This window comes from Pseudophryne corroboree, unplaced genomic scaffold (assembly GCF_028390025.1).
Source record: "Pseudophryne corroboree isolate aPseCor3 unplaced genomic scaffold, aPseCor3.hap2 scaffold_179, whole genome shotgun sequence".
In the NCBI taxonomy this organism is placed as follows: Eukaryota; Metazoa; Chordata; class Amphibia; order Anura; family Myobatrachidae; genus Pseudophryne; species Pseudophryne corroboree.
In genome coordinates, this window is record NW_026968428.1 from 460292 (window position 1) to 589729 (window position 129438).

At 48.7% G+C, this 129438-nt stretch overlaps 98 non-coding genes and 2 pseudogenes across 98 annotated transcripts; 72 read left to right on the forward strand and 28 right to left on the reverse strand.

The window, feature by feature from the left end:
• Window positions 1-13136: 13136 nt before the first annotated feature.
• LOC135002609 (U1 spliceosomal RNA) lies at window positions 13137-13299 on the forward strand. Its single transcript, XR_010203797.1, has one exon. It is a non-coding gene; the product is annotated as a U1 spliceosomal RNA (small nuclear RNA).
• Window positions 13300-13968: 669 nt separating this feature from the next.
• Window positions 13969-14132, forward strand: LOC135002418 (U1 spliceosomal RNA). Its single transcript, XR_010203614.1, has one exon. It is a non-coding gene; the product is annotated as a U1 spliceosomal RNA (small nuclear RNA).
• A 152-nt stretch (window positions 14133-14284) lies between these two features.
• LOC135002617 (U1 spliceosomal RNA) lies at window positions 14285-14445 on the forward strand. The gene has a single exon (XR_010203805.1). It is a non-coding gene; the product is annotated as a U1 spliceosomal RNA (small nuclear RNA).
• Window positions 14446-15117: 672 nt separating this feature from the next.
• On the forward strand, window positions 15118-15281 carry LOC135002419 (U1 spliceosomal RNA). The gene has a single exon (XR_010203615.1). It is a non-coding gene; the product is annotated as a U1 spliceosomal RNA (small nuclear RNA).
• A 152-nt stretch (window positions 15282-15433) lies between these two features.
• LOC135002618 (U1 spliceosomal RNA) lies at window positions 15434-15594 on the forward strand. Its single transcript, XR_010203806.1, has one exon. It is a non-coding gene; the product is annotated as a U1 spliceosomal RNA (small nuclear RNA).
• Window positions 15595-16266: 672 nt separating this feature from the next.
• On the forward strand, window positions 16267-16430 carry LOC135002487 (U1 spliceosomal RNA). Its single transcript, XR_010203679.1, has one exon. It is a non-coding gene; the product is annotated as a U1 spliceosomal RNA (small nuclear RNA).
• Window positions 16431-16582: 152 nt separating this feature from the next.
• LOC135002619 (U1 spliceosomal RNA) lies at window positions 16583-16743 on the forward strand. The gene has a single exon (XR_010203807.1). It is a non-coding gene; the product is annotated as a U1 spliceosomal RNA (small nuclear RNA).
• Window positions 16744-17415: 672 nt separating this feature from the next.
• Window positions 17416-17579, forward strand: LOC135002420 (U1 spliceosomal RNA). The gene has a single exon (XR_010203616.1). It is a non-coding gene; the product is annotated as a U1 spliceosomal RNA (small nuclear RNA).
• A 152-nt stretch (window positions 17580-17731) lies between these two features.
• LOC135002620 (U1 spliceosomal RNA) lies at window positions 17732-17892 on the forward strand. The gene has a single exon (XR_010203808.1). It is a non-coding gene; the product is annotated as a U1 spliceosomal RNA (small nuclear RNA).
• Window positions 17893-18564: 672 nt separating this feature from the next.
• LOC135002500 (U1 spliceosomal RNA) lies at window positions 18565-18728 on the forward strand. The gene has a single exon (XR_010203692.1). It is a non-coding gene; the product is annotated as a U1 spliceosomal RNA (small nuclear RNA).
• Window positions 18729-18880: 152 nt separating this feature from the next.
• On the forward strand, window positions 18881-19043 carry LOC135002814 (U1 spliceosomal RNA). The gene has a single exon (XR_010203980.1). It is a non-coding gene; the product is annotated as a U1 spliceosomal RNA (small nuclear RNA).
• A 670-nt stretch (window positions 19044-19713) lies between these two features.
• Window positions 19714-19877, forward strand: LOC135002475 (U1 spliceosomal RNA). The gene has a single exon (XR_010203667.1). It is a non-coding gene; the product is annotated as a U1 spliceosomal RNA (small nuclear RNA).
• Window positions 19878-20029: 152 nt separating this feature from the next.
• On the forward strand, window positions 20030-20190 carry LOC135002663 (U1 spliceosomal RNA). The gene has a single exon (XR_010203850.1). It is a non-coding gene; the product is annotated as a U1 spliceosomal RNA (small nuclear RNA).
• A 672-nt stretch (window positions 20191-20862) lies between these two features.
• Window positions 20863-21026, forward strand: LOC135002501 (U1 spliceosomal RNA). The gene has a single exon (XR_010203693.1). It is a non-coding gene; the product is annotated as a U1 spliceosomal RNA (small nuclear RNA).
• A 152-nt stretch (window positions 21027-21178) lies between these two features.
• Window positions 21179-21314, forward strand: LOC135002831 (U1 spliceosomal RNA; annotated as a pseudogene).
• A 698-nt stretch (window positions 21315-22012) lies between these two features.
• LOC135002421 (U1 spliceosomal RNA) lies at window positions 22013-22176 on the forward strand. Its single transcript, XR_010203617.1, has one exon. It is a non-coding gene; the product is annotated as a U1 spliceosomal RNA (small nuclear RNA).
• A 152-nt stretch (window positions 22177-22328) lies between these two features.
• LOC135002621 (U1 spliceosomal RNA) lies at window positions 22329-22489 on the forward strand. The gene has a single exon (XR_010203809.1). It is a non-coding gene; the product is annotated as a U1 spliceosomal RNA (small nuclear RNA).
• Window positions 22490-23161: 672 nt separating this feature from the next.
• LOC135002422 (U1 spliceosomal RNA) lies at window positions 23162-23325 on the forward strand. The gene has a single exon (XR_010203618.1). It is a non-coding gene; the product is annotated as a U1 spliceosomal RNA (small nuclear RNA).
• A 152-nt stretch (window positions 23326-23477) lies between these two features.
• LOC135002622 (U1 spliceosomal RNA) lies at window positions 23478-23638 on the forward strand. Its single transcript, XR_010203810.1, has one exon. It is a non-coding gene; the product is annotated as a U1 spliceosomal RNA (small nuclear RNA).
• A 672-nt stretch (window positions 23639-24310) lies between these two features.
• Window positions 24311-24474, forward strand: LOC135002489 (U1 spliceosomal RNA). The gene has a single exon (XR_010203681.1). It is a non-coding gene; the product is annotated as a U1 spliceosomal RNA (small nuclear RNA).
• A 152-nt stretch (window positions 24475-24626) lies between these two features.
• LOC135002623 (U1 spliceosomal RNA) lies at window positions 24627-24787 on the forward strand. The gene has a single exon (XR_010203811.1). It is a non-coding gene; the product is annotated as a U1 spliceosomal RNA (small nuclear RNA).
• Window positions 24788-25459: 672 nt separating this feature from the next.
• LOC135002423 (U1 spliceosomal RNA) lies at window positions 25460-25623 on the forward strand. The gene has a single exon (XR_010203619.1). It is a non-coding gene; the product is annotated as a U1 spliceosomal RNA (small nuclear RNA).
• Window positions 25624-25775: 152 nt separating this feature from the next.
• LOC135002625 (U1 spliceosomal RNA) lies at window positions 25776-25936 on the forward strand. The gene has a single exon (XR_010203813.1). It is a non-coding gene; the product is annotated as a U1 spliceosomal RNA (small nuclear RNA).
• A 672-nt stretch (window positions 25937-26608) lies between these two features.
• Window positions 26609-26772, forward strand: LOC135002461 (U1 spliceosomal RNA). Its single transcript, XR_010203653.1, has one exon. It is a non-coding gene; the product is annotated as a U1 spliceosomal RNA (small nuclear RNA).
• Window positions 26773-26924: 152 nt separating this feature from the next.
• LOC135002644 (U1 spliceosomal RNA) lies at window positions 26925-27087 on the forward strand. The gene has a single exon (XR_010203832.1). It is a non-coding gene; the product is annotated as a U1 spliceosomal RNA (small nuclear RNA).
• A 671-nt stretch (window positions 27088-27758) lies between these two features.
• LOC135002426 (U1 spliceosomal RNA) lies at window positions 27759-27922 on the forward strand. The gene has a single exon (XR_010203620.1). It is a non-coding gene; the product is annotated as a U1 spliceosomal RNA (small nuclear RNA).
• Window positions 27923-28074: 152 nt separating this feature from the next.
• LOC135002601 (U1 spliceosomal RNA) lies at window positions 28075-28235 on the forward strand. The gene has a single exon (XR_010203789.1). It is a non-coding gene; the product is annotated as a U1 spliceosomal RNA (small nuclear RNA).
• Window positions 28236-28908: 673 nt separating this feature from the next.
• Window positions 28909-29072, forward strand: LOC135002502 (U1 spliceosomal RNA). The gene has a single exon (XR_010203694.1). It is a non-coding gene; the product is annotated as a U1 spliceosomal RNA (small nuclear RNA).
• Window positions 29073-29224: 152 nt separating this feature from the next.
• Window positions 29225-29387, forward strand: LOC135002815 (U1 spliceosomal RNA). Its single transcript, XR_010203981.1, has one exon. It is a non-coding gene; the product is annotated as a U1 spliceosomal RNA (small nuclear RNA).
• Window positions 29388-30058: 671 nt separating this feature from the next.
• On the forward strand, window positions 30059-30222 carry LOC135002427 (U1 spliceosomal RNA). Its single transcript, XR_010203621.1, has one exon. It is a non-coding gene; the product is annotated as a U1 spliceosomal RNA (small nuclear RNA).
• Window positions 30223-30374: 152 nt separating this feature from the next.
• LOC135002626 (U1 spliceosomal RNA) lies at window positions 30375-30535 on the forward strand. The gene has a single exon (XR_010203814.1). It is a non-coding gene; the product is annotated as a U1 spliceosomal RNA (small nuclear RNA).
• Window positions 30536-31207: 672 nt separating this feature from the next.
• Window positions 31208-31371, forward strand: LOC135002536 (U1 spliceosomal RNA). The gene has a single exon (XR_010203726.1). It is a non-coding gene; the product is annotated as a U1 spliceosomal RNA (small nuclear RNA).
• Window positions 31372-31523: 152 nt separating this feature from the next.
• LOC135002627 (U1 spliceosomal RNA) lies at window positions 31524-31684 on the forward strand. The gene has a single exon (XR_010203815.1). It is a non-coding gene; the product is annotated as a U1 spliceosomal RNA (small nuclear RNA).
• Window positions 31685-32356: 672 nt separating this feature from the next.
• LOC135002428 (U1 spliceosomal RNA) lies at window positions 32357-32520 on the forward strand. Its single transcript, XR_010203622.1, has one exon. It is a non-coding gene; the product is annotated as a U1 spliceosomal RNA (small nuclear RNA).
• Window positions 32521-32672: 152 nt separating this feature from the next.
• On the forward strand, window positions 32673-32833 carry LOC135002628 (U1 spliceosomal RNA). Its single transcript, XR_010203816.1, has one exon. It is a non-coding gene; the product is annotated as a U1 spliceosomal RNA (small nuclear RNA).
• Window positions 32834-33505: 672 nt separating this feature from the next.
• LOC135002474 (U1 spliceosomal RNA) lies at window positions 33506-33669 on the forward strand. Its single transcript, XR_010203666.1, has one exon. It is a non-coding gene; the product is annotated as a U1 spliceosomal RNA (small nuclear RNA).
• A 152-nt stretch (window positions 33670-33821) lies between these two features.
• LOC135002798 (U1 spliceosomal RNA) lies at window positions 33822-33984 on the forward strand. Its single transcript, XR_010203969.1, has one exon. It is a non-coding gene; the product is annotated as a U1 spliceosomal RNA (small nuclear RNA).
• A 671-nt stretch (window positions 33985-34655) lies between these two features.
• LOC135002532 (U1 spliceosomal RNA) lies at window positions 34656-34819 on the forward strand. The gene has a single exon (XR_010203722.1). It is a non-coding gene; the product is annotated as a U1 spliceosomal RNA (small nuclear RNA).
• Window positions 34820-34971: 152 nt separating this feature from the next.
• On the forward strand, window positions 34972-35132 carry LOC135002694 (U1 spliceosomal RNA). The gene has a single exon (XR_010203876.1). It is a non-coding gene; the product is annotated as a U1 spliceosomal RNA (small nuclear RNA).
• Window positions 35133-35804: 672 nt separating this feature from the next.
• LOC135002503 (U1 spliceosomal RNA) lies at window positions 35805-35968 on the forward strand. Its single transcript, XR_010203695.1, has one exon. It is a non-coding gene; the product is annotated as a U1 spliceosomal RNA (small nuclear RNA).
• Window positions 35969-36120: 152 nt separating this feature from the next.
• LOC135002754 (U1 spliceosomal RNA) lies at window positions 36121-36283 on the forward strand. Its single transcript, XR_010203931.1, has one exon. It is a non-coding gene; the product is annotated as a U1 spliceosomal RNA (small nuclear RNA).
• A 671-nt stretch (window positions 36284-36954) lies between these two features.
• On the forward strand, window positions 36955-37118 carry LOC135002462 (U1 spliceosomal RNA). Its single transcript, XR_010203654.1, has one exon. It is a non-coding gene; the product is annotated as a U1 spliceosomal RNA (small nuclear RNA).
• A 152-nt stretch (window positions 37119-37270) lies between these two features.
• LOC135002645 (U1 spliceosomal RNA) lies at window positions 37271-37433 on the forward strand. Its single transcript, XR_010203833.1, has one exon. It is a non-coding gene; the product is annotated as a U1 spliceosomal RNA (small nuclear RNA).
• Window positions 37434-38104: 671 nt separating this feature from the next.
• LOC135002472 (U1 spliceosomal RNA) lies at window positions 38105-38268 on the forward strand. The gene has a single exon (XR_010203664.1). It is a non-coding gene; the product is annotated as a U1 spliceosomal RNA (small nuclear RNA).
• A 152-nt stretch (window positions 38269-38420) lies between these two features.
• LOC135002656 (U1 spliceosomal RNA) lies at window positions 38421-38583 on the forward strand. Its single transcript, XR_010203844.1, has one exon. It is a non-coding gene; the product is annotated as a U1 spliceosomal RNA (small nuclear RNA).
• A 671-nt stretch (window positions 38584-39254) lies between these two features.
• LOC135002463 (U1 spliceosomal RNA) lies at window positions 39255-39418 on the forward strand. The gene has a single exon (XR_010203655.1). It is a non-coding gene; the product is annotated as a U1 spliceosomal RNA (small nuclear RNA).
• Window positions 39419-39570: 152 nt separating this feature from the next.
• Window positions 39571-39733, forward strand: LOC135002646 (U1 spliceosomal RNA). Its single transcript, XR_010203834.1, has one exon. It is a non-coding gene; the product is annotated as a U1 spliceosomal RNA (small nuclear RNA).
• A 671-nt stretch (window positions 39734-40404) lies between these two features.
• Window positions 40405-40568, forward strand: LOC135002479 (U1 spliceosomal RNA). The gene has a single exon (XR_010203671.1). It is a non-coding gene; the product is annotated as a U1 spliceosomal RNA (small nuclear RNA).
• Window positions 40569-40720: 152 nt separating this feature from the next.
• Window positions 40721-40881, forward strand: LOC135002702 (U1 spliceosomal RNA). Its single transcript, XR_010203884.1, has one exon. It is a non-coding gene; the product is annotated as a U1 spliceosomal RNA (small nuclear RNA).
• Window positions 40882-41553: 672 nt separating this feature from the next.
• On the forward strand, window positions 41554-41717 carry LOC135002478 (U1 spliceosomal RNA). Its single transcript, XR_010203670.1, has one exon. It is a non-coding gene; the product is annotated as a U1 spliceosomal RNA (small nuclear RNA).
• A 152-nt stretch (window positions 41718-41869) lies between these two features.
• Window positions 41870-42032, forward strand: LOC135002794 (U1 spliceosomal RNA). The gene has a single exon (XR_010203967.1). It is a non-coding gene; the product is annotated as a U1 spliceosomal RNA (small nuclear RNA).
• A 671-nt stretch (window positions 42033-42703) lies between these two features.
• On the forward strand, window positions 42704-42867 carry LOC135002480 (U1 spliceosomal RNA). Its single transcript, XR_010203672.1, has one exon. It is a non-coding gene; the product is annotated as a U1 spliceosomal RNA (small nuclear RNA).
• A 152-nt stretch (window positions 42868-43019) lies between these two features.
• Window positions 43020-43180, forward strand: LOC135002662 (U1 spliceosomal RNA). The gene has a single exon (XR_010203849.1). It is a non-coding gene; the product is annotated as a U1 spliceosomal RNA (small nuclear RNA).
• Window positions 43181-43852: 672 nt separating this feature from the next.
• On the forward strand, window positions 43853-44016 carry LOC135002570 (U1 spliceosomal RNA). The gene has a single exon (XR_010203760.1). It is a non-coding gene; the product is annotated as a U1 spliceosomal RNA (small nuclear RNA).
• A 152-nt stretch (window positions 44017-44168) lies between these two features.
• LOC135002760 (U1 spliceosomal RNA) lies at window positions 44169-44331 on the forward strand. The gene has a single exon (XR_010203936.1). It is a non-coding gene; the product is annotated as a U1 spliceosomal RNA (small nuclear RNA).
• A 671-nt stretch (window positions 44332-45002) lies between these two features.
• LOC135002446 (U1 spliceosomal RNA) lies at window positions 45003-45166 on the forward strand. Its single transcript, XR_010203639.1, has one exon. It is a non-coding gene; the product is annotated as a U1 spliceosomal RNA (small nuclear RNA).
• A 152-nt stretch (window positions 45167-45318) lies between these two features.
• LOC135002817 (U1 spliceosomal RNA) lies at window positions 45319-45481 on the forward strand. The gene has a single exon (XR_010203983.1). It is a non-coding gene; the product is annotated as a U1 spliceosomal RNA (small nuclear RNA).
• A 674-nt stretch (window positions 45482-46155) lies between these two features.
• On the forward strand, window positions 46156-46319 carry LOC135002456 (U1 spliceosomal RNA). The gene has a single exon (XR_010203649.1). It is a non-coding gene; the product is annotated as a U1 spliceosomal RNA (small nuclear RNA).
• Window positions 46320-46471: 152 nt separating this feature from the next.
• LOC135002793 (U1 spliceosomal RNA) lies at window positions 46472-46634 on the forward strand. Its single transcript, XR_010203966.1, has one exon. It is a non-coding gene; the product is annotated as a U1 spliceosomal RNA (small nuclear RNA).
• A 671-nt stretch (window positions 46635-47305) lies between these two features.
• Window positions 47306-47469, forward strand: LOC135002787 (U1 spliceosomal RNA). The gene has a single exon (XR_010203962.1). It is a non-coding gene; the product is annotated as a U1 spliceosomal RNA (small nuclear RNA).
• Window positions 47470-48440: 971 nt separating this feature from the next.
• Window positions 48441-48604, forward strand: LOC135002696 (U1 spliceosomal RNA). Its single transcript, XR_010203878.1, has one exon. It is a non-coding gene; the product is annotated as a U1 spliceosomal RNA (small nuclear RNA).
• A 152-nt stretch (window positions 48605-48756) lies between these two features.
• LOC135002826 (U1 spliceosomal RNA) lies at window positions 48757-48908 on the forward strand (annotated as a pseudogene).
• Window positions 48909-49593: 685 nt separating this feature from the next.
• On the forward strand, window positions 49594-49757 carry LOC135002458 (U1 spliceosomal RNA). Its single transcript, XR_010203650.1, has one exon. It is a non-coding gene; the product is annotated as a U1 spliceosomal RNA (small nuclear RNA).
• A 152-nt stretch (window positions 49758-49909) lies between these two features.
• On the forward strand, window positions 49910-50072 carry LOC135002690 (U1 spliceosomal RNA). Its single transcript, XR_010203872.1, has one exon. It is a non-coding gene; the product is annotated as a U1 spliceosomal RNA (small nuclear RNA).
• A 669-nt stretch (window positions 50073-50741) lies between these two features.
• Window positions 50742-50905, forward strand: LOC135002563 (U1 spliceosomal RNA). The gene has a single exon (XR_010203753.1). It is a non-coding gene; the product is annotated as a U1 spliceosomal RNA (small nuclear RNA).
• A 152-nt stretch (window positions 50906-51057) lies between these two features.
• On the forward strand, window positions 51058-51220 carry LOC135002611 (U1 spliceosomal RNA). Its single transcript, XR_010203799.1, has one exon. It is a non-coding gene; the product is annotated as a U1 spliceosomal RNA (small nuclear RNA).
• Window positions 51221-51891: 671 nt separating this feature from the next.
• On the forward strand, window positions 51892-52055 carry LOC135002590 (U1 spliceosomal RNA). Its single transcript, XR_010203778.1, has one exon. It is a non-coding gene; the product is annotated as a U1 spliceosomal RNA (small nuclear RNA).
• Window positions 52056-52749: 694 nt separating this feature from the next.
• LOC135002597 (U1 spliceosomal RNA) lies at window positions 52750-52913 on the forward strand. The gene has a single exon (XR_010203785.1). It is a non-coding gene; the product is annotated as a U1 spliceosomal RNA (small nuclear RNA).
• Window positions 52914-53065: 152 nt separating this feature from the next.
• On the forward strand, window positions 53066-53228 carry LOC135002612 (U1 spliceosomal RNA). The gene has a single exon (XR_010203800.1). It is a non-coding gene; the product is annotated as a U1 spliceosomal RNA (small nuclear RNA).
• Window positions 53229-53899: 671 nt separating this feature from the next.
• LOC135002569 (U1 spliceosomal RNA) lies at window positions 53900-54063 on the forward strand. Its single transcript, XR_010203759.1, has one exon. It is a non-coding gene; the product is annotated as a U1 spliceosomal RNA (small nuclear RNA).
• Window positions 54064-54756: 693 nt separating this feature from the next.
• Window positions 54757-54920, forward strand: LOC135002484 (U1 spliceosomal RNA). Its single transcript, XR_010203676.1, has one exon. It is a non-coding gene; the product is annotated as a U1 spliceosomal RNA (small nuclear RNA).
• Window positions 54921-55072: 152 nt separating this feature from the next.
• Window positions 55073-55235, forward strand: LOC135002698 (U1 spliceosomal RNA). The gene has a single exon (XR_010203880.1). It is a non-coding gene; the product is annotated as a U1 spliceosomal RNA (small nuclear RNA).
• Window positions 55236-81852: 26617 nt separating this feature from the next.
• Window positions 81853-82015, reverse strand: LOC135002840 (U1 spliceosomal RNA). Its single transcript, XR_010203995.1, has one exon. It is a non-coding gene; the product is annotated as a U1 spliceosomal RNA (small nuclear RNA).
• Window positions 82016-82167: 152 nt separating this feature from the next.
• Window positions 82168-82331, reverse strand: LOC135002454 (U1 spliceosomal RNA). Its single transcript, XR_010203647.1, has one exon. It is a non-coding gene; the product is annotated as a U1 spliceosomal RNA (small nuclear RNA).
• A 2200-nt stretch (window positions 82332-84531) lies between these two features.
• Window positions 84532-84694, reverse strand: LOC135002733 (U1 spliceosomal RNA). The gene has a single exon (XR_010203911.1). It is a non-coding gene; the product is annotated as a U1 spliceosomal RNA (small nuclear RNA).
• Window positions 84695-84846: 152 nt separating this feature from the next.
• On the reverse strand, window positions 84847-85010 carry LOC135002443 (U1 spliceosomal RNA). The gene has a single exon (XR_010203636.1). It is a non-coding gene; the product is annotated as a U1 spliceosomal RNA (small nuclear RNA).
• A 670-nt stretch (window positions 85011-85680) lies between these two features.
• LOC135002784 (U1 spliceosomal RNA) lies at window positions 85681-85843 on the reverse strand. Its single transcript, XR_010203959.1, has one exon. It is a non-coding gene; the product is annotated as a U1 spliceosomal RNA (small nuclear RNA).
• Window positions 85844-85972: 129 nt separating this feature from the next.
• LOC135002801 (U1 spliceosomal RNA) lies at window positions 85973-86135 on the reverse strand. Its single transcript, XR_010203972.1, has one exon. It is a non-coding gene; the product is annotated as a U1 spliceosomal RNA (small nuclear RNA).
• A 152-nt stretch (window positions 86136-86287) lies between these two features.
• Window positions 86288-86451, reverse strand: LOC135002466 (U1 spliceosomal RNA). Its single transcript, XR_010203658.1, has one exon. It is a non-coding gene; the product is annotated as a U1 spliceosomal RNA (small nuclear RNA).
• A 604-nt stretch (window positions 86452-87055) lies between these two features.
• Window positions 87056-87218, reverse strand: LOC135002734 (U1 spliceosomal RNA). Its single transcript, XR_010203912.1, has one exon. It is a non-coding gene; the product is annotated as a U1 spliceosomal RNA (small nuclear RNA).
• Window positions 87219-87370: 152 nt separating this feature from the next.
• Window positions 87371-87534, reverse strand: LOC135002444 (U1 spliceosomal RNA). Its single transcript, XR_010203637.1, has one exon. It is a non-coding gene; the product is annotated as a U1 spliceosomal RNA (small nuclear RNA).
• A 670-nt stretch (window positions 87535-88204) lies between these two features.
• On the reverse strand, window positions 88205-88367 carry LOC135002785 (U1 spliceosomal RNA). Its single transcript, XR_010203960.1, has one exon. It is a non-coding gene; the product is annotated as a U1 spliceosomal RNA (small nuclear RNA).
• Window positions 88368-88496: 129 nt separating this feature from the next.
• LOC135002741 (U1 spliceosomal RNA) lies at window positions 88497-88659 on the reverse strand. Its single transcript, XR_010203920.1, has one exon. It is a non-coding gene; the product is annotated as a U1 spliceosomal RNA (small nuclear RNA).
• Window positions 88660-88811: 152 nt separating this feature from the next.
• LOC135002522 (U1 spliceosomal RNA) lies at window positions 88812-88975 on the reverse strand. The gene has a single exon (XR_010203713.1). It is a non-coding gene; the product is annotated as a U1 spliceosomal RNA (small nuclear RNA).
• Window positions 88976-89649: 674 nt separating this feature from the next.
• LOC135002712 (U1 spliceosomal RNA) lies at window positions 89650-89812 on the reverse strand. The gene has a single exon (XR_010203894.1). It is a non-coding gene; the product is annotated as a U1 spliceosomal RNA (small nuclear RNA).
• A 152-nt stretch (window positions 89813-89964) lies between these two features.
• LOC135002544 (U1 spliceosomal RNA) lies at window positions 89965-90126 on the reverse strand. Its single transcript, XR_010203734.1, has one exon. It is a non-coding gene; the product is annotated as a U1 spliceosomal RNA (small nuclear RNA).
• A 674-nt stretch (window positions 90127-90800) lies between these two features.
• Window positions 90801-90963, reverse strand: LOC135002711 (U1 spliceosomal RNA). Its single transcript, XR_010203893.1, has one exon. It is a non-coding gene; the product is annotated as a U1 spliceosomal RNA (small nuclear RNA).
• A 152-nt stretch (window positions 90964-91115) lies between these two features.
• On the reverse strand, window positions 91116-91277 carry LOC135002546 (U1 spliceosomal RNA). The gene has a single exon (XR_010203736.1). It is a non-coding gene; the product is annotated as a U1 spliceosomal RNA (small nuclear RNA).
• A 675-nt stretch (window positions 91278-91952) lies between these two features.
• LOC135002743 (U1 spliceosomal RNA) lies at window positions 91953-92115 on the reverse strand. The gene has a single exon (XR_010203922.1). It is a non-coding gene; the product is annotated as a U1 spliceosomal RNA (small nuclear RNA).
• Window positions 92116-92267: 152 nt separating this feature from the next.
• LOC135002476 (U1 spliceosomal RNA) lies at window positions 92268-92431 on the reverse strand. The gene has a single exon (XR_010203668.1). It is a non-coding gene; the product is annotated as a U1 spliceosomal RNA (small nuclear RNA).
• A 674-nt stretch (window positions 92432-93105) lies between these two features.
• LOC135002723 (U1 spliceosomal RNA) lies at window positions 93106-93268 on the reverse strand. The gene has a single exon (XR_010203903.1). It is a non-coding gene; the product is annotated as a U1 spliceosomal RNA (small nuclear RNA).
• Window positions 93269-93420: 152 nt separating this feature from the next.
• Window positions 93421-93582, reverse strand: LOC135002496 (U1 spliceosomal RNA). The gene has a single exon (XR_010203688.1). It is a non-coding gene; the product is annotated as a U1 spliceosomal RNA (small nuclear RNA).
• A 674-nt stretch (window positions 93583-94256) lies between these two features.
• On the reverse strand, window positions 94257-94419 carry LOC135002739 (U1 spliceosomal RNA). Its single transcript, XR_010203918.1, has one exon. It is a non-coding gene; the product is annotated as a U1 spliceosomal RNA (small nuclear RNA).
• A 152-nt stretch (window positions 94420-94571) lies between these two features.
• LOC135002534 (U1 spliceosomal RNA) lies at window positions 94572-94735 on the reverse strand. The gene has a single exon (XR_010203724.1). It is a non-coding gene; the product is annotated as a U1 spliceosomal RNA (small nuclear RNA).
• Window positions 94736-95407: 672 nt separating this feature from the next.
• Window positions 95408-95570, reverse strand: LOC135002724 (U1 spliceosomal RNA). The gene has a single exon (XR_010203904.1). It is a non-coding gene; the product is annotated as a U1 spliceosomal RNA (small nuclear RNA).
• Window positions 95571-95722: 152 nt separating this feature from the next.
• Window positions 95723-95884, reverse strand: LOC135002497 (U1 spliceosomal RNA). The gene has a single exon (XR_010203689.1). It is a non-coding gene; the product is annotated as a U1 spliceosomal RNA (small nuclear RNA).
• A 674-nt stretch (window positions 95885-96558) lies between these two features.
• LOC135002804 (U1 spliceosomal RNA) lies at window positions 96559-96720 on the reverse strand. The gene has a single exon (XR_010203975.1). It is a non-coding gene; the product is annotated as a U1 spliceosomal RNA (small nuclear RNA).
• Window positions 96721-96872: 152 nt separating this feature from the next.
• Window positions 96873-97036, reverse strand: LOC135002753 (U1 spliceosomal RNA). The gene has a single exon (XR_010203930.1). It is a non-coding gene; the product is annotated as a U1 spliceosomal RNA (small nuclear RNA).
• A 671-nt stretch (window positions 97037-97707) lies between these two features.
• On the reverse strand, window positions 97708-97870 carry LOC135002762 (U1 spliceosomal RNA). The gene has a single exon (XR_010203938.1). It is a non-coding gene; the product is annotated as a U1 spliceosomal RNA (small nuclear RNA).
• Window positions 97871-98022: 152 nt separating this feature from the next.
• Window positions 98023-98186, reverse strand: LOC135002488 (U1 spliceosomal RNA). Its single transcript, XR_010203680.1, has one exon. It is a non-coding gene; the product is annotated as a U1 spliceosomal RNA (small nuclear RNA).
• Between the last annotated feature and the right edge of the window lie 31252 nt (window positions 98187-129438).

The window sequence follows — 129438 nt, forward strand, 5'->3', positions numbered from 1 at the left end:
GTACAGTGCGGTAGTTCACGGCTGTGGCTACCTCTGTGTCGGCACTCGGCAGCCCGTCCATAATTGTATATACCACCTAACCGTGGTTTTTTTTTCTTTCTTTATACATACATACTAGTTACGAGTATACTATCTCTTTATCAACCAGTCTATATATTAGCAGCAGACACAGTACAGTGCGGTAGTTCACGGCTGTGGCTACCTCTGTGTCGGCACTCGGCAGCCCGTCCATAATTGTATACTAGTATCCAATCCATCCATCTCCATTGTTTACCTGAGGTGCCTTTTAGTTGTGCCTATTAAAATATGGAGAACAAAAATGTTGAGGTTCCAAAATTAGGGAAAGATCAAGATCCACTTCCACCTCGTGCTGAAGCTGCTGCCACTAGTCATGGCCGAGACGATGAAATGCCAGCAACGTCGTCTGCCAAGGCCGATGCCCAATGTCATAGTACAGAGCATGTCAAATCCAAAACACCAAATATCAGTAAAAAAAGGACTCCAAAACCTAAAATAAAATTGTCGGAGGAGAAGCGTAAACTTGCCAATATGCCATTTACCACACGAAGTGGCAAGGAACGGCTGAGGCCCTGGCCTATGTTCATGGCTAGTGGTTCAGCTTCACATGAGGATGGAAGCACTCAGCCTCTCGCTAGAAAAATGAAAAGACTAAAGCTGGCAAAAGCAGTAGCACCGCAAAGAACTGTGCGTTCTTCGAAATCCCAAATCCACAAGGAGAGTCCGACTCCAATTGTGTCGGTTGCGATGCCTGACCTTCCCAACACTGGACGTGAAGAGCATGCGCCTTCCACCATTTGCACCATTTGCAGGGGGCAAGTGATGGAAGGAGCACCCGCAGTCCAGTTCCTGATTGTCAGATTGAAGATGTCAGTGTTGAAGTACACCAGGATGAGGAGGATATGGGTGTTGCTGGCGCTGGGGAGGAAATTGACCAGGAGGATTCTGATGGTGAGGTGGTTTGTTTAAGTCAGGCACCCGGGGAGACACCTGTTGTCCGTGGTAGGAATATGGCCGTTGACATGCCTGGTGAAAATACCAAAAAAATCAGCTCTTCGGTGTGGAAGTATTTCACCAGAAATGCGGACAACAGGTGTCAAGCCGTGTGTTCCCTTTGTCAAGCTGTAATAAGTAGGGGTAAGGACGTTAACCACCTCGGAACATCCTCCCTTATACGTCACCTGCAGCGCATTCATAATAAGTCAGTGACAAGTTCAAAAACTTTGGGTGACAGCGGAAGCAGTCCACTGACCAGTAAATCCCTTCCTCTTGTAACCAAGCTCACGCAAACCACCCCACCAACTCCCTCAGTGTCAATTTCCTCCTTCCCCAGGAATGCCAATAGTCCTAGATGGGCCCGGTGTTTGTGTCGGCCACTAGGGTCGCTTATCTTACTCACACAGCTACCTCATTGCGCCTCTTTTTTTCTTTGCGTCATGTGCTGTTTGGGGAGGGTTTTTTGGAAGGGACATCCTGCGTGACACTGCAGTGACACTCCTAGATGGGCCCGGTGTTTGTGTCGGCCACTAGGGTCGCTAATCTTACTCACACAGCTACCTCATTGCGCCTCTTTTTTTCTTTGCGTCATGTGCTGTTTGGGGAGGGTTTTTTGGAAGGGACATCCTGCGTGACACTGCAGTGCCACTCCTAGATGGGCCCGGTGTTTGTGTCGGCCACTAGGGTCGCTTATCTTACTCACACAGCGACCTCGGTGCAAATTTTAGGACTAAAAATAATATTGTGAGGTGTGAGGTATTCAGAATAGACTGAAAATGAGTGGAAATTATGGTTTTTGAGGTTAATAATACTTTGGGATCAAAATGACCGCCAAATTCTATGATTTAAGCTGTTTTTTAGGTTTTTTGGAAAAAAACACCCGAATCCAAAACACACCCGAATCCGACAAAAACAATTCGGTGAGGTTTTGCCAAAACGCGGTCGAACCCAAAACACGGCCGCGGAACCGAACCCAAAACCAAAACACAAAACCCGAAAAATTTCCGGCGCTCATCTCTAGTCTGAGGAAGAAGGCTATATTAGAGAGGAGCGGGAGCAAATGAATGTGGTGTCTCCACCGACAGCTGATTGGATGGATATGTGGAATGTTTTAAATGCTAGTGTAAACTCATTGCACAAAAGATTAGACAAGGCAGAAGCTTTGGGACAGTCAGGGTCTCAACCCATGCCTGATCCTATGTTGCAGGGACTGTCAGGGTCTCATAAGCGCCCACTATCCCAGTTTGTTGACACAGATACCGACACGGATTCTGACTCCAGTGTCGATTACGATGATGCAAAGTTACAGCCAAAATTGGCAAAATCCATTAGATTTATGATTATGGCAATAAAAGATGTTTTGCACATCACAGAGTAACCCCCTGTCGCTGACAAGAGGGTACATATGTACAAGGGAAAGAAGCCTGAGGTAACCTTTCCCCCCTCACACGAGCTGAACGAGTTATGTGAAAAAGCTTGGAAATCTCCAGATAAAAGACTGCAGATTTCCAAAAGGATTCTTATGGCGTATCCTTTCCCATCAATGGATAGGTTACGATGGGAATCCTCCCCTAGGGTGGACAAAGCATTAACACGCTTATCCAAGAAGGTAGCCCTCCCGTCCCAGGATACGGCTACCCTCAAAGAGTGTGCTGACCGCAAACAGGAGATTACCCTGAAGTCCATTTATACACATTCAGGTACCTTACTCAGACCGGCAATTGCGTCGACCTGGGTGTGTAGTGCTGTAGCGGCATGGATAAATGCCTTATTTGAAGGGATGGATAGCCTAGACAAGGATACTATTTTATTGACCCTGGGGCATATAAGAGATGCTGTCCTATATATGTGTGTATGCAAACTACCGGTGGTGCTGCAGGGCCCACACCCTTTTACTTGTCTTGTAGAGCAGCTCTGAAGCTGTTACAGTGCCCAGCTGCTGCAAGAAATCAGCTTGAATGCTTCAGGGGCTTGGGCATGGCCAACATGAGCCCCACACCGAAGGAGGGTGGGGGTGTTTAATGCAAACTTGGGGTTATCCAAGCGCCGCAAAAGACCGCCATGCCCCGCATGCCCCTTTTCTCTTTTCATATACAGATGAGGGTTCCAGCCAACTTTGGCCCACTGCTTGGATGACATCACCGTATGCAAATCCGTCTGCTGCAGACCTTCCCCCAGGAATGCTTGCAATAGTTGTTGCATATGGTTTAATGTCTGAGGGTGCTTCAGTATTAGGCAGCCTTCCGCCCTCCCATGTTCATCTGAAAAGATGTGGTCTCCCTGCAGTTGTTGTCCCCAGACGAGAGTTCCCTTGTGCTTCCTCAGTTAAATCTCCTTAACTTGACGAGGGTGTGCCCGAGCAGCCGCCCTCCCCAGCCCTTTCCCAACACATACTTATCTTGCATATGAGATCTCTTGATCATGAAGATAGTTCTCACAGGTTGAGATTCATCCTGGCTCCGCTCCCCGCTGGAGAGCGCTGATGGGGACAGCAGTGGGGCTTCAGCAGCAGGGTGAGTATGTGTGGCCAGAGACCTCCCTTCCCATGTGCAGGCCTGCAGAGTGTGCCGCGCAGGATGGGGCATGTGACACTCTCCCTCCCTGGGGCTCTTCCAGATGTAGCTCCTCAGCAGTATTTTTCCCGGGCTGCGCGGCGCTCTCCCTGACTGGCATCCGCCCTGGAACACTGCCTTCCTCAACGCAACATCAGCAGGGGGCCCGGGCCTCATCACCATCCCAGGTCTTTCTCATGTATGTATCATGTATGTGTGTGTGATATATGTATGAATCATATATGTTTGTGATCTATCTATCTATCTATCTATCTATCTATCTATCTATCTATCTATCTATCTATCTATCTATCTATCTATCGTATGTGTGTATATATGTATCTATCATGTATGTATGTATGTATGTATCTATCTTGTATGTATGTGTTCTATCTATCTATCTATCTATCTATCTATCTATCTATCTATCTATCGTGTGTGTGATATATGTATGTATCTATCATGTATGTGTTATATGTATGTAATACACCTTCCTCTATACATATACATACATACATACATACATACATACACACACCTATATCTGTACGTACACTGACATACACACACCAACATCTATACATAAACACGCTGACCCCTAAACGTACACCAACGTACCCACATGTGAATCTATACATACATGTGCTGACACCTGGACATACACTGATGTACCCACACCTAACATCTATACATACACATGCTAACACCTGGACGTATACAGACGTACCCACATTTGCATCCATGCATATATAGATGTAGGTGTGTGTACGTCAGTGTACGTCCAGGTGTCAACGCGTGTATGTATAGATGCAGGTGTGGGTACGTCTGTGTATGTCCAGGTGTCAGAATGTGTATGTATAGATACAGGTGTGGGAACGTCAGTGTAGGTTCAGGTGTCAGCGCGTGTATGTATAGATGCAGGTGCTTGTATGTCCAGATGTCAGTGCATGTATGTATAGATGCAAGTGTGGGTACGTCGGTGTATGTCCATTTGTCAGCGCGTGTATATATAGATGCAGGTGCTTGTATGTTGGTGTATGTCCAGGTGTCAGCATGTGTATGTATAGATGCAGGTGTGGGAATGTTGGTGTATGTCCAGGTGTCAGGGCGTGTATGTATGGATATTAGGTGTGGGTACATCAGTGTATGTCCAGGTGTTAGCGCATGTATGTATAGATGCAGGATAATAATCGCACAGCGTGCCCCCCACCAACCACAAACCTCCCCCACCCCCCTGTATGACATAAACACCGCTAATTCCACTTACACACAACAATTTCAGTTTGCGACCAGGAGCCGGCAATGTATGTGCACCCAAATGAAGCCACTGTACATGCCCTGCAGGCTGCTATGTACTGCACAGGTGCAACAAATTTAAATGCCCTATCTTTAAAATGGGGCATATTTTACTAAATTAAAAAAACCTGTAACTTTCTGTAAAACCTTAACCCCAAAAGGCACTACACTAACATCGGGGTGTAGAGTTGGATGTTGATCCAAGGCACCAACAGGCTAAAGCTTTGACTGTTCCCAGGATGCCTTGCACCGCCTCCTCTATAACCCTGCCCAGTGGCGTAACTAGACCTTTGTGGACCCCATAGCAAAATTCTGAATGGGCCCACCAGCACTCAACAAGAATGAGTGGCGTTTGGGGTCAGAAAAGTAGAGGGGAAGGGGTCTGACAGAGTAGGGGGCAGGACATGAATGAATAGAAACTGAGGTGTCCATTATATAAAGAAATACAGTATGTGTGTCTGTGTGTATATCACACACACACATATAAGGGAAATTCAAATGCCCTCAATTATTGCGCCCATTACACTCTGGTTTAGGTGCACAAAGCACCTAAACCTGAATAAAGTAATGGGCGCGATCGTGAAAAGACACCGTTTGGTTGCCCAAATGGGTCTCTTTGCACACATTTCAGCTTGTTTCCCCTGGGGGTAGCGAGCTGAAATAAACATGTCGCACCCGTTGGCAGCAACATTAGAATAGCTGCTGACGGGCACGATTGAGGGAGGAAAGGGACATTTGAATCCAGCCCATAGATGCAATGTGAATATGTAATTTGTACCTTCCTATCTTAAAATGTATATAGTAGTGTATACACTAAAGGTCTTTCCGAACCCCCTAATCCTAACATTGTAATTTGCTTTAGGGCGCACCTCCAATTAGTCTAGTGTTTCGTATTTTCACATTAAATACTTTCTTGCATTGGTTGGTTAAAGATTAGATCGTATATTTTTCTAGATATAGCTGTGCATAGTCTACAAGGCTACATGCTTCTCCCCTAACTAGAGATGTGCAGCGGGCATTTTTCGTGTTTCATGTTTTGGTTTTGGTTTCGGATCCGCAGTTGTGTTTTGTATATGGACGCGTTTTGGCAAAACCACCCTTTCGGGTTTTGGATTCGGGTGATTTTTTTTTAAAACCTCAAACAGCTAAAATCATAGAATTTGGGGGTAATTTTGATCCTATAGTATTAAGCTCAATAACCATAATTTCTACTCCTTTGTTTCCAGTCTATTCTGAACACCTCACACCTCCCAATATTATTTTTAGTCCTAAAATTTGCACCAAGGTCCCTGGATGACTAAGCTAAGCGACCCAAGTGGGCAGCACAAACACCTGGCCCATCTAGGAGTGGCACTGCAGTGTCAGACAGGATGGCACTTAAAAAAATAGCCCCAAACAGCACATGATGCAAAGATAAATAAAAAAAGAGGCGCAAGATGAAATTGTAGTGTGTCTCTCCTGCTCAGTGTCAGTTCTCAGTAGTACTATCCTCATCAGTGCTCAGTATCACTGCTCATTGTCTTGTGCTGCATTGTGGTGCTCAGTATACTAGAGTACATTACTAACAGTCCAGTGCTGCATCTTGCTGCTCAGTGTCAGTTCTAGTATCCTCATCAGTGCTCAGTATCACTGCTCATTGTTTTGTGCTGCATTGTGGTGCTCAGTATACTACAGAACATTACTAACAGTCCAGTGCTGCATCTGGCTGCTCAGTGTCAGTTCTAGTAATCTCATCAGTGCTCCGTATCACTGCTCATTGTCTTGTGGTGCTCAGTATACTACAGTACATTACTAATACTCCAGTGTCTTGTGCCGCATATGGCTGCTGTAGGGTGCTGTGGTAGTGTCCTGTCACTGTGCATATGTCATCATTCCAGTCACAGTGATATCTGGTATCTATCTAGTGGTATCTAATTCCAGACATTACCACCGTCTAATTCCAGATATATTACTGGCATATAATTCCACACATTAAAATATGGAGAACAAAAAGGTGGAGGGTAAAATAGGGAAAGATCAAGATCCACTTCCACCTAGTGCTGAAGCTGCTGCCACTAGTCAAGGCAGAGACAATTCAATGCCATCAACATTATGTAATGATTATACGATACATTATATATCATATCATTGTATGGTTGTAAAATACAACTTAAAAACTTTAATGAATAAATACATAAAGTAGCTTTTATGTAACCTTTTTAAACCTATTAGCATAGACCGAATCTCATCGTGTGTATAGGCCTTTAGTTCAACAACAGCATGGGACCAGTTAGTGTGTTTTGACCACTGCACAGCACCTGGTGTTATATAGTAAGCACCACTATGGCATAGTATACAGCATTATGGGCCTGATATGAGTGTGACCAGCGGTGATGTGGAATGCAGTAGGAGGTGCTGTTTAGTAAGCACCACTTCTATATTCACCATGCAGTATATTGTGTGAATATAGAAGTGTTGGCTGTGTTATGTATTAGAGTAATTATTGCAGCTCCCAGCTAAAATTGCAACAATGTAATTTAGTGACAAACTGCAGAGATTAACCCTTTCTGTGGCTGCTGCACAACCTCTATTCATATCGCTGAATTCAATTAGGGAGATGTTCTCACCCCGCGAGCAAGCGCAGGTATATGCCACACTTATGGTAACATTGGATTTGCAGATATTTTCTTGCAGGGGTGTTTCTAAACAATTTGGCTTCAAATGCGTGCCCCCCGCCACCATTGGCATTAAAAATTGTGCCCCTCCCCCATATATATATATATAAAAAAAACTATACTTGCGTGAGCGCTCCGGACGGGATGGGGGGGCGTGACCTCGCAAAAATGGGTATGGTCTCCATAAAATGGGCGTAGCCTTGCAGGCAAAGCTTACCTTACACCCCAGTTCTTGACCCTGCACCAACAGACCTCAGCCACCACAGGGAAAAAAGTACAGTAATTTCCACCATGTTAAGCCCCACACATTAATGCCCTTTGGAACATATTATGTCACTGACCACAATATCTGTGATACACTATGCCCTACAGTAAAGCTTCTAATTACTTTTACAAAAACTGCTCAATGCCAAGAGTTTCACGTGCTGGGTGTTATGCTCATTGCCAGGGGTTTCACTCTCTGGGTGTCATGCTCATTGCCAGGGGGAACGCAGTAGGAGGTGTTATATAGTAAGCACCACTATGGCATAGTATATAGCATTATATATATTGTGAGCACTGGTGATGTTGAGTGCAGTAGAGCTGCTGCTGGGTAATTACAATTGACTACAACCACCAATATATTCTGCTGCACCATATATATGCAAAGCTAATTCTGCTGGGTAATTACAACTGACTACAACCACCAATATATTCTGCTGCACTATATCTATATTTGCAAAGCTAATTCTGCTGGGTAATTACAATTGACTACAACCACCAATATATTATGCTGCACTAATTCTATATATGCAAAGCTAATTCTGCTGAGTAATTACAATTGACTACAACCACCAATATATTCTGCTGCACTATATTTATATATGCAAAGCTAATTCTGCTGGGTAATGCAAATTGAAACATTATTGCATAGTATGTAATTTTGAAGTACTTTTTTAAAGTTTTAAATGATATAGACCCAGTTTAATCTTTGTGGAATGCCTGGTTGTTGTTTTTAAGGTAATTTATTGCCTGGCATTTGAGGGGGTGGGGTGTGGTTACAGATTTCAATTATTGGTTTCACTTGTAATAGTCTTCTACTTAAGTCCAATGGTGTAGGCTGTGCAAAGCCGTTTGGCTGTGCATTTATTGATCTAAGCGTGCATTTTTATCAAAGCGTGATAAAATTGACACATAACAGCAGCGTTCAATCAGCGTTAATTTATCTTCAGCTGATATTGATTGTGAATTGACGTTTCTTCTCTTCTTGTCACCTACAGGTAATTACAATTGACTACAACCACCAATATATTCTGCTGCACTATATCTATATATGCAAAGCTAATTCTGCTGGGTTATGCAAATTGAAACATTATTGCATAGTATGTGATTTTGAAGTACTTTTTTAAAGTTTTGAATGATATAGACCCAGTTTAATCTTTGTGGAATGCCTGGTTGTTGTTTTTAAGGTAATTTATTGCCTGGCATTTGAGGGGGTGGGGTGTGGTTACAGATTTCAATTATTGGTTTCACTTGTAATAGTCTTCTACTTAAGTCCAATGGTGTAGGCTGTGCAAAGCCGTTTGGCTGTGCATTTATTGATCTAAGCGTGCATTTTTATCAAAGCGTGATAAAATTGACACATAACAGCAGTGTTCAATCAGCATTAATTTATCTTCAGCTGATATCGATTGTGAATTGACGTTTCTTCTCTTCTTGTCACCTACAGGTAATTACAATTGACTACAACCACCAATATATTCTGCTGCACTATATCTATATATGCAAAGCTAATTCTGCTGGGTAATGCAAATTGAAACATTATTGCATAGTATGTGATTTTGAAGTACTTTTTTAAAGTTTTGAATGATATAGACCCAGTTTAATCTTTGTGGAATGCCTGGTTGTTGTTTTTAAGGTAATTTATTGCCTGGCATTTGAGGGGGTGGGGTGTGGTTACAGATTTCAATTATTGGTTTCACTTGTAATAGTCTTCTACTTAAGTCCAATGGTGTAGGCTGTGCAAAGCCGTTTGGCTGTGCATTTATTGATCTAAGCATGCATTTTTATCAAAGCGTGATAAAATTGACACATAACAGCAGTGTTCAATCAGCATTAATTTATCTTCAGCTGATATCGATTGTGAATTGACGTTTCTTCTCTTCTTGTCACCTACAGGTAATTACAATTGACTACAACCACCAATATATTCTGCTGCACTATATCTATATATGCAAAGCTAATTCTGCTGGGTAATGCAAATTGAAACATTATTGCATAGTATGTGATTTTGAAGTACTTTTTTGAAGTTTTGAATGATATAGACCCAGTTTAATCTTTGTGGAATGCCTGGTTGTTGTTTTTAAGGTAATTTATTGCCTGGCATTTGAGGGGGTGGGTGTGGTTACAGATTTCAATTATTGGTTTCACTTGTAATAGTCTTCTACTTAAGTCCAATGGTGTAGGCTGTGCAAAGCCATTTGGCTGTGCATTTATTGATCTAAGCGTGCATTTTTATCAAAGCGTGATAAAATTGACACATAACAGCAGTGTTCAATCAGCGTTCAATCGAAGTGAAAAAGAAGGAAAACAGAAGCACACCAATCTAACAAAACAAAGAAAACTGAAGAACTAATAACAAATGTGAGTCACTTACTCCTCAGATCACTCACCTCCTGATTGTTGCATCTGATTACATAGCACAGAACTACCTTACTTGGACATTTCATAAACCATCCATTTCACCTACAAATGCCTGTATCTGTATTATTGTAATTTTGTTTTTTAAGCACAGCTGCACCAATGCAATTTTACCTGCAAACACTTAAAACATCTAACATAATTACCATTGCTTCTTAAACCTCTCACAATCCTTTCATTTCTTACACTCCAAATACTTTTCTGCACCCACTTTATCTACGCTTTTGACTCATTTCATACTAAATCTACACCCCTTGAGCCTACACTGCTTTTCTCACCTGCATTTCTGCAATTCTTCTGCTCGGATTGCCTAACAGTCTCCTCTCCTACTTCCACTTTCCCTCAACCTATTTACCTACTTAACACTATGTCAAGGTTTTCTTATACTCCCCACATCACTCAGTGTCTACCTAATAATGTATCTTTAGCCTTCCCCCCTAGTCTCCTCCACCTCCTCCTCTCTCCCCTCCTCTGTCTCCCCTCCATCCCTCTGTTTCCTTCCCCCACCTTTCCTGTTACCCCACTTTCATTCACCTCTGCCCCATGGTCCTGCTACCCCACAACTCAGCCCTGCTCCCTCTCTCCCTTCCCTGTCACCTCCCCACACCCCCATCCACATCATACTGACCTCCCTCCCTGCCCACCTCCTGCAGTTTCCCCTCCTAGCTCAGGCACCCGTACCATCACTACTCTCTCATCATCCCTGCCCTCAAAGTTAATCCCACCTCATCGCTACAGCAACCCTGAAAATCTAATTCACATCTCTCCCACAAACTCATACCCCCTATCCTGTGCCCTCTGGAATGCCAGATCTGTTTATAACAAACTGGTCCCCACTCATGACCTTTTCATTTCCAACTCCCTACACCTACTAGCCATTACTGAAACTTGGATTACGCCCTCTGACACTACTTCTGCTGCTGCTCTCTCTGCTGGGGGCCTTACATTCCCACACACACCCCGACCTGGGGGTCGCCATGGGGGTGGTGTTGGGGTCCTTTTACCTTCTAGTTACTCCTACCAACTCATACCACCAGAACCATCCCTTATATTCTCTACATTTGAGGTCCACGCCATATGCCTCTTCCAACCAGTAGCTGTCATTTACCGCCCCCCTGGCACTGCTTCCAAATTAATCGACAACTTTGCTTCCTGGCTTCCTCACTTCCTCTCTTCTGACATTCCCACCATTATCCTAGGCGATTTCAACATCCCTATTGACATCCCCACACAATCCCCTGCCTCTAAACTCCTTAACCTCACCTCTTCACTTGGTCTCTCCCAGTGGACCTCCTCACCCTCCCATGTGAATGGGAGCTCACTGGATCTGGTCTTCACTCACCGCTGTGATATTTCTGATTTTTCCAACTCCCCATTTCCCCTCTCTGACCACCACCTGCTCTGCTTCAACCTATCTCTCTCGACTTCCCCATCTCTACCTCCTAAGGCTACCATCACTAAGCGTAACATTGAAGCTATTGACACCACATTCCTTTCCTCCCTGTTTGACTCACTTCTCTCTCCTATTCTCTCTCTCTCATGCCCTGAACAAGCCACTTCCACATACAATGCTTCCCTTACTTCTGCTCTTGACTCTGTTGCTCCACCAACCACTATTCACCCTCGCAAATTAACACCTCAACCCTGGCACACCAAATGCATCAGATATCTGCAAAAATGCTCACGTACTGCTGAGCGACACTGGAGGAAATCACGCTCTAAGGCAGACTTCCTCCATTTCAAACTTATGTTCTCATCCTTCAGTGCTGCCCTTTCTCTTGCTAAACAGTCATACTTCAAGAACCTCATCTCCTCCCAGTCTTCCAACCCCCGGCGCCTCTTTGCCACTCTCAACTCACTCCTCTGCCCACCTCCACCTCGTCTCCCTTCCTCACTCTCTGCTCTTGACTTTGCCACTTACTTCACATCCAAAATTGACTCCATACGTCAGGACATCACATCACACCAGACTATCAGTAACCAGCCTTCTCCCACCCCTTACCAACCCTCCCCATCCCTCGCACCAACTCTGTCATCTTTCTCCCATGCATCTGGAGAGGAAGTCATGGCCCTCATTCGTTCCTGTCCCCTCACCACCTCCCCACTTGACCCAATCCCCTCCCGCCTCCTTTGCCACCTCTCTTCTTCTGCTTTTTCCCATCTTTCCCACCTTCTCAATCTCTCCCTCTCATCAGGCACTGTCCCCTCTGCCTTCAAGCACGCTCTCATCTCTCCTATTCTTAAAAAACCTACCCTTGATCCAAACATTCTCTCCAACTACCGACCCATCTCTCTCCTCCCTTTTGCCTCCAAACTCCTTGAGCGTATTGTCTACAACCACCTTACTTCCTTTCTTTCCTCACACTCACTGCTTGACCCATTCCAGTCTGGCTTCCGTCCTCTCCACTCCACTGAAGCTGCCCTTACAAAAGTATGCAATGACCTCCATGCTGCTAAATCTAAGGGACACTACTCTCTACTTATTCTACTTGATCTCTCTGCTGCTTTTGACACTGTGGACCATCCTCTCCTACTGCAAATCCTTCACTCCATTGGTCTGCGTAACACAGCCCTCTCTTGGTTGTCGTCCTACCTTTCTGACCGTTCATTCTCTGTCTCCTCTCATGACTCTACCTCCCCCTCACTTCCACTAACTGTAGGGGTACCCCAAGGTTCTGTCCTTGGTCCTCTTCTCTTCTCTCTCTATACGTCCTCACTAGGTAAGCTCATTAGTTCTTTTGGTTTCCAATATCAACTCTATGCTGATGACACTCAAATCTATCTTTCCTCTCCAGACCTCTCCCCTACTCTCCTCTTTGTCTCAGATCTTCCTCTAGCCTTGTTCTTCTTTCGAGAGTTTCCTTGTGCTGCCTCAGTTGGATCTCCTTCACTTGACAGGGGGGTGCCCGAGCAGCGACCCTCCCCAGCTCTAGCCCAACTCCTACTTACCTGCCAGGTGAGATACTATGATCATGAAGGTGCTTCTCCCTGGGCAAGGCTCACCCATTGCACTCTGGGTGTGCTGCTCCTGCGATTTCCCCAAATGTGGGAAACTTGACTGCATAATTTGTGTTTCCCCTGGTCGGCTCTCGTATAATTCAGATCTCTTTGTCTCAGGTCTCTTTCCAGCCTAGTTTGCTGTGTGTTTCCACTTCTCTTTTCTTGAGCCGCTCCCTTCTATGCCCTTGCGCACTATCCTGACTTCTCCCGTATGCTTAATTTGTGCCTTCCAACGCACAATGCGAACTACAGGTAGTGCTGCAGGGCCCACACCCTTTTACTTCCCTTACAGAGCAGCTCTGGAGCTGTTACAGTGCCCAGCTGCTGCAAGAAATCAGCTTGAATGCTTCAGGGGCTGGGGCATAGCCAACATGAGCCCCACACCGAAGGAGGGTGGAGGTGTTTAATGCGAACTAGGGGTCATCCAAGCGCCGCAAAAGGCCGCCATGACCTGCATACCCCTTTTCTCTTTTCATATGCAGACGAGGGTTGAAGCCAACTTTGACCCACTGCTTGGATGACATCACCATATGCAAATCCATCTGCTGCAGGCCTTCCCCCAGGAATGCTTGCACTAGTTGTTGCATTTGGTTTGTTGTTTGGGGGTGCTTCTGTATTAGGCAGCCTTCTGCCCTCCCATGTTCATCTGAAAATGTGTTCTCCCTGCAGTTGTTGTCCCCAGATGAGAGTTCCCTTGTGCTGCCTCAGTTGAATCTCCTTTACTTGACAGAGATGTGCCTGAGCAGCGGCCCTCCCCAGCCCTATCCCAAATCATACTTATTTTGCATAGGAGATACCATGGTCATGAAGATTGTTCTCCCAGGGTGAGGTTCATTCATTGCATTCTGGGTATGCTGACCCCTATGATTTCCCCAAATGTGGGAAACTCGACTGCATTATTTGTGGTAGTGGGGGACTGTGTTTGTTCTTTCCTCTGGTCAGCTCTGGTAAAAGTCAGATTTATTTGTCTCAGATCTTCCTCTAGCCTTGTTCTTCTTTCGAGAGTTTCCTTGTGCTGCCTCAGTTGGATCTCCTTCATTTGACAGGGGGGTGCCCGAGCAGCGACCCTCCCCAGCTCTAGCCCAACTCCTACTTACCTGCCAGGTGAGATACTATGATCATGAAGGTGCTTCTCCCAGGGCAAGGCTCACCCATTGCACTCTGGGTGTGCTGCTCCTGCGATTTCCCCAAATGTGGGAAACTTGACTGCATAATTTGTGTTTCCCTGGTCGGCTCTCGTATAATTCAGATCTCTTTGTCTCAGGTCTCTCTCCAGCTTAGTTTGCTGTCTGTTTCCACTTCTCTTTTCTTGAGCCGCTCCCTTCTATGCCCTTGCGCACTATCCTGACTTCTCCCGTATGCTTAATTTGTGCCTTCCAACGCACAATGCGAACTACAGGTAGTGCTGCAGGGCCCACACCCTTTTACTTGCCTTACAGAGCAGCTCTGGAGCTGTTACAGTGCCCAGCTGCTGCAAGAAATCAGCTTTAATGCTTCAGGGGCTGGGGCATAGCCAACATGAGCCCCACACCGAAGGAGGGTGGAGGTGTTTAATGCGAACTAGGGGTCATCCAAGCGCCGCAAAAAGCCGCCATGCCCTGCATACCTCTTTTCTCTTTTCATATGCAGACGAGGGTTGAAGCCAACTTTGACCCACTGCTTGGATGACATCACCATATGCAAATCCATCTGCTGCAGGCCTTCCCCCAGGAATGCTTGCACTAGTTGTTGCATTTGGTTTGTTGTTTGGGGGTGCTTCAGTATTAGGCAGCCTTCTGCCCTCCCATGTTCATCTGAAAATATGTGTTCTCCCTGCAGTTGTTGTCCCCAGATGAGAGTTCCCTTGTGCTGCCTCAGTTGAATCTCCTTTACTTGACAGAGTTGTGCCTGAGCAGCGGCACTCCCCAGCCCTATCCCAAATCATACTTATTTTGCATAGGAGATACCATGGTCATGAAGATTGTTCTCCCAGGGTGAGGTTCATTCATTGCATTCTGGGTATGCTGACCCCTATGATTTCCCCAAATGTGGGAAACTCGACTGCATTATTTGTGGTAGTGGGGGACTGTGTTTGTTCTTTCCTCTGGTCAGCTCTGGTAAAAGTCAGATTTATTTGTCTCAGATCTTCCTCTAGCCTTGTTCTTCTTTCGAGAGTTTCCTTGTGCTGCCTCAGTTGGATCTCCTTCATTTGACAGGGGGGTGCCCGAGCAGTGACCCTCCCCAGCTCTAGCCCAACTCCTACTTACCTGCCAGGTGAGATACTATGATCATGAAGGTGCTTCTCCCAGGGCAAGGCTCACCCATTGCACTCTGGGTGTGCTGCTCCTGCGATTTCCCCAAATGTGGGAAACTTGACTGCATAATTTGTGTTTCCCTGGTCGGCTCTCGTATAATTCAGATCTCTTTGTCTCAGGTCTCTCTCCAGCTTAGTTTGCTGTCTGTTTCCACTTCTCTTTTCTTGAGCCGCTCCCTTCTATGCCCTTGCGCACTATCCTGACTTCTCCCGTATGCTTAATTTGTGCCTTCCAACGCACAATGCGAACTACAGGTAGTGCTGCAGGGCCCACACCCTTTTACTTGCCTTACAGAGCAGCTCTGGAGCTGTTACAGTGCCCAGCTGCTGCAAGAAATCAGCTTTAATGCTTCAGGGGCTGGGGCATAGCCAACATGAGCCCCACACCGAAGGAGGGTGGAGGTGTTTAATGTGAACTAGGGGTCATCCAAGCGCCGCAAAAGGCCGCCATGCCCTGCATACCCCTTTTCTCTTTTCATATGCAGATGAGGGTTCCAGCCAACTTTGACCCACTGCTTGGATGACTTCACCGTATGCAAATCCGTCTTCTGCAGACCTTCCCCCAGGAATGCTTGTACTAGTTGTTGCATTTGGTTTGTTGCTTGGGGGTGCTTCAGTATTAGGCAGCCTTCTGCCCTCCCATGTTCATCTGAAAATATGTGTCCTCCGTGCAGTTGTTGTCCCCAGATGAGAGTTCCCTTGTGCTGCCTCAGTTGAATCTCCTTTACTTGACAGAGTTGTGCCTGAGCAGCGGCACTCCCCAGCCCTATCCCAAATCATACTTATTTTGCATAGGAGATACCATGGTCATGAAGATTATTCTCCCAGGGTGAGGTTCATTCATTGCATTCTGGGTATGCTGACCCCTATGATTTCCCCAAATGTGGGAAACTCGACTGCATTATTTGTGGTAGTGGGGGACTGTGTTTGTTCTTTCCTCTGGTCAGCTCTGGTAAAAGTCAGATTTATTTGTCTCAGATCTTCCTCTAGCCTTGTTCTTCTTTCGAGAGTTTCCTTGTGCTGCCTCAGTTGGATCTCCTTCATTTGACAGGGGGGTGCCCGAGCAGCGACCCTCCCCAGCTCTAGCCCAACTCCTACTTACCTGCCAGGTGAGATACTATGATCATGAAGGTGCTTCTCCCAGGGCAAGGCTCACCCATTGCACTCTGGGTGTGCTGCTCCTGCGATTTCCCCAAATGTGGGAAACTTGACTGCATAATTTGTGTTTCCCTGGTCGGCTCTCGTATAATTCAGATCTCTTTGTCTCAGGTCTCTCTCCAGCTTAGTTTGCTGTCTGTTTCCACTTCTCTTTTCTTGAGCCACTCCCTTCTATGCCCTTGCGCACTATCCTGACTTCTCCCGTATGCTTAATTTGTGCCTTCCAACGCACAATGCGAACTACAGGTAGTGCTGCAGGGCCCACACCCTTTTACTTGCCTTACAGAGCAGCTCTGGAGCTGTTACAGTGCCCAGCTGCTGCAAGAAATCAGCTTGAATGCTTCAGGGGCTGGGGCATAGCCAATATGAGCCCCACACCGAAGGAGGGTGGAGGTGTTTAATGCGAACTAGGGGTCATCCAAGCGCCGCAAAAGGCCGCCATGCCCTGCATACCCCTTTTCTCTTTTCATATGCAGATGAGGGTTCCAGCCAACTTTGACCCACTGCTTGGATGACTTCACCGTATGCAAATCCGTCTTCTGCAGACCTTCCCCCAGGAATGCTTGTACTAGTTGTTGCATTTGGTTTGTTGTTTGGGGGTGCTTCAGTATTAGGCAGCCTTCTGCCCTCCCATGTTCATCTGAAAATATGTGTTCTCCCTGCAGTTGTTGTCCCCAGATGAGAGTTCCCTTGTGCTGCCTCAGTTGAATCTCCTTTACTTGACAGAGTTGTGCCTGAGCAGCGGCACTCCCCAGCCCTATCCCAAATCATACTTATTTTGCATAGGAGATACCATGGTCATGAAGATTGTTCTCCCAGGGTGAGGTTCATTCATTGCATTCTGGGTATGCTGACCCCTATGATTTCCCCAAATGTGGGAAACTCGACTGCATTATTTGTGGTAGTGGGGGACTGTGTTTGTTCTTTCCTCTGGTCAGCTCTGGTAAAAGTCAGATTTATTTGTCTCAGATCTTCCTCTAGCCTTGTTCTTCTTTCGAGAGTTTCCTTGTGCTGCCTCAGTTGGATCTCCTTCATTTGATAGGGGGGTGCCCGAGCAGCGACCCTCCCCAGCTCTAGCCCAACTCCTACTTACCTGCCAGGTGAGATACTATGATCATGAAGGTGCTTCTCCCAGGGCAAGGCTCACCCATTGCACTCTGGGTGTGCTGCTCCTGCGATTTCCCCAAATGTGGGAAACTTGACTGCATAATTTGTGTTTCCCTGGTCGGCTCTCGTATAATTCAGATCTCTTTGTCTCAGGTCTCTCTCCAGCTTAGTTTGCTGTCTGTTTCCACTTCTCTTTTCTTGAGCCGCTCCCTTCTATGCCCTTGCGTACTATCCTGACTTCTCCCGTATGCTTAATTTGTGCCTTCCAACGCACAATGCGAACTACAGGTAGTGCTGCAGGGCCCACACCCTTTTACTTGCCTTACAGAGCAGCTCTGGAGCTGTTACAGTGCCCAGCTGCTGCAAGAAATCAGCTTTAATGCTTCAGTGGCTGGGGCATAGCCAACATGAGCCCCACACCGAAGGAGGGTGGAGGTGTTTAATGCGAACTAGGGGTCATCCAAGCGCCGCAAAAGGCCGCCATGCCCTGCATACCCCTTTTCTCTTTTCATATGCAGATGAGGGTTCCAGACAACTTTGACCCACTGCTTGGATGACTTCACCGTATGCAAATCCGTCTTCTGCAGACCTTCCCCCAGGAATGCTTGTACTAGTTGTTGCATTTGGTTTGTTGTTTGGGGGTGCTTCAGTATTAGGCAGCCTTCTGCCCTCCCATGTTCATCTGAAAATATGTGTTCTCCCTGCAGTTGTTGTCCCCAGATGAGAGTTCCCTTGTGCTGCCTCAGTTGAATCTCCTTTACTTGACAGAGTTGTGCCTGAGCAGCGGCACTCCCCAGCCCTATCCCAAATCATACTTATTTTGCATAGGAGATACCATGGTCATGAAGTTTGTTCTCCCAGGGTGAGGTTCATTCATTGCATTCTGGGTATGCTGGCACCTGTGATTTCCCCAAATGTGGGAAACTCGACTGCATTATTTGTGGTAGTGGGGGACTGTGTTTGTGCTTTCCTCTGGTCAACTCTGGTAAAAGTCCGATTTCTTTGTCTCAGATCTTCCTCTAGCCTTGTTCTTCTTTCGAGAGTTCCCTTGTGCTGACTCAGTTGGGTCACCTTCACTTGACAGGGGGGTGCCCGAGCAGCGACCCTCCCCAGCTCTAGCCCAACTCCTACTAACCTGCAAGGTGATATACTATGATCAGGAAGGTGCTTCTCCCAGGGCAAGGCTCACCCATTGCACTCTGGGTGTGCTGATCCTGCGATTTCCCCAAATTTGGGAAACTTGACTGCATAATTTGTGTTTCCCCTGGTCAGCTCTCGTATAATTCAGATCTCTTTGTCTCAGGTCTCTCTCCAGCCTAGTTTGCTGTCTGTTTCCACTTCTCTTTTCTTGAGCCGCTCCCTTCTATGCCCTTGCGCACTATCCTGACTTCTCCCGTAAGCTTAATTTGTGCCTTCCAACGCACAATGCGAACTACAGGTAGTGCTGCAGGGCCCACACCCTTTTTCTTGCCTTACAGAGCAGCTCTGGAGCTGTTACAGTGCCCAGCTGCTGCAAGAAATCAGCTTGAATGCTTCAGGGGCTGGGGCATAGCCAACATGAGCCCCACACCGAAGGAGGGTGGAGGTGTTTAATGCGAACTAGGGGTCATCCAAGCGCCGCAAAAGGATGCCATGCCCTGCATACCCCTTTTCTCTTTTCATATGCAGACGAGGGTTGAAGCCAACTTTGACCCACTGCTTGGATTACATCACCATATGCAAATCCGTCTTCTGCAGACCTTCCCCCAGGAATGCTTGTACTAGTTGTTGCATTTGGTTTGTTGTTTGGGGGTGCTTCAGTATTAGGCAGCCTTCTGCCCTCCCATGTTCATCTGAAAATATGTGTTCTCCCTGCAGTTGTGTCCCCAGATGAGAGTTCCCTTGTGCTGCCTCAGTTGAATCTCCTATACTTGACAGAGTTATGCCTGAGCAGCGGCACTCCCCAGCCCTATCCCAAATCCTACTTATTTTGCATAGGAGATACCATGGTCATGAAGATTGTTCTCCCAGGGTGAGGTTCATTCATTGCATTCTGGGTATGCTGACCCCTATGATTTCCCCAAATGTGGGAAACTCGACTGCATTATTTGTGGTAGTGGGGGACTGTGTTTGTTCTTTCCTCTGGTCAGCTCTGGTAAAAGTCAGATTTATTTGTCTCAGATCTTCCTCTAGCCTTGTTCTTCTTTCGAGAGTTTCCTTGTGCTGCCTCAGTTGGATCTCCTTCATTTGACAGGGGGGTGCCCGAGCAGCGACCCTCCCCAGCTCTAGCCCAACTCCTACTTACCTGCCAGGTGAGATACTATGATCATGAAGGTGCTTCTCCCAGGGCAAGGCTCACCCATTGCACTCTGGGTGTGCTGCTCCTGCGATTTCCCCAAATATGGGAAACTTGACTGCATAATTTGTGTTTCCCTGGTCGGCTCTCGTATAATTCAGATCTCTTTGTCTCAGGTCTCTCTCCAGCTTAGTTTGCTGTCTGTTTCCACTTCTCTTTTCTTGAGCCGCTCCCTTCTATGCCCTTGTGCACTATCCTGACTTCTCCCGTATGCTTAATTTGTGCCTTCCAACGCACAATGTGAACTACAGGTAGTGCTGCAGGGCCCACACCCTTTTACTTGCCTTACAGAGCAGCTCTGGAGCTGTTACAGTGCCCAGCTGCTGCAAGAAATCAGCTTTAATGCTTCAGGGGCTGGGGCATAGCCAACATGAGCCCCACACCGAAGGAGGGTGGAGGTGTTTAATGCGAACTAGGGGTCATCCAAGCGCCGCAAAAGGCCGCCATGCCCTGCATACCCCTTTTCTCTTTTCATATGCAGATGAGGGTTCCAGCCAACTTTGACCCACTGCTTGGATGACTTCACCGTATGCAAATCCGTCTTCTGCAGACCTTCCCCCAGGAATGCTTGTACTAGTTGTTGCATTTGGTTTGTTGTTTGGGGGTGCTTCAGTATTAGGCAGCCTTCTGCCCTCCCATGTTCATCTGAAAATATGTGTTCTCCCTGCAGTTGTTGTCCCCAGATGAGAGTTCCCTTGTGCTGCCTCAGTTGAATCTCCTTTACTTGACAGAGTTGTGCCTGAGCAGCGGCACTCCCCAGCCCTATCCCAAATCATACTTATTTTGCATAGGAGATACCATGGTCATGAAGTTTGTTCTCCCAGGGTGAGGTTCATTCATTGCATTCTGGGTATGCTGGCACCTGTGATTTCCCCAAATGTGGGAAACTCGACTGCATTATTTGTGGTAGTGGGGGACTGTGTTTGTGCTTTCCTCTGGTCAGCTCTGGTAAAAGTCCGATTTCTTTGTCTCAGATCTTCCTCTAGCCTTGTTCTTCTTTCGAGAGTTCCCTTGTGCTGCCTCAGTTGGGTCACCTTCACTTGACAGGGGGGTGCCCGAGCAGCGACCCTCCCCAGCTCTAGCCCAACTCCTACTAACCTGCAAGGTGATATACTATGATCAGGAAGGTGCTTCTCCCAGGGCAAGGCTCACCCATTGCACTCTGGGTGTGCTGATCCTGCGATTTCCCCAAATTTGGGAAACTTGACTGCATAATTTGTGTTTCCCCTTGTCAGCTCTCGTATAATTCAGATCTCTTTGTCTCAGGTCTCTCTCCAGCCTAGTTTGCTGTCTGTTTCCACTTCTCTTTTCTTGAGCCGCTCCCTTCTATGCCCTTGCGCACTATCCTGACTTCTCCCGTAAGCTTAATTTGTGCCTTCCAACGCACAATGCGAACTACAGGTAGTGCTGCAGGGCCCACACCCTTTTACTTGCCTTACAGAGCAGCTCTGGAGCTGTTACAGTGCCCAGCTGCTGCAAGAAATCAGCTTGAATGCTTCAGGGGCTGGGGCATAGCCAACATGAGCCCCACACCGAAGGAGGGTGGAGGTGTTTAATGCGAACTAGGGGTCATCCAAGCGCCGCAAAAGGATGCCATGCCCTGCATACCCCTTTTCTCTTTTCATATGCAGACGAGGGTTGAAGCCAACTTTGACCCACTGCTTGGATTACATCACCATATGCAAATCCGTCTTCTGCAGACCTTCCCCCAGGAATGCTTGTACTAGTTGTTGCATTTGGTTTGTTGTTTGGGGGTGCTTCAGTATTAGGCAGCCTTCTGCCCTCCCATGTTCATCTGAAAATATGTGTTCTCCCTGCAGTTGTTGTCCCCAGATGAGAGTTCCCTTGTGCTGCCTCAGTTGAATCTCCTATACTTGACAGAGTTATGCCTGAGCAGCGGCACTCCCCAGCCCTATCCCAAATCATACTTATTTTGCATAGGAGATACCATGGTCATGAAGATTGTTCTCCCAGGGTGAGGTTCATTCATTGCATTCTGGGTATGCTGACCCCTATGATTTCCCCAAATGTGGGAAACTCGACTGCATTATTTGTGGTAGTGGGGGACTGTGTTTGTTCTTTCCTCTGGTCAGCTCTGGTAAAAGTCAGATTTATTTGTCTCAGATCTTCCTCTAGCCTTGTTCTTCTTTCGAGAGTTTCCTTGTGCTGCCTCAGTTGGATCTCCTTCATTTGACAGGGGGGTGCCCGAGCAGCGACCCTCCCCAGCTCTAGCCCAACTCCTACTTACCTGCCAGGTGAGATACTATGATCATGAAGGTGCTTCTCCCAGGGCAAGGCTCACCCATTGCACTCTGGGTGTGCTGCTCCTGCGATTTCCCCAAATGTGGGAAACTTGACTGCATAATTTGTGTTTCCCTGGTCGGCTCTCGTATAATTCAGATCTCTTTGTCTCAGGTCTCTCTCCAGCTTAGTTTGCTGTCTGTTTCCACTTCTCTTTTCTTGAGCCGCTCCCTTCTATGCCCTTGTGCACTATCCTGACTTCTCCCGTATGCTTAATTTGTGCCTTCCAACGCACAATGCGAACTACAGGTAGTGCTGCAGGGCCCACACCCTTTTACTTGCCTTACAGAGCAGCTCTGGAGCTGTTACAGTGCCCAGCTGCTGCAAGAAATCAGCTTTAATGCTTCAGGGGCTGGGGCATAGCCAACATGAGCCCCACACCGAAGGAGGGTGGAGGTGTTTAATGCGAACTAGGGGTCATCCAAGCGCCGCAAAAAGCCGCCATGCCCTGCATACCTCTTTTCTCTTTTCATATGCAGACGAGGGTTGAAGCCAACTTTGACCCACTGCTTGGATGACATCACCATATGCAAATCCATCTGCTGCAGGCCTTCCCCCAGGAATGCTTGCACTAGTTGTTGCATTTGGTTTGTTGTTTGGGGGTGCTTCAGTATTAGGCAGCCTTCTGCCCTCCCATGTTCATCTGAAAATATGTGTTCTCCCTGCAGTTGTTGTCCCCAGATGAGAGTTCCCTTGTGCTGCCTCAGTTGAATCTCCTTTACTTGACAGAGTTGTGCCTGAGCAGCGGCACTCCCCAGCCCTATCCCAAATCATACTTATTTTGCATAGGAGATACCATGGTCATGAAGATTGTTCTCCCAGGGTGAGGTTCATTCATTGCATTCTGGGTATGCTGACCCCTATGATTTCCCCAAATGTGGGAAACTCGACTGCATTATTTGTGGTAGTGGGGGACTGTGTTTGTTCTTTCCTCTGGTCAGCTCTGGTAAAAGTCAGATTTATTTGTCTCAGATCTTCCTCTAGCCTTGTTCTTCTTTCGAGAGTTTCCTTGTGCTGCCTCAGTTGGATCTCCTTCATTTGACAGGGGGGTGCCCGAGCAGTGACCCTCCCCAGCTCTAGCCCAACTCCTACTTACCTGCCAGGTGAGATACTATGATCATGAAGGTGCTTCTCCCAGGGCAAGGCTCACCCATTGCACTCTGGGTGTGCTGCTCCTGCGATTTCCCCAAATGTGGGAAACTTGACTGCATAATTTGTGTTTCCCTGGTCGGCTCTCGTATAATTCAGATCTCTTTGTCTCAGGTCTCTCTCCAGCTTAGTTTGCTGTCTGTTTCCACTTCTCTTTTCTTGAGCCGCTCCCTTCTATGCCCTTGCGCACTATCCTGACTTCTCCCGTATGCTTAATTTGTGCCTTCCAACGCACAATGCGAACTACAGGTAGTGCTGCAGGGCCCACACCCTTTTACTTGCCTTACAGAGCAGCTCTGGAGCTGTTACAGTGCCCAGCTGCTGCAAGAAATCAGCTTTAATGCTTCAGGGGCTGGGGCATAGCCAACATGAGCCCCACACCGAAGGAGGGTGGAGGTGTTTAATGTGAACTAGGGGTCATCCAAGCGCCGCAAAAGGCCGCCATGCCCTGCATACCCCTTTTCTCTTTTCATATGCAGATGAGGGTTCCAGCCAACTTTGACCCACTGCTTGGATGACTTCACCGTATGCAAATCCGTCTTCTGCAGACCTTCCCCCAGGAATGCTTGTACTAGTTGTTGCATTTGGTTTGTTGCTTGGGGGTGCTTCAGTATTAGGCAGCCTTCTGCCCTCCCATGTTCATCTGAAAATATGTGTCCTCCGTGCAGTTGTTGTCCCCAGATGAGAGTTCCCTTGTGCTGCCTCAGTTGAATCTCCTTTACTTGACAGAGTTGTGCCTGAGCAGCGGCACTCCCCAGCCCTATCCCAAATCATACTTATTTTGCATAGGAGATACCATGGTCATGAAGATTATTCTCCCAGGGTGAGGTTCATTCATTGCATTCTGGGTATGCTGACCCCTATGATTTCCCCAAATGTGGGAAACTCGACTGCATTATTTGTGGTAGTGGGGGACTGTGTTTGTTCTTTCCTCTGGTCAGCTCTGGTAAAAGTCAGATTTATTTGTCTCAGATCTTCCTCTAGCCTTGTTCTTCTTTCGAGAGTTTCCTTGTGCTGCCTCAGTTGGATCTCCTTCATTTGACAGGGGGGTGCCCGAGCAGCGACCCTCCCCAGCTCTAGCCCAACTCCTACTTACCTGCCAGGTGAGATACTATGATCATGAAGGTGCTTCTCCCAGGGCAAGGCTCACCCATTGCACTCTGGGTGTGCTGCTCCTGCGATTTCCCCAAATGTGGGAAACTTGACTGCATAATTTGTGTTTCCCTGGTCGGCTCTCGTATAATTCAGATCTCTTTGTCTCAGGTCTCTCTCCAGCTTAGTTTGCTGTCTGTTTCCACTTCTCTTTTCTTGAGCCACTCCCTTCTATGCCCTTGCGCACTATCCTGACTTCTCCCGTATGCTTAATTTGTGCCTTCCAACGCACAATGCGAACTACAGGTAGTGCTGCAGGGCCCACACCCTTTTACTTGCCTTACAGAGCAGCTCTGGAGCTGTTACAGTGCCCAGCTGCTGCAAGAAATCAGCTTGAATGCTTCAGGGGCTGGGGCATAGCCAACATGAGCCCCACACCGAAGGAGGGTGGAGGTGTTTAATGCGAACTAGGGGTTATCCAAGCGCCGCAAAAGGCCGCCATGCCCTGCATACCCCTTTTCTCTTTTCATATGCAGATGAGGGTTCCAGCCAACTTTGACCCACTGCTTGGATGACTTCACCGTATGCAAATCCGTCTTCTGCAGACCTTCCCCCAGGAATGCTTGTACTAGTTGTTGCATTTGGTTTGTTGTTTGGGGGTGCTTCAGTATTAGGCAGCCTTCTGCCCTCCCATGTTCATCTGAAAATATGTGTTCTCCCTGCAGTTGTTGTCCCCAGATGAGAGTTCCCTTGTGCTGCCTCAGTTGAATCTCCTTTACTTGACAGAGTTGTGCCTGAGCAGCGGCACTCCCCAGCCCTATCCCAAATCATACTTATTTTGCATAGGAGATACCATGGTCATGAAGATTGTTCTCCCAGGGTGAGGTTCATTCATTGCATTCTGGGTATGCTGACCCCTATGATTTCCCCAAATGTGGGAAACTCGACTGCATTATTTGTGGTAGTGGGGGACTGTGTTTGTTCTTTCCTCTGGTCAGCTCTGGTAAAAGTCAGATTTATTTGTCTCAGATCTTCCTCTAGCCTTGTTCTTCTTTCGAGAGTTTCCTTGTGCTGCCTCAGTTGGATCTCCTTCATTTGATAGGGGGGTGCCCGAGCAGCGACCATCCCCAGCTCTAGCCCAACTCCTACTTACCTGCCAGGTGAGATACTATGATCATGAAGGTGCTTCTCCCAGGGCAAGGCTCACCCATTGCACTCTGGGTGTGCTGCTCCTGCGATTTCCCCAAATGTGGGAAACTTGACTGCATAATTTGTGTTTCCCTGGTCGGCTCTCGTATAATTCAGATCTCTTTGTCTCAGGTCTCTCTCCAGCTTAGTTTGCTGTCTGTTTCCACTTCTCTTTTCTTGAGCCGCTCCCTTCTATGCCCTTGCGCACTATCCTGACTTCTCCCGTATGCTTAATTTGTGCCTTCCAACGCACAATGCGAACTACAGGTAGTGCTGCAGGGCCCACACCCTTTTACTTGCCTTACAGAGCAGCTCTGGAGCTGTTACAGTGCCCAGCTGCTGCAAGAAATCAGCTTGAATGCTTCAGGGGCTGGGGCATAGCCAACATGAGCCCCACACCGAAGGAGGGTGGAGGTGTTTAATGCGAACTAGGGGTCATCCAAGCGCCGCAAAAGGCCGCCATGCCCTGCATACCCCTTTTCTCTTTTCATATGCAGATGAGGGTTACAGCCAACTTTGACCCACTGCTTGGATGACTTCACCGTATGCAAATCCGTCTTCTGCAGACCTTCCCCCAGGAATGCTTGTACTAGTTGTTGCATTTGGTTTGTTGTTTGGGGGTGCTTCAGTATTAGGCAGCCTTCTGCCCTCCCATGTTCATCTGAAAATATGTGTTCTCCCTGCAGTTGTTGTCCCCAGATGAGAGTTCCATTGTGCTGCCTCAGTTGAATCTCCTTTACTTGACAGAGATGTGCCTGAGCAGCGGCCCTCCCCAGCCCTATCCCAAATCATACTTATTTTGCATAGGAGATACCATGGTCATGAAGATTGTTCTCCCAGGGTGAGGTTCATTCATTGCATTCTGGGTATGCTGACCCCTATGATTTCCCCAAATGTGGGAATCTCAACTGCATTATTTGTGGTAGTGGGGGACTGTGTTTGTTCTTTCCTCTGGTCAGCTCTGGTAAAAGTCAGATTTATTTGTCTCAGATCTTCCTCTAGTCTTGTTCTTCTTTTGAGAGTTTCCTTGTGCTGCCTCAGTTGGATCTCCTTCACTTGACAGGGGGGTGCCCGAGCAGCGACCCTCCCCAGCTCTACCCCAACTCCTACTTACCTGCCAGGTGAGATACTATGATCATGAAGGTGCTTCTCCCAGGGCAAGGCTCACCCATTGCACTCTGGGTGTGCTGCTCCTGCGATTTCCCCAAATGTGGGAAACTTGACTGCATAATTTGTGTTTCCCCTGGTCGGCTCTCGTATAATTCAGATCTCTTTGTCTCAGGTCTCTCTCCAGCTTAGTTTGCTGTCTGTTTCCACTTCTCTTTTCTTGAGCCGCTCCCTTCTATGCCCTTGCGCACTATCCTGACTTCTCCCGTATGCTTAATTTGTGCCTTCCAACGCACAATGCGAACTACAGGTAGTGCTGCAGGGCCCACACCCTTTTACTTGCCTTACAGAGCAGCTCTGGAGCTGTTACAGTGCCCAGCTGCTGCAAGAAATCAGCTTTAATGCTTCAGGGGCTGGGGCATAGCCAACATGAGCCCCACACCGAAGGAGGGTGGAGGTGTTTAATGCGAACTAGGGGTCATCCAAGCGCCGCAAAAGGCCGCCATGCCCTGCATACCCCTTTTCTCTTTTCATATGCAGATGAGGGTTCCAGCCAACTTTGACCCACTGCTTGGATGACTTCACCGTATGCAAATCCGTCTTCTGCAGACCTTCCCCCAGGAATGCTTGTACTAGTTGTTGCATTTGGTTTGTTGTTTGGGGGTGCTTCAGTATTAGGCAGCCTTCTGCCCTCCCATGTTCATCTGAAAATATGTGTTCTCCCTGCAGTTGTTGTCCCCAGATGAGAGTTCCCTTGTGCTGCCTCAGTTGAATCTCCTATACTTGACAGAGTTATGCCTGAGCAGCGGCACTCCCCAGCCCTATCCCAAATCATACTTATTTTGCATAGGAGATACCATGGTCATGAAGATTGTTCTCCCAGGGTGAGGTTCATTCATTGCATTCTGGGTATGCTGACCCCTATGATTTCCCCAAATGTGGGAAACTCGACTGCATTATTTGTGGTAGTGGGGGACTGTGTTTGTTCTTTCCTCTGGTCAGCTCTGGTAAAAGTCAGATTTATTTGTCTCAGATCTTCCTCTAGCCTTGTTCTTCTTTCGAGAGTTTCCTTGTGCTGCCTCAGTTGGATCTCCTTCATTTGACAGGGGGGTGCCCGAGCAGCGACCCTCCCCAGCTCTAGCCCAACTCCTACTTACCTGCCAGGTGAGATACTATGATCATGAAGGTGCTTCTCCCAGGGCAAGGCTCACCCATTGCACTCTGGGTGTGCTGCTCCTGCGATTTCCCCAAATGTGGGAAACTTGACTGCATAATTTGTGTTTCCCTGGTCTGCTCTCGTATAATTCAGATCTCTTTGTCTCAGGTCTCTCTCCAGCTTAGTTTGCTGTCTGTTTCCACTTCTCTTTTCTTGAGCCGCTCCCTTCTATGCCCTTGCGCACTATCCTGACTTCTCCCGTATGCTTAATTTGTGCCTTCCAACGCACAATGCGAACTACAGGTAGTGCTGCAGGGCCCACACCCTTTAACTTGCCTTACAGAGCAGCTCTGGAGCTGTTACAGTGCCCAGCTGCTGCAAGAAATCAGCTTTAATGCTTCAGTGGCTGGGGCATAGCCAACATGAGCCCCACACCGAAGGAGGGTGGAGGTGTTTTTATGCGAACTAGGGGTCATCCAAGCGCCGCAAAAGGCCGCCATGCCCTGCATACCCCTTTTCTCTTTTCATATGCAGATGAGGGTTCCAGCCAACTTTGACCCACTGCTTGGATGACTTCACCGTATGCAAATCCGTCTTCTGCAGACCTTCCCCCAGGAATGCTTGTACTAGTTGTTGCATTTGGTTTGTTGTTTGGGGGTGCTTCAGTATTAGGCAGCCTTCTGCCCTCCCATGTTCATCTGAAAATATGTGTTCTCCCTGCAGTTGTTGTCCCCAGATGAGAGTTCCCTTGTGCTGCCTCAGTTGAATCTCCTTTACTTGACAGAGTTGTGCCTGAGCAGCGGCACTCCCCAGCCCTATCCCAAATCATACTTATTTTGCATAGGAGATACCATGGTCATGAAGTTTGTTCTCCCAGGGTGAGGTTCATTCATTGCATTCTGGGTATGCTGGCACCTGTGATTTCCCCAAATGTGGGAAACTCGACTGCATTATTTGTGGTAGTGGGGGACTGTGTTTGTGCTTTCCTCTGGTCAGCTCTGGTAAAAGTCCGATTTCTTTGTCTCAGATCTTCCTCTAGCCTTGTTCTTCTTTCGAGAGTTCCCTTGTGCTGCCTCAGTTGGGTCACCTTCACTTGACAGGGGGGTGCCCGAGCAGCGACCCTCCCCAGCTCTAGCCCAACTCCTACTAACCTGCAAGGTGATATACTATGATCAGGAAGGTGCTTCTCCCAGGGCAAGGCTCACCCATTGCACTCTGGGTGTGCTGATCCTGCGATTTCCCCAAATTTGGGAAACTTGACTGCATAATTTGTGTTTCCCCTGGTCAGCTCTCGTATAATTCAGATCTCTTTGTCTCAGGTCTCTCTCCAGCCTAGTTTGCTGTCTGTTTCCACTTCTCTTTTCTTGAGCCGCTCCCTTCTATGCCCTTGCGCACTATCCTGACTTCTCCCGTAAGCTTAATTTGTGCCTTCCAACGCACAATGCGAACTACAGGTAGTGCTGCAGGGCCCACACCCTTTTACTTGCCTTACAGAGCAGCTCTGGAGCTGTTACAGTGCCCAGCTGCTGCAAGAAATCAGCTTGAATGCTTCAGGGGCTGGGGCATAGCCAACATGAGCCCCACACCGAAGGAGGGTGGAGGTGTTTAATGCGAACTAGGGGTCATCCAAGCGCCGCAAAAGGATGCCATGCCCTGCATACCCCTTTTCTCTTTTCATATGCAGACGAGGGTTGAAGCCAACTTTGACCCACTGCTTGGATTACATCACCATATGCAAATCCGTCTTCTGCAGACCTTCCCCCAGGAATGCATGTACTAGTTGTTGCATTTGGTTTGTTGTTTGGGGGTGCTTCAGTATTAGGCAGCCTTCTGCCCTCCCATGTTCATCTAAAAATATGTGTTCTCCCTGCAGTTGTTGTCCCCAGATGAGAGTTCCCTTGTGCTGCCTCAGTTGAATCTCCTATACTTGACAGAGTTATGCCTGAGCAGCGGCACTCCCCAGCCCTATCCCAAATCATACTTATTTTGCATAGGAGATACCATGGTCATGAAGATTGTTCTCCCAGGGTGAGGTTCATTCATTGCATTCTGGGTATGCTGACCCCTATGATTTCCCCAAATGTGGGAAACTCGACTGCATTATTTGTGGTAGTGGGGGACTGTGTTTGTTCTTTCCTCTGGACAGCTCTGGTAAAAGTCAGATTTATTTGTCTCAGATCTTCCTCTAGCCTTGTTCTTCTTTCGAGAGTTTCCTTGTGCTGCCTCAGTTGGATCTCCTTCATTTGACAGGGGGGTGCCCGAGCAGCGACCCTCCCCAGCCCTAGCCCAACTCCTACTTACCTGCCAGGTGAGATACTATGATCATGAAGGTGCTTCTCCCAGGGCAAGGCTCACCCATTGCACTCTGGGTGTGCTGCTCCTGCGATTTCCCCAAATGTGGGAAACTTGACTGCATAATTTGTGTTTCCCTGGTCGGCTCTCGTATAATTCAGATCTCTTTGTCTCAGGTCTCTCTCCAGCTTAGTTTGCTGTCTGTTTCCACTTCTCTTTTCTTGAGCCGCTCCCTTCTATGCCCTTGTGCACTATCCTGACTTCTCCCGTATGCTTAATTTGTGCCTTCCAACGCACAATGCGAACTACAGGTAGTGCTGCAGGGCCCACACCCTTTTACTTGCCTTACAGAGCAGCTCTGGAGCTGTTACAGTGCCCAGCTGCTGCAAGAAATCAGCTTTAATGCTTCAGGGGCTGGGGCATAGCCAACATGAGCCCCACACCGAAGGAGGGTGGAGGTGTTTAATGCGAACTAGGGGTCATCCAAGCGCCGCAAAAGGCCGCCATGCCCTGCATACCCCTTTTCTCTTTTCATATGCAGATGAGGGTTCCAGCCAACTTTGACCCACTGCTTGGATGACTTCACCGTATGCAAATCCGTCTTCTGCAGACCTTCCCCCAGGAATGCTTGTACTAGTTGTTGCATTTGGTTTGTTGTTTGGGGCTGCTTCAGTATTAGGCAGCCTTCTGCCCTCCCGTGTTCATCTGAAAATATGTGTTCTCCCTGCAGTTGTTGTCCCCAGATGAGAGTTACCTTGTGCTGCCTCAGTTGAATCTCCTATACTTGACAGAGTTATGCCTGAGCAGCGGCACTCCCCAGCCCTATCCCAAATCATACTTATTTTGCATAGGAGATACCATGGTCATGAAGATTGTTCTCCCAGGGTGAGGTTCATTCATTGCATTCTGGGTATGCTGACCCCTATGATTTCCCCAAATGTAGGAAACTCGACTGCATTATTTGTGGTAGTGGGGGACTGTGTTTGTTCTTTCCTCTGGTCAGCTATGGTAAAAGTCAGATTTATTTGTCTCAGATCTTCCTCTAGCCTTGTTCTTCTTTCGAGAGTTTCCTTGTGCTGCCTCAGTTGGATCTCCTTCATTTGACAGGGGGGTGCCCGAGCAGCGACCCTCCCCAGCTCTAGCCCAACTCCTACTTACCTGCCAGGTGAGATACTATGATCATGAAGGTGCTTCTCCCAGGGCAAGGCTCACCCATTGCACTCTGGGTGTGCTGCTCCTGCGATTTCCCCAAATGTGGGAAACTTGACTGCATAATTTGTGTTTCCCTGGTCGGCTCTCGTATAATTCAGATCTCTTTGTCTCAGGTCTCTCTCCAGCCTAGTTTGCTGTCTGTTTACACTTCTCTTTTCTTGAGCCGCTCCCTTCTATGCCCTTGCGCACTATCCTGACTTCTCCCGTATGCTTAATTTGTGCCTTCCAACGCACAATGCGAACTACAGGTAGTGCTGCAGGGCCCACACCCTTTTACTTGCCTTACAGAGCAGCTCTGGAGCTGTTACAGTGCCCAACTGCTGCAAGAAATCAGCTTGAATGCTTCAGGGGCTGGGGCATAGCCAACATGAGCCCCACACCGAAGGAGGGTGGAGGTGTTTAATGCGAACTAGGGGTCATCCAAGCGCCGCAAAATGCCGCCATGCCCTGCATACCCCTTTTCTCTTTTCATATGCAGACGAGGGTTGAAGCCAACTTTGACCCACTGCTTGGATGACATCACCATATGCAAATCCATCTGCTGCAGGCCTTCCCCCAGGAATGCTTGCACTAGTTGTTGCATTTGGTTTGTTGTTTGGGGGTGCTTCAGTATTAGGCAGCCTTCTGCCCTCCCATGTTCATCTGAAAATATGTGTTCTCCCTGCAGTTGTTGTCCACAGATGAGAGTTCCCTTGTGCTGCCTCAGTTGAATCTCCTATACTTGACAGAGTTATGCCTGAGCAGCGGCACTCCCCAGCCCTATCCCAAATCATACTTATTTTGCATAGGAGATACCATGGTCATGAAGATTGTTCTCCCAGGGTGAGGTTCATTCATTGCATTCTGGGTATGCTGACCCCTATGATTTCCCCAAATGTGGGAAACTCGACTGCATTATTTGTGGTAGTGGGGGACTGTGTTTGTTCTTTCCTCTGGACAGCTCTGGTAAAAGTCAGATTTATTTGTCTCAGATCTTTCTCTAGCCTTGTTCTTCTTTCGAGAGTTTCCTTGTGCTGCCTCAGTTGGATCTCCTTCATTTGACAGGGGGGTGCCCGAGCAGCGACCCTCCCCAGCCCTAGCCCAACTCCTACTTACCTGCCAGGTGAGATACTATGATCATGAAGGTGCTTCTCCCAGGGCAAGGCTCACCCATTGCACTCTGGGTGTGCTGCTCCTGCGATTTCCCCAAATGTGGGAAACTTGACTGCATAATTTGTGTTTCCCTGGTCGGCTCTCGTATAATTCAGATCTCTTTGTCTCAGGTCTCTCTCCAGCTTAGTTTGCTGTCTGTTTCCACTTCTCTTTTCTTGAGCCGCTCCCTTCTATGCCCTTGTGCACTATCCTGACTTCTCCCGTATGCTTAATTTGTGCCTTCCAACGCACAATGCGAACTACAGGTAGTGCTGCAGGGCCCACACCCTTTTACTTGCCTTACAGAGCAGCTCTGGAGCTGTTACAGTGCCCAGCTGCTGCAAGAAATCAGCTTTAATGCTTCAGGGGCTGGGGCATAGCCAACATGAGCCCCACACCGAAGGAGGGTGGAGGTGTTTAATGCGAACTAGGGGTCATCCAAGCGCCGCAAAAGGCCGCCATGCCCTGCATACCCCTTTTCTCTTTTCATATGCAGATGAGGGTTCCAGCCAACTTTGACCCACTGCTTGGATGACTTCACCGTATGCAAATCCGTCTTCTGCAGACCTTCCCCCAGGAATGCTTGTACTAGTTGTTGCATTTGGTTTGTTGTTTGGGGCTGCTTCAGTATTAGGCAGCCTTCTGCCCTCCCGTGTTCATCTGAAAATATGTGTTCTCCCTGCAGTTGTTGTCCCCAGATGAGAGTTACCTTGTGCTGCCTCAGTTGAATCTCCTATACTTGACAGAGTTATGCCTGAGCAGCGGCACTCCCCAGCCCTATCCCAAATCATACTTATTTTGCATAGGAGATACCATGGTCATGAAGATTGTTCTCCCAGGGTGAGGTTCATTCATTGCATTCTGGGTATGCTTGCACCTGTGATTTCCCCAAATGTGGGAAACTCGACTGCATTATTTGTGGTAGTGGGGGACTGTGTTTGTGCTTTCCTCTGGTCAGCTCTGGTAAAAGTCCGATTTCTTTGTCTCTGATCTTCCTCTAGCCTTGTTCTTCTTTCGAGAGTTCCCTTGTGCTGCCTCAGTTGGGTCACCTTCACTTGACAGGGGGGTGCCCGAGCAGCGACCCTCCCCAGCTCTAGCCCAACTCCTACTAACCTGCCAGGTGATATACTATGATCAGGAAGGTGCTTCTCCCAGAGCAAGGCTCACCCATTGCACTCTGGGTGTGCTGATCCTGCGATTTCCCCAAATTTGGGAAACTTGACTGCATAATTTGTGTTTCCCCTGGTCGGCTCTCGTATAATTCAGATCTCTTTGTCTCAGGTCTCTCTCCAGCCTAGTTTGCTGTCTGTTTCCACTTCTCTTTTCTTGAGCCGCTCCCTTCTATGCCCTTGCGCACTATCCTGACTTCTCCCGTATGCTTAATTTGTGCCTTCCAACGCACAATGCGAACTACAGGTAGTGCTGCAGGGCCCACACCCTTTTACTTGCCTTACAGAGCAGCTCTGGAGCTGTTACAGTGCCCAGCTGCTGCAAGAAATCAGCTTGAATGCTTCAGGGGCTGGGGCATAGCCAACATGAGCCCCACACCGAAGGAGGGTGGAGGTGTTTAATGCGAACTAGGGGTCATCCAAGCGCCGCAAAAGGCCGCCATGCCCTGCACGCCCCTTTTCTCTTTTCATATGCAGATGAGGGTCCCAGCCAACTTTGACCCACTGCTTGGATGACTTCACCGTATGCAAATCCGTCTTCTGCAGACCTTCCCCCAGGAATGCTTGTACTAGTTGTTGCATTTGGTTTGTTGTTTGGGGGTGCTTCAGTATTAGGCAGCCTTCTGCCCTCCCATGTTCATCTGAAAATATGTGTTCTCCCTGCAGTTGTTGTCCCCAGATGAGAGTTCCCTTGTGCTGCCTCAGTTGAATCTCCTATACTTGACAGAGTTATGCCTGAGCAGCGGCACTCCCCAGCCCTATCCCAAATCATACTTATTTTGCATAGGAGATACCATGGTCATGAAGTTTGTTCTCCCAGGGTGAGGTTCATTCATTGCATTCTGGGTATGCTGACACCTGTGATTTCCCCAAATGTGGGAAACTCGACTGCATTATTTGTGGTAGTGGGGGACTGTGTTTGTTCTTTCCTCTGGTCAGCTCTGGTAAAAGTCAGATTCATTTGTCTCATATCTTCCTCTAGCCTTGCTCTTCTTTCGAGAGTTTCCTTGTGCTGCCTCAGTTGGATCTCCTTCATTTGACAGGGGGGTGCCCGAGCAGCGACCCTCCCCAGCTCTAGCCCAACTCCTACTTACCTACCAGGTGAGATACTATGATCATGAAGGTGCTTCTCCCAGGGCAAGGCTCACCCATTGCACTCTGGGTGTGCTGCTCCTGCGATTTCCCCAAATGTGGGAAACTTGACTGCATAATTTGTGTTTCCCTGGTCGGCTCTCGTATAATTCAGATCTCTTTGTCTCAGGTCTCTCTCCAGCTTAGTTTGCTGTCTGTTTCCACTTCTCTTTTCTTGACCCGCTCCCTTCTATGCCCTTGTGCACTATCCTGACTTCTCCCGTATGCTTAATTTGTGCCTTCCAACGCTCAATGCGAACTACAGGTAGTGTTGCAGGGCCCACACCCTTTTACTTGCCTTACAGAGCAGCTCTGGAGCTGTTACAGTGCCCAGCTGCTGCAAGAAATCAGCTTTAATGCTTCAGGGACTGGGGCATAGCCAACATGAGCCCCACACCGAAGGAGGGTGGAGGTGTTTAATGCGAACTAGGGGTCATCCAAGCGCCGCAAAAGGCCGCCATGCCCTGCATACCCCTTTTCTCTTTTCATATGCAGATGAGGGTTCCAGCCAACTTTGACCCACTGCTTGGATGACTTCACCGTATGCAAATCCGTCTTCTGCAGACCTTCCCCCAGGAATGCTTGTACTAGTTGTTGCATTTGGTTTGTTGTTTGGGGGTGCTTCAGTATTAGGCAGCCTTCTGCCCTCCCATGTTCATCTGAAAATATGTGTTCTCCCTGCAGTTGTTGTCCCCAGATGAGAGTTCCCTTGTGCTGCCTCAGTTGAATCTCCTTTACTTGACAGAGTTGTGCCTGAGCAGCGGCACTCCCCAGCCCTATCCCAAATCATACTTATTTTGCATAGGAGATACCATGGTCATGAAGTTTGTTCTCCCAGGGTGAGGTTCATTCATTGCATTCTGGGTATGCTGGCACCTGTGATTTCCCCAAATGTGGGAAACTCGACTGCATTATTTGTGGTAGTGGGGGACTGTGTTTGTGCTTTCCTCTGGTCAGCTCTGGTAAAAGTCCGATTTCTTTGTCTCAGATCTTCCTCTAGCCTTGTTCTTCTTTCGAGAGTTCCCCTGTGCTGCCTCAGTTGGGTCACCTTCACTTGACAGGGGGGTGCCCGAGCAGCGACCCTCCCCAGCTCTAGCCCAACTCCTACTAACCTGCCAGGTGATATACTATGATCAGGAAGGTGCTTCTCCCAGGGCAAGGCTCACCCATTGCACTCTGGGTGTGCTGATCCTGCGATTTCCCCAAATTTGGGAAACTTGACTGCATAATTTGTGTTTCCCCTGGTCGGCTCTCGTATAATTCAGATCTCTTTGTCTCAGGTCTCTCTCCAGCCTAGTTTGCTGTCTGTTTCCACTTCTCTTTTCTTGAGCCGCTCCCTTCTATGCCCTTGCGCACTATCCTGACTTCTCCCGTATGCTTAATTTGTGCCTTCCAACGCACAATGCGAACTACAGGTAGTGCTGCAGGGCCCACACCCTTTTACTTGCCTTACAGAGCAGCTCTGGAGCTGTTACAGTGCCCAGCTGCTGCAAGAAATCAGCTTGAATGCTTCAGGGGCTGGGGCATAGCCAACATGAGCCCCACACCGAAGGAGGGTGGAGGTGTTTAATGCGAACTAGGAGTCATCCAAGCGCCGCAAAAGGACGCCATGCCCTACATACCCCTTTTCTCTTTTCATATGCAGACGAGGGTTGAAGCCAACTTTGACCAACTGCTTGGATTACATCACCATATGCAAATCCATCTGCTGCAGGCCTTCCCCCAGGAATGCTTGCACTAGTTGTTGCATTTGGTTTGTTGTTTGGGGGTGCTTCAGTATTAGGCAGCCTTCTGCCCTCCCATGTTCATCTGAAAATATGTGTTCTCCCTGCAGTTGTTGTCCCCAGATGAGAGTTCCCTTGTGCTGCCTCAGTTGAATCTCCTATACTTGACAGAGATGTGCCTGAGCAGCGGCCCTCCCCAGCCCTATCCCAAATCATACTTATTTTGCATAGGAGATACCATGGTCATGAAGATTGTTCTCCCAGGGTGAGGTTCATTCATTGCATTCTGGGTATGCTGACCCCTATGATTTCCCCAAATGTGGGAATCTCAACTGCATTATTTGTGGTAGTGGGGGACTGTGTTTGTTCTTTCCTCTGGTCAGCTCTGGTAAAATTCAGATTTATTTGTCTCAGATCTACCTCTAGCCTTGTTCTTCTTTTGAGAGTTTCCTTGTGCTGCCTCAGTTGGATCTCCTTCACTTGACAGGGGGGTGCCCGAGCAGCGACCCTCCCCAGCTCTAGCCCAACTCCTACTTACCTGCCAGGTGAGATACTATGATCATGAAGGTGCTTCTCCCAGGGCAAGGCTCACCCATTGCACTCTGGGTGTGCTGCTCCTGCGATTTCCCCAAATGTGGGAAACTTGACTGCATAATTTGTGTTTCCCCTGGTCGGCTCTCGTATAATTCAGATCTCTTTGTCTCAGGTCTCTCTCCAGCTTAGTTTGCTGTCTGTTTCCACTTCTCTTTTCTTGAGCCGCTCCCTTCTATGCCCTTGCGCACTATCCTGACTTCTACCGTATGCTTAATTTGTGCCTTCCAACGCACAATGCGAACTACAGGTAGTGCTGCAGGGCCCACACCCTTTTACTTGCCTTACAGAGCAGCTCTGGAGCTGTTACAGTGCCCAGCTGCTGCAAGAAATCAGCTTTAATGCTTCAGGGGCTGGGGCATAGCCAACATGAGCCCCACACCGAAGGAGGGTGGAGGTGTTTAATGCGAACTAGGGGTCATCCAAGCGCCGCAAAAGGCCACCATGCCCTGCATACCCCTTTTCTCTTTTCATATGCAGATGAGGGTTCCAGCCAACTTTGACCCACTGCTTGGATGACTTCACCGTATGCAAATCCGTCTTCTGCAGACCTTCCCCCAGGAATGCTTGTACTAGTTGTTGCATTTGGTTTGTTGTTTGGGGGTGCTTCAGTATTAGGCAGCCTTCTGCCCTCCCATGTTCATCTGAAAATATGTGTTCTCCCTGCAGTTGTTGTCCCCAGATGAGAGTTCCCTTGTGCTGCCTCAGTTGAATCTCCTATACTTGACAGAGTTATGCCTGAGCAGCGGCACTCCCCAGCCCTATCCCAAATCATACTTATTTTGCATAGGAGATACCATGGTCATGAAGATTGTTCTCCCAGGGTGAGGTTCATTCATTGCATTCTGGGTATGCTGACCCCTATGATTTCCCCACATGTGGGAAACTCGACTGCATTATTTGTGGTAGTGGGGGACTGTGTTTGTTCTTTCCTCTGGTCAGCTCTGGTAAAAGTCAGATTTATTTGTCTCAGATCTTCCTCTAGCCTTGTTCTTCTTTCGAGAGTTTCCTTGTGCTGCCTCAGTTGGATCTCCTTCATTTGACAGGGGGGTGCCCGAGCAGCGACCCTCCCCAGCTCTAGCCCAACTCCTACTTACCTGCCAGGTGAGATACTATGATCATGAAGGTGCTTCTCCCAGGGCAAGGCTCACCCATTGCACTCTGGGTGTGCTGATCCTGCGATTTCCCCAAATTTGGGAAACTTGACTGCATAATTTGTGTTTCCCCTGGTCGGCTCTCGTATAATTCAGATCTCTTTGTCTCAGGTCTCTCTCCAGCCTAGTTTGCTGTCTGTTTCCACTTCTCTTTTCTTGAGCCGCTCCCTTCTATGCCCTTGCGCACTATCCTGACTTCTCCCGTAAGCTTAATTTGTGCCTTCCAACGCACAATGCGAACTACAGGTAGTGCTGCAGGGCCCACACCCTTTTACTTGCCTTACAGAGCAGCTCTGGAGCTGTTACAGTGCCCAGCTGCTGCAAGAAATCAGCTTGAATGCTTCAGGGGCTGGGGCATAGCCAACATGAGCCCCACACCGAAGGAGGGTGGAGGTGTTTAATGCGAACTAGGGGTCATCCAAGCGCCGCAAAAGGACGCCATGCCCTGCATACCCCTTTTCTCTTTTCATATGCAGACGAGGGTTGAAGCCAACTTTGACCCACTGCTTGGATTACATCACCATATGCAAATCCATCTGCTGCAGGCCTTCCCCCAGGAATGCTTGCACTAGTTGTTGCATTTGGTTTGTTGTTTGGGGGTGCTTCAGTATTAGGCAGCCTTCTGCCCTCCCATGTTCATCTGAAAATATGTGTTCTCCCTGCAGTTGTTGTCCCCAGATGAGAGTTCCCTTGTGCTGCCTCAGTTGAATCTCCTTTACTTGACAGTGATGTGCCTGAGCAGCGGCCCTCCCCAGCCCTATCCCAAATCATACTTATTTTGCATAGGAGATACCATGGTCATGAAGATTGTTCTCCCAGGGTGAGGTTCATTCATTGCATTCTGGGTATGCTGACCCCTATGATTTCCCCAAATGTGGGAATCTCAACTGCATTATTTGTGGTAGTGGGGGACTGTGTTTGTTCTTTCCTCTGGTCAGCTCTGGTAAAAGTCAGATTTATTTGTCTCAGATCTTCCTCTAGCCTTGTTCTTCTTTTGAGAGTTTCCTTGTGCTGCCTCAGTTGGATCTCCTTCACTTGACAGGGGGGTGCCCGAGCAGCGACCCTCCCCAGCTCTAGCCCAACTCCTACTTACCTGCCAGGTGAGATACTATGATCATGAAGGTGCTTCTCCCAGGGCAAGGCTCACCCATTGCACTCTGGGTGTGCTGCTCCTGCGATTTCCCCAAATGTGGGAAACTTGACTGCATAATTTGTGTTTCCCCTGGTCGGCTCTCGTATAATTCAGATCTCTTTGTCTCAGGTCTCTCTCCAGCTTAGTTTGCTGTCTGTTTCCACTTCTCTTTTCTTGAGCCGCTCCCTTCTATGCCCTTGCGCACTATCCTGACTTCTCCCGTATGCTTAATTTGTGCCTTCCAACGCACAATGCGAACTACAGGTAGTGCTGCAGGGCCGACACCCTTTTACTTGCCTTACAGAGCAGCTCTGGAGCTGTTACAGTGCCCAGCTGCTGCAAGAAATCAGCTTTAATGCTTCAGGGGCTGGGGCATAGCCAACATGAGCCCCACACCGAAGGAGGGTGGAGGTGTTTAATGCGAACTAGGGGTCATCCAAGCGCCGCAAAAGGCCGCCATGCCCTGCATGCCCCTTTTCTCTTTTCATATGCAGATGAGGGTCCCAGCCAACTTTGACCCACTGCTTGGATGACTTCACCGTATGCAAATCCGTCTTCTGCAGACCTTCCCCCAGGAATGCTTGTACTAGTTGTTGCATTTGGTTTGTTGTTTGGGGGTGCTTCAGTATTAGGCAGCCTTCTGCCCTCCCATGTTCATCTGAAAATATGTGTTCTCCCTGCAGTTGTTGTCCCCAGATGAGAGTTCCCTTGTGCTGCCTCAGTTGAATCTCCTTTACTTGACAGAGATGTGCCTGAGCAGCGGCCCTCCCCAGCCCTATCCCAAATCATACTTATTTTGCATAGGAGATACCATGGTCATGAAGATTGTTCTCCCAGGGTGAGGTTCATTCATTGCATTCTGGGTATGCTGACCCCTATGATTTCCCCAAATGTGGGAAACTCGACTGCATTATTTGTGGTAGTGGGGAACTGTGTTTGTTCTTTCCTCTGGTCAGCTCTGGTAAAAGTCTGATTTCTTTGTCTCAGATCTTCCTCTAGCCTTGTTCTTCTTTCGAGAGTTTCCTTGTGCTGCCTCAGTTGGATCTCCTTCATTTGACAGGGGGGTGCCCGGGCAGCGACCCTCCCCAGCTCTAGCCCAGCTCCTACTTACCTGCCAAGTGAGATACTATGATCATGAAGGTGCTTCTCCCAGGGCAAGGCTCACCCATTGCACTCTGGGTGTGCTGCTCCTGCGATTTCCCCAAATGTGGGAAACTTGACTGCATAATTTGTGTTTCCCTGGTCGGCTCTCGTATAATTCAGATCTCTTTGTCTCAGGTCTCTCTCCAGCTTAGTTTGCTGTCTGTTTCCACTTCTCTTTTCTTGAGCCGCTCCCTTCTATGCCCTTGCGCACTATCCTGACTTCTCCCGTCTGCTTAATTTGTGCCTTCCAACGCACAATGCGAACTACAGGTAGTGCTGCAGGGCCCACACCCTTTTACTTGCCTTACAGAGCAGCTCTGGAGCTGTTACAGTGCCCAGCTGCTGCAAGAAATCAGTTTGAATGCTTCAGGGGCTGGGGCATAGCCAACATGAGCCCCACACCGAAGGAGGGTGGAGGTGTTTAATGCGAACTAGGGGTCATCCAAGCGCCGCAAAAGGCCGCCATGCCCTGCATACCCCTTTTCTCTTTTCATATGCAGATGAGGGTTCCAGCCAACTTTGACCCACTGCTTGGATGACATCACCGTATGCAAATCCGTCTTCTGCAGACCTTCCCCCAGGAATGCTTGTACTAGTTGTTGCATTTGGTCTGTTGTTTGGGGGTGCTTCAGTATTAGGCAGCCTTCTGCCCTCCCATGTTCATCTGAAAATATGTGTTCTCCCTGCAGTTGTTGTCCCTAGATGAGAGTTCCCTTGTGCTGCCTCAGTTGAATCTCCTTTACTTGACAGAGTTGTGCCTGAGCAGAGGCACTCCCCAGCCCTATCCCAAATCATACTTATTTTGCATAGGAGATACCATGGTCATGAAGTTTGTTCTCCCAGGGTGAGGTTCATTCATTGCATTCTGGGTATGCTGACACCTGTGATTTCCCCAAATGTGGGAAACTCGACTGCATTATTTGTGGTAGTGGGGGACTGTGTTTGTGCTTTCCTCTGGTCAGCTCTGGTAAAAGTCCGATTTCTTTGTCTCAGATCTGCCTCTAGCCTTGTTCTTCTTTCGAGAGTTCCCTTGTGCTGCCTCAGTTGGATCTCCTTCACTTGACAGGGGGGTGCCCGAGCAGCGACCCTCCCCAGCTCTAGCCCAACTCCTACTAACCTGCCAGGTGATATACTATGATCAGGAAGGTGCTTCTCCCAGGGCAAGGCTCACCCATTGCACTCTGGGTGTGCTGATCCTGCGATTTCCCCAAATTTGGGAAACTTGATTGCATAATTTGTGTTTCCCCTGGTCGGCTCTCGTATAATTCAGATCTCTTTGTCTCAGGTCTCTCTCCAGCCTAGTTTGCTGTCTGTTTCCACTTCTCTTTTCTTGAGCCGCTCCCTTCTATGCCCTTGCGCACTATCCTGACTTCTTCCGTCTGCTTACTTTGTGCCTTCCAACGCACAATGCGAACTACAGGTAGTGCTGCAGGGCCCACACCCTTTTACTTGCCTTAAAGAGCAGCTCTGGAGCTGTTACAGTGCCCAACTGCTGCAAGAAATCAGCTTGAATGCTTCAAGGGCTGGGGCATAGCCAACATGAGCCCCACACCGAAGGAGGGTGGAGGTGTTTAATGCGAACTAGGGGTCATCCAAGCGCCGCAAAAGGCCGCCATGCCCTGCACGCCCCTTTTCTCTTTTCATATGCACATGAGGGTTGAAGCCAACTTTGACCCACTGCTTGAATGACATCACCATATGCAAATCCATCTGCTGCAGGCCTTCCCCCAGGAATGCTTGCACTAGTTGTTGCATTTGGTTTGTTGTTTGGGGGTGCTTCAGTATTAGGCAGCCTTCTGCCCTCCCATGTTCATCTGAAAATATGTGTTCTCCCTGCAGTTGTTGTCCCCAGATGAGAGTTCCCTTGTGCTGCCTCAGTTGAATCTCCTTTACTTGACAGAGATGTGCCTGAGCAGCGGCCCTCCCCAGCCCTATCCCAAATCATACTTATTTTGCATAGGAGATACCATGGTCATGAAGATTGTTCTCCCAGGGTGAGGTTCATTCATTGCATTCTGGGTATGCTGACCCCTATGATTTCCCCAAATGTGGGAAACTCGACTGCATTATTTGTGGTAGTGGGGAACTGTGTTTGTTCTTTCCTCTGGTCAGCTCTGGTAAAAGTCCGATTTCTTTGTCTCAGATCTTCCTCTAGCCTTGTTCTTCTTTCGAGAGTTTCCTTGTGCTGCCTCAGTTGGATCTCCTTCATTTGACAGGGGGGTGCCCGGGCAGCGACCCTCCCCAGCTCTAGCCCAGCTCCTACTTACCTGCCAGGTGAGATACTATGATCATAAAGGTGCTTCTCCCAGGGCAAGGCTCACCCATTGCACTCTGGGTGTGCTGCTCCTGCGATTTCCCCAAATGTGGGAAACTTGACTGCATAATTTGTGTTTCCCTGGTCGGCTCTCGTATAATTCAGATCTCTTTGTCTCAGGTCTCTCTCCAGCTTAGTTTGCTGTCTGTTTCCACTTCTCTTTTCTTGAGCCGCTCCCTTCTATGCCCTTGCGCACTATCCTGACTTCTCCCGTCTGCTTAATTTGTGCCTTCCAACGCACAATGCGAACTACAGGTAGTGCTGCAGGGCCCACACCCTTTTACTTGCCTTACAGAGCAGCTCTGGAGCTGTTACAGTGCCCAGCTGCTGCAAGAAATCAGTTTGAATGCTTCAGGGGCTGGGGCATAGCCAACATGAGCCCCACACCGAAGGAGGGTGGAGGTGTTTAATGCGAACTAGGGGTCATCCAAGCGCCGCAAAAGGCCGCCATGCCCTGCATACCCCTTTTCTCTTTTCATATGCAGATGAGGGTTCCAGCCAACTTTGACCCACTGCTTGGATGACATCACCGTATGCAAATCCGTCTTCTGCAGACCTTCCCCCAGGAATGCTTGTACTAGTTGTTGCATTTGGTCTGTTGTTTGGGGGTGCTTCAGTATTAGGCAGCCTTCTGCCCTCCCATGTTCATCTGAAAATATGTGTTCTCCCTGCAGTTGTTGTCCCTAGATGAGAGTTCCCTTGTGCTGCCTCAGTTGAATCTCCTTTACTTGACAGAGTTGTGCCTGAGCAGAGGCACTCCCCAGCCCTATCCCAAATCATACTTATTTTGCATAGGAGATACCATGGTCATGAAGATTGTTCTCCCAGGGTGAGGTTCATTCATTGCATTCTGGGTATGCTGACCCCTGTGATTTCCCGAGATGTGGGTAACTCGACTGCATTATTTGTGGTAGTGGGGGACTGTGTTTGTGCTTTCTTCTGGTCAGCTCTGGTAAAAGTCTGATTTCTTTGTCTCAGATCTTCCTCTAGCCTTGTTCCTCTTTCGAGAGTTTCCTTGTGCTGCCTCAGTTGGATCTCCTTCACTTGACAGGGGGGTGCCCGAGCAGCGACCCTCCCCAGCTCTAGCCCAACTCCTACTTACCTGCCAGGTGAGATACTATGATCATGAAGGTGCTTCTCCCAGGGCAAGGCTCACCCATTGCACTCTGGGTGTGCTGCTCCTGCGATTTCCTCAAATGTGGGAAACTTGACTACATAATTTGTGTTTCCCCTGGTTGGCTCTCGTATAATTCAGATCTCTTTCTCTCAGGTCTCTCTCCAGCCTAGTTTGCTGTCTGTTTCCACTTCTCTTTTCTTGAGCCGCTCCCTTCTATGCCCTTGCGCACTATCCTGACTTCTCCCGTCTGCTTAATTTGTGCCTTCCAACGCACAATGCGAACTACAGGTAGTGCTGCAGGGCCCACACCCTTTTACTTGCCTTACAGAGCAGCTCTGGAGCTGTTACAGTGCCCAGCTGCTGCAAGAAATCAGTTTGAATGCTTCAGGGGCTGGGGCATAGCCAACATGAGCCCCACACTGAAGGAGGGTGGAGGTGTTTAATGCGAACTAGGGGTCATCAAAGCGCCGCAAAAGGCCGCCATGCCCTGCATGCCCCTTTTCTCTTTTCATATGCAGACGAGGGTTGAAGCCAACTTTGACCCACTGCTTGGATGACATCACCATATGCAAATCCATCTGCTGCAGGCCTTCCCCCAGGAATGCTTGCACTAGTTGTTGCATTTGGTTTGTTGTTTGGGGGTGCTTCAGTATTAGGCAGCCTTCTGCCCTCCCATGTTCATCTGAAAATATGTGTTCTCCCTGCAGTTGTTGTCCCCAGATGAGAGTTCCCTTGTGCTGCCTCAGTTGAATCTCCTTTACTTGACAGAGATGTGCCTGAGCAGCGGCCCTCCCCAGCCCTATCCCAAAACATACTTATTTTGCATAGGAGATACCATGGTCATGAAGATTGTTCTCCTAGGGTGAGGTTCATTCATTGCATTCTGGGAATGCTGACCTCTGTGATTTCCCCAAATGTGGGAAACTCGACTGCATTATTTGTGGTAGTGGGGGACTGTGTTTGTGCTTTCCTCTGGTCAGCTCTGGTAAAAGTTAGATTTCTTTGTCTCAGATCTTCCTCTAGCCTTGTTCTTCTTTCGAGAGTTCCCTTGTGCTGCCTCAGTTGGATCTCCTTCACTTGACAGGGGGGTGCCCGAGCAGCGACCCTCCCCAGCTCTAACCCAACTCCTACTTACCTGCCAGGTGAGATACTATGATCATGAAGGTGCTTCTCCCAGGGCAAGGCTCACCCATTGCACTCTAAGTGTGCTGCCCCTGCGATTTCTCCAAATGTGGGAAACTTGACTGCATAATTTATGTTTCCCCTGGTCGGCTCTCGTATAATTCAGATCTCTTTGTCTCAGTTCTCTCTCCAGCCTTGTTTGCTGTCTGTTTCCACTTCTTTTTTCTTGAGCCCCTCCCTTCTATACCCTTGTGCACTATCCTGACTTCTCCTCCCGTCTGCTTACTTTGTGCCTTCTAATGCACAATGCAAACTACAGGTAGTGCTGCAGGGCCCACACCCTTTTACTTGCCTTACAGAGCAGCTCTGGAGCTGTTACAGTGCCCAGCTGCTGCAAGAAATAAGTTTGAATGCTTCAGGGGCTGGGTCATGGCCAACATGAGCCCCACACCGAAGGAGGGTGGGGGTGTTTAATGCGAACTATGGGTCATCCAAGCGCCGCAAAAGGCCGCCATGCCCTGCATACCCCTTTTCTCTTTTCATATGCAGATGAGGGTTCCAGCCAACTTTGGCCCACTGCTTGGATGACATCACCGTATGCAAATCCGTCTTCTACAGACCTTCCCCCAGGAATGCTTTTATTAGTTGTTGCATTTGGTTTGTTGTTTGGGGGTGCTTCAGTATTAGGCAGCCTTCTGCCCTCCCATGTTCATCTGAAAATATGTGTTCTCCCTTCAGTTGTTGTCACCAGATGAGAGTTCCCTTGTGCTGCCTCAGTTGAATCTCCTTTACTTGACAGAGATGTGCCTGAGCAGCGGCCCTCCCCAGCCCTATCCCAAATCATACTTATTTTGCATAGGAGATACCATGGTCATGAAGATTGTTCTTCCAGGGTGAGGTTCATTCATTGCATTCTGGGTATGCTGACCCCTGTGATTTCCCCAAATGTGGGAAACTCGACTGCATTATTTGTGGTAGTGGGGGACTGTGTTTGTGCTTTCTTCTGGTCAGCTCTGGTAAAAGTCAGATTTATTTGTCTCAGATCTTCCTCTAGCCTTGTTCTTCTTTCGACATTTCCCTTGTGCTACCTCAGTTGGATCTCCTTCACTTGACAGGGGGGTGCCCGAGCAGCGACCCTCCCCAGCTCTAGCCCAACTCCTACTTACCTGCCAGGTGATATACTATGATCAGGAAGGTGCTTCTCCCAGGGCAAGGCTCACCAATTGCACTCTGGGTGTGCTGATCCTGCGATTTCCCCAAATGTGGGAAACTTGACTGCATAATTTGTGTTTCCCCTGGTCGGCTCTCGTATAATTCAGATCTCTTTGTCTCAGGTCTCTCTCCAGCCTAGTTTGCTGTCTGTTTCCACTTCTCTTTTCTTGAGCCGCTCCCTTCTATGCCCTTGCGCACTATCCTGACTTCTCCCGTCTGCTTAATTTGTGCCTTCCAACGCACAATGCGAACTACAGGTAGTGCTGCAGGGCCCACACCCTTTTACTTGCCTTACAGAGCAGCTCTGGAGCTGTTACAGTGCCCAGCTGCTGCAAGAAATCAGTTTGAATGCTTCAGGGGCTGGGGCATAGCCAACATGAGCCCCACACCGAAGGAGGGTGGAGGTGTTTAATGCGAACTAGGGGTCATCAAAGCGCCGCAAAAGGCCGCCATGCCCTGCACGCCCCTTTTCTCTTTTCATATGCAGACGAGGGTTGAAGCCAACTTTGACCCACTGCTTGGATGACATCACCATATGCAAATCCATCTGCTGCAGGCCTTCCCCCAGGAATGCTTACACTAGTTGTTGCATTTGGTTTGTTGTTTGGGGGTGCTTCAGTATTAGGCAGCCTTCTGACCTCCCATGTTCATCTGAAAATATGTGTTCTCCCTGGAGTTGTTGTCCCCAGATGAGAGTTCCCTTGTGCTGCCTCAGTTGAATCTCCTTTACTTGACAGAGATGTGCCTGAGCAGCGGCCCTCCCCAGCCCTATCCCAAATCATACTTATTTTGCATAGGAGATACCATGGTCATGAAGATTGTTCTCCCAGGGTGAGGTTCATTCATTGCATTCTGGGTATGCTGACTCCTGTGATTTCCCCAAATGTGGGAAACTCGACTGCATTATTTGTGGTAGTGGGGGACTGTGTTTGTGCTTTCCTCTGATCAGCACTGGTAAAAGTCAGATTTCTTTGTCTCAGATCTTCCTCTAGCCTTGTTCTTCTTTCGAGAGTTCCCTTGTGCTGCCTCAGTTGGATCTCCTTAACTTGACAGGGGGGTGCCCGAGCAACGACCCTCCCCAGCTCTAGCCCAACTCCTACTATACTATGATCAGGAAGGTGCTTCTCCCAGGGCAAGGCTCACCCATTGCACTCTGGGTGTGCTGATCCTGCAATTTCCACAAATGTGGGAAACTTGACTGCATAATTTGTGTTTCCCCTGGTCGGCTCTCGTATAATTCAGATCTCTTTGTCTCAGGTCTCTCTCCAGCCTAGTTTGCTGTCTGTTTCCACTTCTCTTTTCTTTAGCCGCTCCCTTCTATGCCCTTGCGCACTATCCTGACTTCTCCCGTCTGCTTACTTTGTGCCTTCCAACGCACAATGCGAACTACAGGTAGTGCTGCAGGGCCCACACCCTTTTACTTGCCTTACAGAGCAGCTCTGGAGCTGTTACAGTGCCCAACTGCTGCAAGAAATCAGCTTGAATGCTTCAGGGGCTGGGGCATAGCCAACATGAGCCCGACACCGAAGGAGGGTGGGGGTGTTTAATGCGAACTAGGGGTCATCCAAGCGCTGCAAAAGGCCGCCATGCCCTGCATACCGCTTTTCTCTTTTCATATGCAAATGAGGGTTCCAGCCAACTTTAGCCCACTGCTTGGATGACATCACCGTATGCAAATCCGTCTTCTGAAGACCTTCCCCCAGGAATGCTTGTACTAGTTGTTGCATTTGGTTTGTTGTTTGGGGGTGCTTCAGTATTAGGCAGCCTTCTTCCCTCCCATGTTCATCTGAAAATATGTGTTCTCCCTGCAGTTGTTGTCCCCAGATGAGAGTTCCCTTGTGCTGCCTCAGTTGAATCTCCTTTACTTGACAGAGATGTGCCTGAGCAGCGGCCCTCCCCAGCCCTATCCCAAATCATACTTATTTTGCATAGGAGATACCATGGTCATGAAGATTGTTCTCCCAGGGTGAGGTTCATTCATTGCATTCTGGGTATGCTGACCCCTGTGATTTCCCCAAATGTGGGAAACTCTACTGCATTATTTGTGGTAGTGGGGGACTGTGTTTGTGCTTTCCTCTGGTCAGCTCTGGTAAAAGTCAGATTTATTTGTCTCAGATCTTCCTCTAGCCTTGTTCTTCTTTCGAGAGTTCCCTTGTGCTTCCTCAGTTGGATCTCTTTCACTTGACAGGGGGGTGCCCGAGCAGCGACCCTCCCCAGCTCTAACCCAACTCCTACTTACCTGCCAGGTGAGATACTATGATCATGAAGGTGCTTCTCCCAGGGCAAGGCTCACCCATTGCACTCTAAGTGTGCTGCCCCTGCGATTTCTCCAAATGTGGGAAACTTGACTGCATAATTTATGTTTCCCCTGGTCGGCTCATGTATAATTCAGATCTCTTTGTCTCAGTTCTCTCTCCAGCCTTGTTTGCTGTCTGTTTCCACTTCTTTTTTCTTGAGCCCCTCCCTTCTATACCCTTGTGCACTATCCTGACTTCTCCTCCCGTCTGCTTACTTTGTGCCTTCTAATGCACAATGCAAACTACAGGTAGTGCTGCAGGGCCCACACCCTTTTACTTGCCTTACAGAGCAGCTCTGGAGCTGTTACAGTGCCCAGCTGCTGCAAGAAATAAGTTTGAATGCTTCAGGGGCTGGGTCATGGCTAACATGAGCCCCACACCGAAGGAGGGTGGGGGTGTTTAATGCGAACTATGGGTCATCCAAGCGCCGCAAAAGGCCGCCATGCCCTGCATACCCCTTTTCTCTTTTCAAATGCAGATGAGGGTTCCAGCCAACTTTGGCCCACTGCTTGGATGACATCACCGTATGCAAATCCGTCTTCTACAGACCTTCCCCCAGGAATGCTTGTATTAGTTGTTGCATTTGGTTTGTTGTTTGGGGGTGCTTCAGTATTAGGCAGCCTTCTGCCCTCCCATGTTCATCTGAAAATATGTGTTCTCCCTTCAGTTGTTGTCCCCAGATGAGAGTTCCCTTGTGCTGCCTCAGTTGAATCTCCTTTACTTGACAGAGATGTGCCTGAGCAGTGGCCCTCCCCAGCCCTATCCCAAATCATACTTATTTTGCATAGGAGATACCATGGTCATGAAGATTGTTCTTCCAGGGTGAGGTTCATTCATTGCATTCTGGGTATGCTGACCCCTGTGATTTCCCCAAATGTGGGAAACTCGACTGCATTATTTGTGGTAGTGGGGGACTGTGTTTGTGCTTTCTTCTGGTCAGCTCTGGTAAAAGTCAGATTTCTTTGTCTCAGATCTTCCTCTAGCCTTGTTATTCTTTCGACATTTCCCTTGTGCTACCTCAGTTGGATCTCCTTCACTTGACAGGGGGGTGCCCGAGCAGCGACCCTCCCCAGCTCTAGCCCAACTCCTACTTACCTGCCAGGTGATATACTATGATCAGGAAGGTGCTTCTCCCAGGGCAAGGCTCACCCATTGCACTCTGGGTGTGCTGATCCTGCGATTTCCCCAAATGTGGGAAACTTGACTGCATAATTTGTGTTTCCCCTGGTCGGCTCTCGTATAATTCAGATCTCTTTATCTCAGGTCTCTCTCCAGCCTAGTTTGCTGTCTGTTTCCACTTCTCTTTTCTTGAGCCGCTCCCTTCTATGCCCTTGCGCACTATCCTGACTTCTCCCGTCTGCTTACTTTGTGCCTTCCAACGCACAATGCGAACTACAGGTAGTGCTGCAGGGCCCACACCCTTTTACTTGCCTTACAGAGCAGCTCTGGAGCTGTTACAGTGCCCAACTGCTGCAAGAAATCAGCTTGAATGCTTCAGGGGCTGGGGCATAGCCAACATGAGCCCCACACCGAAGGAGGGTGGGGGTGTTTAATGCGAACTAGGGGTCATCCAAGCCGCAAAAGGCCGCCATGCCCTGCATACCCCTTTTCTCTTTTCAGATGCAGATGAGGGTTCCAGCCAATTTTGGCCCACTGCTTGGATGACATCACCGTATGCAAATCCGTCTTCTGCAGACCTTCCCCCAGGAATGCTTGTACTAGTTGTTGCATTTGGTTTGTTGTTTGGGGGTGCTTCAGTATTAGGCAGCCTTCTGCCCTCCCATGTTCATCTGAAAATATGTGTTCTCCCTGCAGTTGTTGTCCCCAGATGAGAGTTCCCTTGTGCTGCCTCAGTTGAATCTCCTTTACTTGACAGAGATGTGCCTGAGCAGCGGCCCTCCCCAGCCCTATCCCAAAACATACTTATTTTGCATAGGAGATACCATGGTCATGAAGATTGTTCTACTAGGGTGAGGTTCATTCATTGCATTCTGGGAATGCTGACCTCTGTGATTTCCCCAAATGTGGGAAACTCGACTGCATTATTTGTGGTAGTGGGGGACTGTGTTTGTGCTTTCCTCTGGTCAGCTCTGGTAAAAGTCAGATTTCTTTGTCTCAGATCTTCCTCTAGCATTGTTCTTCTTTCGAGAGTTCCCTTGTGCTGCCTCAGTTGGATCTCCTTCACTTGACAGGGGGGTGCCCGAGCAGCGACCCTCCCCAGCTGTAGCCCATCTCCTACTTACCTGCCAGGTGAGATACTATGATCAGGAAGGTGCTTCTCCCAGGGCAAGGCTCACCCATTGCACTCTGGGTGTGCTGCTCCTGTGATTTCCCCAAATGTGGGACACTTGACTGCATAATTTGTGTTTCCTCTGGTCTGCTCTCGTATAATTCAGATCTCTTTGTCTCAGGTCTCTCTCCAGCCTAGTTTGCTGTCTGTTTCCACTTCTCTTTTCTTGAGCCGCTCCCTTCTATGCCCTTGCGCACTATCCTGACTTCTCCCGTCTGCTTACTTTGTGCCTTCCAACGCACAATGCGAACTACAGGTAGTGCTGCAGGTCCCACACCCTTTTATTTGCCTTACAGAGCAGCTCTGAAGCTGTTACAGTGCCCAACTGCTGCAAGAAATCAGCTTGAATGCTTCAGGGGCTGGGGCATAGCCAACATGAGCCCCACACCGAAGGAGGGTGGGGGTGTTTAATGCGAACTAGGGGTCATCCAAGCGCCGCAAAAGGCCACCATGCCCTGCATACCACTTTTCTCTTTTCATATGCAGATGAGGGTTCCAGCCAATTTTGGCCCACTGCTTGGATGACATCACCGTATGCAAATCCGTCTTCTGCAGACCTTCCCCAAGGAATGCTTGTACTAGTTGTTGCATTTGGTTTGTTGTTTGTGGGTGCTTCAGTATTAGGCAGCCTTCTGCCCTCCCATGTTCATCTGAAAATATGTGTTCTCCCTGCAGTTGTTGTACCCAGATGAGAGTTCCCTTGTGCTGCCTCAGTTGAATCTCCTTTACTTGACAGAGATGTGCCTGAGCAGCGGCCCTCCCCAGCCCTATCCCAAAACATACTTATTTTGCATAGGAGATACCATGGTCATGAAGATTGTTCTCCCAGGTTGAGGTTCATTTATTGCATTCTGGGTATGCTGACCCCTATGATTTCCCCAAATGTGGGAAACTCGACTGCATTATTTGTGGTAGTGGGGGACTGTGTTTGTTCTTTCCTCTGGTCTGCTCTCGTATAATTCAGATCTCTTTGTCTCAGGTCTCTCTCCAGCCTAGTTTGCTGTCTGTTTCCACTTCTCTTTTCTTGAGCCGCTCCCTTCTATGCCCTTGCGCACTATCCTGACTTCTCCCGTCTGCTTAATTTGTGCCTTCCAACGCACAATGCGAACTACAGGTAGTGCTGCAGGGCCCACACCCTTTTACTTGCCTTACAGAGCAGCTCTGGAGCTGTTACAGTGCCCAGCTGCTGCAAGAAATCAGTTTGAATGCTTCAGGGGCTGGGGCATAGCCAACATGAGCCCCACACCGAAGGAGGGTGGAGGTGTTTAATGCGAACTAGGGGTCATCAAAGCGCCGCAAAAGGCCGCCATGCCCTGCACGCCCCTTTTCTCTTTTCATATGCAGACGAGGGTTGAAGCCAACTTTGACCCACTGCTTGGATGACATCACCATATGCAAATCCATCTGCTGCAGGCCTTCCCCCAGGAATGCTTGCACTAGTTGTTGCATTTGGTTTGTTGTTTGGGGGTGCTTCAGTATTAGGCAGCCTTCTGCCCTACCATGTTCATCTGAAAATATGTGTTCTCCCTGGAGTTGTTGTCCCCAGATGAGAGTTCCCTTGTGCTGCCTCAGTTGAATCTCCTTTACTTGACAGAGATGTGCCTGAGCAGCGGCCCTCCCCAGCCCTATCCCAAAACATACTTATTTTGCATAGGAGATACCATGGTCATGAAGATTGTTCTACTAGGGTGAGGTTCATTCATTGCATTCTGGGAATGCTGACCTCTGTGATTTCCCCAAATGTGGGAAACTCGACTGCATTATTTGTGGTAGTGGGTGACTGTGTTTGTGCTTTCCTCTGGTCAGCTCTGGTAAAAGTCAGATTTCTTTGTCTCAGATCTTCCTCTAGCATTGTTCTTCTTTCGAGAGTTCCCTTGTGCTGCCTCAGTTGGATCTCCTTCACTTGACAGGGGGGTGCCCGAGCAGCGACCCTCCCCAGCTGTAGCCCATCTCCTACTTACCTGCCAGGTGAGATACTATGATCAGGAAGGTGCTTCTCCCAGGGCAAGGCTCACCCATTGCACTCTGGGTGTGCTGCTCCTGTGATTTCCCCAAATGTGGGACACTTGACTGCATAATTTGTGTTTCCTCTGGTCTGCTCTCGTATAATTCAGATCTCTTTGTCTCAGGTCTCTCTCCAGCCTAGTTTGCTGTCTGTTTCCACTTCTCTTTTCTTGAGCCGCTCCCTTCTATGCCCTTGCGCACTATCCTGACTTCTCCCGTCTGCTTACTTTGTGCCTTCCAACGCACAATGCGAACTACAGGTAGTGCTGCAGGTCCCACACCCTTTTATTTGCCTTTCAGAGCAGCTCTGAAGCTGTTACAGTGCCCAACTGCTGCAAGAAATCAGCTTGAATGCTTCAGGGGCTGGGGCATAGCCAACATGAGCCCCACACCGAAGGAGGGTGGGGGTGTTTAATGCGAACTAGGGGTCATCCAAGCGCCGCAAAAGTCCACCATGCCCTGCATACCACTTTTCTCTTTTCATATGCAGATGAGGGTTCCAGCCAATTTTGGCCCACTGCTTGGATGACATCACCGTATGCAAATCCGTCTTCTGCAGACCTTCCCCAAGGAATGCTTGTACTAGTTGTTGCATTTGGTTTGTTGTTTGGGGGTGCTTCAGTATTAGGCAGCCTTCTGGCCTCCCATGTTCATCTGAAAATATGTGTTCTCCCTGCAGTTGTTGTACCCAGATGAGAGTTCCCTTGTGCTGCCTCAGTTGAATCTCCTTTACTTGACAGAGATGTGCCTGAGCAGCGGCCCTCCCCAGCCCTATCCCAAAACATACTTATTTTGCATAGGAGATACCATGGTCATGAAGATTGTTCTCCCAGGTTGAGGCTCATTTATTGCATTCTGGGTATGCTGACCCCTATGATTTCCCCAAATGTGGGAAACTCGACTGCATTATTTGTGGTAGTGGGGGACTGTGTTTGTTCTTTCCTCTGGTCTGCTCTCGTATAATTCAGATCTCTTTGTCTCAGGTCTCTCTCCAGCCTAGTTTGCTGTCTGTTTCCACTTCTCTTTTCTTGAGCCGCTCCCTTCTATGCCCTTGCGCACTATCCTGACTTCTCCCGTCTGCTTACTTTGTGCCTTCCAACGCACAATGCGAACTACAGGTAGTGCTGCAGGTCCCACACCCTTTTATTTGCCTTACAGAGCAGCTCTGAAGCTGTTACAGTGCCCAACTGCTGCAAGAAATCAGCTTGAATGCTTCAGGGGCTGGGGCATAGCCAACATGAGCCCCACACCGAAGGAGGGTGGGGGTGTTTAATGCGAACTAGGGGTCATCCAAGCGCCGCAAAAGGCCACCATGCCCTGCATACCCCTTTTCTCTTTTCATATGCAGATGAGGGTTCCAGCCAATTTTGGCCCACTGCTTGGATGACATCACCGTATGCAAATCCGTCTTCTGCAGACGTTCCCCAAGGAATGCTTGTACTAGTTGTTGCATTTGGTTTGTTGTTTGGGGGTGCTTCAGTATTAGGCAGCCTTCTGCCCTCCCATGTTCATCTGAAAATATGTGTTCCCCTGCAGTTGTTGTCCCCAGATGAGAGTTCCCTTGTGCTGCCTCAGTTGAATCTCCTTTACTTGACAGAGATGTGCCTGAGCAGCGGCCCTCCCCAGCCCTATCCCAAAACATACTTATTTTGCATAGGAGATACCATGGTCATGAAGATTGTTCTCCCAGGGTGAGGTTCATTTATTGCATTCTGGGTATGCTGACCCCTATGATTTCCCCAAATGTGGGAAACTCGACTGCATTATTTGTGGTAGTGGGGGACTGTGTTTGTTCTTTCCTCTGGTCAGCTCTGGTAAAAGTCAGATTTATTTGTCTCAGATCTTCCTCTAGCCTTGTTCTTCTTTCGAGAGTTTCCTTGTGCTGCCTCAGTTGGATCTCCTTCACTTGACAGGGGGGTGCCCGAGCAGCGACCCTCCCCAGCTCTAGCCCAACTCCTACTTACCTGCCAGGTGAGATACTATGATCATGAAGGTGCTTCTCCCAGGGCAAGGCTCACCCATTGCACTCTGGGTGTGCTGCTCCTGTGATTTCCCCAAATGTGGGACACTTGACTGCATAATTTGTGTTTCCCCTGGTCGGCTCTCGTATAATTCAGATCTCTTTGTCTCAGGTCTCTCTCCAGCCTAGTTTGCTGTCTGTTTCCACTTCTCTTTTCTTGAGCCGCTCCCTTCTATGCCCTTGCGCACTATCCTGACTTCTCCCGTATGCTTAATTTGTGCCTTCCAACGCACAATGCGAACTACAGGTAGTGCTGCAGGGCCCACACCCTTTTACTTGCCTTACAGAGCAGCTCTGGAGCTGTTACAGTGCCCAGCTGCTGCAAGAAATCAGCTTGAATGCTTCAGGGGCTGGGGCATAGCCAACATGAGCCCCACACCGAAGGAGGGTGGAGGTGTTTAATGCGATAATCCTGTCTTCCAAGACCAGAATCTCACTCCATTGGTGGCTGCACAGTTCTCACCTCCTAGAGGGGCGATGGTTCGGGATCCAGGACTGGATCCTAGGGACCAAGGATGCAACCCTCCGAGGCTGGGAAGCAGTCACACAGGGGGAAAACATCCAAGGAAGATGGTCAAGTCAGGAAAGTTGTCTCCACATAAATGTTCTGGAGTTAAGGGCCATTTAATAACTGCAGACACAGTACGCACTGGGACGGGTGCCCAGCATCCTCTACGGAGTAAGAGAAAAGGATTTACCGGTAGGTATTAAAATCCTATTTTCTCTAACGTCCTAGAGGATGCTGGGGACTCCGTAAGGACCATGTGGATAGACAGGCTCCGCAGGAGACATGGGTACTTTAAGAAAGACTTTAGTTCTGGGTGTACACTGGCTCCTCCCTCTATGCCCCTCCTCCAGACCTCAGTTTGATACTGTGCCCAGTGGAGACTGAGTGCTTTTCAGGAGCTCTCCTGAGCTTTCTGACAGAAAGTATTTTGTTAGGTTTTTAATTTTCAGGGAGCACTGCTGGCAACAGACTCCCTGCATCGAGGGACTGAGGGGAGAGAAGCAGCCCTACTCTCTGAGTTGCAAGGTCCTGCTTCTTAGGCTACTGGACACCATTTGCTCCAGAGGGATTGGTACACAGGATCTCACCCTCGCCGTCCGTCCCAGAGCCGCGCCTCCGTCCCCCTCGCAGAGCCGGAAGATAGAAGCCGGGTGAGTATGAGAAGAAAAGAGGACTTCAGAGGCGGCAGAAGATTTCATGATCTTCACTGAAGTAACGCACAGCACTGCAGCTGTGCGCCATTGCTCCCATACACCTCACATACTCCGGTCACTGTAAGGGTGCAGTGCGCAGGGGGGTGGGGGGTGGGCGCCCTGGGCAGCAATATAAACCTCTTTTTGGCATAAATATAACACATATACAGCTGGGCACTGTATATATGTATGAGCCCCCGCCAATTTTACAGTTTAAGCGGGACAGAAGCCCGCCGCCGAGGGTGCGGGGCTTCTCCCTCAGCACTCACCAGCGCCATTTTTTCTTCACAGCACCGCTGAGAGGAAGCTCCCCGGACTCTCCCCTGCTTATACCATGGTAGACAAGAGAGTTGAAAAGAGGGGGGGGGGGCACATAATTCGGCGCAAATTACATACAGCAGTACTACTGGGCAAACATTAAGTTACTGTGTTATTCCTGGGTTATATACCACTGGGGTGTGTGCTGGCATACTCTCTCTCTGTCTGTCTCTCCAAAGGGCGTTGTGGGGAAACTGTCTTCAGAAAAAGCATTCCCTGTGTGTGTGGTGTGTCGGTACACGTGTGTCGACATGTCTGAGGAAGAAGGCTATATTAGAGAGGAGCAGGAGCAAATGAATGTGGTGTCTCCGCCGACAGCTGATTGGATGGATATGTGGAATGTTTTAAATGCTAGTGTAAACTCATTGCACAAAAGATTAGACAAGGCTGAAGCTTTGGGACAGTCAGGGTCTCAACCCATGCCTGATCCTATGTTGCAGGGACTGTCAGGGTCTCATAAGCGCCCACTATCCCAGATTGTTGGCACAGATACCGACACGGATTCTGACTCCAGTGTCGATTACGATGATGCAAAGTTACAGCCAAAATTGGCAAAATCCATTCGATATATGATTATGGCAATAAAAGATGTTTTGCACATCACAGAGGAACCCCCTGTCCCTGACAAGAGGGTACATATGTACAAGGGAAAGAAGCCTGAGGTAACCTTTGAGGAGGTCACACGAGCTGAACGAGTTATGTGAAAAAGCTTGGGAATCTCCAGATAAAAGACTGCAGATTTCCAAAAGGATTCTTATGGCGTATCCTTTCCCATCAATGGATAGGTTACGATGGGAATCCTCCCCTAGGGTGGACAAAGCATTAACACGCTTATCCAAGAAGGTAGCCCTCCCGTCCCAGTATATGGCTACCCTCAAAGAGTCTGCTGACCGCAAACAGGAGATAACCCTGAAGTCCATTTATACACATTCAGGTACCTTACTCTGACCGGCAATTGCGTCGGCCTGGGTGTGTAGTGCTGTAGCGGCATGGACGGATACCTTATCTGAGGGGATGGATACCCTAGATAAGGATACTATTTTATTGACCCTGGGGCATATAAGAGATGCTGTCCTATATATGTGTGTGTATGCAAACTACAGGTGGTGCTGCAGGGCTCACACCCTTTTACTTGTCTTGTAGAGCAACTCTGGAGCTGTTACTGGGTCCAGCTGCTGCAAGAAATCAGCTTAAATGCTTCAGGGGCTGGGGCATGGCCAATATGAGCCCCACACTGATGGGGGATGGGGGTGTATAAAGCGATTTAGGGGTCATCCAAGCGCAACCCCACAAAGGCCGCCATGCCCTGCGTGACCCTTTTCTCTTTTCATATGCAGACGAGGGTTGCAGCCAACTATGCCCACTGCTTGGATGACATCACCATATGCAAATCCATCTGCTGCAGGCCTTCCCCCAGGAATGCTTGCACTAGTTGTTGCATTTGGTTTGTTGTTTGGGGGTGCTTCAGTATTAGGCAGCCTTCTGCCCTCCCACATTCGTCTGAAATTGTGTTCTCCCTGCAGTTGTTGTCCCCAGATGAGAGTTCCCTTGTGCTTCCTCTGTTGAATCTCCTTAACTTGACAGGGGTGTGCCAGAGCAGCCGCCCTCCACAGCCCTATCCCAACACATACTTATCTTGCATATGAGATCTCTTGATCATGAAGATAGTTCTCACAGGGTGAGGTTCATCCATTACATTTTAAAGTAGGAAGGTACAAATTATATATTCAAATTACATATATGTGCTGGATTCAAATGTTTCCCCCCCTTCCTTTCTCAATTGTGCCCATCAGCAGCTATTCTTATGTTGCTGCCAATGGGTGTGACACATTCATTTCTTCTGTGGGGTACACTGGACTCCACAAGGATTCACATTGGGGTGTAGAGTAGGATCTTGATCTGAGGCACCAACAGGCTCAAAGCTTTTGACTGTTCCCAAGATGTTTAGTGCCCCCTACTCTATAACCTCACTTCCATGAACAGGGAGCTCAGTTTGTAGTTGGTGCCTTCAGTAGCAGGCCACTTAACATGGGGCTGCCTCAGGCAGCCTATTCTTAGCTATTAATTTTGGCAAGAAAAGAAGAACTTTTTTTATAAGAATCTACAAGGGCTGCAGCAGGCTAGGTCTAATAGACCTCTTTACTGCAGCTCCATCACTCCCAGTGGCGCAGTATACTCCCGTGCCCCGGTTGCTGGGTCACTTGCAGCAGAGGCTCCGGTTTCTTCCTAAGGTCAGTCACACACACACCGCCCTCCGGGATCACGAGGCCGCTGATGGGGGCGGGCCGTGTGCGCACTGGCGTGGACACTGATTACTGGGCAGCCGCTCCACTAGCCACCAGGGACAGTTAAGGAGCACAGCTCTGGGGTTTTTTCTCCTATATTAACCCCATTTTGTACTACCCGCAGTGCATTGTGATAGATAATGGGGCCTGATTCAGGTTGGATTGCAATCCAACTGCAAAAACTGCTAAGAGCATACGCATCCGCCTGCATTTTCTGCGGCACCCCGCAGATAATGCGATCGCCTCTGCCTGTCAATCGGTGCAGGGGGGGGGGAGGGGGGTCAACAACACTTCATTTCCAAGTCGGAGATGGAGCGGTGTGGGGGCACGGTTTCAAAATGGGGTCGGCAACGGAGAAACAGGAGGCGTGGTCAGAGCAGCTGCATGACATCACATGGGCCAGACTCTGCCAGTGGAGCCCCAGCGTCATGCGGTAGATTTTGTAGAGGCCGGGAGGACTTCTGTTCCTGGGAACTAGCTGTGTTGTGCAGCTTTATTCCTCTGCACCTACCTCTGGCAAGAAAGGACGCACCTCGCACTTTCTTGTTTCTTTGTGACCGAAAGGACTGCATTTGATAATGCGGAGCTTTCTTATGCTGTGAGGGAACATAAGGTAAAAAATTTGATTTTCCAGCTGTAGCTGTGCGTGTTAATGCTTTGTCCATCCTAGGGGAGGATTCCCATCGTAACCTGTCCGTTGATGGGAAAGGATACGCCATAAGAATCCTTTTGGAAATCTGCAGTCTTTTATCTGGAGATTCTCAAGCTTTTTCACATAACTCGTTCAGCTCGTGTGACCCCCTCAAAGGTTACCTCAGGCTTCTTTCCCTTGTACATATGTACACTCTTGTCAGGGACAGGGGGTTCCTCTGTGATGTGCAAAACATCTTTTATTGCCATAATCATATATCGAATGGATTTTGCCAATTTTGGCTGTAACTTTGCATCATCGTAATCGACACTGGAGTCAGAATCCGTGTCGGTATCTGTGTCAACAATCTGGGATAGTGGGCGCTTATGAGACCCTGACAGTCCCTGCAACATAGGATCAGGCATGGGTTGAGACCCTGACTGTCCCAAAGCTTCAGCCTTGTCTAATCTTTTGTGCAATGAGTTTACACTAGCATTTAAAACATTCCACATATCCATCCAATCAGGTGTCAGCGGAGACACCACATTCATTTGCTCCTGCTCCTCTCTATTATAGCCTTCTTCCTCAGACATGTCGACACACGTGTACCGACACACCACACACACAGGGAATGCTTTTTCTGAAGACAGTTTCCCCACAAGGCCCTTTGGAGAGACAGAGAGAGAGTATGCCAGCACACACCCCAGCGCTATATAACCCAGGAATAGCACCGTAACTTAATGTTTGTCCAGTAGCGCTGCTGTATGTAATTTGCGCCGAATTATGTCCCCCCCCTCTCTTTTCAACCGTCTTCTCTACCGTGGTATAAGCAGGGGAGAGTCCGGGGAGCTTCCTCTCAGCGGTGCTGTGGAGAAAAAATGGCGCTGGTGTGTGCTGAGGGAGAAGCCCCGCCCCCTCGGCGGCGGGCTTCTGTCCCGCTTAAACTGTAAAATTGGCGGGGGCTCATACATATATACAGTGCCCAGCTGTATATATGTTATATTTTTGCCAAAAAGAGGTTTATATTGCTGCCCAGGGCGCCCCCCCTGCGCCCTGCACCATTACAGTGGCCGGATTATGTGAGGTGTATGGGAGCAATGGCGCACAGCTGCAGTGCTGTGCGTTTCCTCAGTGAAGATCATGAACTCTGTGGAGCCCGTGTATCCCCATGGTCCTTACAGAGTCCCCAGCTTCCTCTAGGACGGTAAATCCTTTTCTCTTAGTCTGAAGAGGATGCTGGGCACCCGTCCCAGTGTGTACTGTGTCTGCAGTTATTAAATGGCCCTTAACTCCAGAACATTTATGTGGAGACAACTTTCCTGACTTGACCATCTTCCTTGGACGTTTTCCCCCTGTGTGACTGCTCCCCAGCCTCGGAGGGTTGCATCCGTGGTCCCTAGGATCCAGTCCTGGATCCCGAACCATCGCCCCTCTAGGAGGTGAGAACTGTGCAGCCACCAATGGAGTGAGATTCTGGTCTTGGAAGACAGGATTATCCTCCGATGCATGTGTAGGTGGGATCCGGACCACTTGTCCAACAGGTCCCACTGGAACACTCTGGCATGGAACCTGCCAAACTGAATGGCCTCGTAGGCCACAACCATCTTCCCCAGCAACCGAATGCATTGATGGATTAACACTCTTGCTGGTTTCAGAATGTGTTTGACCAGACTCTGGATCTCCATAGCTTTTCCACTGGAAGAAAACCTCTTCTGTGTCCAGTATGACTCCCAAAAACAACAACCGCGTCACTGGGACCAACTGCGGTTTTGGCAAGTTTAGGAGCCAACCATGTTGTTGAAGAACTGTCAGGGAGAGTGCAATGTTTTGCACCAACTGGTCCCTGGATCTCGCCTTTATCAGGAGATCATCCAAGTATGGGATAATTGTGACTCCTTGCTTGCGAAGGAGAACCATCACTTCCGCCATCATCCTGGTGAAAATCCTCGGAGCTGTGGACAGACCAAACGGCAACGTCTGAAATTGGTAATGACAATCCTGAATTGCAAACCTTAGGTAGCTTGATGCAGTGGCTAAATGGGAACATGTAAGTAGGCATCCTTTATGTCTACCAAAACCATGAAATCTCCTTCCTCCGGACTGGAGATCACTACCCTGAGAGATTCCATCTTGAAATTGAATTTCTTTAGGAAGAAATTGAGGGATTTCAGATTTAAGATTGGTCTGACTGAGCCGTCCGGCTTCGGGACCACGAAGAGGCTTGAATAAAAACCTTCTCCCTGCTGACTAAGGCCAATTTGAACAATCAGTGAGGGGGAACGTCTTGAAACCCCAGTTTGTACCCTTGGGACACTATTTGTAAAACCCACGAGTCCAGGTCCGAATGAATCCAGAACTGACTGAAGAGTTTTAGACGTGCCCCCACTGGTGTGGGCTCCTGCAAGAAAGCCCCAGCGTCATGCAGTGGATTTGTCAGAAGCAGAGGACAATCTCTGCTCCTGCGATCTTGAAGAGGCTATAGACCTCTTCTTTCTCCTTCCTCTACCTGCAAAGAAAAGGGAATCTTAACTTCTTGCATATCTATTGGGCCAAAATGACTGCGTTAGATAATGATGCGTCTTCATCCGTTGAGAGGGAACATAGGACAAGAAGGTTGACTTACCTGCGGGAGCTGCCGAGATCAAATTAACTAGGCCGTCGCCAAACAAGGCTTCACCTTCATAGGGAAGAGACTCCCTTTCTTCTTGGAGTCAGCATCAGCATTCCCTTGGTGAATCCACAATGCCCTCCTATCCGAGACTGCCATGAAATTGGCCCGTGAACTCAATGTTTTTTTCCTGGGTCATATAGTGCTGGGGTGTGTGCTGGCATACTCTCTCTCTCTGTCTCTCCAAAGGGCCTTGTTGGGGAACTGTCCTCAGATAAGAGGATTCCCTGAGTGTATGGTGTGTCGGTACACGTGTGTCGACATGTCTGAGGTAGAAGGCTCTCCTAGAGAGGAGCAGGAGCAAATTAATGTGGTGTCTCCGTCGACAACGCCGACACCTGTCTGGATGGATATGTGGAATGTTTTAAGTGCTAATGTAAACTTATTGCACAAGAGATTAGACAAAGCTGAAGCTAGGGAACAGTCAGGGAGTCAACCCATGCCTGTCCCTATGTCGCAGGGACCTTCGGGGTCTCAAAAGCGCCCACTATCCCAAATAGTTGACACAGATACCGACACGGATTCTGACTCCAGTGTCGACTACGATGATGCAAAGTTACAGCCAAAATTGGCTAAATGTATTCGATATATGATTATTGCAATAAAATATGTTTTGCACATCACAGAGGAACCCCCTGTCCCTGACACGAGGGTACACATGTATAAGGGAAAGAAACCTGAGATAACCTTTCCCCCCTCACATGAGTTGAACGAATTATGTGAAAAAGCTTGGGAATCTCCAGACAAAAAGCTGCAGATTCCCAAAAGGATTCTTATGGCGTATCCTTTCCTGCCAATGGACAGGATACGGTGGGAATCCTCCCCTAGGGTGGATAAATCATTGACACACTTATCCAAAAAGGTAGCGCTGCCATCCCAGGATACGGCTACCCTCAGGGACCCTGCTGACCGCAAGCAGGAGGTTACCCTAAAGTCCATTTACACACATTCTGGTACCTTACTCAGACCAGCAATTGCGTCGGCCGGGGTTGTAGCGCGGTAGCAGCATGAACAGATCCCTTATTAGCAGAGATTGAGACCCTAGATAAGGATGCTATGTTATTGACCATAGGGCATATAAAAGATGCTGTCCTATATATGAGAGATGCTCAAAGAGACATTAGTCTACTGGGTTCTAGAATAAACGCTATGTCGATTTCTGCTAGACGAGTCCTATGGACCCGGCAATGGACAGGTGATGCCGACTCAAAAAGGCATATGGAGGTTTTACCTTACAGGGGTGAGGAATTGTTTGGGGAAGGTCTCTCGGACCTAGTCTCCACAGCTACAGCTGGTAAATCAAATTTTTTGCCTTATATTCCCTCACAGCCTAAGACAGCACCACATTATCAAATGCAGTCCTTTCGATCACAGAGAAACAAGAAAGTACGAGGTGCGTCCTTTCTTGCCAGAGGTAAGGGCAGAGGGAAAAAGCTGCACAACACAGCTAGTTCCCAGGAACAGAAGTCCTCCCCGGCCTCTACAAAATCCACTGCATGACGCTGGTGCTCCGCTAAAGGAGTACGCCCCAGTGGGGGCACGTCTTCGAGTTTTCAGCCACATCTGGGTTCATTCGCAGGTGAATCCCTAGGCAATAGAAATTGTTTCTCAGGGTTACAAGCTGGAATTCGAAGAGGTGCCTCCTCGCCGGTTTTTCAAATCGGCCCTACCATCTTTTCCCCTGGAAAGGGAGATAGTGTTAAATGCAATTCACAAATTGTATCTTCAACAGGTGGCGGTCAAGGTTCCCCTGCTTCAACAAGGAAGGGGAAATTATTCGACCCTGTTTGTAGTCCCGAAACCGGACGGTTTGGTCAGACCCATATTAAATTTAAAATCCCTGAACATATACTTGAAAAGGTTCAAGTTCAAGATGGAATCGCTAAGAGCGGTCATCGCCAGCCTAGAGGGGGGGGGGATTTTATGGTATCTCTGGACATAAAGGAGGCATACCTTCATGTACCCATTATCCACCTCATCAGGCGTACCTAAGATTTGTGGTACAGTATTGTCATTACCAATTTCAGACGTTGCCGTTTGGTCTCTCCAGAATTTTCCCCGAGAATTTTCACCAAGGTAATGGCGGAAATTATGGTGCTCCTGCAAAAGCAAGGTGTCACAATTATCCCGTACTTGAACGATCTCCTCATAAAAGCGAGATCAAGAGAGCAGTTGCTGAACAGCGTATAACTTTCACTGAAGGTGTTACAGCAACACAGCTGGATTCTCAATATCCCGAAGTCGCAGTTGGTTCCTACGACTCGTCTGACTTTGCTTGGGCATGATTCTGGATACGGACCAGAAAAAGGTTTATCTTCCGATAGAAAAGGCCCAGGAACTCATGACTCTGGTCAGGAACCTATTGAAACCAAAGGGTGTGGAGTGTAAGAGGGTGAGGGACTCACAAGCCCGAAGCTTTATTGAAAGACAGACACATATAAAGGGAGGATTAATAAATACAAAGATATCCTTTACTATAGAATGTAGTCCAATCCGGTCTTTCAACTTTTCCACAACTGAAAAACGGATAGTGTTCCCAAGCCTTCCATCCTGGAATATCTTCAGTCTCTCGCCAAAGAAGAAAACAATCCCTCCAGCAGACTCTTCAACCACGATACAAGATCACAGCCAAAAGGGCGAGAAGCAACTACACTTGCGTTTAACCAAAATGGCTAAAACTTAGTGGAGGAAAGTGCAGTGCACCAAAACATAAGCTGACACAATCATGGAGAATGCGCCAGCATATATGCTCTTCTAACAAGGGCCCTCATTCCGAGTTGTTCGCTCGGTAAAAATCTTCGCATCGCAGCGATTTTAAGCTTAATCCGCATGCGCAATGTCTGCACTGCGACTGCGCCAAGTAAATTTGCTATGCAGTTAGGAATTTTACTCACGGCATTTTCATCGTTCTGGCGATCGTAATGTGATTGACAGGAAATGGGTGTTACTGGGCGGAAACAGGCCGTTTTATGGGCGTGTGGGAAAAAACGCTACCGTTTCCGGAAAAACGCAGGAGTGGCCGGAGAAACGGAGGAGTGTCTGGGCGAACGCTGGGTGTGTTTGTGACGTCAAACCAGGAACGACAAGCACTGAACTGATCGCAGATGCCGAGTAAGTCTGAAGCTACTCAGAAACTGCTACGAGGTGTGTAATCGCAATATTGCGAATACATCGTTCGCAATTTTAAGATGCTAAGATTCACTCCCAGTAGGCGGCGGCTTAGCATGAGCAAATCTGCTAAAATCCGCTTGCGAGCGAACAACTCGGAATGAGGGCCTATATTTTGCAAACCTGCTCTTGTTCCCTCCAGCTGCTCCATGTAGATTTGACGTCTGGCAAGGTGCATAACCCACTGACAAGCAGGCACACTCCTGCATGAGTTTTCACTCTCACTAGCTGGATGATACACATTCATTTGCATGTGCTCCACCTCCGACACACCGCCCACCCAACCACCCAGTCACCAGAGCCACCCACAAGCCAACTGGCTCCGTGATTTAATTTGCACAGTGCAGTCATCCAGGCAGCATGTCCTTCTCAATGGAATAATCTCTGGTTCCATGGAATCTTCCGCATTGGAATGCTGCGGAACACAAAGGATTTAAACATTCAGCTTGCTAGCATTCAATGTACCTGCGGCTTGGCTCTAGCACATGGGTCTTCATCCTGTGGCCCTCCAGCTGCTGTGAAACTACACATCCCAGCATGCCCTGCCATAGTTTTGCTATTAAGGTATGCTAAAACTGAGGCAGGGCATGCTGGGATATGTAGTTCCACAGCAGCTGGAGGGTCGCAGGTTGAAGACCCATGTTCTAGCATGCCTGTTCTATGATGCATGTTCCGTGATGTCACAATCAGCTTGGAATGGGGTGTCTAGCATGCATTTACTGACAGCCACTTGAGGGAGACACACATCAGGAGATGCAGCATATCGGAGGTCTTCGATGCCTTTCCAGCAAATGCACACCACCAGCTGCTGGTCTGGACACAAAGCAATGCCCACAATTGAAGGCTCAAAATGCCCAACTACAGGATTAATGTAAGTAGTGAATTTAGGAATGAATTTAGAAGTAGGAAATTAAGTTAGTTCACAAGTACATTCAAATTCAGATCTAAAGTCTAGGTAGGCCTCACGTCCTGGCAGCCCCCAGCATTTAAAAATGCCTTGATTAGAGTTAGGGAATTAAATGTAGATAAGAAGTAGACACAAAATAAGACTCCACAGAGCAATTATCAGGTGTCTTTATCAATTGTTGCATTTAAAAAATCAAGCAATTAGGGAACACAATGTTGTGACAATGTAACCCTATTTGCAAAATAGTACTAAATAAGTTTGTCGATGTAAGACATTTGCAAAGGCGCAAACAAAACACGCTGGAAAATGCAACTGAATCTGTTTTTGGAGGTTAGAATAGATGCAGGATCAAGTAGCTCAATGGGTAGGGTGTTTGATTAGAATTCAACAGGTTATAGGTTTGAATCCTGGGTATGGTAGTTTGAGATGTGTTATTTAATAAAGTATGTTTATATATTAGTCACACATGGCTTACTTGTATAAATGGCATGTCACCAGTTAGTGCTGACTGCTGATATGCCATTTGCACAAACACGCCATGTGTGACTGTATATGCATTTAAGGAGGGCAATACCACAAACCATTGAGTGTCAAGTATACTAGATATATCTTCATATCTCATGTGCTTTCTCTGAGACCAATCTTGTTATGCCCCTTCCCCACAAGGCATGCGCCTTTTGTCCATATTGCAAAAATGGGGAGGGAGGGGGGGGGCATATAATTCTCTGTCACAGGGCACCAAAAAGTCTAGTTATGGCTCTGGTATGCATTATGTAATCTGGCAGACCATCTCTCCAACACTGTCTGGTTGGAATAGAAATCCGGTTATCTATGTGAGCAAATGACCATCAACGATTTACTCTCAAACACTTGAAAATGGACAAAAATGGTCCCCTAAACAAATTGGTTAAATTTTGGGATTAACCAATTTGTGTAATGACCATTTTTGACCACTTTTCTAGTGTTTGGGAGCAAATGGTTAATTGACATTTGCTCCTATACATTACCAGATTTTCATGCCATCCATCCAGACTGGATAGATAGCCTGACAGATAATTGTGTAGTGTACGCCCAGGATAACTGTCAGTTGTGCTTTCTTTTATGACGGCACATAAATGGGTGGGCAGATCCAGGGCAAGCACTGCCCACTCATGCATAGTTGTCAACTGATGTGAAGTTCCAGGGGGCAATCTCAGTTATAAAGAAAAGTATCTGGAAATTGTCCCTAGTTTAAAAAAAAAAAAAAAAAGAAATTGATCAACTCCATTTATTTAGTATGCTATCCCAGGTGATAGGATGCCGGCAGTCAGAACAACATACTTTATTAAATAACACATCTCAAACTACCATACCCAGGATTCAAACCTATAACCTGTTGAATTCTTATCAAACACCCTACCCATTGAGCTATTTGATCCTGCATAAAAATTGTGAACATTATATGAAGCTATTGGTACTTTGAAAAAAAAAAGTATCAGCATTACAATGCAGCAGATCCATGCAGTTTGCAGCCACACACTACATGTACCTGCTCAGCCACAATGCTGATTATTTCTTCACAAAGTACAAGGTGAGCTCCAAACAAAATTCTTTAGCTTAGAATTATACCTTTCTATGCCAAACCTAGAAGTCCCCCAGAGGGAGGCCTGCACCGTCATGCGGCAGGCTTGTCCGTTTTGGAAGCAGGCTGATGGGCAGCCCAGGCTTGCTTCAGTCTGGGCTTGGCAGGTCTGGAAGCATGAGCTTGCATTGGGTATGCCTGACCTTGGGTACGCTTTACCTGGAGGATGAAAGGGCCAAGGGAAAGTACTTTTAGCCTTCTGCGTGGTAGGAGTCATACTAGGTAGGCAAGCTGTTTTAGCAGTAGCCAGATCAGCTACAATCTTATTGAGGTCTTCTCCAAAGAGAGTGTCTCCCTTGAAAGGAAGCACCTCCAGGGTTTTCTTGGAATCCATATCCACCGACCAGGATCTCAACCAGCTGTATAAAGTATTACCTTGGAACTGGCTCTCCACTCCCCATTATCTGGTTATCATGGCTTCCTCCGCCAGTGTCCAGACTCGCTTTCTGAAGCTCGGCCACTTCTTCCTAGCAGCAGGCTCCTGGATCACTGGGCAGCAGAGGTGCTTGGGAGCCGGAAGGGGGCGGAGCAATCAGGCAGGCAGTTGCAGTGCTGCCCAGCTATCTGTGGTGTGAGAAGAAGCAGGGGCACCCCACCGCTGGCAGTGCTGCAGCTAGAGGCTGCTGGGCTGGGTCTTGAAAAAGGTGGAAAGAAGGGTGTTACGGCATGGAATGTACAAACTGCGAGACCCTGCTGGTAGCGCCTTTGTCTATTTAGTAGGAAGGGCACGTAACAGCCGGGGGGCAATGGGGGAAGCCCCTTTAGGGCTGGAGCCCGGCGGCAACTGACTCCGTTGTCTCTGGCAGTTCCACCCCTGCACTAGAGGAATGGTCAAGAACATGGCAACATTTAATGCCAAAAAATGCAAAATCATACACGTCTCAAAAATGCAAAGGCTAACTATAAGATTAAGGGCATTATAATGGCAAGAGGAAAGCTATCTAAGTATTACTATTTCAGGTGAGCAATGTATCAAAGCAATAGGAAAGGCAAGTCAGATGCTTGTTTGCATAGGTTAAAGAACCAGTAGCAGAAAAAAGTAATACAGGTTGAGTATCCCATATCCAAATATTCCGAAATACGGAATATTCCGAAATACGGACTTTTTTGAGTGAGACTTTGTTTTTTGATGGCTCAGTGTACACAAACTTTGTTTAATACTCAGTTATTAAAAATATTGTATTGAATGAACTTCAGACTGTGTGTATAAGGTGTATATGAAACATAAATGAATTCTGTGAATGTACACACACTTTGTTTAATGCACAAAGTTATAAAAAATATTGGCTAAAATGACCTTCAGGCTGTGTGTATAAGGTGTATATGAAACATAAATGCATTCTGTGCTTAGATTTAGGTCCCATCACCATAATATCTCGTTATGGTATGCAATTATTCCAAAATACAGAAAAATCCGATATCCAAAATTCCTCTGGTCCCAAGCATTTTGGATAAGGGATACTCAACCTGTAATGCCACTGTATAGGTCCTTGGTACAGCCACATTTAGAATCCTGTGTTCAGTTCCAGAAGCCATATCTCCAGAAGGCTGTAATTACATTAGGGCAACTAAAATGGTGCATGGCCTACATCACAAAACTTACCTGGAAATACTAAAAGATATTGATGTGTATAGTTTGGAGAAGGGAAGAGGGAACATACAGTAATAGAAACATTTAAATATATAGGGAGGAATGTAATAGGGTGTGAGAATCAGAAAGTGAGAGATTTTGTGTTTTTTTCCTGTTGTTTTTTTGTTTTTGTTTGATTGTTTGTTTTTTAAAGTGGCAATCCTTTACATGGCAAAACCAGGTTGATTTTTGCCATGTAAAGGATTGCCACCATGGGCATGTGTAGAAGGGGCACTGCTACTGTTGGCATTATGTGTGTAAGCTGCACTGATATGGAGGTTATGTGTATAAAGGGCACTGCGACTGTGGGTATTATTATTATTATTATTATTATTACATGCGGTGTAATGACAATAAGATAGTGCTACTGTGTGGCGTATATTTATTTGGGGTGCTATTGTGTGGCCATGCCCCTTCCTTGTGATACCACACCTTCTTTTTTTAAGGCGCCTTTATTAAGTATTGGAGAGAGGGCTTAAATTAATAGTTTGCAGGGAGGCGCCAAACACCCTAGCACCGGCCCTTTGGTAGGGGACAGGATTTGCTTCTGCTTGTGCACATATGTTATGATTGCCAGCCAACAGCACTGGTTTTGCCTATAACACTAACTATAAATATTTTGAATTGGTCCTGGACCACCAATCCAAGGCACCCCTGCAAGTGTCCTGAGGCACCCCAGGGTGCAGTTTGAGAACAACTGGTCTAGTGAGTACCCAGGATAATTATTGTAGCTGGTCTGCGGGTAACAGCTCTCAGATCCACTTCTAGAAAAAATGCAACAATGTAATTTGAGTGACAAACTGCAGAGATGAACCCTTTCTGTGACTGCTGCACAGGGATCACACAAACTCTATTCATAGGGCTGACTTCACTTAGGGGAGATGTTCTCGCCCGTATATACCGCACTTACGGTACCATTGGATTTACAGATATTTTCTTGCAATACACTATGGGGGTCATTCTGAGTTGATTGTTTGCTAGCAGTTTTTAGCAGCCTTAAAACGGTGGAGTTAACATATCTCACGTGGAAGGTGGTCATGTTATTAGCCTTGGCTTCGGCTAGGCGAGTGTCGGAATTAGCGGCTTTGTCACATAAAAGCCCATATTTGGTGTTCCATGTGGATAGAGCGGAATTGCGGACCCGTCCTCAATTCCTACCAAAAGTGGTCTCATCTTTTCATATGAACCAACCTATTGTGGTGCCTTTGGCTATGTGTGACTTGGAGGATTCCGAGTTACTTGATGTGGTCAGGGCTTTGAAAATTTACGTGGCCAGGACGGCTAGAGTCAGGAAAACTGAAGCGCTGTTTGTCCTGTATGCAACCAACAAGATTGGTGCCCCTGCTTCAAAGCAGGCTATTGCTCGCTGGATTTGTAACACGATTCAGCAAGCGCATTCTATGGCTGGATTGCAGTTACAGAAATCGGTCTAGGCCCATTCCACGAGGAAAGTGGGCTCTTCTTGGGCGGCTGCCCGAGGGGTCTCGGCACTACAGCTGTGTCGAGCTGCTACTTGGCCAGGTTCAAACACCTTTTCAAAATACTATAAGTTTGATACCCTGGCTGAGGAGGAACTCATGTTTGCTCAATCGGTGCTGCAGAGTCATCCGCACTCTCCCGCCCGTTTTGGAGCTTTGGTATAATCCCCATGGTCCTTACGGAGTCCCCAGCATCCTCTAGGACGTTAGAGAAAATAAGATTTTAAACCTACCGGTAAATCTTTTTCTCGTAGTCCGTAGAGGATGCTGGGAGCCCGTCCCAAGTGCGGACTACTTCTGCAATACTTGTATATAGTTATTGCTTCAATAAGGGTTATGTTATAGTTGCATCGGTCCTGCACTGATGCTACAGTATGTTGTTTTTTCGTACTCATAACTGGGTAGTTTATCACAAGTTATACGGTGTGATTGGTGTGGCTGGTATGAATCTTGCCCTGGATTAACAAAATCCTTTCCTCATACTGTCAGTCTCCTCTGGGCACAGTTACTCTAACTGTGGCATAGAGGGGCATAGAGGGAGGAGCCAGTGCACACCCAGAACTAAAGTCTTTCTTAAAGTGCCCATGTCTCCTGCGGAGCCCGTCTATCCCCATGGTCCTTACGGAGTCCCCAGCATCCTCTACGGACTACGAGAAAAATATTTACCGGTAGGTTTAAAATCTTATTTTCTACTTTATTCTTTTCTATCCTAGTTTATTACGACCAACTCTCATCCAAGGAGTTTGATATTCTACTACCTGCATGCAATTTAAATTGCTTAAATTGTTTATATGGTTGATTTGTCCTTCACAATCCATAATCTGCAACTTGGATGTACTTGTGTCATTGAAAATCTTATAATAAAAATGTTTATATATTGAAAAAAAAAGTTATAAGACATATGCATTCAATATTTGAAGAAACAAAATAAAATAAAGCTATGTATTGGGTTTCACTAACAAGCACATTGGAAGACTTGACTACTGTTAAAAGACATGCATTACATGGTATAGAGCCACAAACCACAATGTAGTAAAATAAAAACAAACTTACATGTGTATCAAACCTATGTGAGGCTTACATTGATAGTGCAAGATCAACACTCTATCAACTGTGCAAACTAGACTGCACATAAATGCCATAAAATTTATCTGAGATTTTAGTAAATAAGGCCCGTTGCTGTCCGGGTCACACAGCCGTCACGGCCCGCCCCTATACGGTCCGGTCATGTCTGCGTTGTCCTGACTGTGCCCCCAAAATGGCGGCACAACGCCGCTGGCCCGACTCCTCCTGCCCAGTGACCGCCTCTGCCTGTCAATCAGACAGAGGCGCTCACTGGGCAGAGATGCTGATCGCATCTCTGGCATGTGCCGGTGCACTGTGGCACCAGCACACACGCACTTCAGACCTGATCTCCTGTTGTGTGAATATGCACAGCAGGGATCAGGTCTTAATTAGGCCCTATATACAGCTGTCAGTAAAGCAGGGATGTGCTGCTGCCAGTGAGGCAGGGATGTTCTGCTGTCAGTGAAGCAGTGATGTGCTGCTGTCAGTGAAGCAGTGATGTGCTGCTGTCAGCGAGGCAGTGATGTGCTGCTGTCAGCGAGGCAGGGATGTGCTGCTATAAGTGAGGCAGGGATGTGCTGCCGTCAATGAGGCAGGGATGTGCTGCCGTCAATGTTGCAGGGATGTGTTGCTGTCAACGTTGCAGGGATGTGCTGCTGTCAGTGAAGCAGGAATGTGCTGCTGCAGTGAGGCAGAGATATGCTGCCCACTATCTCCCTATCACCCCTGCCTGAGTCACACACTTTCCCTGTCACCCCTGCCTCAGTTACCCACTATCTCCCAGTCACCGCTGCCTCAGTCAACCACTATACCTGCGACCCCTGCCTCAGTCACCCACTATCCCTGTCACCCCTGCCTCAGTCACCCACTGTCACCCTATCACCCCTGCTTCAGTCACCCACTATCCCTGTCAACCCTGCCTCAGTCTCTTACTGTCCCTGTCACCCCTGCCACAGTCATCCACTATCTCCCTATCATCCCTGCCTTATTCATTTATTATCCCTGTCACCCACTTTCTTCCCATACTTACCCAACCCCTTCCTATCACCCCTCCCTCAGTAACCCACTATCTCCCTGTCACCCCTGCCTCAGTCACCCACTATCACTGTCACCCCTGCATCAGTCACCCACTATCTCCCAGTCACCCCGGCTTCAGTCACCCACTATCTCCCACTCATACATGCTTCAGTCACCCACTATCTCCCAGTCATCCCTGCCTCAGTCACCTACTGACACCAGTGCAGATATTTCTGCTGCAGCCTCTCCACTCTCCAGCGTGAACGTCCTGACGACTGAGGAAATCCGCTTTCCAGTTGAGGACTCCGGGAATGAACACTGCCGATATTGCTGGCAGATGACGTTCTACCCAACTGAGGATTTTTTTATACTTCCAGCTTTGCCATGCAGTTTCGAGTGCCGACTTGATGATTTGTGTACACTACCGTGGTGGCGTTGTCCGATTGTACTTGAACAGGCCTGTTCTGTACTAGAGGCAGGGCCAGTATCAATGAATTGAACACTGCCCGCAATTCCAGAATGTTTATCGGGAGGAGAGATTCCTCCCTGGTCCACCGATGGTGAAGGGTCGTCATCACGGCCATGACCTTGGTGAATTTCCGAGGTGCCGTGGCCAAACCAGAAGGCAGGACCTGAAATCCAAAAACTAACCAGGCACAACACTGCTTAGCTTCCAACATCAGATGAGATTGGACATATCCAGTGTGATGCGGCTGTAGATGATTTTTGCTGTTTCTAACTTCTACATCAATGAATAAGTTTCAAAATAGAATGCATCAAGAGAACGGTGTTGGTAGTATAAAACTACCTACAGCACCTGGTATTCCCAGGTGGTCTCACATCCAAGAACAAACCAGGCCTAAGATCAGGTGATATTGGGCATATACAGTGTGGTGTGGCTGTAGATGAACTTAGTGGTTTCTGTTAGAGTTCTTCTACTTCTAACTACTAGTACATAAATGAATAAGCGGCCGATTTATTAAACCTGGTGGAATGATAAAGTACCAGCCAATCAGCTCCTAATTGCCATGTCACAGGCTGGGTTTGAAAAATGACAGTTAGGAGCTGACTGGCTGGTACTTTATCACCTTGCACTTTATTAGTTCACCAGGCTTAATAGATCTGCCCCAATGTTTCAAAATGGAATGCATCAAGAGAACGGTGTTGGTATTGTAAAAATACACACAGCTCCTGGTATTTCCTGGTGGTCTCCCATCCAAGTACTAAAACCAAGACCAACACTGCTCAGCTTCCATGATCAGGAGAGATTGGGCAAATCCAGTGTGCTGTGGCTGTAGATGAGCTGGTGGTTTCTGCTAGAGCTTTTCTACTTCTAACTTCTGGTACATAAAAGAATACGTGTAAAAATTAAATGTACCAAGAAAAGGGTGTTGGTAGTTTAAAAACACCTAAAGAATCTGATAATACATGGATGGGAGACTGCTTGGTAGTAACAAAGTCCAATACTGCTTTGCTTCAAAGATCAAATGAGATTGGGCATGTCCAGTGTGGTGTGGCTTTAGATAAGCTTTGTGGTTTCTGTTAGAGCTCTTCTACTTCTAACTACTGGTACATTAATGAATATGTATAAGGTTGTAGTTTATCCAATATGCCTTTACTACCTTACCTTCCCCCCCCCTCCCCTCCCCTCCTTATAGCTTCCTTTGTTCTCTCCTCCTCGTGTGTGCGTTATTTGTTTTCTCATACGTCCTAGAGGATGCAGGGATCACATTAAGAACCATGGGGTATAGACGGGATCCGCAGGAGACATGGGCACTTTAAGACTTTCAAAGGGTGTGAACTGTCTCCTCCCTCTATGCCCCTCCTCCAGACTCCAGTTTTAGAATTGTGCCCAGTGAGACTGGATGCACTACAGGGGAGCTCTACTGAGTTTCTCTGAAAAGACTTATGTTAGTTTTTCTTATTTTCAGGGAGGCTGCTGGCAACAGTCTCCCTGCTTCGTGGGACTTAGGGGAGAGAAGTATGACCAACTTCTAGTGAGTTCAATGGCTCTACTTCTGGCTGACAGGACACCATTAGCTCCTGAGGGTGCTGATCGCTGGGTACGCCTAGATGCCCACTCCCATAGCCTGCCGTCACCCCCTTACAGAGCCAGAAGTCAGAAGACAGGCGAGTAGCAGAAGAACAGATGGCATTCTGAGGTACCACGCAGCGAGCGGAATGCTGTGCGCCATGCTCCCACACAAACACAGGCACTGCAGGGTGCAGGGCGTGGGGGGAGGGCACCCTGGGCAGCATAAATTCCTCACAAAAGGCTGGCAAAAGTGGACATTAGTGCCTGGGCACTGTCCTTACCCCACCAGCGTGATTAATTATTTGTTTCTGAGCGGGACAGAAGCGTGCCATTACAGCGGCGGGGCTTCTTCCTCACCTCACCAGCACATCTAAAGAGCGTTACAAGTCTATCACTATAGAGTTTATTATTTCCCAGACTGTGTACTTTTGACGCTGGGTTGTGAGCTGAAAAATCCCATCTGTCCCTCTGACATATTTACTGTAGGTCTATCCCCCATAAGCCGATGTGTCTGTGGGTACTTGGTACATGTGTGTCAACATGTCGGTGGCTGAATGTTTTTCCCAAGAGGAAACTATATTAGGAATGCAGACATATGATGGTGGCCCTGTTGGCACCACCAATAACTGACTGGGTGAAAGTTTCAGTAATATCAGAGTGAGGTTGGATAAATCTGTGTCCCAGACACAGACGTAGAGAAAAGATGTGATGTTCATGGCTATGCTTCTTTTCCCTCAGGCCCCGCAAAAATGTTATTTTGCCCAGTTACTACACACTGATACTGACTCGGATACTGATTCCTATGTCGACCATAATATTTCCTGATTAGATCCAATATTGGCAAGGAGCATTCAGTACATGATTGTGGATATTAAGGACATATTAACATCACTGAGGACCCTGCTGTTCCTGACAAAGGGGTCTATTTGTATGTATATATAGATATATAATGAAAGCTGATGTAACGTTCCTTCATCTCTGTTTGAGAAAGTCTGGGCCAGCTCGACAAGATGGTTTCAAATCCCCAAAAGGTTTCCGGTTGTTTATTTATTTCCTGCCGCGGACAGAATAAAGTGGGAGTCACCCCCTGTTCTGCACGGGGCCCTGTCACAAATCCAGCGGATCGTATGCAGGAAGCTACATTATTTCTAGTTATGTAACCACGGGTACATTACTTAGACCTGCCATTACATGCGCATGGGTGAGTAGTAGTATTCAAGAATTGGTCGAATACCTTGTCATCCGATATAGATATCCTGGAGACATGGGATGCTCCTTACGTTGGATCATATCAAGGACACTGCAGCATACTTACGACTGCAAGGGATATAGGACTCTTGAGTTCACGGGCCAATTTCATGGCAGTCTCGGATAGGAGGGCATTGTGGATTCACCAAGGGAATGCTGATGCTGACTCCAAGAAGAAAGGGAGTCTCTTCCCTATGAAGGTGAAGCCTTGTTTGGCGACGGCCTAGTTATTTTGATCTCGGCAGCTCCCGCAGGTAAGTCAACCTTCTTGCCCTATGTTCCCTCTCAACGGATGAAGACGCATCATTATCTAACGCAGTCATTTTGGCCCAATAGATATGCAAGAAGTTAAGATTCCCATTTCTTTGCAGGTAGAGGAAGGAGAAGAGGGAAGAGGTCTATAGCCTCTTCAAGATCGCAGGAGCAGAGATCGTCCTCTGCTTCTGCCAAATCCACTGCATGACGCTGGGGCTCTCTTGCAGGAGCCCACACCAGTGGGGGCACGTCTAAAACACTTCAGTCAGTACTGGATTAATTTGGACCTGGACTCGTGGGTTTTACAAATAGTGTCCCAAGGGTACAAACTGGGGTTTCAAGACGTTCCCCCTCACCGATTGTTCAAATCGGCATTAGTCAGCAGGGAGAAGGCTTTTATTCAAGCCTCTTCGTGGTCCCGAAGCCGGACGGCTCAGTCAGACCAATCTTAAATCTGAAATCCCTCAATTTCTACCTAAAGAAATTAAATTTCAAGATGGAATCTCTCAGGGTAGGGATCTCCGGTCCGGAGGAAGGAGATTTCATGGTTTTGGTAGACATAAGGATGCCTACTTACATGTTCCCGTTTAGCCACTGCATCAAGCTACCTGAGGTTTGCAATTCAGGATTGTCATTACCAATTTCAGACATTGCCGTTTGGTCTGTCCACGGCTCCGAGGATTTTCACCAGGGTGATGGCGGAAATGATGGTTCTCCTTCGCAAGCAAGGAGTCACAATTATCCCGTACTTGGATGATCTCTTGATAAAGGCGAGATCCAGGGACCAGTTGTTGCAAAACATTGCACTCTCCCTGACAGTTCTTCAACAACATGGTTGGCTCCTAAACTTGCCAAAATCGCAGTTGGTCCCAATGACACGGTTGTTGTTTTTGGGAGTGATACTGGACACAGAAGAGGTTTTCTTCCAGTGGAAAGGCTATGGAGATCCAGAGTCTGGTCAAACAAATTCTGAAACCAGCAAGAGTGTTAATCCATCAATGCATTCGGTTGCTGGGGAAGATGGTTGCGGCCTACGAGGCCATTCAGTTTGGCAGGTTCCATGCTAGAGTGTTCCAGTGGGACCTGTTGGACAAGTGGTCCGGATCCCACCTACACATGCACCGGAGGATAATCCTGTCTTCCAAGACCAGAATATCACTCCATTGGCGGCTGCACAGTTCTCACCTCCTAGAGGGGCGATGGTTCGGGATCCAGGACTGGATCCTAGGGACCACGGATGCAACCCTCCGAGGCTGGGAAGCAGTCACACAGGGTGAAAACATCCAAGGAAGATGGTCAAGTCGGGAAAGTTGTCTCCACATAAATGTTCTGGAGTTAAGGGCCATTTAATAACTGCAGACACAGTACGCACTGGGACGGGTGCCCAGCATCCTCTACGGACTAAGAGAAAAGGATTTACCGGTAGGTATTAAAATCCTATTTTCTCTAACGTCCTAGAGGATGCTGGGGACTCCGTAAGGACCATGGGGATAGACGGGCTCCGCAGGAGACATGGGCACTTTAAGAAAGACTTTAGTTCTGGGTGTGCAGTGGCTCCTCCCTCTATGCCCCTCCTCCATACCTCAGTTTGATACTGTGCCCAGTGGAAACTGGGTGCTTTTCAGGAGCTCTCCTGAGCTTTCTGACAGAAAGTATTTTGTTAGGTTTTTAATTTTCAGGGAGCACTGCTGGCAACAGACTCCCTGCATCGAGGGACTGAGGGGAGAGAAGCAGCCCTACTCTCTGAGTTGCAAGGCCCTGCTTCTTAGGCTACTGGACACCATTAGCTCCAGAGGGATTGGTACACAGGATCTCACCCTCGCCGTCCGTCCCAGAGCCGCGCCGCCGTCCCCCTCGCAGAGCCGGAAGATAGAAGCCGGGTGAGTATGAGAAGAAAAGAAAGACTTCAGCGGCGGAAGAAGACTTCATGATCTTCACTGAAGTAACGCACAGCACTGCAGCTGTGCGCCATTGCTCCCATACACCTCACATACTCTGGTCACTGTAAGGGTGCAGGGCGCAGGGGGGGCGCCCTGGGCAGCAATATAAACCTCTTTTTGCCAAAAATATAACACATATACAGCTGGGCACTGTATATATATAAGAGCCCCCGCCAATTTTACAGTTTAAGCGGGACAGAAGCCCGCAGCTGAGGGGGCGGGGCTTCTCCCTCATCACTCACCAGCGCCATTTTTTCTCCACAGCACCGCTGAGGAAGCTCCCCAGACTCTCCCCTGCTGAAACCACGGTAGACAAGAGGGTTGAAAAGAGGGGGGGGGGGGGGCACATAATTCGGCGCAAATTACATACAGCAGCACTACTGGGCAAACATTAAGTTACTGTGTTATTCCTGGGTTATATAGCGCTGGGGTGTGTGCTGGCATACTCTCTCTCTCTGTCTCTCCAAAGGGCCTTGTGGGGAAACTGTCTTCAGAAAAAGCATTCCCTGTGTGTGTGGTGTGTCGGTACACGTGTGTCGACATGTCTGAGGAAGAAGGCTATATTAGAGAGGAGCGGGAGCAAATTAATGTGGTGTCTCCGCCGACAGCTGATTGGATGGATATGTGGAATGTTTTAAATGCTAGTGTAAACTCATTGCACAAAAGATTAGACAAGGCTGAAGCTTCGGGACAGTCAGGGTCTCAACCCATGCCTGATCCTATGTCGCAGGGACTGTCAGGGTCTCATAAGCGCCCACTATCCCAGATTGTTGACACAGATACTGACACGGATTCTGACTCCAGTGTCGATTACGATGATGCAAAGTTACAGCCAAAATTGGCAAAATCCATTCGATATAGGATTATGGCAATAAAAGATGTTTTGCACATCACAGAGGAACCCCCTGTCCCTGACAAGAGGGTACATAAGTACAAGGGAAAGAAGCCTGAGGTAACCTTTCCCCCCTCACACGAGCTGAACGAGTTATGTGAAAAAGCTTGGGAATCTCCAGATAAAAGACTGCAGATTTCCAAAAGGATTCTTATGGCGTATCCTTTCCCATCAATGGATAGGTTAAGATGGGAATCCTCCCCTAGGGTGGACAAAGCATTAACACGCTTATCTAAGAAGGTAGCCCTCCCGTCCCAGGATACGGCTACCCTCAAAGAGTCTGCTGACCGCAAACAGGAGATAACCCTGAAGTCAATTTATACACATTCGGGTACCTTACTCAGACCGGCAATTGCGTCGGCCTGGGTGTGTAGTGCTGTAGCAGCATGGACGGATACCTTATCTGAGGGGATGGATACCCTAGATAAGGATACTATTTTATTGACCCTGGGGCATATAAGAGATGCTGTCCTATATATGTGTGTATGCAAAGTACAGGTGGTGCTGCAGGGCTCACACCCTTTTACTTGTCTTGTAGAGCAACTCTGGAGCTGTTACTGGATCCATCTGCTGCAGGCCTTCCCCCAGGAATGCTTGCACTAGTTGTTGCATTTGGTTTGTTGTTTGGGGGTGCTTCAGTATTAGGCAGCCTTCTGCCCTCCCACATTCATCTGAAAATGTGTTCTCCCTGCAGTTGTTGTCCCCAGATGAGAGTTCCCTTGTGCTTCCTCAGTTGAATCTCCTTAACTTGACGGGGGTGTGCCCGAGCAGCCGCCCTCCACAGCCCTATCCCAACACATACTTATCTTGCATATGAGATCTCTTGATCATGAAGATAGTTCTCACAGGGTGAGGTTCATCCATTACATTTTAAAGTAGGAAGGTACAAATTACATATTCGAATTACATATATGTTCTGGATTCAAATGTTTTCCCCCCTTCCTTTCTCAATTGTGCCCATCAGCAGCTATTCTAATGTTGCTGCCAATGGTTGTGACACATTTTTTTCTTCTGTGGGGTACACTGGACTCCACAAGGATTCACATTGGGGTGTAGAGTAGGACCTTGATCTGAGGCACAAACAAGCTCAAAGCTTTTGACTGTTCCCAAGATACTCAGCGCCCCCTCCTCTATAACCTCGCTTCCATGAACAGGGAGCTCAGTTTGTAGTTGGTGCCTTCAGTAGCAGGCCACTTAACAGGGGGCTGCCTCAGGCATCCTATTCTTAGCTATTAATTTTGACAAGAAAAGAAGAACTTTTTTAATAAGAATCTACAAGGGCTGCAGCAGGCTAGGTCTAATAGACATATTTACTGCAGCTCCATCACTCCCAGCGGCGCAGTATACTCCCGTGCCCCGGTTGCTGGGTCACTGCAGCGGAGGCTCCGGTTTCTTCCTAAGGTCAGTCACACACACACCGCCCTCCGGGATCACGAGGCCGCTGATGAAAGGGTGGTAAGGGGCTTCTGTGCACACACTATACCGTGATCCAGCGTGGCTGTAGGGGGCGGGCATTGTGCGCACTGGCGTGGACACTGATTACTGGGCAGCTGCTCCACTAGCCACCAGGGACAGTTAAGGAGCACAGCTCTGGGGGTTTTTCTCCTATATTAACCCAATTTTGTACTACCCGCAGTGCATTGTGATAGGTAATAGGGCCTGATTCAGGTTGGATTGCAATCGCAATAAGCAATCCAACTGCAAAAATTGCTAAGAGCATACGCATCCGCCTGCATTTTCTGCGGCACCCCGCAGATAATTTGATCGCCTCTGCCTGTCAATCGGTGCAGGGGGGGGGGGGGGAGGGGGGTCAACAACACTCCATTTCCAAGTCGGAGATGGAGCGGTGCGGGGGCAGGGTTTCAATATTGGGTCGGCAACGGAGAAACAGGAGGCGTGGTTAGAGCGGCTGCATGACATCTCATGGGCCGGACTCCGCCAGTGGAGCCCCAGCGTCATGCAGTAGATTTTGTAGAGGCCAGGGAGGACTTCTGTTCCTGGAAGCTAGCTGTGTTGTGCAGCTTTTTTCCTCTGCCCCTACCTCTGGCAAGAAAGGACGCACCTCGCAATTTCCTTCGGTGTGGGGCTCATGTTGGCTATGCCCCAGCCCCTGAAGCATTCAAGCTGATTTCTTGCAGCAGCTGGGCACTGTAACAGCTCCAGAGCTGCTCTGTAAGGCAAGTAAAAGGGTGTGGGCCCTGCAGCACTACCTGTAGTTCGCATTTTGCATTGGAAGGCACAAAGTAAGCAGACGGGAGAAGTCAGGATAGTGCGCAAAGGCATAGAAGGGAGCGGCTCAAGAAAAGAGAAGTGGAAACAGACAGCAAACTAGGCTGGAGAGAGACCTGAGACAAAGAAATCTGAATTATACGAGAGCCGACCAGAGGAAACACACATTATGCAGTCAAGTGTCCCACATTTGGGGAAATCGCAGGAGCAGCACACCAAGAGTGCAATGGGTGAGATTTGCCCTGGGAGAAGCACCTTCCTGATCATAGTATCTCACCTGGCAGGTAAGTAGGAGTTAGGCTAGAGCTGGGGAGGGTCGCTGCTCGGGCACCCCCCTGTCAAGTGAAGGAGATCCAACTGAGGAAGCACAAGGGAACTCTCGAAAGAAGAACAAGGCTAGAGGAAGATCTGAGACAAAGAAATCTGACTTTTACCAGAGCTGACCAGAGGAAAGCACAAACACAGTCCCCCACTACCACAAATAATGCAGTTGAGTTTCCCACATTTGGGGAAATCACAGGGGTCAGCATACCCAGAATGCAATGAATGAACCTCACCCTGGGAGAACAATCTTCATGACCATGGTATCTCCTATGCAAAATAAGTATGATTTGGGATAGGGCTGGGGAGGGCCGCTGCTCAGGCATATCTCTGTCAAGTAAAGGAGATTCAACTGAGGCAGCACAAGGGAACTCTCATCTGGGGACAACAACTGCAGGGAGAACACATATATTCAAATGAACATGGGAGGGCAGAAGGCTGCCTAATACTGAAGCACCCCCAAACAACAAACCAAATGCAACAACTAGTACAAGCATTCCAGGGGGAAGGTCTACAGAAGACGGATTTGCATAGTGATGTCATCCAAGCAGTGGGCCAAAGTTGGCTGGAACCCTCATCTGCATATGAAAAGAGAAAAGGGGTATGCAGGGCATGGCGGCCTTTTGCGGCACTTGGATGGCCCCTTAAGCATTCAAGCTGATTTCTTGCAGCAGCTGGGCACTGTAACAGCTCCAGAGCTGCTCTGTTAGGCAAGTAAAAGGGTGTGGGAAAAAAAAGGGGAAGGGGGAATAATTTTGCTGCGCCGATGTGTCTCTATTACTCTAATAAATTAAGCAAAATAACTTATAACTTGGAAGTAAGATCCCAAGTGTCAGAAGTGTGTGCGCTTCTATAAGGAGTAGTGTGTTACTCCTGGACTGATAAACTAAGGAAAAATGGATATGGAATAGAAGCGCTCAGCACTCACTGACCCTGCGATCTAAAGTTAAATAACAACCAAAGTGTCCATGGGGATTTTTTTAAAAATAAAAATAAATTTATTATGATACAGTAAAAATTGTACAATAAACCAGATCTATATCTAACATAAAAACCCTTTATCCTCACTGCAATTCTATTACCAAGAGCTATTCTACATTCACATCAGATTGCAGGTGTCAGCTAGAAAACTAGCAGCAATATAGTGGTAACAATTGTTGCAATAAATGTTCAAGCTATCTATTCAACAATGCTGATTGTATACTCAGACACAATTGTTAAATGTTGAGAAAAGAAATAATGTATGTAGAATGCACTCACAGGCTCTATATTCAAGAGCTATGTTCTGTAACGTCTCAGAATTCCAGGAGCCAATGACAGGTGATAGTGAAATAATTAATTACCTCTCCGGTAAGGCTGGCTGGTCCCGAGCGTCCTCGGGTGAAACCAGAAAGCCCAAATGAAGCTGCAGAATTCAGAAGCACTGGCCGTGCTGGCCGGACTCCTCCCCCATATGCCTCACTGACTTATCTTTGTTTCTGACACTCTCTGTACGGCTCCGTTACATTTCCCACGGGAGCAATCAGCACGGCGGCCAGGACAGGACAAAGCCGAACTTCCTCTCCGCACAGCGCCAGTGGTTAACCAGCAGTCTCTCTCCCCCACATACCCAACGGACGACGCCAGTCCAGGGAGATCGAGGCGTTCCACTAAGGTGCACATCTCTGCAGCGGGTTCTTTATAACAGCAGTTACACACCTGTCCTTCCCTACAGACTGCAACGGGCGGTGCACGCCCAGGGATAGCAGGTTTAACAGTGGGACCCCGGCCAGCACGGCCAGTGCTTCTGAATTCTGCAGCTTCATTTGGGCTTTCTGGTTTCACCCGAGGACGCTCGGGACCAGCCAGCCTTACCGGAGAGGTAATTAATTATTTCACTATCACCTGTCATTGGCTCCTGGAATTCTGAGACGTTACAGAACATAGCTCTTGAATATAGAGCCTGTGAGTGCATTCTACATACATTATTTCTTTTCTCAACATTTAACAATTGTGTCTGAGTATACAATCAGCATTGTTGAATAGATAGCTTGAACATTGATTGCAACAATTGTTACCACTATATTGCTGCTAGTTTTCTAGCTGACACCTGCAATCTGATGTGAATGTAGAATAGCTCTTGGTAATAGAATTGCAGTGAGGATAAAGGGTTTTTATGTTAGATATAGATCTGGTTTATTGTACAATTTTTACTGTATCATAATAAATTTATTTTTATTTTTAAAAAAATCCCCATGGACACTTTGGTTGTTATTTAACTTTAGATCGCAGGGTCAGTGAGTGCTGAGCGCTTCTATTCCATATCCATTTTTAAAAGGGTGTGGGCCCTGCAGCACTACCTGTAGTTCGCATTGTGCATTGGAAGGCACAAAGTAAGCAGACTGGAGAAGTCAGGATAGTGCGCAAGGGCATAGAAGGGAGCGGCTCAAGAAAAGAGAAGTGGAAACAGACAGCAAACTAGGCTGGAGAGAGACCTGAGACAAAGAGATCTGAATTATACGAGAGCCGACCAGGGGAAACACAAATTATGCAGTCAAGTTTCCCATATTTGGGGAAATCACAGGGGCAGCACACCCAGAGTGCAATGGGTGAGCCTTGCCCTGGGAGAAGCACCTACATGATCATAGTATCTCACCTGGCAGGTAAGTAGGAGTTGGGCTAGAGCTGGGGAGGGTCGCTGCTCGGGCACCCCCCTGTCAAGTGAAGGAGATCCAACTGAGGTAGCACAAGGGAACTCTCGAAAGAGGAACAAGGCTAGAGGATAATCTGAGACAAAGAAATCTGACTTTTACCAGAGCTGACCAGAGGAAAGCACAAACACAGTCCCCCACTACCTCAAATAATGCAGTCGAGTTTCCCACATTTGGGGAAATCACAGGGGTCAGCATACCCAGAATGCAATGAATGAACCTCACCCTGGGAGAACAATCTTCATGACCATGGTATCTCCTATGCAAAATAAGTATGATTTGGGATAGGGCTGGGGAGGGCCGCTGCTCAGGCACATCTCTGTCAAGTAAAGGAGATTCAACTGAGGCAGCACAAGGGAACTCTCATCTGGGGACAACAACTGCAGGGAGAACACATATTTTCAGATGAACATGGGAGGGCAGAAGGCTGCCTAATACTGAAGCACCCCCAAACAACAAACCAAATGCAACAACTAGTGCAAGCATTCCTTGGGGAAGGCCTACAGCAGACGGATTTGCATATGGTGATGTCATCCAAGCAGTGGGTCAAAGTTGGCTTCAACCCTCGTCTGCATATGAAAAGAAAAAAGGGATGGCAGGGCATGGCGGCCTTTTGTGGCGCTTGGATGACCCCTAATTCGCATTAAACATCTCCACCCTCCTTCAGTGTGGGGCTCATGTTGGCTATGCCCCAGCCCCTGAAGCATTCAAGCTGATTTCTTGCAGCAGCTGGGCACTGTAACAGCTCCAGAGCTGCTCTGTAAAGCATGTAAAAGGGTGTGGGCCCTGCAGCACTACCTGTAGTTTGCATTGTGCGTTGGAAGGCACAAAGTAAGCAGACGGGAGAGGTCAGGATAGTGCGCAAGGGCATAGAAGGGAGCGGCTCAAGAAAAGAGAAGTGGAAACAAACAGCAAACTAGGCTGGAGAGAGACCTGAGAAAAAGAGATCTGAATTATACGAGAGCCGACCAGAGGAAACACAAATTATGCAGTCAAGTGTCCCACATTTGGGGAAATCGCAGGAGCAGCACACCCAGAGTGCAATGGGTGAGCCTTGCCCTGGGAGAAGCACCTTCCTGATCTTAGTATCTCACTTGGCAGGTAAGTAGGAGATGGGCTAGAGCTGGGGAGGGTCGCTGCTCGGGCAACCCCCTGTCAAGTGAAGGAGATCCAACTGAGGCAGCACAAGGAAACTCTCGAAAGAGGAACAAGGCTAGAGGAAGATCTGAGACAAAGAGATCTGAATTATATGAAAGCCGACCAGTGGAAACACAAATTATGCAGTCAAGTTTCCCACATTTGGGGAAATCACAGGGGCAGCACACCCAGAGTGCAATGGGTGAGCCTTGCCCTTGGAGAAGCACCTTCATGATCATAGTATCTTACCTGGCAGGTAAGTAGGAGTTGGGCTAGAGCTGGGGAGGGTCGCTGCTCAAGCACCCCCCTGTCAAGTGAAGGAGATCCAACTGAGGTAGCACAAGGAAACTCTCGAAAGAGGAACAAGGCTAGAGGAAGATCTGAGACAAAGAAATCTGACTTTTACCAGAGGTGACCAGAGGAAAGCACAAACACAGTCCCCCACTACCACAAATAATGCAGTTGAGTTTCCCACATTTGGGGAAATCACAGGGGTCAGCATACCCAGAATGCAATGAATGAACCTCACCCTGGGAGAACAATCTTCATGACCATGGTATCTCCTATGCAAAATAAGTATGATTTGGGATAGGGCTGGGGAGGGCCGCTGCTCAGGCATATCTCTGTCAAGTAAAGGAGATTCAACTGAGGCAGCACAAGGGAACTCTCATCTGGGGACAACAACTGCAGGGAGAACACATATATTCAAATGAACATGGGAGGGCAGAAGGCTGCCTAATACTGAAGCACCCCCAAACAACAAACCAAATGCAACAACTAGTACAAGCATTCCAGGGGGAAGGTCTGCAGAAGACGGATTTGCATAGTGATGTCATCCAAGCAGTGGGCCAAAGTTGGCTGGAACCCTCATCTGCATATGAAAAGAGAAAAGGGGTATGCAGGGCATGGCGGCCTTTTGCGGCACTTGGATGGCCCCTTAAGCATTCAAGCTGATTTCTTGCAGCAGCTGGGCACTGTAACAGCTCCAGAGCTGCTCTGTTAGGCAAGTAAAAGGGTGTGGGCCCTGCAGCACTACCTGTAGTTCGCATTGTGCATTGGAAGGCACAAAGTAAGCAGACTGGAGAAGTCAGGATAGTGCGCAAGGGCATAGAAGGGAGCGGCTCAAGAAAAGAGAAGTGGAAACAGACAGCAAACTAGGCTGGAGAGAGACCTGAGACAAAGAGATCTGAATTATACGAGAGCCGACCAGGGGAAACACAAATTATGCAGTCAAGTTTCCCATATTTGGGGAAATCACAGGGGCAGCACACCCAGAGTGCAATGGGTGAGCCTTGCCCTGGGAGAAGCACCTACATGATCATAGTATCTCACCTGGCAGGTAAGTAGGAGTTGGGCTAGAGCTGGGGAGGGTCGCTGCTCGGGCACCCCCCTGTCAAGTGAAGGAGATCCAACTGAGGTAGCACAAGGGAACTCTCGAAAGAGGAACAAGGCTAGAGGATAATCTGAGACAAAGAAATCTGACTTTTACCAGAGCTGACCAGAGGAAAGCACAAACACAGTCCCCCACTACCTCAAATAATGCAGTCGAGTTTCCCACATTTGGGGAAATCACAGGGGTCAGCATACCCAGAATGCAATGAATGAACCTCACCCTGGGAGAACAATCTTCATGACCATGGTATCTCCTATGCAAAATAAGTATGATTTGGGATAGGGCTGGGGAGGGCCGCTGCTCAGGCACATCTCTGTCAAGTAAAGGAGATTCAACTGAGGCAGCACAAGGGAACTCTCATCTGGGGACAACAACTGCAGGGAGAACACATATTTTCAGATGAACATGGGAGGGCAGAAGGCTGCCTAATACTGAAGCACCCCCAAACAACAAACCAAATGCAACAACTAGTGCAAGCATTCCTTGGGGAAGGCCTACAGCAGACGGATTTGCATATGGTGATGTCATCCAAGCAGTGGGTCAAAGTTGGCTTCAACCCTCGTCTGCATATGAAAAGAAAAAAGGGATGGCAGGGCATGGCGGCCTTTTGTGGCGCTTGGATGACCCCTAATTCGCATTAAACATCTCCACCCTCCTTCAGTGTGGGGCTCATGTTGGCTATGCCCCAGCCCCTGAAGCATTCAAGCTGATTTCTTGCAGCAGCTGGGCACTGTAACAGCTCCAGAGCTGCTCTGTAAAGCATGTAAAAGGGTGTGGGCCCTGCAGCACTACCTGTAGTTTGCATTGTGCGTTGGAAGGCACAAAGTAAGCAGACGGGAGAGGTCAGGATAGTGCGCAAGGGCATAGAAGGGAGCGGCTCAAGAAAAGAGAAGTGGAAACAAACAGCAAACTAGGCTGGAGAGAGACCTGAGAAAAAGAGATCTGAATTATACGAGAGCCGACCAGAGGAAACACAAATTATGCAGTCAAGTGTCCCACATTTGGGGAAATCGCAGGAGCAGCACACCCAGAGTGCAATGGGTGAGCCTTGCCCTGGGAGAAGCACCTTCCTGATCTTAGTATCTCACTTGGCAGGTAAGTAGGAGATGGGCTAGAGCTGGGGAGGGTCGCTGCTCGGGCAACCCCCTGTCAAGTGAAGGAGATCCAACTGAGGCAGCACAAGGAAACTCTCGAAAGAGGAACAAGGCTAGAGGAAGATCTGAGACAAAGAGATCTGAATTATATGAAAGCCGACCAGTGGAAACACAAATTATGCAGTCAAGTTTCCCACATTTGGGGAAATCACAGGGGCAGCACACCCAGAGTGCAATGGGTGAGCCTTGCCCTGGGAGAAGCACCTTCATGATCATAGTATCTTACCTGGCAGGTAAGTAGGAGTTGGGCTAGAGCTGGGGAGGGTCGCTGCTCAAGCACCCCCCTGTCAAGTGAAGGAGATCCAACTGAGGTAGCACAAGGAAACTCTCGAAAGAGGAACAAGGCTAGAGGAAGATCTGAGACAAAGAAATCTGACTTTTACCAGAGGTGACCAGAGGAAAGCACAAACACAGTCCCCCACTACCACAAATAATGCAGTCGAGTTTCCCACATTTGGGGAAATCACAGGGGTCAGCATACCCAGAATGCAATGAATGAACCTCACCCTGGGAGAACAATCTTCATGACCATGGTATCTCCTATGCAAAATAAGTATGATTTGGGATAGGGCTGGGGAGGGCCGCTGCTCAGGCACATCTCTGTCAAGTAAAGGAGATTCAACTGAGGCAGCACAAGGGAACTCTCATCTGGGGACAACAACTGCAGGGAGAACACATATTTTCAGATGAACGTGGGAGGGCAGAAGGCTGCCTAATACTGAAGCACCCCCAAACAACAAACCAAATGCAACAACTAGTGCAAGCATTCCTGGGGGAAGGCCTGCAGCAGATGGATTTGCATATGGTGATGTCATCCAAGCAGTGGGTCAAAGTTGGCTTCAACCCTCGTCTGCATATGAAAAGAGAAAAGGGGCGTGCAGGGCATAGCGGCCTTTTGCGGCGCTTGGATGACCCCTAGTTCGCATTAAACACCTCCACCCTCCTTCGGTGTGGGGCTCATGTTGGCAATGCCCCAGCCCTTGAAGCATTCAAGCTGATTTCTTGCAGCAGCTTGGCACTGTAACAGCTCCAGAGCTGCTCTGTAAGGCAAGTAAAAGGGTGTGGGCCCTGCAACACTACCTGTAGTTCGCATTGTCCGTTGGAAGGCACAAAGTAAGCAGACAGGAGGAGAAGTCAGGATAGTGCACAAGGGTATAGAAGGGAGGGGCTCAAAAAAAAAGAAGTGGAAACAGACAGCAAACTAGGCTGGAGAGAGACCTGAGACAAAGAGATCTGAATTAAATGAAAGCCGACCAGGGGAAACACAAATTATGCAGTCAAGTGTCCCACATTTGGGGAAATCACAGGAGCAGCACACCCAGAGTGCAATGGGTGAGCCTTGCCCTGGGAGAAGCACCTTCCTGATCATAGTATCTCACCTGACAGGTAAGTAGGAGTTGCGCTAGAGCTGGGGAGGGTCGCTGCTCGGGCACCCCCCTGTCAAGTGAAGGAGATCAAACTGAGGAAGCACAAGGGAACTCTCGAAAGAAGAACAAGGCTAGAGGAGGATCTGAGACAAAGAAATCTGACTGTTACCAGAGCTGACCAAAGGAAAGCACAAACAGTCCCCCACTACCACAAATAATGCAGTCGAGTTTCCCACATTTGGGGAAATCACAGGGGTCAGCATACCCAGAATGCAATGAATGAACCTCACCCTGGGAGAACAATCTTCATGACCATGGTATCTCCTATGCAAAATAAGTATGATTTGGGATAGGGCTGGGGAGGGCCACTGCTCAGGCACATCTCTGTCAAGTAAAGGAGATTCAACTGAGGCAGCACAAGGGAACTCTCATCTGGGGACAACAACTGCAGGGAGAACACATATTTTCAGATGAACATGGGAGGGCAGAAGGCTGCCTAATACTGAAGCACCCCCAAACAACAAACCAAATGCAACAACTAGTGCAAGCATTCCTGGGGGAAGGCCTGCAGCAGATGGATTTGCATATGGTGATGTCATCCAAGCAGTGGGTCAAAGTTGGCTTCAACCCTCGTCTGCATATGAAAAGAGAAAAGGGGCGTGCAGGGCATAGCGGCCTTTTGCGGCGCTTGGATTACCCCTAGTTCGCATTAAACACCTCCACCCTCCTTCGGTGTGGGGCTCATGTTGGCAATGCCCCAGCCCTTGAAGCATTCAAGCTGATTTCTTGCAGCAGCTTGGCACTGTAACAGCTCCAGAGCTGCTCTGTAAGGCAAGTAAAAGGGTGTGGGCCCTGCAGCACTACCTGTAGTTCGCATTGTCCGTTGGAAGGCACAAAGTAAGCAGACAGGAGGAGAAGTCAGGATAGTGCACAAGGGTATAGAAGGGAGGGGCTCAAAAAAAAAGAAGTGGAAACAGACAGCAAACTAGGCTGGAGAGAGACCTGAGACAAAGAGATCTGAATTAAATGAAAGCCGACCAGGGGAAACACAAATTATGCAGTCAAGTGTCCCACATTTGGGGAAATCACAGGAGCAGCACACCCAGAGTGCAATGGGTGAGCCTTGCCCTGGGAGAAGCACCTTCCTGATCATAATATCTCACCTGGCAGGTAAGTAGGAGTTGCGCTAGAGCTGGGGAGGGTCGCTGCTCGGGCACCCCCCTGTCAAGTGAAGGAGATCCAACTGAGGAAGCACAAGGGAACTCTCGAAAGAAGTACAAGGCTAGAGGAGGATCTGAGACAAAGAAATCTGACTGTTACCAGAGCTGACCAAAGGAAAGCACAAACAGTCCCCCACTACCACAAATAATGCAGTCGAGTTTCCCACATTTGGGGAAATCACAGGGGTCAGCATACCCAGAATGCAATGAATGAACCTCACCCTGGGAGAACAATCTTCATGACCATGGTATCTCCTATGCAAAATAAGTATGATTTGGGATAGGGCTGGGGAGGGCCGCTGCTCAGGCATATCTCTGTCAAGTAAAGGAGATTCAACTAAGGCAGCACAAGGGAACTCTCATCTGGGGACAACAACTGCAGGGAGAACACATATTTTCAAATGAACATGGGAGGGCAGAAGGCTGCCTAATACTGAAGCACCCCCAAACAACAAACCAAATGCAACAACTAGTACAAGCATTTCTGGGGGAAGGTCTGCAGAAGACGGATTTGCATACAGTGATGTCATCCAAGCAGTGGGCCAAAGTTGGCTGGAACCCTCATCTGCATATGAAAAGAGATTAGGGATATGCAGGGCATGGCGGCCTTTTGCGGTGCTTGGATGACCCTTCGTTCGCATTAAACACCCCCACCCTCCTTCGGTGTGGGGCTCATGTTGGCAATGCCCCAGCCCCTGAAGCATTCAAGCTGATTTCTTGCAGCAGCTTGGCACTGTAACAGCTCCAGAGCTGCTCTGTTAGGCAAGTAAAAGGGTGTGGGCCCTGCAGCACTACCTGTAGTTTGCATTGTGCATTGGAAGGCACAAAGTAAGCAGACAGGAGGAGAAGTCAGGATAGTGCACAAGGGTATAGAAGGGAGGGGCTCATAAAAAAAAGAAGTGGAAACAGACAGCAAACTAGGCTGGAGAAAGACCTGAGACAAAGAGATCTGAATTATATGAAAGCCGACCAGTGGAAACACAAATTATGCAGTCAAGTTTCCCACATTTGGGGAAATCACAGGGGCAGCACACCCAGAGTGCAATGGGTGAGCCTTGCCCTGGGAGAAGCACCTTCATGATCATAGTATCTTACCTGGCAGGTAAGTAGGAGTTGGGCTAGAGCTGGGGAGGGTCTCTGCTCAAGCACCCCCCTGTCAAGTGAAGGAGATCCAACTGAGGCAGCACAAGGGAACTCTCGAAAGAGGAACAAGGCTAGAGGAAGATCTGAGACAAAGAAATCTGACTTTTACCAGAGGTGACCAGAGGAAAGCACAAACACAGTCCCCCACTACCACAAATAATGCAGTCGAGTTTCCCACATTTGGGGAAATCACAGGGGTCAGCATACCCAGAATGCAATTAATGAACCTCACCCTGGGAGAACAATCTTCATGACCATGGTATCTCCTATGCAAAATAAGTATGATTTGGGATAGGGCTGGGGAGGGCCGCTGCTCAGGCACATCTCTGTCAAGTAAAGGAGATTCAACTGAGGCAGCACAAGGGAACTCTCATCTGGGGACAACAACTGCAGGGAGAACACATATTTTCAGATGAACATGGGAGGGCAGAAGGCTGCCTAATACTGAAGCACCCCCAAACAACAAACCAAATGCAAGAACTAGTGCAAGCATTCCTGGGGGAAGGCCTGCAGCAGATGGATTTGCATATGGTGATGTCATCCAAGCAGTGGGTCAAAGTTGGCTTCAACCCTCGTCTGCATATGAAAAGAGAAAAGGGGCGTGCAGGGCATAGCGGCCTTTTGCGGCGCTTGGATGACCCCTAGTTCGCATTAAACACCTCCACCCTCCTTCGGTGTGGGGCTCATGTTGGCAATGCCCCAGCCCTTGAAGCATTCAAGCTGATTTCTTGCAGCAGCTTGGCACTGTAACAGCTCCAGAGCTGCTCTGTAAGGCAAGTAAAAGGGTGTGGGCCCTGCAGCACTACCTGTAGTTCGCATTGTCCGTTGGAAGGCACAAAGTAAGCAGACAGGAGGAGAAGTCAGGATAGTGCACAAGGGTATAGAAGGGAGGGGCTCAAAAAAAAAGAAGTGGAAACAGACAGCAAACTAGGCTGGAGAGAGACCTGAGACAAAGAGATCTGAATTAAATGAAAGCCGACCAGGGGAAACACAAATTATGCAGTCAAGTGTCCCACATTTGGGGAAATCACAGGAGCAGCACACCCAGAGTGCAATGGGTGAGCCTTGCCCTGGGAGAAGCACCTTCCTGATCATAGTATCTCACCTGGCAGGTAAGTAGGAGTTGCGCTAGAGCTGGGGAGGGTCGCTGCTCGGGCACCCCCCTGTCAAGTGAAGGAGATCCAACTGAGGCAGCACAAGGGAACTCTCGAAAGAAGAACAAGGCTAGAGGAGGATCTGAGACAAAGAAATCTGACTGTTACCAGAGCTGACCAGAGGAAAGCACAAACAGTCCCCCACTACCACAAATAATGCAGTCGAGTTTCCCACATTTGGGGAAATCACAGGGGTCAGCATACCCAGAATGCAATGAATGAACCTCACCCTGGGAGAACAATCTTCATGACCATGGTATCTCCTATGCAAAATAAGTATGATTTGGGATAGGGCTGGGGAGGGCCGCTGCTCAGGCATATCTCTGTCAAGTAAAGGAGATTCAACTGAGGCAGCACAAGGAAACTCTCATCTGGGGACAACAACTGCAGGGAGAACACATATTTTCAAATGAACATGGGAGGGCAGAAGGCTGCCTAATACTGAAGCACCCCCAAACAACAAACCAAATGCAACAACTAGTACAAGCATTCCTGGGGGAAGGTCTGCAGAAGACGGATTTGCATACAGTGATGTCATCCAAGCAGTGGGCCAAAGTTGGCTGGAACCCTCATCTGCATATGAAAAGAGAATAGGGGTATGCAGGGCATGGCGGCCTTTTGCGGCGCTTGGATGACCCTTAGTTCGCATTAAACACCCCCACCCTCCTTCGGTGTGGGGCTCATGTTGGCAATGCCCCAGCCCCTGAAGCATTCAAGCTGATTTCTTGCAGCAGCTTGGCACTGTAACAGCTCCAGAGCTGCTCTGTAAGGCAAGTAAAAGGGTGTGGGCCCTGCAGCACTGCCTGTAGTTTGCATTGTGCATTGGAAGGCACAAAGTAAGCAGACAGGAGGAGAAGTCAGGATAGTGCACAAGGGTATAGAAGGGAGGGGCTCAAAAAAAAAGAAGTGGAAACAGACAGCAAACTAGGCTGGAGAAAGACCTGAGACAAAGAGATCTGAAATATATGAAAGCCGACCAGTGGAAACACAAATTATGCAGTCAAGTTTCCCACATTTGGGGAAATCACAGGGGCAGCACACCCAGAGTGCAATGGGTGAGCCTTGCCCTGGGAGAAGCACCTTCATGATCATAGTATCTTACCTGGCAGGTAAGTAGGAGTTGGGCTAGAGCTGGGGATGGTCGCTGCTCAAGCACCCCCCTGTCAAGTGAAGGAGATCCAACTGAGGCAGCACAAGGGAACTCTCAAAAGAGGAACAAGGCTAGAGGAAGATCTGAGACAAAGAAATCTGACTTTTACCAGAGGTGACCAGAGGAAAGCACAAACACAGTCCCCCACTACCACAAATAATGCAGTCGAGTTTCCCACATTTGGGGAAATCACAGGGGTCAGCATACCCAGAATGCAATGAATGAACCTCACCCTGGGAGAACAATCTTCATGACCATGGTATCTCCTATGCAAAATAAGTATGATTTGGGATAGGGCTGGGGAGGGCCGCTGCTCAGGCACATCTCTGTCAAGTAAAGGAGATTCAACTGAGGCAGCACAAGGGAACTCTCATCTGGGGACAACAACTGCAGGGAGAACACATATTTTCAGATGAACATGGGAGGGCAGAAGGCTGCCTAATACTGAAGCACCCCCAAACAACAAACCAAATGCAACAACTAGTGCAAGCATTCCTGGGGGAAGGCCTGCAGCAGATGGATTTGCATATGGTGATGTCATCCAAGCAGTGGGTCAAAGTTGGCTTCAACCCTCGTCTGCATCTGAAAAGAGAAAAGGGGTATGCAGGGCATGGCGGCCTTTTGCGGCTTGGATGACCCCTAGTTCGCATTAAACACCTCCACCCTCCTTCGGTGTGGGGCTCATGTTGGCAATGCCCCAGCCCTTGAAGCATTCAAGCTGATTTATTGCAGCAGCTTGGCACTGTAACAGCTCCAGAGCTGCTCTGTAAGGCAAGTAAAAGGGTGTGGGCCCTGCAGCACTACCTGTAGTTCGCATTGTCCGTTGGAAGGCACAAAGTAAACAGACATGAGGAGAAGTCAGGATAGTGCACAAGGGTATAGAAGGGAGGGGCTCAAAAAAAAAGAAGTGGAAACAGACAGCAAACTAGGCTGGAGAGAGACCTGAGACAAAGAGATCTGAATTAAATGAAAGCCGACCAGGGGAAACACAAATTATGCAGTCAAGTGTCCCACATTTGGGGAAATCACAGGAGCAGCACACCCAGAGTGCAATGGGTGAGCCTTGCCCTGGGAGAAGCACCTTCCTGATCATAGTATCTCACCTGGCAGGTAAGTAGGAGTTGCGCTAGAGCTGGGGAGGGTCGCTGCTCGGGCACCCCCCTGTCAAGTGAAGGAGATCCAACTGAGGCAGCACAAGGGAACTCTCGAAAGAAGAACAAGGCTAGAGGAGGATCTGAGACAAAGAAATCTGACTGTTACCAGAGCTGACCAGAGGAAAGCACAAACAGTCCCCCACTACCACAAATAATGCAGTCGAGTTTCCCACATTTGGGGAAATCACAGGGGTCAGCATACCCAGAATGCAATGAATGAACCTCACCCTGGGAGAACAATCTTCATGACCATGGTATCTCCTATGCAAAATAAGTATGATTTGGGATAGGGCTGGGGAGGGCCGCTGCTCAGGCATATCTCTGTCAAGTAAAGGAGATTCAACTGAGGCAGCAAAAGGGAACTCTCATCTGGGGACAACAACTGCAGGGAGAACACATATTTTCAAATGAACATGGGAGGGCAGAAGGCTGCCTAATACTGAAGCACCCCCAAACAACAAACCAAATGCAACAACTAGTACAAGCATTCCTGGGGGAAGGTCTGCAGAAGACGGATTTGCATACAGTGATGTCATCCAAGCAGTGGGCCAAAGTTGGCTGGAACCCTCATCTGCATATGAAAAGAGAATAGGGGTATGCAGGGCATGGCGGTCTTTTGCGGCGCTTGGATGACCCTTAGTTCGCATTAAACACCCCCACCCTCCTTCGGTGTGGGGCTCATGTTGGCAATGCCCCAGCCCCTGAAGCATTCAAGCTGATTTCTTGCAGCAGCTTGGCACTGTAACAGCTCCAGAGCTGCTCTGTAAGGCAAGTAAAAGGGTGTGGGACCTGCAGCACTGCCTGTAGTTTGCATTGTGCATTGGAAGGCACAAAGTAAGCAGACAGGAGGAGAAGTCAGGATAGTGCACAAGGGTATAGAAGGGAGTGGCTCAAAAAAAAAGAAGTGGAAATAGACAGCAAACTAGGCTGGAGAGAGACCTGAGACAAAGAGATCTGAATTATATGAAAGCCGACCAGTGGAAATACAAATTATGCAGTCAAGTTTCCCACATTTGGGAAATCACAGGGGCAGCACACCCAGAGTGCAATGGGTGAGCCTTGCCCTGGGAGAAGCACCTTCATGATCATAGTATCTCACCTGGAAGGTAAGTAGGAGTTGGGCTAGAGCTGGGGAGGGTCGCTGCTCAAGCACTCCCCTGTCAAGTGAAGGAGATCCAACTGAGGCAGCACAAGGGAACTCTCGAAAGAAGAATAAGGCTAGAGGAAGAAATGAGACAAAGAAATCTGACTTTTATCAGAGCTGACCAGAGGAAAACACAAACACAGTCCCCCACTACCACAAATAATGCAGTCGAGTTTCCCACATTTGGGGAAATCACAGGGGTCAGCATACCCAGAATGCAATGAATGAACCTCACCCTGGGAGAACAATCTTCATGACCATGGTATCTCCTATGCAAAATAAGTATGATTTGGGATAGGGCTGGGGAGGGCCGCTGCTCAGGCACAACTCTGTCAAGTAAAGGAGATTCAACTGAGGCAGCACAAGGGAACTCTCATCTGGGGACAACAACTGCAGGGAGAACACATATTTTCAGATGAACATGGGAGGGCAGAAGGCTGCCTAATACTCAAGCACCCCCAAACAACAAACCAAAAGCAACAACTAGTGCAAGCATTCCTGCGGGAAGGCCTGCAGCAGATGGATTTGCATATGGTGATGTCATCCAAGCAGTGGGTAAAAGTTGGCTTCAACCCTCGTCTGCATATGAAAAGAGAAAAGGGGCGTGCAGGGCATGGCGGCCTTTTGCGGCGCTTGGATGACCACTAGTTCGCATTAAACACCTCCACCCTCCTTCGGTGTGGGGCTCATGTTGGCTATGCCCCAGCCCCTTAAGCATTCAAGCTGATTTCTTGCAGCAACTGGGCACTGTAACAGCTCCAGAGCTGCTCTGTAAGGCAAGTAAAAGGGTGTGGGCCCTGCAGCACTACCTGTAGTTCGCATTGTGCGTTGGAAGGCACAAAGTAAGCAGACGGGAGAAGTCAGGATAGTGCGCAAGGGCATAGAAGGGAGCGGCTCAAGAAAAGAGAAGTGGAAAAAGACAGCAATCTAGGCTGGAGAGAGACCTGAGACAAAGAGATCTGAATTATACGAGAGCCGACCAGGGGAAACACAAATTATGCAGTCAAGTTTCCCACATTTGGGGAAATCGCAGGAGCAATACACCCAGAGTGCAATGGGTGAGCCTTGCCCTGGGAGAAGCACCTACATGATCATAGTATCTCACCTGGCAGGTAAGTAGGAGTTGGGCTAGAGCTGGGGAGGGTCGCTGCTCGGGCACCCCCCTGTCAAGTGAAGGAGATCCAACTGAGGCAGCACAAGGGAACTCTCGAAAGAAGAACAAGGCTAGAGGAAGATCTGAGACAAAGAAATCTGACTTTTACCAGAGCTGACTAGAGGAAAGCACAAACACAGTCCCCCACTACCACAAATAATGCAGTCGAGTTTCCCACATTTGGGGAAATCACAGGGGTCAGCATACCCAGAATGCAATGAATGAACCTCACCCTGGGAGAACAACCTTCATGACCATGGTATCTCCTATGCAAAATAAGTATGATTTGGGATAGGGCTGGGGAGGGCCGCTGCTCAGGCACATCTCTGTCAAGTAAAGGAGATTCAACTGAGGCAGCACAAGGGAACTCTCATCTGGGGACAACAACTGCAGGGAGAACACATATTTTCAGATGAACATGGGAGGGCAGAAGGCTGCCTAATACTGAAGCACCCCCAAACAACAAACCAAATGCAACAACTAGTGCAAGCATTCCTGGGGGAAGGCCTGCAGCAGATGGATTTGCATATGGTGATGTCATCCAAGCAGTGGGTCAAAGTTGGCTTCAACCCTCGTCTGCATATGAAAAGAGAAAAGGGGCGTGCAGGGCATGGCGGCCTTTTGCGGCGCTTGGATGACCCCTAGTTCGCATTAAACACCTCCACCCTCCTTCGGTGTAGGGCTCATGTTGGCTATGCCCCAGCCCCTTAAGCATTCAAGCTTATTTCTTGCAGCAGCTGGGCACTGTAACAGCTCCAGAGCTGCTCTGTAAGTGCTAAAACACACGAGACGGCTGTCGCCGCCCGGCAAACACACGGCCGGCTTTTAACTGCTGCCGTGATGTAAAGACACATGCAGCGCAATGTGTCCTTACACACGGCACGGTGCCGGCCCAGCTGCCGGGTAACAGCCGGGACTCACCACTGAATAGTCCGGCTGCCGGCCCGTGCTCCTGCCGTCTGTCTGATTCAGTGTATAAGCACTGTCAATGAGTGCTTACACACACAACAGCTATTCGCCGGGAACAATGTGTTTCCTCACCCATACATCACATGGTTTATTGATAAAAACACTACAACCCGCCCACATCAGTGCACTCACTGCAGGCGTAGTTTGGAGAAAATGGCAGAGCTAGATATTGACACTGAGAGACTGATTTCCTTGGTAGAAATCAGACCAGTTTTGTGGGATAAAACTCTTGAAGTTTATAAAGACAGAAATGCCACCAGAAAGGCTTGGCACGAGCTTTGCTGTGATTTGAAAGCTGATTTCAATGAGCTTGCTGAGAATGATAAAGAACTGTTTGGTTAGTATTTGATTTATTGTTTCGATTTATAATACAGTTGTGTCATTTATATATATATATGTCTATATATCTATGTATATGTGTGTGTTTGTGTTCTTTTCGGACTCAGTACATTTTTCTAATCAACTTTCTATTGGGCCAAACTGGGAATACTTTTTTGTTGTAGTTTTCTGTGTCAAGCAACTGTGCACCAGTGCCGTAACTAGACATTTTAGCGCTGTGTGCAAAAAACAGCATCAGCGGCCCCCACACTTATGTAATATAAGGGCAGTGTGCGCCGCAGCCGTTCCAAAAAATATAGGGTCATGGCTTCATGGGGAAGGTGTGTGGCCACAAAAGAATCCCAATTCATACTACGGTGCACAGTAGTCTCTATTATTTAAATTACACCGCACAGTAGCGCCACTACACCAGGTAGAGCCCCTTTTACACAGTACGGCTGATAGATTCCCCTTTTTACACATTACGGCAGACAGAGGGGGGTCATTCGGATTTGATCGCTCACTAGCAACTTTTGGGTGCGCTGCGATCATAGAGTCGCCGCCTATGGGGGAGTGTATTTTCACTTGGCAAGTGTGGGAACGCCTTTGCAGCTGAGTGGCCCCAAAACAGTTTTTGCAGTTTCTGAGTAGCTCTGGACTTACTCAGCCACTGCGATCACTTTAGTCTTTTTGGTCGTGGAATTGACGTCAGACACCCGCCTTGCAAACGCTTGGACACGCCTGCGTTTTTGCAAACACTCCCAGAAAACGGACAGTTGCCAACCATAAACACCCTCTTCCTGGCAATCACCTTGCGATCGACTGTGCGAATGGATTCTTCGTAAAATCTATCGGCCAGCACCGATCCTCTTTGTACCCGTAGGACGCGCCTGCGCATTGCAGTGCATATGCATGCACAGTTTGGCCAAGTTTTAACATGATCACAGCGCTGCAAAAATTTCCTAGCGATCGAACAACTTGTAATGACCCCTAGAGTCCCCCCTTTTACACATTACGGAAGACAATCCCTGTTTAAGCACATTACGGCAGCCAGTCCCCCTTTTCACACATTCTGGCACACAGGATTTCCCTTTTTCCACATTACGGCAGCCAGTCCACCTTTCATACATTAGGTAAACAGGAGAGAGAGATAGATAGATAGATAGATAGATAGAAAGATAGATAGATAGATAGACAGACAAATAGCAGCGCTATGTAATTGGTGGCAGCGTCACATGCAGCTGTCCCTCTCCTTCCGCATTGGCTGGCCGCCGCCGCTGTGAATGCTGGGATGAGGGAGGCGCATCCCAGCATTCACAGCGGCGGCGTCCAGACAATGCAGAAGGAGAGGGACAACTGCAGCAGCGCCACCAACAATTACACTGCGCTGCTGCAGCTCCAGAGTCCCCCTACTCCTCCCCTGCCCCCGGAGCTGCTCCTCTCCGGCGGCAGCACACGCACACAGGCGGCTTGTAGTGACTCATTACAATGCCGCTGATGACTTACCGACGCCGGAATCCCAACAACACAATGACGACAGGGGTGGCGAGCGGAACGCAGCCCCTTGCGGGCTAGCTTCGCTCGCCACACTGCGGGCACGGTGCCTCGCTACGCTCGGCACACTATTATATTCTCCCTCTATGGGTGTCGTGGACACCCACGGAGGGAGAATATGTTGGGATTGTGGCAGTTGGGATTCCGTCGGCGGTATCTTGACCGCATCCCACATATATATATATATATATATATATATATATATATACACACACACCAGGGCCGTAACTACGTGTGTGCCAAGGGGGCTTGGCACACAGCGCAGTTGCCCTGAGGGCGCAACGGCCAGCGGCATGTAATGAGTCAAATTGACTCATTACATGCCGCCGAAGTCTGCGCCGTGCGCCCCGCTGTGTAGGGAGAAGAGGACCAGCGCCGGGCAGCGGAGAGAAGGAGGAGGAAGGAGGGGGAGCAGTGAGCCGCAGCAGCGCTATTTGATTGGTAGTAAGCGCCGCTGCAGCATCCCCCTCTCCTCCTGTATTGGCTGCCCGGCGCTGCTAAGGATGCTGGGATGCGGTTTCCCAGCATCCACAGCAGCGCCAGGCAACCAATACAGGAGGAGAGAGGGATGCTGCAGCGGCGCTTACTACCAATCAAATAGCGCTGCTGCGGCTCCCTGCTCCCCCTCTTTCCTCCTCCTTCTCATCTCACACAGCCTGCACCGAGAGGAAGCTGCACGAGGAGCCTGTCAGCGGGGAGAAAGTAAGTATATTCTCTCTCTCTCTCTCTCTCTCTCTTGGTCACCGTCTGCCGCAATGTGTAAAAAGGGGTCCCGTCTGCCGCAATGTGTAAAAATGGGGACTGGCTGCCGCAATGTGTAAAAAGGGGGCCTGGATGCCGCAATGTGTAAAAAGGGGGCCTGGCTGCCGCAATGTGTAAAAAGGGGGACTGGCTGCCGCAATGTGTAAAAAGGGGGACTGGCTGCTGTAATGTGTAAAAAGGGGGACGCTGTCTATTGTAATGTATAAAAGGGGCGCTACTGTGCAGCGAAATTTGAATAATGTAGATTACTGTGCACCGTAGTATGAATTGCTATTATTTTGTACCACGCACCCTTCCCCTTTAAGCCACGCCCCTATAAATTTTTTGCGCACCTTAGGCGTGCACTGCCCCTATCTTACATTGGGGGGGGCGCCACTATCGTTTCTTGCACACAGCGCTAAAATGCCTAGTTACGGCACTGACACACACATACACACACACACACACACACAATGTACATCCACCGTTACTCCCACTAAAGTCCGTACCGGCCAGGTGCTCACCCAGGTAAGATACCTCACAAATACACTACGAACTCGGGTGCCACTCAAGGGTCTCTGCAGTTAGTACAACAGACAGTGGATCTTGTAAATCAACGTTTTGATTTAATGACTAAATCGTCATCAGGATGTGAAACTGAGGCCGATTTAGACATGAAATGGAAACGTTGATCTACAAGATCTACTGTCTGTCGGACTAACTGTGCAGACCCTTTAGTGGCACCAGACTTCGTTGTGTGTGTGTGTATATATATATTATAAGGGCACGGTCGTGCCCTTATATTAAGGCTGAATCGAACAAACGGAATTCTCCCATAGGGAACTTCTGAGATGGGGGCATGGTGTTTGAGGGGCTACACCTCAAAACTGATTGGACGTACTGAGCTCAAATTTGGCATGGGAGCGTAGAATCGTCACCTGCTGCTGCATGCCAAATTTCAGGGCAAAATAATAAAAAATGAGGAATTGGGAGTAACCTAAAGTTCCAACTGTCAGTTTTTTTCTGCCACTCCCTCAGTGGCTTTTTGACATGGTTTTCCTATAGAGTGAATGAGGAGATTTTTGGGAAGGCATAACTCAGGATAGAGGACGAATTAAGACTTGGGGTTTGTTTTATTAGATAGAGTATGTCCCAGTGTAGTGCCTTTTGGGGTTGTGGTTTTTGAGAAAGTTATAGGTTTTTTTTAATTAAGTAAAATATGCCCCATTATAAAGATAGGGCTTTTCAATTTGTTGCGGCTGCGCAGTGGCCGCCAGCAGGGGGTGTACAAACAGTAGCTTCAAATGGGTGTACAAATATGGCTGACATCTGCACAGAAGCGGACATCGGATCTGCGATCCTCCTCGCAGCCAGAACACTCTGCCGGTCCCCTCCTTAAATTGACGCTTGGCCAGCAATAAGGTATCCGGGGGGTGGGGGGAAAGGGGCAGTAAGTGAGCGGCGCGGGTGGCTCATTTATACACCGGGCGCCCTGTGCGGCGGTGTAATATTGCCCCCCGCCCCCGCCGCCGCGTGTGCTGACCTGGGAGGGGAATGCTGGCACAGGAGTGCAGACTACCTCTCTGGCTAATGGGTGATGAGAGGTATCTGCAGTGCATGAGCGGCTCCCCGGCCCTGCTGCTAGTACGGTGTGAGTGCGGCCAGGCAGAGGTGTCAGTGTGGAATCGCCAGCGAGTCACCCAGCGACCCGTCAGAGCAGCGGAGGAGGGATGCGGCGTCATACACCCAGCAGCAGCATCTCCGTCCTCACAGCCGCTGCCCGGACACCGCACACACAGCTGCTGCCCGCTCCTTGCTGCTGGACACTATTGGGGAGGGCCTGGCATGTGCCAGCGGCGGCTGCCCGGGGATATATACTGTGCACCGGTCCCTGGGCTGGGAGTCTCTGTGCTGCACTTGCACAGTGTGAGGAGGACACAGAGGGAAGGGGGTTTTATATCCACACACACAGGAGACACGCTGAACCGCACCATCAGGAGGATCCCACCACCACAGTCCAGAGAAGCCTGTGTGTGTGTGTGTCCGTGTCCGTGTCCCCTCCCCCTTCACCTCCCCCTTCATCTCCTCCCCCCCTCCTCTCCCCCTCCCTGCTGTTTGTCCGGCCTCCCTCCCCTCCCCTCCCCTGCTGTGTGTCCGGCCACCCCCCCCCCGCCCGCCCGCCCCTGCTGTGTGTCCGCCCCCCCCCGCCCGCCCCTGCTGTGTGTCCGGCCACCCCCCCCTCCTCCCCTGCTGTGTGTCCGGTCACCCTCCCCTCCCCTGCTGTGTGTCCGGCCACCCCCCCCCCCCCGCCCCTGCTGTGTGTCCGGCCACCCCCCACTTCTCCCCTGCTGTGTGTCCGGCCACCCCCCCTCCTCCCGCTGTGTCCGGCCACCCCCTACCACCTTCCCTCCCTGCCGTGTGTCCGGTCACCCTCCCCTCCCTGCCGTGTGTCCGGTCACCCTCCCCTCCCTGCCGTGTGTCCGGTCACCCTCCCCTCCCTGCTGTGTGTCCGGCCGCCCTCCCCTCCACTGCTGTGTGTCCGGCCACCCTCCCCTGCTGTGTGTCCGGCCACCCCCCCCTCCTCCCCTGCTGTGTGTCCGGCCACCCCCCCCTCCTCCCCTGCTGTGTGTCCGGCCACCCACCCTCCTCCCCTGCTGTGTGTCCGGCCACCCCCCCCTCCTCCCCTGCTGTGTGTCCGGCCACCCCCCCCCTCCTCCCCTGCTGTGTGTCCGGCCACCCCCCCCCCTCCTCCCCTGCTGTGTGTCCGGCCACCCCCCACTCCTCCCCTGCTGTGTGTCCGGCCACCCTCCCCCGCCCCTGCTGTGTGTCCGGCCACCCCCCCTCCTCCCTTGCTGTGTGTCCGGCCACACCCCCCCCCTCCTCCCGCTGTGTCCGGCCACCCCCTACCACCTTCCCTCCCTGCCGTGTGTCCGGTCACCCTCCCCTCCCTGCCGTGTGTCCGGTCGCCCTCCCCTCCCTGCTGTGTGTCCGGCCGCCCTCCCCTCCACTGCTGTGTGTCCGGCCACCCCCCCTCCTCCCGCTGTGTCCGGCCACCCCCTACCACCTTCCCTCCCTGCCGTGTGTCCGGTCACCCTCCCCTCCCTGCTGTGTGTCCGGCCGCCCTCCCCTCCCCTGCTGTGTGTCCAGCCACCCCCCCCCCTCCTCCTCCTCTCTGCTGTGTGTCCGTCCGCCCCCCCCCCTTCCCTCCCTGCTGTGTGTCCGGCCACCCACCCTCCCTGCTGTGTGTCCTGCCACCCCCCCCCCAGACACGCCTGACGCACACGCATATGCAGCGCCTGACACACACGCAGCGCCTGACACACACACACAGACACGCAGCGCATTTGACACACACAGACACGCAGCACATTTGACACACACAGACACGCAGCGCATTTGACACACACAGACACGCAGCGCATTTGACACACACAGACACACAGCGCATTTGACACACACACACACGCAGCACCTGACACACGCACACCTGACAGACGCACTCACACGCTGCACCTGACATACACACACGCAGCACCTGACACACACGCAGACACGCAGCACCTGACACGCACACACACAGCACCTGACACGCACACACGCAGCACCTGACACACACGCAGCACCTGGCACACACGCAGCACCTGGCACACGCAGCACCTGACACGCAGCGCCTGACACGCGCAGACACGCAGCGCCTGACACGCGCAGACACGCAGCGCCTGACACGCGCAGACACGCAGCGCCTGACACGCGCAGACACGCAGCGCCTGACACGCGCAGACACGCAGCGCCTGACACGCGCAGACACGCAGCACCTGACACGCGCAGACACGCAGCACCTGACACACACACACAGACATGCAGCACCTGACACACACATGCAGCACCTGACAGACACACACACACAGACATGCAGCACCTGACACACCCACACACAGACATGCAGCACCTGACACACCCACACATATACAGACATGCAGCACCTGACACACCCACACACATACAGACATGCAGCAACTGACACACACACACACACACACACACATACAGACATGCAGCACCTGACACACCCACACACATACAGACATGCAGCACCTGACACACCCACACACATACAGACATGCAGCAACTGACACACCCACACACATACAGACATGCAGCAACTGACACACCCACACACATACAGACATGCAGCAACTGACACACACACATACAGATATGCAGCACCTGACACACACACACACACACACACACACACACACACACACGCAGCACCTGTCACACAAATATACATGTGGCATTTAACGCACACACGCACAGCACCTGACACACAATCATATACACTCAGAGCATCTAACACACACATACACACGCAGCACCTGCCACTCACACATATATACACATGCAGCACCTGCCACTCCCACATACATGAACAGCACCTAACACACACATATATACATGCAGCACCTGACACACACATACACGCGCAGCACCTGACAGTCACACACATACAGATGCGACACCTGACACAAACACATACACGCTCAACACCTGACACCCACGTGGCAGCTGACGCATACAAATGCAGCACCTGAGATACACACATATACACGTGCAGCACCTGAGACACACACATACACGTACAGCACCTGACATACACACACACATGTATGTACAGGCGCGGCTCCAGGCACACACATACATACATACGTACGTACGTACGTACGTACGTACGTACACACACGGCACTTGACACACACACACACACACACACACACACGTACACGCGCGGCACCTGACACACACACGTACGTACACGTGTGGCACCTGACACACACACACACGTATGCACACGTGTGGCTCCTGACACACACACACACGCATGGCTCCTGACACACACACATATACTTACACGCGCGGCTCCTGACAACCACACGCATGTACACGCGCGGCACCTGACACATACACGCGTGTACGTACACACATGCACAGCACCTGACATACACACATGTAGGTACGTGCCACCTGACACACACACGTACACGCACGACACTTGACACACACGTACGTGCACGCACGGCACTGACACGTACGTACGTACGTACGTACGTACGTACGTACGTACGTACGTACGCGCACGGCACCTGACACACACGTACATACTAGTGATGAGTGGGTTCGGTTCGTCAGAATCCGAACCCCCGAACTTCACCCATTTTACAAGGGTATGAGGCAGGTTCGAACCTTCCCGCCTTGCTCGGCTAACCCGAGCGCGCCCTAACGTCATCATCCCGCTGTCGGATTCTCGCGAGATTCGGATGTCTGCATTCGTGGAAAGGGGTCCTATGTGTAAACATGGGACCCCTTTCAGTCCGTGTGGTCCGGGTGTTCGGTTTGTTGTTTTGCCAAGTACGTGGATTTAATCTGGAACCTGGATCAGGTGAGTATAATTATCTTTTATTTTCAGGTACCTGTGGATTCTACTTGGAGAAGAGGACCGACTGCTTCGTGTCAACATAGGTAAGTATGTGTGTGTCGGCAGGTGTGAAATAAAGTTTTACTTTCACGGTGTCTGTGTCCTGTTTTTATTTGGGTATTTTTTCCCCAGTAGAACTACAGGTACCAGCGGGCCCGTTTTTCTCCTGCATGCTGGTACTTGTGGTTCTCCAAGTACCAGCTTGCGGGGGAGGCTTGCTGGGACTTGTAGTACTACTGGAAAAAACAATATTCTTTCAATTTTCTCAAGGCTATCAGCCTCCCATCCGCAGCCCTTGGATGGGGGGGACAGCCTCGGGCTTCACCCCTGGCCCTTGGGTGGCTGGGGGGGGGGACCCCTTGATTGAAGGGGTCCCCACTCCCCCAGGGTACCCCGGCCAGGGGTGACTAGTTGGATATTTAATGCCACGGCAGCAGGGCACTGTATAAAAGTGACCCCCGGCTGTGGCATTATCTGTCCAGCTAGTGGAGCCCGATGCTGGTGTAAAAAATACGGGGGACCCCTACTCTTTTTGTCCCCCGTATTTTTTTGCACCAGCACCAGGCGCAGAGCCCGGTGCTGGTTTTAAAAATACGGGGGATCCCCTGTCCGTTTTTCCCCCGGATTTTTAGAACCAGGAGCGGCTCGAAGAGCCCGAGGCTGGTTATGCTTTGGAGGGGGGACACCACGCAATTTTTTTTCCGTTTTTTTCACATTCCATAAAAAAAAAAAAATCTTTTAAAAAATATATAAATAATACTTGTGCCTCCAAAAAAGACAAACCAAGTACCTAATCCAGGCATTCCCAACCGCGGTCCTCAAGGCACACCAACAGTGCAGGTTTTAGTGATATCCAGGCTGCAGCACAGATGGTTAAATCAAAATAACTGAGCTACTAATTAAGTCACCTGTGCTGAAGCCTGGATATCACTAAAACCTGCACTGTTAGTGTGCCTTGAGGGCCGCGGTTGGGAATGCCTGACCTAATCCCTTCTAATATAAATAGATATGCTATTACCAAAAAAAAAAAAACAGCAAAAAAACAACATGTTTTTAAATTTTTTTATTAGATTCCGCCAGCAAAGTGTGGTGGATTGAAAATGACGAATTTACTGTTTAAAAGCACTGTTGTCGAATTTACAAACTTCAATTGAATATACTTTTGTCGAATTGCCGCATTTGTACCATTGCAGAAAAGTAGAATTTGTCAAATGTCGAATTTTAAAAAAAATAGAATTTTGAAAGCCTGTAAGAATAGGCCCCGCCCCCTTCTTCACATCAGCCGTCCCCTTCTACCCCTGTACCTTGCTCTCTCCCGTCTGTAGGACTAGGCCCCGCCCCCTTCTTACCCTCCAGTGACTGCTCTCTCCTGACAAGTGGACCAGGCCTGCCCCCTACACGCTGCTGGTGTCTTCATTGTTACTTGGTCTGGAGCTCCGCTGGGGAGAGAACTCACGTGAGCTCATTAAGAATGAGGAACTGGGATGTTTTAATTTTATTGTGAGTAGTGTAGTGTGGTGATGTAGTATGTTGTATGGGGGTATACTGTAATTATGAAGTGCAGCATATGGGAGGGCTATAGCATAGTGATGTAGTGTGGCATATGGGGGGTGGTAGCGCATAGGCGTGCGCACAGGCACTCCCTAATGTCCAGCACCGCTGCACGCCACGCTTGCTGTAGCACAGTGATCGCTGAGTGTGTGATCGGTGGAGCCTAGCCTGCAGCTCATTTCCGTACCTCCCACCACCGCTGCGCCCGCCCCCCCCCCTGCCTGCTGCTAATACTATGCTGAGTGCATTCGTCGGCGGCCTCACTGGGGGGACTGGCGTCACCTTGCAATGTGACGTGGTGATGTCCGCCCATGCTCTCCTCCCGCCCACCTGTGCTTTCCTCCCGCTGCGGTCTCTCAGTCCTAGTGTGCAGCGGCCGCCACACCACTGGCAGTGTTCCTCTAGGAGGGACTGGGAGCCGCCAGCAGACACATTCTGCTGAGACTTACTTGTCAGTGCGGGTTCCGGATGGCAGGCGGCGGGTGGGAGGGAGGGCAGACGGGGAGCAGGTGTCACAAGGAGTGTGTGGGTAACTAATTCACAATACTTCCGCTCAACGTGGCACTGCTGGTCCTTCATCTCCCATGTCTCTTCACCAGGTGGCGGGCGGCCTGGAAATGAAGTGATGTGTTGTGCAGCAGTCAGTGTGAAGTGACTGTGAGTAACACTGGTGGTGCTGATGATGCTGCTGCAGAATCGGGAAGCAATTAATTCATAAATATAATGTACTCTATCAGTGTATTATACAAACATAAACATGTACATACGTGTATTTGTGTATACATGTTTATACATGAGTGTGTGTGTGTGTGTGTGTGTGTGTGTGTGTGTATATATATATATATATATATATATATATATGACTTGGGGTTTGTTTTATTAGATAGAGCATGTCCCAGTGAAGTGCCTTTTGGGGTTGTGGTTTTTCAGAAAGTTACAGGGTTTTTTTAATTAAGAGAAATATGCCCCATTACAGAGATGGGGCATTTCAATTTTTTGCGCCTGCGCAGTGGCCGCCAGCAGGGGGTGTACTACAGGGCCTTCACTTGAGAGCCGCAATATGGCCGCCTTCTCCCCGGTTATTCTGTAAATAGGAAAATAACCTCACAGGTTCACATAGGGCAGAGTTGCCACTACTAGTGCAGGGCTGTAACATACAGTACTAAGGAAAAGCCATATTCTAAAGCGGCACGGTGACCTCACCCCTCTCAGAGACACCAGGGCACAGCACACTGTATGGGGTACACTTGGTACACACACCTGTTAGCTCAGGGCAGCACTATAGGACCCTCCTGTAATGCTGTGCTGGCGGCGTGTAGTGATCAGGGCACTGGGAGACTGGCTGGCTGGTCTCCGTCTCTGCTGCCTATAGAACTTCCACCTCTGTTATATATCAGGGCTGCTCTCCTGTGTGTTCTCTTCCTCTCCTACCTCACACTGGAACTGGCCGCCCAGAGAACGAGAGGGCAGCGGCTGACAGAGAGGGTGCAGCAATCTGTGTGGGCAGAGCCCTTCACAGCAAGGTGTCCTTATGCTGTGCCCCGTGTAGTCACTGTGATCAATAAAGACTCTCACCCTGGTATGCTCTCTATTTATTATTTATTTTTTTACACTGCGGCATGCTCGAGGGAAGGGAGCAGGCACCCCCCCACCCCACCGCCACTACTCCGCCAGCATCACTGCAGAGCCGGTCAGTGTTCCGTCGGCAATGAGCAGTAGGCAGCCACCAGCAACAACAGTCAGGAAGCTGTTACTCCCGGCAGCAGTAGCGTCAAGCTGCAATTCAGCCAGCGGCACGATGATCCGGGAGACAGTGGCAGCACAGGGAAGCAGTACCCCCTCCAATCGCAGCACCAACCAGGAGACTGAGGCAGCAACCTACCCCCAGCAGCAGCACCACCCTGATGATAGGTAAGATGCATTTTGGTGTCACAAGAAGGTGGCCGGAGTAGTGGCTGGCTGTGGTCACACCCCGGGGAAAAGTGATAGTGATTTCAGTGTTCCCTTGAGCAGTGATTGGATGTGTAGCTGTATGGAGGCTATGTATGTATAGATGTGAGCGGCAGTGTGCGGATGTATGGGGGCGGCAGTGTGCGGTTGTAAGAGTGCGGCAGTGTGCGGTTGTAAGAGTGCGGCAGTGTGCGGTTGTAAGAGTGCGGCAGTGTGCGGTTGTAAGAGTGCGGCAGTGTGCGGATGGATGTAAGAGTGCGGCAGTGTGCGGATGGATGTATGAGAGCGGCAGTGTACGGCTGTATAACTGCGTCGGTATGCGGCTGTATAACCGCGTCGGTGTGCGGCTGTATGAGAGCAGCAGTGTGCGGATGTATGAGAGCGGGGTTGTACGGCTGTATGAGAGCGGCAGTGTGCGGATGTATGAGAGCGGCAGTGTGCGGATGTATGAGAGCGGCAGTGTGCGGATGTATGAGAGCGGCAGTGTACGGCTGTATAACTGCGTCGGTATGCGGCTGTATAACCGCGTCGGTGTGCGGCTGTATGAGAGCAGCAGTGTGCGGATGTATGAGAGCGGGGTTGTACGGCTGTATGAGAGCGGCAGTGTGCGGATGTATGAGAGCGGCAGTGTGCGGATGTATGAGAGCGGCAGTGTGCGGATGTATGAGAGCGGCAGTGTGCGGATGTATGAGAGCGGCAGTGTGCGGCTGTATAACTGCGTTGGTGTGTGGATGTATGAGTGCGGTGGTGTGTGGATGTATGAGAGCGGCAGTGTGCGGATGTGTGAGAGCGGCAGTGTGCGGATGTGTGAGAGCGGCAGTGTGCGGATGTGTGAGAGCGGCAGTGTGCGGATGTATGAGAGCGGCAGTGTGCGGACGTATGAGAGCGGGGTTGTTCGGATGTATGAGAGCGGCAGTGTATGGATGTATGAGAGCAGCAGTGTACAGTTGTGTGAGAGCGGCAGTGTGCGGATGTATGAGAGCTGGGTTGTACGGATGTATGAGAGCGGCAGTGTGCGGATATATGAGAGCGGCAGTTTACAGCTGTATGAGAGCGGCGGTGTGCGGCTGTATGAGAGCGGCAGTGTGCGGATGTATGAGAGCGGCGGTGTGCGGATGTATGAGAGCGGCGGTGTGCGGATGTATGAGAGCGGCGGTGTGCGGATGTATGAGAGCGGCGGTGTGCGGATGTATGAGAGCGGCGGTGTGTGGATGTATGAGAGCGGCAGTGTATGGATGGCAGCGTCATAGGGAGGGATGTCAGAATGCTGTTATAGGATTCCTAATACAAAATGGAATCCCTATAGTGGGCGGGGCTGACACCATGGCACCACGTTGGGCTTGATGGGCAGGTAGTGCAGCAAGCACACCCAAATTGGCGTCTGACGTCGCCTGCAGTCCACACTGTTGTGAGGAGTCCGAGTTAATTTTGACTGTGTAGTGCACTCACAGAGGACCTACCGCCCGTCCCCTCCTCGCATCTGAGCAGCAGGTCAGGCTCTTATTTTCTTTTTAATCAGGAGAGGCCGAGTGAACTGTGAGCAGGGGGGCAGAGCTACATGGGACCCAGAGGGGCTGCTGTCCTGTCAGAGAGGGAGAGGAAGAGAGAGATGAAGCTACTGCAGATCCCCAGCTGATTGTGAGGTGCCGGGTTGAAGGGTGATGTGATCACCCTTCTCCCTCGCTGCCGCTGGGGACCGCATCTAGGCTTCCTCCATCGAGGGCACGCGGCGCAGCAGTGGGCAGCATGTAATGAGTTTGTCTGACTCATACTGCTGCCTGTTGTGGACACCTCCGTCCGTACGGACTGGTGTACATGCCCAGCACAGAGGTGACAGTGTTGGTGGAAGTGCTGCCCGGCTCTGACCCTGCAGGCCTCCCTGATCTGGCTGCAGCCGCTGCTGCTGCGGCCTGAAACCCCTGCCGGTCCCCTCCATAGACTTCTGCCTGGCCAGCACTGAGGTACTAGGGGTAGCCCAGCTGCGGGAAGGGTATGTCTCTGGCTTTCTCTCCGGCAGGGGAAGGTGACAGCGGGGGAGGAAGCGTTGCCCACCTCAGACACTACAGGCCTCCCCGATCCAGCTGCGGCCACAGCTAATGCTGCCAGAACCCCCTGCTGCTCTCCTTTGTTGACTGCCGCATGGCCAGTGCTGAAGTACTGGGGGTAAGCCAGCTACGGGAAGAGTGTCTCTGCCTCAGGCTCTCTCTATGGCTGGGGAAGGAAGGGCTGATTCTCTGGCACAACAGGGAGGGCTGGGCTGCAGGAACACAGCACTGGAAGAAACAGGAGGCCGAACTCATGACCAAAAAGTGAGCAGTGCCGTGATCAGCCCCCTGGTCTTTCCCTCTCTCTGGGTGCAGAGCTGTATTCTATAGAGAGAGCTGGGATGGGAAGAAGGGGAACGGCACCTGACACACACATACACGCGCAACACCTGACACACACACATATACACGTGCGGCACCTGACACACACACACACACACACGTAGCATCAGACACAATAAAATAAACATGCAGCACCTGACACACACATACACACGCAGCACCTGACACACACCCATATACACGCAGCACCTGACACACACACACATATACACGTAGCACCTGACACATACATATACACGCAGCACCTGACACATACATATACACGCACACCATTAGACACACTAATATACACACGCAGCACCTGACACACACATACACACGCAGCACCTTACTCACACACACATGTACACGCGCAGCACCTGACGCACACACATGTACACGCGCAGCACCTGACGCACACACATGTACACGCGCAGCACCTGACGCACACTCATGTACACGCGCAGCACCTGACGCACACTCGTGTACACGCTCAGCACCTGTTGCACACTCGTGTACACGCTCAGCACCTGTTGCACACTCGTGTGCACGCGCAGCACCTGACGCACACTCGTGTACACGCGCAGCACCTGACGCACACTCGTGTACACACGCAGCACCTGACACACACACATATACACGTGCGGCACCTGACACACACACACGTAGCATCAGACACAATAAAATAAACATGCAGCACCTAACACACACATACACACGCAGCACCTGACATATACATATACACATGCGGCACCTGACACACACACACATACACGTAGCACCTGACACATACATATACACGCACACCATCAGACACACTAATATACACACGCAGCACCTGACACACACATACACACGCAGCACCTTACTCACACACACATGTACACGCGCAGCACCTGACGCGCACACATGTACACGCGCAGCACCTGACGCACACACATGTACACGCGCAGCACCTGACGCACACACATGTACACGCGCAGCACCTGACGCACACACATGTACACGCGCAGCACCTGACGCACACACATGTACACGCGCAGCACCTGACGCACACACATGTACACGCGCAGCACCTGACGCACACACGTGTACACGCGCAGCACCTGACGCACACTCGTGTACACGTGCAGCACCTGACGCACACTCGTGTACACGCGCAGCACCTGACGCACACTCGTGTACACGCGCAGCACCTGACGCACACTCGTGTGCACGCGCAGCACCTGACGCACACACATATACACGTGCGGCACCTGACACACACACGTAGCATCAGACACAATAAAATAAACATGCAGCACCTGACACACACATACACGTGCGGCACCTGACACACACACACGTAGCATCAGACACATAAGATAAACATGCAGCACCTGACACACATATACACACGCAGCACCTGACACACACACATATACACGTGCGGCACCTGACACACACACACGTAGCATCAGACACAATAAAATAAACATGCAGCACCTGACACACACATACACGTGCGGCACCTGACACACACGTAGCATCAGACACAATAAGATAAACATGCAGCACCTGACACACATACACACGCAGCACCTGACACACACATATACACATGCGGCACCTGACACACACATATACACGCAGTACCTGACACATACATATACACGCACACCATCAGACACACTAATATACACACGCAGCACCTGACACACGCATACACACGCAGCACCTGACACACACATACACACGCAGCACCTTACTCACACACACATGTACACGCGCAGCACCTGACGCACACACATGTACACGCGCAGCACCTGACGCACACACGTGTACACGCGCAGCACCTGACGCACACTCGTGTACACGCGCAGCACCTGACGCACACTCGTGTACACGCGCAGCACCAGACGCACACTCGTGTACATGCGCAGCACCTGACGCACACTCGTGTACACGCGCAGCACCTGACGCACACTCGTGTACACGCGCAGCACCTGACGCACACTCGTGTACACGCGCAGCACCTGACGCACACTCGTGTACACGCGCAGCACCTGACACACTCGTGTACACGCGCAGCACCTGACGCACACTCGTGTACACGCGCAGCACCTGACGCACACTCGTGTACACGCGCAGCACCTGACGCACACTCATGTACACGCGCAGCACCTGACGCACACTCATGTACACGCGCAGCACCTGACGCACACTCATGTACACGCGCAGCACCTGACGCACACTCATGTACACGCGCAGCACCTGACGCACACTCATGTACACGCGCAGCACCTGACGCACGCAGCACCTGACACAGACATACGTATTCATGCACAGCACCAGACATACACTTGTACACACGCGGAGCACCTGATACACACACATATACACCCGCAACACCTGACACACACACACACACACACACACAGGACCTGACACACACATACACAGGCAGCACCTGACACCACGCACTCACACGTACAAGCAATGCATTTCACGCCTACCTCCAGCCTCAGTCACAGGCTGCTGCCGCCTACCCCCCTCCCTGCATCAGCTGCAAAGGCAGCAAAATATTTTGACCAAAGTCTAAAGGCCCATACACATTAAACAATGTCGATCTGTGAGCGACATCGTCTAATGTTTCCCCCTCCCGGGCCGGCGGCCGACTGTACACACTGAGCGATATGACCGCTCATATCGCTCAGTGACGTCACGCCCCCGCCAGCCCTGCACGAAGGTCGTGGACGACAGTCCACATCCTTCATGCATGCCCTACCGACAGCGACGATCGTTGCCGACCCGCGGGGCCGCGCATTCGTTCGTCGCTGGCAGCATACACACTTAACGATAAAACGAGCAATGTCGCTCAAGGAGGGGGAAAATGAGCGACGTCGCTCATTAAATCATTAAGTGTGTACGGACTTTAAACAATTCGGTTTGGTAAATAAAATAATTTTGCACAGAATAGTGATGTTATACGAACATTTTCATTAAACATTTAAAAAATCAAATGTTTATTCTTACAGTGAAATTTTACATTTCTGAATAAAAAAAATAAATTTAAAAAAAGCGATGAAATTCCATAGACAAAAAACCTTACGGTTTCACATGTCCCATTAAGGCTTCTTAGACATGATCGAAATTTCAGAAACCTGTTGTAACTCTTCCACTCAAACTCCAAAAAGCAATGAAATTCCGATCATTAAGGCTGACACCTTAATGGACGTGTTCCTTGCGCAATACAGATATGGTATGCCATCACAGCCTGTGGGTAAGTGCAGATTCAGCACTCTCACAGAGTGACATTGCTGTCACTCACACAATGGTGGAGCTGCTAATTCACAGATTTGTGTGCTCATTGGAATACACACATGCAGTCTATGCAACTGAAGGTCTGAGCGGAAGACAAAGCTGCTCGGATGAGGTAAGAGTGTTGTTGGTTGGAGGGAGGAGACAGCATTGTGGATGGGGGAACAAAAGTGTGTGGCTAGAGGGAAGACTAAGCAGCACTAATGGGGGGGACAAAGAAGCACAGGGGATAATTCAGACTGCAGCGATCGCAGTCTGAATTAGTTTGTGGGGTGCGAATGCACAATGGCTGCACTGTGCGTGCGTACCCGGGAGCGCAGCGGGGGGAGGGGAGGGCCTGACATGCTGGGCGGACTAGCCCTGTGCTGGGCGTCACATTGCATGTCAGAGTAAATGATTGTAGATGTGCTAAATTTGGCACATCTACAATCAACTGAGCAGCACAGAGAGAAGGAAACGGTGGTACAGACAAGGCACAGGTGGGGAAAGGCAGATGGTACAGATAAATTAGTACAGACTAGCACAGATGGGAGAACACAGCAGTAGGGATTGGGGAAGACAGAGCAGCATGGGGGTGTAGGGGAAGTAAGTGTAGATGCATAGACCGTAGATGTGGTATTATAGTTTTAGCAATTAACCAAGATGTTTGAGGGAGCTAAATGTGTATTCTAAATGAGATGGATGTATGGAGTTAGAAGGATGTTGTAACAAGGTGGGATTGTTGTGACTGAATGTGATGGTTGTGAGGACTGTGTGGGATGGGAGCACCACATAACTGCTCAGACCTTCAGTTGCATAGACTGCATGTGTGTATTCCAATGAGCACACAAATCTGTGAATTAGCAGCTCCACCATTGTGTGAGTGACAGCAATGTCACTCTGTGAGAGTGCTGAATCTGCACTTACCCACAGGCTGTGATGGCATACCATATCTGTATTGCGCAAGGAACACGTCCATTAAGGTGTCAGCCTTAATGATCGGAATTTCATTGCTTTTTGGAGTTTGAGTGGAAGAGTTACAACAGGTTTCTGAAATTTCGATCATGTCTAAGAAGCCTTAATGGGACATGTGAAACCGTAAGGTTTTTTGTCTATGGAATAAATATATATATATATATACATACATACACACACTTACAGGTAGTTCGGTACTCAGATGCACGCAAGTTACCCTGATATCCTGGCCTGGTCCAGCATGTACTAGGCTTGAAAAGTGATCAATTGTAGAAGTGATGGCACTCAGAGGCTTTTGGGAACACAAAGGAATTTATTCACAAAGTAACATGAGGCAGCACATCTACGTTTAGGTGCACAACGCAACATCTTCGTGATTTATTAAACAAAAGCACAACACAGATGAGCGACATTAGTATGGCAACTTAAACAATTTTAAGGTGCGCACAAATTGTGCATAAAAAAACGCACATGTAGAACAGTGACTTTGCGGGTATATAAGGTATATATGCAATACTCCGTTTGCACACATATCACTTGTTGCTGACATTGTGCATAACCAAAACCAAAACTGGGGAGCACCACGGGTCATTGATGTGACAGGTGAACGTCATCAAACAAGGTGCGGGAGGACTGTGCGAAACACGACTGGGGCCCAGCTGACCGTAAATCTCCTGTTGTGTTTACATTTTTAGCACAGTTTAATGAAAATGACTACAGTCAGATTTTTGACATTTGCCAGGACACAGCTCCAATGTCTGTTACAAAGTATTTGGCAAATATTTGTCTGACGTTGTTTGCGGTCATGCCTCCTCGTGCTGTGGGTTCACGTTGCCAATCTTCCAAGCCTGTTATTGATGTAGTGTCCTCAATCTGAAACCCATCTCTAGCCCTAACAAAATTATGGAGAATTATACAAGTCTTGACAATGTCAACGGCAAAATCGGGATTGACATTAATTGGTCTATGGAAAATTCTCCACTTATTAGTTAGAATGCCAAATGAGCATTCCACATATCTACGGGCTCGACTCAGGCGGTAGTTAAAAATTATTTTGTCTTGCGTCAGGTTTGGCCCACCATAAGGTCGGAGTAGATGCTTATGAAGTGCAAATGCTTCGTCACCCACAAACACATATGGCACTTTAGGACTTTCTGTTCCTGGTAGACATTTCTCGTCTGGAAGTTGGTGTGTGTTTGTTATAATTGACCTCCACAGACTAGATCTTTTCCAGATAGCAGAGTCGCAGTCTTTACCAAAACTTCCTATATTCACGTAGACAAAGCGGTATTTGGAGTCTGCAATGGCCATTAACACTACAGAATAGTAATCTTTGTAATTGAAGTACATTGAGCCACTGCTGGATGGACAAATTAGTCGGATATGTTTGCCATCTAATGCCCCTATGCAATGTGGGAAGTTTGCGTTTTTCTCAAAATCAGCTGCTATCGATTGCCAGTGTTCTTTTGTAGGTGTAGGTAGGCATTCTGATTGCATGACTGACCAAATGGCTCGGCAAACTTCTTTAATTATCTGATTTACAGTTGAAATTCCAATTCGATAACTATAGTGTAGATCAGTAAAAGTGCACCCACTTGCCAGATATCTGAAAAGAACAAATGCAAACTATGAGTAATTGGTCAGTAGGTCTTTGGTAAACATTACAAAATGTAAAACATTTATATTGTTATTGAATGATATTGTTCTAGGTAAAGAAGTCATGAGAAGATGGAGCAATATTCGAGACTCCTTTGCAAAGTCTTTCAAAAAAATCGAAGAAAGCAAGAGATCTGGAGCTGGGGCAGTGAAGCATAGGAAATATGTGTTTCATGACCAGATGCAATTCTTAAAAAAATTGTATGTGTGTCGGGATACTGAAGAAAATTCACTCTGGAGGATGTCATACCAGATAACCCAGTTGAAGATGCTGTGAGGGAAAACTCAGTTCCTGAAAATGAGCCCAAAAATACAACAGAGACTCTACTAACACCAGCAGCCAGTGCCACACATGGTGGTTTTTCGACCACAAACACGCCGCCGTAAGCCAGATGAAGTAGAATTAAAACTGCTAAAGGCTCTGGAACCTGAAAAGCCAAATCGTCATATATCTTTCTTTCAGGGGATCATGCCTGCTTTAGAGAAATTAGACGAAGATGAAATATTACAGTTCCAAATGGGGGTTCTTCAACTGATTTCTAATATAAATCAGCAGAAGCGGAGATCCTTGCAGCCTTCGCCCCTGCCTTATCAGTCTATGCCAATGCACCAAACACTATTGCAAGCAATGCCTCTACAACAACCTTATGGCCAAAATCCTATGCAACAAGCCCAACCTCCGCTAACATCTCAATTGTACCCACATTTTGGAAACATGCCTCCAATAAATAGCCCTCAAAGTTGTCCCTCTCAAACTCCATCCCCTGCACCGTCTTCTGGTTCATACAGTTCCGTGGACTTTTCATCACTGCACCCATTATAAATACCAATCTAGCCCTGATTCAACCAAATTTGTTACAAATCACACACATGGTGCATAACACATGCAATTTAATTTCCACCGTTGGCTGTTTGTTACATTTGTTACCTAATGTTTTGGATATAAGTTAATTGCAAATATTGCTCATACTTTAAATATGTCCATTTTCAGTGTGAAATAAAAACATTGTACTTTCAAATGTCTTTGATTTACTTACCTCAGTGTAACTGCTAACATTTGAACAGGTGGAATACAATTTTGCATTGTAGTGTTCTCATGTTGAATATGGGCTCTCAGCCGCATATGTAATTCGTCAAAAGATGACAAGGACATGCGGAAATAATTGAAGAATTTATTCTCATCTGCTCTTAGGTCTTCAAATAGTGAGTTGAATGTATTCAGTTCATCTCTTCTTAAGTTTATTGGGTGAACCTGATAAAGCTAAATATTTATCTTATTTAAAACCCTTTAAGAGGTCTAAGAACACTGGCCCTCATTCCGAGTTGTTCGCTCGTTCTTTTTCATCGCATCGCAGTGAAAATCCGCTTAGTACGCATGCGCAAAGTTCGCACTGCGACTGCGCCAAGTAACTTTACTATGAAGAAAGTATTTTTACTCACGGCTTTTTCTTCGCTCCGGCGATCGTAATGTGATTGACAGGAAATGGGTGTTTCTGGGCGGAAACACGGCGTTTCAGGGGCGTGTGGCTGAAAACGCTACCGTTTCCGGAAAAAACGCAGGAGTGGCCGGGGAAACGGTGGGAGTGCCTGGGCGAACGCTGGGTGTGTTTGTGACGTCAACCAGGAACGACAAGCACTGAAATGATCGCACAGGCAGAGTAAGTCTGGAGCTACTCAGAAACTGCTAAGTAGTTAGTAATCGCAATATTGCGAATACATCGGTCGCAATTTTAAGAAGCTAAGATTCACTCCCAGTAGGCGGCGGCTTAGCGTGTGTAACTCTGCTAAATTCGCCTTGCGACCGATCAACTCGGAATGAGGGCCTCTGTACGCTATTGACGTATGGAGTACCGTAAGGGTACGCACGTTGCGTAACAATCGCTTAGCCGTAGTCGAGACGCTCAAGCGTCACGTTCGCTTACGGCCAAGAGATCACAGGCAGGCACGCTATTGGCTGCCGACTAACGTAATGATTCGCTATAGCGATGCGAACGCTCGGGACCACGAGGAGATCACCAGCGGCGCAAACGCTCACAATGTTAAACCCTTATAACTATACCATAAAACAGTGTATTATGCAGTAAACCTTGGTGTAGAGATAGAGTGTGGATGCAACACAGTGTAACCTTATTAACTAAAAAGCGCTCTGAGAATACTTAACACTATAAGAAATACACAGATACCGTGCTTAGGGTCTAACGCCTTATATGAATGTTATACTTGAAAAAAGAATAATACAATACAAGTCATACACTACAATATAACATAGACTAACTAACCAGATAACTACACAGTAAAATACAATACAATACAATTACGTTTTAAGGGAAAATGAGAGAAAAAGGAGAAGAGAGAGAGAGAGAGATATGGCCCATAATAACGAGAAAGACAATATGATTGCGGAGAAAACTTACGCACAAAGGGAACGATCGCATGCGCCTCTGGACATCCAGCTCCCGATTATCAGCAATGAGAACCGTTGAAGAGTGAGAGCTGGATGTGGTCGGCTTGTCTATTTATGCCTCACACACAATACAATTCAATGGTCCCTACAATCTCATTGTTCATTGGACACAGGAATTCCTCTTCGCATTATAACAAAAGGTCATAGGTTGATTCATACAGGTGGGCTGTGACAATTTCCAACTGCTCAGGTGGGTGGGAAACTAGGTTTCCCGCCGCATGGATAAGTAAGTGCAAATAATAGTAAATGGACATAAACTTCTTATGTCCATAACTATTCGCACGAGCGATTAATCTGTTTCAAACCAACACCGGAATATTGCTAATTAAATACTCTTCCGATGGATACTAAACACCACTGTATTACTCCTGTCTGACCCTTCGTATCAAACAAAGAGGGATCTCTCTGTCCATGAACATGCTACATTAACCAAACTTTCAGATTCTATCAAAGGGACCATTATCTACAAAATACATTATATAGTTAAAATATGTTATGAACGAGTCGCCCGCTAGACGCACACGAACTCTACCGTAAATGCGCATACCGTGCGCCTGCGGGTGCCCGCAACAGCGAGTATGCGCACGCACGGGAGAGCGCACGCATGCGCAGCAGGGACACATATGAGGTGCAAATATGGCAGTGTGCATCGTGATATTTTTCTGACTTTGACAGTCCACCCTTTGGCAGTCAGCAATAACTGCCACTTCCTAAAACATTTCAAAAAGAGAAAAATATATGTCATGTGTAAATATTTCTATGGTTGGGTAGGGGAGGAGAGGAGGAGGTGAGAAAAGGGTATGACCTAGTGAGATAGCAGAAGCATGTGTGTATGAATCCGTGTTTTGGGGGGTCATGTATCATCGTGCCGTACGTGTTTTAAATCAAGCTACGAGGTATTGCGAAGTATACATTTGAATTCCTTCTTATCCCGTGGTACGGGTCTGTGGATGGGCTGTCAAACTTTACCGAGCTCTCTTCGGCTTTTGGTTGCAACAAAATGGGGAGCACATTTTAGTTGATGATACATGAATGGGGGGGATATGTGATTGCTGGTATCTGTGCCTGTATTCCCTATCGACTATGTGTGTCATTACCTGAAGGTTGTAGAGATGAAGATAAGACATAATTATGGTAAATGCAGTGGTATTCTATGTCAGGTTAATGAACATTTGTCGGTTGAAGTCTTGTTCGGTGTCTGTTGAATGCAGTCTTCTTTGTGCTTTTGCCAAAAGGCGTGGGCAAAAAGCTTTGTCAATGTCCATAGACTTACAAAAAGTGTTGGGCTAGCGTAATTTTAAAATTTCTAGGGAAACTGGGGGTCTATGGCATAGTTCATCAAATCTCTGTGTATAAGGTTGTCAAAACTTCTTCTTTAATCCACCAGTTGTCTGTATACAGGATCATCAAATTCCTCGTCAAACGTAGGTCTTTTTACCTTGGAGAAACCGGAAAAACAGGTGAAAGAAACGGACCGTATAATCGCATTTTCATCACATCATTGTTTCTACAGTTGGGTCATAAATCAAATCCATTGGAATTACAATTTCCTCACTCCTTAGACTCATTACCCTGGTACTACGTTTGCACTTCATTAAAGCCTGACCGCATCTAAATATCAAACCAATCGTTATGACAACACCTAAGATACATAGGAGAAACTTCCCTACATCCATTATGACTCCTTGAGCCCATTCTCCTAAACCAGAGAACCAATTTCGCGGGTTCAACCATGACACCCAACTAGTCAGCTCATTACTCACAGCAGCAAGGGTGAGATTGTGTCTCCTGCGGAATTCCCATTTTAATTGGAGAATGTCGTCCATCTTTTGGTCTATGACCTCGACCGGGTCCTCGGTACTATTTGTAATATATGTGCAACATTTCACGCCGTACTGCGTTGCCAGTGTGACACAATATCCACCTGTTACTGCTGTGAGATAATTGAGAACCATTCTATGCTGAACTAGTTCTGTTTTATAAGCTTGAAGTTCTCTTCCAGTATACCTAAACGTGTCATCATACATTTCTGTGATATTATCTAACAAATTTGCAAGCGCAGAGATGTATCTATAGTTCAGCACTCCTCTAGCGGTGCGAGTGATATCTAACGCGATTAGAAACTGAATCCCGGTGGATTCATGGATCATGTCAGAGGCCGGATGCTCTGTTCTTTCTATCAGGTGCCGTTTAACTACGTGCTCATAATGAGTATGAGTATAAGGAGTTTGGGCACCATGGTGAATATCTTTCATTTTGGCATGTGATACAGTCATTACTTCAGGCAGTACTTTTCCAATATAACACAATCCTTCAGAGTTTGGGGCAAGCCACTTATACGCCTTCCTCCCGCATATTAAATATGCATCATCGGGGAGAACATATGGGACGGAGTAGGACATAACCATATTACACATCTTCCATGTGAAATCTCCTAACCCTAATTCTCCCATCTGTCTAGTACACGTACCAGTTTGTACGATATGTGCACAGTATCCTGGTGATACCTCTCCAACTCTCGTAATCCTATTTCCTAGGGTATACCTATATCGGAAAGACTTTTCTCTACTGGCTATGTGGCGTATAAGCTCTGTATCTGTAGGCATTCTATCTGCCCTATATGAAAGGGTCATGGTTTGGTTACTCCATGACACTTCCCAATTTCCCGGCTTTCGGGGATTGGTAATGTTAAAACATATTAGGGATCTATCCACATGATATTGGTGGAGCTTCAAACTAGGAGGACTGGAGATATTAAACCTCCTGTCCACCGGTCTCCCACCCTTTAGCTCAAGTACCTCCCCTACCGTTAAAGGAAATGGTACTAGTCCTGATTTGCTATGACCTTGAGGTACTTGAGAGCATACCCAACAATCTGTTTGATTTAACACACTACCCACTAAGGAGTGATAGTCACTCAAGGGATGCCGGTCCATGTGGATATTAAAACTGGATTGGCATTTCTTGATGCACCCATCCTCAACTACATTGTCACAGAGCCTACAGATACAGTTTTCTTCAGCTAACAATCCTTCACAATTCCTTCTATTGTCAATGCTATCGGATCGTTTTCTGATACTCGCCTTTACTTGTTGGTTAAGTTGTTCTTGGAAAACTACGCCTCCATCTCTGTCATCAGAACCCATTCCAGAACCTCTCTCGACCTCCATGGTACTCTCGCCGGAACAGACTGCTCTGGTCAACATCATGGTCAACAGGAAAATCCGGATCACAGTCTCTTGAGGCAAGTCCATCTTAGGAGGAAACGAAGAAGAATGAGAAGGGGGAAAAATAATTTGAGGGAGAGGGGATGGGAAGTGGAGAAAAACAATAAAAGGGAACAGGGAATCGACAACTGCTTTTGATCTTGTGATTCTCGATGCTCAGGTGCCGCCTCAGTCCTCCTGGAACAGACACTCCAGTGATACAACTTCCTCTACCGTCTGTTCCTTATCACGGGACCTCTCTGGATCAGCAACCTTCTTACAATGGGACAAATGAACCCAAGTCTCTCTCTCGGCAACTTTCAATGCTGTAGTGCTAGTCAATAAGACCTGGTATGGTCCTTCCCATCTGTCAATAAGGCAACCTGAGCGTAGAAAATTTCGTATCATTACATAATCCCCAGGTTCAATGTCATGACAATTACTATCTGGCAAATCAGGAATCACTAACTTCAAATTATCATTTTGATTCCTTAGCTGTTTACTCATGTTAACCAGGTACTTTACAGTCACTTCATTGTTACACTTCAAATCATCCTGAGGGTTAATCATAACATGCGGTTGTCGACCAAACAAGATTTCAAAGGGAGACAGATTAAGAGGGGACCTGGGAGTGGTTCTGATGCTGTACAGTACAATGGGTAAAGCTTCTGGCCATGTCAATCCTGTCTCTGCCATAACTTTGCTCAGTTTATTTTTAATAGTGCTGTTCACTCTTTCCACCTTCGCACTCGCCTGTGGACGGTATGGAGTGTGCAGCTTGCTATCAATTCCCATCAACTTACACATTCCTTGAAAGACATCACCTGTAAAATGGGTACCCCTATCACTTTCGATTATTCTAGGGATACCATATCTACATACAAATTCCTGCACAATTTTCTTAGCAGTAAACATAGCGGTATTTGTGGCCGCAGGAAATGCTTCGACCCAATTTGAGAATACATCTATACAAACAAGTACATATTTCGAATTTCGACAAGGGGGTAATTGAATAAAGTCAATCTGTATTACCTGAAAAGGACCGCCTGTAGGTGGGATATGAGATGGTTCTGTTGGTATTGCCTTTCCAATATTCTTTCTCAGACAGGTAAGGCATGACATTGCTCTCTTACTTGCATGAGATGAAAATCCTGGGGCGCACCAATATGCTCTTACCAACTTGCACATTCCTTCCTTGCCCAGATGAGTCAGCCCGTGAGCTGCCTCAGCTAAACATGGAAGATATGCTCTGGGGGCCACCGGTTTACCTTGTCCATCTGTCCAGAGTCCTGAGGACTCCTGGCCATATCCCTTTGCCTTCCAGACTGCCTTTTTCTGTGTGGAACACAAATTTTGCATCTCACACAACTTCTGTGTGTTGATGGTATTAAATACCATCAGTTGTGTGGTGTCTGTCTGTCTGGGGGTACCAGCTGCTAATTTAGCAGCTTCGTCTGCTCGGCTGTTACCAAGTGATACTGGGTCTTGGCTATATGTGTGTGCTTTACACTTGATAACAGCCACTCTGTCGGGTTCCTGTATCGCTGTTAGAAGCCTTTTGATGTGCGCTGCATGCGCTACCGGTGTACCAGCTGCCGTCATGAAGTTTCTGAGGCGCCATAGGGCTCCGAAATCATGGACTACCCCGAATGCGTATCTAGAGTCGGTGTAGATATTGGCTGATTTGCCCTTAGCCAATTCACATGCTCTGGTTAGGGCGACCAGTTCAGCAACCTGGGCTGAGTGAGGTGGGCCTAGCGGTTCCGCTTCTATGGTGCCTTGGTCATCTACGACTGCGTATCCAGTACACAAGTCTCCCGAGTCTGACTGTCTGTGACAACTACCGTCCGTGTAGAAAGTTAGATCTACATCTTCCAGTGGGTTGTCACTGATGTCAGGCCTTGCGGTAAAATTTTGGGTCAAATATTCCATACAATCATGTGTGTCCTCCTTTGTATTAAATTCTCCTTCCCCACCACTCTCATCCTCCACCCTTTGTGCCTGTCCAGGCACACCTGGGAGATATGTTGCAGGATTTAATGCACTGCATCTCCTTATGGTGATGTTTACGGGGGCCATTAGTGCCAATTCCCATCTTGTAAACCGCGCTGATGAGACGTGCCTGGTTTGGGCAGAATTTAGCAAGGCTGACACTGCATGTGGTGTATGAATTGTGAGGTTGTGACATAGCACTACATCTTCGCTTTTCGTTACTAGCAATGCTATCGCAGCAACACTTCGCAAGCATGTGGGGAGGGATCGCGCTACCGTGTCTAGCTGAGCGCTGTAGTATGCTACTGGTCTGCTGGCATCACCGTGCTTTTGGGTTAGGACGCCTGCTGCGCAACCAGCGCTTTCTGTTCCGTACAGCTCAAAGGGTTTCCCATAGTCTGGCATACCTAATGCTGGTGCCTGCGTTAGGCACTGTTTAAGTCTCTCAAATGCCATCTCAGACTCGTCTGTATGCGAAATCCGATCAGGCTTGTTTGAGGAAACCATCTCCTGCAAAGGTAATGCTAGAATGGAAAATCCTGGGATCCAGTTACGGCAATACCCACACATTCCTAAAAACGTTCTGATCTGTTGCTGGGTTTGTGGCAGAGTCATGTCTCTAATTGCTTGAATTCTATCAGCGGTCAGGTGTCTCAGTCCTTGTGTTAGACAGTGTCCCAAATACTTTACCTTAGTTTGGCATAATTGCAACTTGTCTTTGGAAACCTTGTGTCCAGTGTCTGAAAGATGAAACAGGAGCTGTTTCGTATCCTTCAGGGATGCTTCCAATGAATCAGAACACAGTAGTAGATCATCCACGTACTGTATTAATACTGATCCACTCTCTGGTTGGAAAGACTGTAAACAATCATGCAAAGCCTGGGAAAATATACTTGGACTGTCTATGAAACCTTGTGGTTATCGGGTCCATGTGTATTGGACTCCTCTGTATGTAAATGCAAACAAATACTGGCTGTCAGGGTGCAGAGGTACCGAAAAGAAAGCGGAGCAGAGGTCAATAACAATGAAAAATTTCGCAGTGGGAGGGATTTGCATAAGGATGACAGCTGGATTTGGCACTACGGGGAACTGACTCTCAACTATTTTGTTAATCCCCCTTAGATCCTGCACTAGCCTGTAACCCCTCCCCCCACTCTTTTTAACAGGGAAGATGGGACTGTTGGCAGTGCTGGACGTTCTTACCAGGATGCCCTGTTGTAGCAAGCGCTCTATTACTGGGTAAACTCCTAACTCCACCTCTGGCTTCAGAGGGTACTGTGGGATTTTTGGAGCTATCCTACCATCTTTTACTTGCACAACTACTGGAGCTACGTTTGCCATCAATCCAGTGTCTTGTCCGTCTTTAGTCCACAGTGACTCTGGTATCTGGGATGTCATTTCTTCTACTTGGGATGGAGTCCTATTTGTCATAATGGTATGTGACATTAATTTTGATGGGGAGTCTAACATGTCTCGCACTTCCTGAGCGTGATTCTCAGGTATGTCCAAGAATACACCTTCAGGAGTACAATAAATGACGCACCCCATTTTACACAATAAGTCTCTTCCCAGGAGATTAGTCGGTGCCGATGCAGCCAGCAAAAAGGAATGCTTGGTATGTAAAGGCCCTACTGTGATCTCGGCTGGTTTGCTAACAGGGTAGTGCTGGACTACTCCCGTTACTCCCATGGCTGGAATTGTCTTACCAGTGGTTCTCATGCCCACTGTCGAATTTATCACTGATTTGGCCGCCCCCGTATCTACAAGGAAGTTTAATGTTTTACCAGCTACATTAATTGCAATTTCGGGTTCACTCCCAAGACTTGCAATCAATTTTACTGGCTGCAGATTACAGGTATGGCCACACCCCTATTGGGTATGGTGACCTCCCTGAATCCCGCTGGCAGCAACTACTTGTGAAGGGGTTAAATGGGAACTACCAGAGGCTTGCCAGTCTCTGTTCGGGGGGTATCTTTTTGTTTCCCCTGCATGTGGCTCATAACTCCGTTTCTGCGGACCCTGCTCCCAATGTCGTGTGTCGTGTGTCGTGTCGTTGTCTAGGGGGTTGATATGAGTTTTGTGAATGTTTCACTCTACAGCAGGCATTCCCAACCACGCTCCTCAAGGCACACCAACAGTGCAGGTTTTAGTGATATCCAGGCTGCAGCACAGATGGTTAAATCAAAATAACTGAGCTACTAATTAAGTCACCTGTGCTGAGGCCTGGATATCACTAAAACATGCACTGTTAGTGTGCCTTGAGGACCGTGGTTGGGAATGCCTGCTCTACAGTCTCGTGCCATGTGTCCCTGTCTATGACAAGAAAAACAAGTTACCACATTTGACTTACCCACAGGGTTTGGTGATTTATACAAAGGCTGCCTTGTGGTCAGGGCCTGTATACTTACGGCCATTAACTTATCACCTTGTGATTCCCTGTGTCTGGTGATATTCCGATCGTGATCCACAGCTGCCTCTCTCAAAGTAGCCACCGACAGACCTCGCCAACATGGTTGCGTGGTCTGTACCCTTGTCTTTAATGTCTCTTTTAAACCATCCATCAGTACAGATACTGCTACTTCTCGATGGTTTATGTTTGTTTTAATGTCCTCTATACCTGTGTATTTTGCCATATCTAGTAATGCCCTGTGAAAATATTCTGCAGCAGTTTCTGACTCTTTCTGTTTAATGGAGAAAATCTTGTTCCATTTAACTACTGCTGAAAAATACTCCTTTAATTGTAAATTTATTCTTTTTACATTATCTTTGTTGTACACATCTGTAAGAGGTACATCCTGATCCAATCCACAGTCAGCTAAAAATTGAGCTGCGTCGACATTGGAGGGTAAACATGCCCTCAGCAATATCTGCCAGTCTTTGTTATTGGGCTCTAAAGTGTTCCCTAGGTCTCTGATGTATTTCTGGCAGGCAACTAAATCTTTCCTAGGGTCAGGGAATTCGGACACTATGGTTCTTAATTCCATTCGGGAAAATGGGCTGTACATGGCAATGTTCCTAACAGGAGTGATTCCTGTTGT